Consider the following 114,804-nt stretch of genomic DNA (forward strand, 5'->3'; position numbering starts at 1 on the left):
AACGAGGGACATTAAGGAGTTTGCAGTCAGATGAGCGAAGTGAGCGATCAGGAGTGTAGAGAAACAACAAATCTGACAGATAATGAGGGGCGTGATCGTTAATACATTTAAAAATTAAGAGAATTATTTTCTACTTTATATGAACTGAGACTGTTACCAATATAATTTATAAATTAACAGGATAATGTGCTTACATTTTTTGGACTTGTCTTATTGATGTCTCTAGCAGCAGAGTTTTGGAGATGCTGTAGTCTGGAAATCATTTTGACAGGCAGTTCAATGAGAAGAGAATTATAATGATCAAGGCATGACATTGTAAGAGCATGTATCAATGTTTTAACATCACCGGAGCTAAGAGCAGCCCGCAGATGAGTGATACTGTGCAAATGGAAAGATTTTTACTGTACGAGATATAATCGGATGTGTAATGTCAATAGATAAATTGTGCTTTTAACAGAGATGGCAGACTAAACAATTAGATTAATCTAATCCGTGTTTAACTTATCAGGTTTTAATTTTAACATATCAACAGATGAAGCAGTAAAATAGATTTGAAGGTGAAAAGGGATAATATGACCAAGGCAATGACTTATTGAAACTTTAATTGAAAGCAGATGTTGTGTTCTTCCTTGGAGATTATACAGGTTGTTATATTTTGATTGGCAGATGACTTTTCCCATTCAGTGATATTATCTTCTAGTATAACTACAGAACCTTGTATTTTTGATTGATTTATCTTTGTGTTTTCTGTCTTGTTTTGTTTTGAACTACATACACTCACAAGTTTACCCTATATGAGGATTTCTCATTGTCATTGGGAGTCATTTTATGAATTGAGCAGGAGAAGTTTTTTGCTGACAGATCCTCGACGACTCGACTATACACTTGGTGAGTGTATATACAGTACTCGTATGTTTATTTCAAGCAGCTTTATTCACTAAAGTACAACTGGATTATGACAATTCCATTTAATTCCATTGCACTTTACTGGCACGACTTGTGCAGTATTGCCAAAGCATTGACTATTACATGAGGAATAAGCAAAACAATCATATAATGCAAAATAAATAAATACAGAACACAATTATCTGATTATCTGTGTTTATGGCATACAGTATTATGCTGCATTTTGTTTTGTGGCCACATTACCACCTTTACTAATAATTCAACTGCCTGTCATGAATTATTACTTATATATAAAAAACTCCTGAGATTCAAGATATCTTTTTCCTTCCAAACAGCTAACCTCACTTTTTTCTTTATGTTATTCCCTACACAATTTAGCAGTATTAAATCTATTTCTTAATTACACACATTGGCAAACAGAATGTTCTGTGATCCACTTTCAGCTGTTAACACAGTTCAGTCTTTTGTGATTTTGTGGCATCTTTGTATTTTCTTTTGTATTTGTATAATTTGTTTGTGTTATGCTGCTTTTGTCCCGACACTGAAGGGTTCGAATCATTTGACTTTATGTGCTTGCTTTTAGACCTCAGGGCTCATTTTTTGATACTGAATATTAATGGGTATTGTCCTACTTAAAGGTAGGGTAACTGATTTGATCCTGAAACATTTTTAGTTATATTGGTTAAAAGTCTCCTCACATCCTGATAGCAATCACTGTGTTAAGTTGTTTAAATGTATTTGTAGAAATTTATGTCATTATGTCAAGGCGCAGGACCAAAACATTTTCAACCACTCATAGATCTCGGTCCGAACAGACGTTGCCTTTTTTGTCCCTCATCCGTAAGCGTAATTTGAATGCCCACCGCGCAGCTAGTCCATGCAGACACCATACGTCATCTGCACGTTCATGTGCGCTCACCTCCTGTCTGTAAACAGAGGGAGAATGGCAAACTTTTCTGCTGAATTGACAACCTACACAGAACCACAAAACGAAAGACATGTTTTACAACAACAACAACAGCAAAAACATCGGTAACTTTACTGCTTTACCACGAGATGCAAACAGCTGCAGGAGGCAAAGGGTCTGAAAGGGCCGTTGCACTGTTTATTTTGGTAAGGTAGGTACGCGATATGTTTGTATTGATTGAGATGGATTCAGATATTCTACTTTGATGAAACATTGTGTTGCTTATGAAATTTGTGTTTGTTTACGGATTAGCTTAACGATATACTACTACATCTACACTGTAAAAAATGTATGTATAAATTACAGTATTACTGGGTATTACTGGCAACTAGCTGCCAGTAACTTACTGTAGATTTTACATTTATGTTACTTACTCGCAAAAGTTTGTTCAAAGTTAAATGAACATGAAACATTTTCAGTCTTTTTCTTCTACGTTACTGACAACCAGCTGCATAATTACAGCAATTTTTTTTACAGTGTACAGTACTGAAAACATGCTTTAACTAAACTAATGTGACCGTCTGATCTGTGTGTGTTCATGTGTTTTGAAAGAGGCGTGACTTTGGATGAGATCGTGATTTCATTTTTCAAAATGTGATACCCTACCTTTAAGCTCTTTCTGAGTTGTTTAGTGTTGCACTGTTTACCTTTATGCTTTAATAAATTTGGGAATGCAGAGTTTTGTTTTCACTATTCACATCTCACTGTCATGTAATGCAGTTGGTTCAATTATGTCTTTCAGTTAATTTACAGTTAGACTAAAGTTTCCTGTTAAACTTAATTTAGTCTCAGATGTATTCATGTTGGAGTATTTGGTTTTCTGATCTGAAGGTGTATTTATTTTCCCTAATGAAATAATCTGCAAAGAAGAGACATTTTGTTTCTGATTCAGTCAGGGTTGGAGCAAATTGTGAGAAAAATTCTGTTAATTTGTTCACTATTCAGCATGTGTTGTTGTTTTTGTACATGCTGCTGATTAAATCGAATGTTTTAATTCCAGTTTCATTTTCTAGTAGTTTTAGGAAGAGCTGGATCAAATTTTTGTGGATTTTTTGTTGGCAGATGTCTGGAATCTTATATTAACAATGGAACAGTTGATATTGTCACACATTAAAGAGGCTTGCTCGTGCTTCTGTAATAGTTTGGCTTAATTTTGTTTAAAGATGGGTGAAATGAGGCGTTAATCCCAAGTGTCTGAAATCATCCTTCATTCAATACAATGTTGAATAATTGGATGATTGTGTTCTTGAATTTATCATTTGTGTATTTGATAATTTCATTTAATATTTCATCAATGCCACATGCTTTAGTTTTAATGAATGTAATGTATTTTCAAGCCACCTTATTGGAAATTTAATATGAGGTATTTTAATATTACAAGATCACACGTCAGACATTTTCAACCTGGAGAAGAGGATTGTAGAAATGAAAAGATTTGTTTGTTTTAAATTTGTTTTAAAATTTTCTGCTAAATATAAAAACTCCGGTGACCGGTTTAACCTCTACACTCCTCGAGTCTGTTTTCTGTCTGCACGTCTCTCTCTCTCTCTCTCTCTCTCTTTCTCTCTCTCTCCCTCTCCCCCCGCCTCCTCTGTTAAACCCATCAGATTTACTTCTCACCTTTGAAGGTCTCTCGCAGCTCCAGTTAGTTCGGTTCAGGTTCAATATGCGGGTCATTCCGGCATCCGTCGGTTCTTCAGTCTGTGCCGTTATTCTGTGTTTCTGTCTCGTGTGTTTCTCCCGGTGCAGGAGCTTCACGTGCACGCCGCCCGCGGGCTCAGTTCGGGATCACGCGCTTCGCTCCCGGGTCGTGTTTGAGGGGGAGTTCGAGGAGGAACTCAACCGGACCGAACCGCAGGTGGACGGGTCCAGGTCCAGTCAGGTACGCGTCCGAGTTCGTCAGGTGTGGATGCTGAAGGCTGGTGGGCTGCTCAAAGACTCGGTGGTCTCTCTTATCTGGGTTGATGGTGTCAGTTGTTCACAGTTTAGAACCGGAACTCGTTACGTGTTCTTCATGGATCCCACAAATGACACATCGGTGTTTACGGCGGTTTTCCCGCCGGTGGTAACGAAGCGCGCCGTGAGGAAGCTCGTGAGTGAAGTTCTGTGTCAGGAGTGCGGTAAGACTCTTCACATATCTACTCAACACCTTCACTCAGGTTAACACGATACATAAAAACACATAGTTCTGCTTAAACTACAGTACAATGATGACATTAATACTTAACTCTTTTTGTTTATTTTGTTGTTGACACGCGTGCGTTTAAAGGAACTCTCTGTGGTGCTGAATCTGACAGAGAGTACACAGATGCATATTATCATTGTACTAAAGGGTCTAATACATGCAACATGGTATTTACACAGTATTTATGTTCTTCAAAGAATACCATGGTACATATCAAATATGACAATTGTTTATACACATTATCACGTGTGTTGTTGGTGGTTTTTGCATGTTTTATTTCACAGTCTTTGCAGTCATTCTGCCACACATGTGGATTTAAAGTCATCTATAAGAAAGATTCAGAAGCTTTGACTGTCATGTCTTAAATCTGTGTTTCTGGCAGGATTTTTGCTGAGATTACAAACATTAAAGTCATCAGATTGTCACGGATTACACAAATTCTTCCTAAGTCATAATGATTTCAGATGGGACATATCCCATAATGCCTTTGATCTGATGGACAGTTATCAGTCTGTGTCATGGTCTGTTCTTAGTCTTTATTATTGACTTTAGACTTTATAAAAGCAAATCATAAAATAATGCTTTATTTGAATGTACACTTCCTATAACATCTGTCATTAGTTATTTATAAACATTAACCTATCCTAGTATATAGTTTGCTTAACATTTATGGTTAGTGTTTCACTTGTGTTTTATGAGGCTTCAGTATGAAAGTTATTATGCCTCCATACTTTTGGCTTTGTTTACACATTTAAATCATAATTTTTTCACCAGCATCATATAGCAGAATGTTTGTAAAAGCCAAGTTTTACTCCTCAGATAGGTGAATGTATATTTTGGCTTTGTGACTGAGTTTGTCTTTGTTTGATTTTGGCATCGGTCGCTGCCCCAAAATCAAATCCTGCAATTCCAAATATTTCATCATGGACTTTGTGTGCTTTGTGTAAGGAGCTTTCAGATGTTCATGAGCTCAATGTTGCTTTGTGTTTCTTTCGCCTATAACTATTACAATAGATTCAATAACTAGTTGTGTGTCACTGTTTTAGCTGTGACATTCCTGCATTTGAGAGGCGACTGATGTTATAGCATTAAGAGTTTTGCACTCAAACAGATGTAAGCAGTAAAGCATGCTTGTTGATTTAACATTAAGATGAAGACATGCATACAGTGGTATCTGACCTATTTACATTTTTGTATTTTTACATCCTTGAACTATAGAGATCAGTGAATATGCGTCTATTTTCAGTACCAGGTTGTTGTTATCTAACTCTTTGTGGGACTTGAAGTAAAGGATGATGTTTCCTCCCAACATGCTTGCATTCAGGGCTTGACATTCACTTTTTTCCTCACCAGCCAAAGTGGCTAGTTGTTGTCCCAAGTTACATGCCACTCAGCATTTTCACTGGCCACAATTTTGTTGTAAGTAAAATACATTTTATATGATTAATCTTGACTTTGGCATCCTAAAATGACTTTAATTCGAGCAAATTTACTTGGTTTATCTAAATTAAATGCAGATTGAATTTCAAATGCAGTCTGGCCATCCAAATTAAGACAACATTTATTAGCTGGTATATACCAGGTATATCAGTATAGATCATATCATATATTTAGGTGCATGAAAAACATGCTAGTAAGGCATAATTAACTTTGAATGAATATATTAAAGCAACACCAAAGAGTTTTTTTACCTTAAAATAACGTTTCCAAAAAGTTTTAGTGGTTCAACCACTCAAAACAGGGTGAATGGCACTTTCACATTCGCTTTGCACCCCTTTATCGGCCAAAACCGCACTAAAGAAGTTTCCAACCGTCGGGTAGCGGCCCTGTAGTTCGAGTGAAAACTACAAAAACTTGCTTTACGGCAGACCTACAATATTTACGACAGTGGTAATGAACAATTAGGCTTCTAACCTGTAGGGGGAGCAAAGAGCAATAAGTCTTTAGTGTTGCTTTAAAAGTGGAGCAGGGGTGTAGAAGATTAACTGAAAAGATAAACACAAAACCCCTCGACAACCACTTTATTAACATTGATTTATTTAGCGTTTATTACCAACAGCAGTAAATACTGTCAAGAATTGAACATGAATTTTACTGTCAACTTGTTTATGCAGATTGTATTTAATAAGCTTGATCATTTCAGTTAAAAGTGATGTAAGACTTTTAATGACAAATGTCGAGAGGGAATTATTGTTGCCCAAAGTAGCCTACACTAAAGAGATGCGCGAACCTCTCAGCTGGCGGGTTTTCTTTGATTTCGTGTGCAGTCAGAAGTCGCTTTTAATACCACTTTATCATGTAGAGATGTCTGGTGCTGCTGCGGTGAGCTGTAGTGTGTAATACAGTAAAAGATGCCACAGGTGTCATTTCATCTTAACAGAGCATATGATAGAACAGATGACAATCGCTTGGTTTCTATTGAAACAGAATGTGAATCTTATCGAAATTTGCAATAAAAGAAAAACAAACAAATATGCGTTTTCATCAAGTTGTGAATGACAGTGGTATAAGCAATGGCCTCGCGTAGCCAGACCTTCAATACTGAAGGTCTGGTGTTTTTCGCTGCTTTTTCTGGACAAAGCCCGCCCACAAGCTGTTTGACCGACATGTCAAACAACCAATCACAGTTTGTTTCGTCTTGCGTCACGTTTCGGACTCCTCACAATAACGAGCCGCCTGGCAACAAGTCAGTTATTGAAATAACCAGCCGCAACCGAATAACATTTAAATAAACAACATTACTCACTATAGAACAACGTTGTGCACTTCATCAACAGCCACACCAATGAGACGCTCCCATTAAACATCTGTTTGAAGCATATCTCTCCACTTTTAAACACATACAAGCAATTCAGGAGAATCAAACTTTTTGACTCCACTAACTGCCTCAAGCTAAACTCTTGGACGTCTTTTAGAGAGTCTATGCTGCGAACTTTGCATATTTTTGAGAATTCAATGTTTAGCTGATCATGATAACTGCTCATTATTATCCACGCGAACACGACCCTTCCTCAATGGAACGTCACAGCTTTGTTTTCCAGGGACCGAAACTAATCGCGACACTCGTGTCTCCTGGAAATCCGGTTAATTTCAACCAATCAAAGACGACTTTGACATTCTCACAGGGTTTCCAGAAAAGTGTACGAAAAACATCAGACGTTCAGCCAACAGTCTGTGGGCGTGACATCTGAGGCTGAGACTAGTAAGCAAGTCTCTAGGGATGGGACAATTACGGGTTTCACGATTAACCATGATAAAATGTCGTGACGGTTAGTATTATCATTTAAAATGTAATAATCATTACAACTGTGTTTGATTACCGTGATTTTGAAAACTTGCGGTAAATCCTTTCCAGACAGAATCAGTTTGACGCAGACGAGCACTGCAACATAGTTCTTTTGCACAAGAAGGCATTTAAGGGATAATGTTTTTTACCACAGAAATAATTTCAGGGACATGAAATATTCAATTGTGATTTTCAAAAATATAGTTTTCAGTTTGAGTATCAGTTCTTTTTGAACATTTCCATTTCATTTTAACAAAACCATGATAATATTGATAATATTGATAACCTTGATAACTTTGGTCACTATAATCATGATATGAAATTTTCATACCGTCCCATCCCTACAAGTAACCAACAGTAAATAAAATAAAGCACGCTTAGAAAATGGAGACAGGACTGCATTTAGTTGCAGCGTGTAGTTGCCAAACTGAATGTTGTGCAGAGAAGAAGAAATGCAGACTTTTTGATGCAAGCACTAGCAGCAAGGGCATTGTGATGTCGAGCCCCATATATGGTAAAGACAATGACAGCTGATACAGCAGACGATCAGTCACGTGGGTTTAATGTTCTCTACGTCAGAATTTATTCGGCAAATGCATTTCCATCTCCCATTATTTACATTTTCTTTTTTTCGCATAAGTCAAAAACCACCTCAAGTGAGTTTAAAAACTTTTTTGTGAATTATGGGATTTTTATTTACCATACTTTCCGGACTATAAGCCGCACCGGAGTATAAGCCCCATCATTTAAAAATGCGTCATTAAGACGAAATAAGTCACAGTGGACTATACGTTGCGTGTATTTAGAAAATTATTTCACAAAATCCAAGCCGAAGAACAGACATTTAATCTGGAAAGGCAAGTTATTCAACTAAACAATAGCAGACAGAACAGCAGGCTGAATAGATGTCTGTACGTTAAAGTAATATTATCAGTTATTTAAACCAGTGTTTCCCAACCCTGGTCCTCGGGCACTCCCTCCCAGAAAGTTTTAGATGTCTCCTTATTTAACACACCTGATTTAACTCATCAGCTTGTTAGGGAGAGATGTTTACCATTTTGGAAGGAGGCTGATGAGTTGAATCAGGTGTTTTAAATAAGGAGACATCTAAAACTTTCTGGGAGGGGGTGCCCGAGGACCAGGATTGGGAAACACTGATTTAAACGATAAACCATAGCATACAGAACAGGCTTGTGCACAATTCAGAATTGAATTGAGATAACTCCTGAATTCCAATTCAATTCTTGAATTTGAATTGATGTCAAAAACAGGATCTAGAATTACAATTTGAATTTGAATTAAAGGAAGCAGAATTGCAATTAAATAGAAATTCAAATAAATTCATATACGTATTATACAGTAAGTGAAGTGTTAAAAATGAAGCTTTCAGTATATGTCAGATATGATTGCATTACATATTCTATAAATTATATTCGTTTGAACTATTTGTACAGATTACATTAACAGGAAATGTTTTCCCCCAGCAATTCATGTTAAAAACTCTAGTTACATAACAAATAATTAAGTTAGATTTTTTGTAATTGTAATTTTGTGGAACATGACTTCACTTCCCAGAATGCTTTACTTTAACCAAGTATTTCAAATGATTGCCAAACAATTTTCCAAAGTAACTTTCCTAACACTGAATGTATGTGAGATTCTTTCTGTTGTGTGACTGTGGAATTTATTTGAATTGCCATGAATTTAATTCCACTTCCTGTCATTCCAATTCAAATTCCAATTCATGAATTGAATGAAGGGCAATTCTGAAATTTTGAATTGTGCACAAGCCTCATACAGAACTTACCTGGAAGGTTGGATAGGCTAAATTAACTGAACAAGCCAACTAGCGTGAAGTTCGCATACTCGTCATTCCACATTACTGAACCCATTGAATTACATAAATACAGAAGAAGCATATGGTGGACTCTCGCAGCTGTAGACGGTAATGTTGTCTCTTGCCTCATAAATGTTAAAATTAATTCATACTGACTTACAAGGCACACCTGACTATAAGATGCAGCACCAGCCAAGTTATGAAAAAAGACCAAAAAATACGGTTCCATTTAATGAATTATCTCAGAGGAGTCAAACAACAAGATCCATTCCTCTTTGACTTTTTAGTTACTTATCAAAAACTTTTTATCAAAAGAGAACTTTATTTCCAATAAATCCCTTTCCCAGAGTGTCTTGAAATTTGCCATAAATTTGCCAGAGTGTCTTTTGTGTGAATGCAAACCTATCCCAGAAATCCTGGGATTTCCCTGGGATCGCTTCCTTTGTAGTAACATTGCCATAACATTTCCAGAATGTATCCTTTCTGTGTGAACAAAATGCAGAAACAATGCCGTAAGAGGCGAGTCATAATGATGATGTCTATGTCGTCACAACAGAACAGTTGTGGTTTAGCTCTTTGTCACAGGAGATCAATATTCACTAAATATGTCTGCAAACTGAAATGAAGCAGAGATCAGGGAACTCCTTACTGAAATTGAGATCATCAGAATAGTATAACAGTACATCATGCCCTAGTTTATGATCAAAATTTCACAATTACATTACACATCACAGGTCTTTATATTTATGGGATGTGTTTATGAACCAAAATCAAATGATCCCGAACAAATTATCCTGGAAAAAAAATAACTTCTATTTTCTGTAATCTCTGTGTGAAAAAGGCTTTAGTTTCAAGCCCTGATGTGAGTTTCAGTTCAGATGACCCACAGTGTAAAATGTACATCTGAAAAAAAGTTTAAAAGATTTGAAGTGTTTCCATCTAAAAATACATGATGCAAGACATTATTCAAAGAAGAAAATCTAAAGTGCTTTTTGTTAAATGGCTATTTAATGTATTTAACTTCATATGAAGCACTGAAACTCCAAAGCTCATTTTTCAATTTAAACAACAGGAAACTGATTGATTTTTAAAGGCTTTGATCCCTGTGGGAACTTCACATTTTGCTCCGCCGACAACATTATTCATTTTATTCATTGAAGGGTATTGATTAACAATTACTTAAGGAAGCATATATTATTGAATGGACCAATGCATTGTGTAAATGTATCATAAAACAAGACTAAACAGTCTAGAAGCCTAGAATCTTCTAATGACATCTTTCATATTACAACAGTAGTTAGTTGATTTTAATATATCTTTCACTTTTATTGTGGAGCCAATGTGAACCCAAAGTGTTTTAATGTTACTTTGATCAGCTGTTTTGACTAAAACCAACTTTAGTTGCACATTGACCTTGGTTTGCCTGTATTGTTTGTTCAATAATGTTTTCATTGTTTTACAACAGTTCATAATATCACTCATGCAAAATCCAAAGTTAATACTTCAAAGACATGGCACTATGTAATAAGCCATTAAGCACAAATGACATTATGTGTATGTGTAAAAGCTTCTTTTGTGGAATTCAAAATCTTACTGCATACATTTGAGAGGTTATAAATTACTACAGATGTATATTGAGTGTATACTAATGATAATGTATGTAAATATAACTAATATATAGTAATTATAATGTCATAGGAGAACTGATCCTCCCGGTTGAGTTTGTTTTTTTCTCCACTGGAGTTTCTTGCCGCTGTCACCTTTGGCTTGATCACTGGGAGTCTTCTGATATTGGGTTAAGGGTTATGCCCTGCTCACACTAGACTTTCAACATGCACAATTTTATGCAGACCCTTGCATATGTGGGCAGTAACCAGATATGATAGGACACGCCATGCAAAGTGTTCTTTTATCATTGCATATGATTAATATGATACCAGTCTTAGGCTAAATTAGTTAAATGTCTTAGTCTTTAATAAGCTATCAATTTTGTCATTTTATATGCATTTAATGTGTATATTTTCTTAATAGCCCTACTAGTATAAAAATCCTTTACAGATTACAGTCCTACAGAGATACTTTTTACTGTTAATATCCCTATTTACTGTTAATAAATATGGAAATCTGAGATGCATATTTGCTTAATAGCACAATATTATAACTGATTACATTTTTCCGCCAGCGTTTTTTTTTTTTTTGCCTGCCAGCACCAAATTTTTTTATGATTTTCACAAAAGTTGAATGCCTTCAGAAAATTTTATTTTTTGAATATGTAAACATAAAATATATCAAATAAAAGAACAGACCCTCTGCTTTCAGACAAAAAGTTTTATCCTACCTTCATTTGTTCTCTTTTTCATTTGTTCTCTTTCTTCAAAAATACCAAATTTTGAGCAAAAAGCTAAAATAATTGCGTAAAAACTTCTGATAGCGATTTGATTCAGAGCCATGATCAAAACATACACTGAGTTTAAACTGTTTGACCTAAGGTTATGCTTCCTGGTTGTATAAGTTGGGTAACCGTGGTTTACACCAGCCACGTTTGAGGCGTCAAATTTGTATCTACCGCGTCTAGTTTACCGCTTGAACATTTTGAGTTTACTCGCTTTATTCACACGTGAAATTCTAGTTATCGAGACATTCCCGTGGAAATTAGCGTCATGGGAGGGGCTTCTGCAACTTTGCTCACTTTCTGTAATCACATCACTACTAGAGCAAGGTCCTGATTGGTTAACGCGGGGCGTTTTTCCACCAAAGTTCAAATTCTTTAACTTGCGCATTTCCCGCGGCAACGCTTAATTTGCACCATTCGTGCCACGCTAAACGCCTCATTTGTGCCCAGAGACGTCAAGACGTGTGTCAACGCGTCTTTACATTGACTTAACATTGAAATCACTCGCGCTTGACGCCTCTACCTCGGCTGGTCTGAACGCAGCATAAGTGAATAATAGCGAAAATACGGATTGCTGTGAAAACTCGTCATTGGTAGGGAAGCGTTTTCTTTTAATTGACGAGTTATCTCGTTAACGGGGGAAAGAGTTAAACCTATTGTTGGTATTGCCATCTTACACCTTATAAGTAATCTAATGTGCAAATTTGCATAGTAGCGCTATGACTTTTACATTCAGATTCAATCATAAGAAAATGTGTTACACATGCTTGATTAATACAACTATGAATATAACACTTAAGACTTTTTAAATGCAGGTTATGCTAATGTATTTGGTAAATTCATTTTATGTATTTAATTTGATTGTACATTTTCCTGTATTTCCCTGTATTTACTGTAAAACTGCATTTACTACATTGCAAAATTGTGAAAATGCTATAGAAATAAATTTAAATCATATTTAACTGAATAAAGAGTAACAAAAGGGTGAATATGAGAACTGAAGTTATGTTAGGGCTCATGTCTATCATATAGGGTTACAAAAATAGCCCAGTTTTAATCCCCTGTCCTGTCACAGATTATCCCATAATCCTATCTTTATTCTAAATTCAAATGGCCCACATTCAATATGAGCTCGTACAAAATTGCAATTTTAATTGCTGCTGGAATCAGAATAGAAAAGAAACTAGTAATTGATAAACCTACATGGCCGTATTTGCTTTGACTTCTGCAAATTCAATTGCTATGTAGATTTTTTGCCTTCCAGTTTAGTTACAACAATACAAACGATTAATATGATTATTTTCAAAATACAGTACACTGTATTACACACTATTAAATTCATCAAGGCTTATCAGTTCATTTTATAAGGCACTTTACCCAATGCACATTAATTCAAAGCACCTTTACGGAAAGAAATCATATTCATATAGCGCATATATTTCTCTATGTCCTCTCCACTAATAAGCTTGTGTGTGGTGGGCGTTCTGGTGCAGTAGGTTGCCGTCGCATCATCCAGGTGGATGCTGCACATTGGTGGTGGTTGAGAAGATTCCCCCTTTCATATGTAAATTGTTGCAGAAAAGTGCTATATAAAAAAATGTAACAAGATATGCTTGAATTGACCTGCATGAGTTAAAATTTTAGGTGATGGAGAGAATACACCAAGTAAATGAAGATCTGTAACTTTCTTGACTAGTGAGGAGTTGCTATAAATTCTAAAAATAAAGTTGAAACAATGTAAACTTATTCAACTTTTTTTATATATAATTTAACTCCTTTAAGTTAAAAACACCTTAAAAATGTAAGTGCAACAAAGATTTTTTACACAATGTAAAAAAATTCAGCATTTTTGTCAAATCAACATTGTTCTACTTTAACTTAGAAAAATAAAGTTAAATAATTTCAACTTGTTTTTATAAGTTTTGTCAATTTATCAGAGGTCAAAACTTAAAATAGTAGGTTATGTCAACTTATCAGAGGTCAAAACTTAAAATAGTAGGTTGAATTGACAAACCAATTTTTTTTACTTTATGCTTCATTTTTTTTACAGTGCAGCACATACAGTTATCTGTGTTTTACAAATCATATGTTCATTGAATAAATGACATGATGCAGATTTGCAGTGTCTTAGTAAAGAAGTGCTTAAATTGTAATTATAACAAAGCATGTTATACATATGTTGTTATTGTAGAACTGAAGCAAAGGCGTAGTTTAATTTTATTAATATGAACAAAATATTTCTTAGCAGTAAGGTTGCGCTCTGCAGTATAAATAGAATTTTTGCAGAATTGGGCATGCCTGAATTTAAAATAGTCATCTACCCACATAATTTGATAAAAGAGTAAATTGATAAAAATTGTCTTAGTTTACAGAAAACTTTGTGCTCCACAACTTATATATTAAAAAAAAAATTATGATGCAGTTTTTGACGCGCTGTTGGGTCTGCAGAGTTTAAGTGGTATAATGCAGTGCTTTAAGTGGGCCGGAACGCGCCGGTACTCAGTACCGCCACTTCCAAATATAGCTCTTCAGCGTACCACCACCTCTCCGTGCGCCCAGAATGTGCTTTTGGCGTACCGGAACGCTCATTTGCACATCTGTTTAATTTAATCCTTTGGCTGCGCTGCCGCTTTTCAGAGCACCCTTCACAATGTACGCTTCCTAATTCGTCCCACTGAGAGCAAAGACTACATTACCCATACACCCTTAAGTTTACAAGTTAAAAGCAAATGCTTCGCTTTTGCTGCTGTCAGTCAGGTCTGGAGAGGTGTGTGTTTGTGTGTGAAACGCGCAACCATAGCTGCTCGGTTAAAATGAAAATACAATGATCACTTAATATACCCTCCTTGTTTTAGACTCTGAGTAGTAAAAGAACAAGGTCAGAATCAGAGGACTCGCTGGCTGACATCCCATCAAGCCAGAATGATATCACAGCAGGTCAGACGCAAGCCTTATTCAATACCCTTTTGTAGGTACGTGATAATCTAATAAAAGTCAGTTTGGTTCCCCTCGACGCACCTTCGGATTTCCTCAGGCGATGTGCAGTGTAAAAACATTCTTGAAATTGTAATAGACATTTAGTTTAATTGCTAAACTACTAGTGAACGAAAATTCAATGAATTTGAACGACGCGCACAGTAGTTTTACCACCTTCAAAATGGAAAACAATGGGACAAAATAAAGTGATAACTTTCTAGTTTCAAATGGCCAGTATTTTGAACCCATAGAAGCTAGTTTTAGCATTTAACCATGCTGAAAATTTAACTCACATATCTACCTTTTGCACATTTTATTTATGTTCAATAATAGCTCTTTCTACAGTAGCTCTTTCTAAGGGTATTTTTATTTTTTAATCCTTTTGCACATTTTATTTATGTTCAGTAGCTCTTTCTAGCTCAAGCAAATCCACAAACTTATAAAAGGATTTATTATTTTTTACAATGTTGTCTGTTGACTGCTGAATATAAAACCCCTTCAATATAGGAGTTGAGTCAGCAAAAAAAAAAAAATAGAGTACCGGCACCTCTTTTGGGCCACTTAAAGCACTGGTAGAATGGCCTCATTAAATTAAAAGAATGACCAAGTTCAGACATGACAATCTAGAGGTGCATGCTAATAGTTCCTAGTCTTGCTATCCACCAAATAGGTCCACTTTAGCAAAATCAAACTGATTGGCTTCAGTTAGTTCATAGCAATGACAATGTATTTAAATAGTAGTTTTTGCATCCTGTAAGCCAGTGGTTCTCAAACTGGGGATGAGATGGTGCCGGGGCCCCAGTTTTATGACATTTTATAGAAGAATACATTAATTTATCATAGATTCTGTGTAATTAAACCTCAGAAAACAAACAACCAATATCACTACAATGTATCATTTAATATGATTTGTTTAATTCAAATTCTAAGTTTGAGATTGTTTTATGTCATGAATTTTCTTTGGAGGGATGTGAATATTGGGGCAGCAACATCATTTGCATGCTCACAGCAGCATGTGCATTAGCAGTTGCAGGGTTTTAAACCTGCTTCCATAGGTGTCATTTTACGCTGGGGACATGTCCCCATCCCTTTTTGAAATGACTGATTTAGTCCCCACCACTTTTTGAAAGCATTTGGTAAAAATGTTCTGAAAAATCATTGAAATCATTGACTTGACGTGCTGCTGTTTTTTTATAGTATGTTGCTTTGGCACTGTTCGGTTGAGCTGGTGTTGGGGGGACTGTTACATGTGCAGTTGACATTGTTGAGGGTTTTTTGCTGAGTATTTTCATGTTGTTGACTGGCCTACACTATGCCCATCCTGCTGTAATGTCTTTTTATCTGATCTTTTGTCCCCACCACTTTTCAACACAAACTGACGCCCCTGCCTGCTTTGCAACATCAGCAGCAGCAGCCTAAGCAGATCTAGTTGCGAATAACAAGCTTTCATTGCCTTGCTATCCAGAAGCAGGTTCATACACCACTCAGTACTTATACATTACACATGTTTTTGGCAGCAGTTTACTACCTGATTTATCTGTTGTCAGCATTATTGATGATAAAATGATGGCTGCGTACGAAAACTTAGGCAGCTGACTTGTTGCCTCACTTTCTTATGAGGCAATGACTTCGGAGGCATGAAGGCAGCTCAGAGAAGCACTTTCGGACACACTTCATAGGCAGCGTGTTTGAAATATCAACAGAGAGCGTCTTTGTGATAGCTAATCACATATTTCAAAACTACAATACTTTTCTCTCGCTAGAAATGCAATTAAAAGGTGTAAAAAGTGAAAATATACATTTATTTATACTAAATGTGTGTTCCAGCTGCTTTCCTGGCCGCCATTTTATTTTTTCGAACTCGACCAGGCTCGACCAATCACATTCCCCATGCGCACACAGGCATAGAATTGTGGGACAGGACGATGGAGGTATCTTAAGAGTCAGAAAGTAAACCTAACATTGAATTCGGACATGCCTTGATGCCTTTCTGTCTTGGAATGCTGCCTCAGAAGGCAGCAATTTAGAGTTTCCGGATGCAGCCAATGATTGTGTAGATTGGAAAAAAGGGAAATTTTGGTTAACTCTGAAGGTTGTTGTTACTTTTAAAAACTACCTTTACCAGTAGATGTGTTTTGTATCAGTTCCAAGATATGCTGGAACTTATGGGACTGACAAATGCTTCATCCGCATTTGTGGAGCTGGTGTTTGGCCTGCATTGGAAAATATGTGTCATCTGTCTTAATTATGTGCTAGTGTTTAGCTGGAACTTAACAGAATGCATACTAAGTGAATTGCTTCTGCTCTTTTGGTTTTTAGCTGAGTGAGAGTAAATGTCACACCAACAAATGTCTTTCATAACACTAAAGCTATGGCAGTTGTACTTAAACAAACCCAGGTCCAAAATAAGCACCGCATACAGTGTTGATTTTGTCAACAAAATTACAGACCGATTTTTTGTTCACTAAGGAGTTTTGAAAAAAAAACATGGCAATGATTATTAATCCTGCACTCATATCCACTGCTCTGTATCACTCTTGGACTCATAACCGCTGCTCTGTATTACTCATATTTACTAGGGGTGTAACGGATAACAAAACTTATAGTTCAGATCACATTACTGTTTTTGATGTATGGATCAGATCATTTTTCGAATCGGAAAAATGGGGTGGGAAAAATGTAATAAGAACAAAAAAAGATGTGCATATTAAAAGTCTAAAATTAGCATTGGGTACAGAAATCGAATCAAATGAATAATAACAATGTCTTTATTGTATAAATTATATATATTTTCTTCTTTAAAGACCTTCTCTACTCTTTTCTGTCCGCCTGCCCCAACCTTCATATGACTTAACTGCTGACAAATGTGCTTTTTTCTTTGTGAAATAAACTGACACTATCAACAGTCAGTTTTCTAGGCTGCCGTCTTTTGCACATGCTCAAACTCCTGATGCATGCTTGCTCCCCTCTTTCTCTCTCTGATCTAAAGCAGATGTTTTCAAGGTCTTCTTCTTGGGTCTAACCACCCGACTACCTGCCGGTTAGGTCCCATACCCACCCATCTCCATTTCTCCATCGGTTGTCCCTGCTCTCACCCACATCATCAACTCATCTCTTTCATTTGCACAACGCTTCTATTCTTTGTCACAATGCGCTCAGTAATCTACCGATGGTCTGCGCAGCTCCGCGTGAACTTGAAATCAAACACAGGTTCAGCCATGAGAAGAGGCGGGGTCATTAAACATGGTATAAATGAGAGATAGACAGAGAGAGCGGGACAACTTATAAATAAACACCTACATTACAGATAGAAAGGTATGCTGCTTCCTATTAAAGTTTGATCAATTGTGCATAATGACATGTGCAACAAATGCATATAGAGATAAGTCTATTTATTATCAAAGTATTTGTCAGTAATGCAGATATTATGGGGGAAAGAAAATAATTGCATTAAATGATATAAGGTGTGCACCTAACTTTTCTATTTGCACTCTTAAAATGTTCATGCAGGGCCACAGTATTCCTAGTAAAAAAGCTAGTCTGGAGCCCTCTACCTAAACACTTTTTGTGAACTTGCATAAATAGACAAAAGTTGCACTTAATCTTTTTCTAGACATTTTGTTTTTATAGTTTGTCAGATATCGTTATGTGTCGGCATAGAATATGCGAGCAATGCGTAGATTATCGGAGAACCGTGATACTATCGTTACCGGGAGTCTTGTATCGAATAGTATCGTGAGGTACCCTGCATTTCCCACCCCAATTCCTTACTGCATAGAACAAGAGCAGAATCCTGTGCAGTACACCAAACAGCCTTTTTTGCGAGATAGGTATGACAAGAAACCGGGTCAATAACAGCGCAACAATACTGCAGTTACTGCAACATCTCTGTGTCTGACCTACCCTCATGCAGATTTTTAAACGCCTTGGTCTAGTGCAGGATGAAAATGGCGTGCAGGGCAGAGGCAGCTTAACCTGGGCCATACAAGCACTCGACATGGGTAACAAAAAACAGGCTTTGGAAGGCAGACTTGGTCGGTCCCGCCAAATGGCAACCATGCGCAGGCATGTATGCACTGCAACAGCATGCTCACTTGCGGTACTCCTACATATCCCTTAGCTGCTATGCCATTGAGGGAGGTGAAGGCAACTAAACCCACAACCCCGAATGGCAAAGAACGGTACCTTTTGAGATTAGTAAGTTCCCCGTGCAGTTCAGAAAAGAACAATAGTGGGACGGGGCATGGGTTAATGGCACGGCCGGCACCCAAAACCACTCATTAAGCTGAAAACGTTTAAGCAAAAGCAGTGCAAGATTGTGCCTGTCAGCGAGGGAGATAAGTCTACCACTCCAAGAGTCACAGAACGAAAAAGCCTTCCTGTAAAGGACGTTCATTCTGTGTGGAAATTGCTCTTTTAGACAATGCTCTGACAATTTGCTGAAGGGCGCAGGGGATGTTTGCAAGACGAATCCGCTGCCGCGCCATCACGCCAACAGTAAACTTCTTCATATTTACTGGAAGAGAAACCAAACCAGTGAGCTCCGAATAACCAGAGCGTATGACTGGGCTTTGCTGTCTCCTTTTATGCATGCAAGCGTGGGCGGAGACTGGTATGCAAATACCATTTGTGCAATTTTATTGAAATTTCATTTGCGTTTTACACACTTAACACACTTACACACTGTTGTCATCGATACAATGTCGAGTGGATGACAGAAAGGGAACCCACACTTAACCCTGCAACGTTAGAAAACTACAGGCCCATATCTCTCCTTCCCTTCATTTCAAAGATTGTGGAGCGTGCGTTTTCAAGAGCGGTCACTCCACCGAGACTGCACTGCTTTCAGTCATTGAAGCCCTAAGGCAGGCAACCTCCAAATCATCTGTGCTGATCCTACTGGATCTGTCTGCCGCTTTTGACACTATCAATCATCACATCCTCCTGTCGATCCTCAAGGCTATGGGTGTCTCTGGAATGGTGCTACTATGGTTTAAGTCTTAACTCTCAGGTAGGTCATTTAGAGTATCCTAGATCGGTGACGTCAGGTACCTCTAGGTTCAGTGCTTAGACCACTGCTCTTTACAATATACATGATACCTCTGGGTTCTGTCATTCGGAAACATGGCTTTTTCTACCACTGCTATGCGGATGACACATAACTCCATTTGCAATTCCAGCCTGACAATCCCATGGTTTCTGCCCACATCTCAGCATGACATCTCGCTCTAAATGAGGGATCACCATCTCCAGCTCCAGCAAAGACGGAATTGCTTAATTTAAAAACAATTTTTAAGATTAAGATTTAAAACAACTTTTCCATTCAACTAGGTTCTTTGACCAGAAACCGGGGAGTGGTCATTGATGATCAGCTTAGCTTCATGGAGCATGTTGCCAGCACCACCTGCTGATGTAAATTGATCCTCTACAACAGGGTTCCCCAAATCTTACCCTGGAGGGCCGGAGCACTGCAGAGTTTAGGTCCAACCCTAATCAAACTCACCCACCTGTGATTTACTAGTGCTCATGAAGACCTTGATTAGCTTGCTCAGGTGTGTTTGATCAGGGTTGGAGCTAAACTCTGCAGAGCTCCGGCCCTCCAGGGTAAGATTTGGGGAACCCTGCTCTACAACATTAGGAAAATTAGACCTTTCCTATTTGAGCATGCTACACAAGTCCTAGTACAGGCTCTTGTCCTGTCCAGACTGGACTATTGTAATGCGTTACTGGCCGGACTCCCAACCTGCACAACCAAACCCCTACAGATGATCCAGAGTGCAGCGGCAAGAGTGGACTTCAATGAGCCAAAGAGGGCACACGTAACTCCTCTCTTTGTCAGGTTACACTGGCTTCCTATAGCAGCTCGCATCAAAATCAAAGCTCTGCTCCTGTTCTTTAAAACCACTACTGGGCCAACCCCCATCTTACCTTCACTCGCTTTTGCAGACTTATGTATGCTCTTGATCACTGCACTCTGCCATAGACCGATGGCTTGCAGTGCCATCCTAAACAGGGAAAAAAATCACTATCGCGTACCTTCTCTGGATCCGTTCCACATATGTGGAATGATTTGCGGGTTGCAACAAGATCAGCTGATTCTGTAGCCGTCTTTAAGAATCGACTAAAAACCCATCTCTTCTGGCAACACCTCACTTACTAATACAGAGTTTAATACGTTTTTCTATTTTCTATCTTTATCTTTTCTGTCAAAAAAACCCTTGGTTATGTATACTGTGTTAGACTTGATGAGATTAGTTCTAGTGCACTTATGTATTGATATTCTTGTGTTGCTCGAATTGCTTCTATTGTTTACCTCATTTGTAAGTTGCGTTGGACAAAAGCGTCTGCTAAATGACTAAATGTAAATGCTGTATATCACTGTAACACATGTAACCGCTGCTCTGTATCACTTTGACACTTGTAATTGTTGCTCTGTATCACTCTTAAGGGGGTCGCACACCAGACGCGCAGCTCAGTGCCTTGACGAGTCACGTCAAGGACAACCTGGAGGTATCGTAAACCGGAAGTGCACATTAAATAGCGCGAGTTTAATCAGATAGCGTCTACTTCAAATGCAAAATATACATTAGCAGCCAATGTTAATCATTAATGATTTAGGACAAATATGATGTTTTTTAATGTTAAACTATGTGAGTGGCGCTCTGTGGCGTGACAGGGATTTGAGCAACTTCCAGGGTCAAAGCTGGTCTCTGCAGACAGGCGCCACCTGTCGGCGCCGGTGTGCGTATACTCATAGAAAATTTTGTGTTCGATGTTTTTGAACAGCGTGGCGCTGAGCTGTGCGTCCGGTGTGTGACCCCCTTAACTCTCTTAACCATTGCTCTGTATCACTCTGACACTTGTAACTGTTGCTCTGTATCACTCTTACTCTCTTGTCCAGTGCTCTGTATCATTCTGACACTTGTTACAGCGGCTCTATATTACTTTGACACTCGTAACTGCTACTCTGTATCACTTTTACACTTAATCGCTGCTCTGTATCTCTCTGACATTTGTAACTACTGCTCTGTATCACTCTTGCACTATTAACCGCTGCCCTGTTTCACTCTGACACTTGTAATTGTTGCTTTGTATCACTCTTACTCTCTTAACCACTGCTCTGTATTAGGGATGTGTATCTCTTGACGTGTGATGTTTAAATATGAGATGATCTGAGAGATCTTTTGATGGCGCTGTACATTTTGCATCTGACTGACTGTATTTTCGTCCTGCCGAAGTAAATCCCCAAATCACGGCATCCTTTTAATCCATAATGCCTCAGTGATGTGAGGTGTGTTCGGCTTCACAGAATTGCACGGATCGGCGGTTGCCGCAGATTGTGGACTTTATCTGTTTGTTTTTGAATCATGCATGTTAATGTTACTGATGTCATACGTTGGTATGCGTAGCTCAACACAACGTCAAACATGTGACCCAGTCTTTACTACCACAGGCGCTTGTAATGCTAACCAGACCTCCAAATGCCGCCATAACGACAAAAAAATAACCCCACATGATCATCGTTCTCGTGATCGATGATCGATGCAACGTTCGAGTACTCGAGCAATCAAGTACTTGTGCCCATCCCTACTTTGTATCACTCTGACACTCTTAACCATTGCTCTGTATCACTCTGACATACAACCCCAAAACAGAAAAAGTTGGGACACTGTAGAAATTGTGAGTAAAAAAGGAATGGAATAAATTACAAATCTCATAAACTTATATTTTATTCACAGTAGAATCTAGATAACATATCAAATGTTGAAAGTAAGATATTTTGAAATGTCATGCCAAATATTGGCTCATTTTGGATTTCATGAGAGCTACACATTCCAAAAAAAGTTGGGTCAGGTAGCAATAAGAGGCCAGAACATTTAAATGTACATATAAGGAACAGTTGAAATACCAATTCGCAACTTATTAGGTCAATTGGCAACATGATTGGGTATAAAAAGAGCCTCTCAGAGTGGCAGTGCCTCTCAGAAGTCAAGATGGGCAGAGAATCACCAATTCCCCCAATGCTGCGGCAAAAAATAGTTTTCTGAGTTTCTCAGAGAAAAATTGCAATGAGATTGAAGTTATCATCATCTACAGTGCAAAATACCATTCAAAGATTCAGAGAATCTGGAACAATCTCTGTGCGTAAGGGTCAAGACCAGAAAACCATACCGGATGACTGTGATCTTCGGGCCCTAAGACAGCACTGCATCACATACAGGAATGCTACTGTAATGGAAATCACAACATGGGCTCAGGAATACTTCCCGAAAACATTGTCAGTGAACACAATCCGCCGTGTCATTCGCTGTTGCCAGCTAAAACTCTATAGGTCAAACAAGAAGCCATATCTAAACATGATCCAGAAGCACAGGCGTTTTCCCTGGGCAAGGCTCATTTAAAATGGACTGTGGCAAGACGAATCAAAATTTGAAGTTCTTTTTGAAAAACTAGGACACCATTTCATCCGGACTAAAGAGGACAATGACAACCCAAGTTGTTATTAGCGCTCTTTTCAGAAGCCTGCATCTCTGATGGTTTGGGGTTGTATGAATGCGTGTGTCATGGGCAGCTTACACATCTGGAAAGGCACCATCAATGCTGAAAGGTTTATCCAAGTTCTAGATACATATGATCCCATTCAGACGTCGTCTCTTTCAGGGAAGACCTTGCTTTTTCCAACATAACAATGCCAGACCACATACTGCATCAATTACAACACCAAGACTGCGTAGAAGAAGGATCTGAGTACTGAAATGGCCAGCCTGCAGTCCAGATCTTTCACCCACAGAAAACATTTGGTGCATCATAAAGAGGAAGATGCGACAAAGAAGACCTAAGACAGTTGAGCAACTAGAAGTCTGTATTAGACAAGAATAGGACAACATTCCTATTCCTAAACATTGGTCCTCCTCCAGCTGTTCCTTGTATGTACATTTGAATTTTCTGGTCTCTTGTTGCTGCCTGTCCCAGCTTTTTTTGGGGTGTGTAGCTCTCATGAAATCCAAAATGAGCCAATATTTGGCATGGCATTTCAAAGTGTATCACTTTCAACATTTGATTTGTTGTCTATATTCTACTGTGAATAAAATATAATTTTATGAGATTTGTAAATTATTCCATTCCTTTTTTACTCACAATTTCTACTGTGTCCAAACTTTTTCTGTTTTGGGGTTGTATGTAACTGTTACTCCGTATCACTCTTACTCTCTTGTCCACTGCTCTGTATCATTCTGACACTCATTACAGCAGCTCTATATTACTTTGATACTCGTAACTGCTGCTCTGTATCGCCCTGACACTTGTAACCGCTGCTCTGTATCACTGCACATCCAGATTCTTACACATTCTCACACTAATCATTCCAAATTGAAAATTCATTCTCTGTAGGAGGATGGTGATAAAATTAATACCCAGTAGAAAATACAATGGTGTAGTATGTGATAATAGATCAATTGATCACATTCACACAGACTTTTTTATATCTCAGTGTTTTGTTGAAATCCTCACATAGAGCACGGTTAAAGTGTTGAGTAATGTTTCATTTTAGCACAGCCATAAAAGCTTATTCTACTTTATTGCCTTTATTGTGCTTTTAGATTATATTTCTAATGAAAAGTTATTTGGATTCAGAATATTGGAGTAACTGTTAAATGTAAGAATTTGTTACATATTGACATTTTTATGGTCCAAGATCTGAGTGTGTAGAACATTGTTTACATTTCGAAGTTACTACATATGTTCACTTTATTTATAGAATGGGCCCTTTCTGCACATACTTGTATTGGTGAATCCACAAGTTATGGCTTTGAATAGAGACACACTTCACACACACATACTCACACACACACCTGTCTTGCTCTGGCGTGTGCCCACTAAATGTCTTCTAAACACATTTCCTCAGCTGCTGAGGACAACTGCAGGAACTGCGGATCAGGCTTCCCCCTCAGCTCCCACTCCACAGGATCATAAGAAGTCCATTGTTGCAACTGTGTTCAAATTTCAGGGGTTTATACTCTGAAATTCCTGTTGTTAAATGCCAAGAGATTCAGCAGTCGATTTAGCCCAGAGTCATTCCCTGTGTGCTCTCTTCTATCTGTTCTGATAAAGCGTTTCTGAGAAAAACACAAATAAGTGGAGAGAGATTTGTGGCTTGTATGTTTGTGTCTCTCAAGCTTCTAAGACTTTAAATAGAATTTGGGATCATTTGGAAGTTTTAAGCCACAAAGTTTTAGAAGGAAGGAATTTAATCTGTCTGGCATTTCTTAAAACATAGCAGAGTTTATCCAATATTGGCTGCTGGCCTCACTAGGTCTTCCAATTAATGCCAGGCTGACGTGGGTAAAGCATTCACTCCAGTCTAAAAACATTACTTGTATAAATGTAAAAGAACTAATACTAAACAACCTCAACCAGGCACTTCCTGTAGCTGTGGATCAGACCTGCACATTGTTGAGGAGGAATTTTTGCCCATTCTTCCTCGCAGAACTGCTTTAACTCTGTCATATTCTTTGGACGTCTCATGTGTATGGCCCTCCTTAAGTCAATCCACAGCATCTCTATTGGGTTGTGGTCTGGGCTCGGACTTGGCCACTGCAAAAGGCAGATTTTGTTTTTCTGAAGCCATTCTGTTGTGGACTTGCTCCAGTGTTTTGGGTCGTGCTGTTGCATCACCCACCTTTTACACAGTTTCAGCTGATGAAGACATTCTCACATTATCCTAAAGAATTGTCTGATATACTTGAGAATTTATCTTTCCCTCAATGATTGCAAGCTGGCCAGGCCTTGATGCAGCAAAGCAGGTACAAATCATGATGTTTCCTCCACGATACTTTTACAGTTGGGATGATGTTTTCATGATGATATGCCGTGCCCTTTCTCTATCAGATGTACTATAGTACTGTGTTTTTTTTTCTCAAATAGTTCAGTCCACAAACATTTTGCCAATACCGGTGTGGAGTGTCAATGTTCTCTTTTGCAAACTTCAGGCATGCAGCAATGTTCTTTTTAGTAAGCAGTGGTGTCCTGCCATGGATACCCTGCTTGTTCAGTATTTTATGTATTGTAGACTCATGAACATAGATGTTAGCAAGTTCCAATGATGCCTTCAAATCTTTGGCTGTTTCGAGGTTGTTTCTTTACCTCATTGATGAGTTTTCGTTGTGCTCTTGGTGTCATTTTGACTGGGCGGCAACTTCTTTGTAGAGTAGCAACAGTCCCTGTTAGCTAACTGTGTAGACTGGTGAATTTCTAGTCTTTGAAATAACTTTGTAACTCAACAATTCTTGATGGTAGCTCACATAAGTGTGTTCTTCTTGTGCAGAGCAAACTCCAAAAGTTTGAGGGGTTTTTATCAGTCAAAGTAGCTGTAGTCCACACCTCCAAACAAATTATATTAATGAGACTTCAGGTGTACTAGAATTAGTTTTTTTGAGGTCATTAACTCAAGGGTTCACATACTTTTCCACAAGCACTATAAGGCCACATTTACACATAGCTGGGTATTTAGAGAAACAAATGAAGAGTTTGGTTCCAAAACGCAATAAATCCATTTTGACAAATTTCGGTAAAAAAACCGTGTTTTCTATACCAAGAAAGTGACAAGATGAACATCACTATTTTCTGTTACAATCTTTCCCATAGCATCTTTAGGTTATAAAAACATAAAAAATTCAAATCCATAACTTGATTTTCAAAGATTTATTATAAAAACGAATTATTTTTTCCACAAAATGCAATAAATCCATGACAGTTTTTGTTTCAAAATGCTATAAATCTATTAATTCAATGTACAATGTGCATTCATCTTTGCCATTTTATATTCATTTAGTTGAATAGTTGTACACACTGACTAAAAAAATAAACATTAATGTCATTAATCAAAACACTTACTTTGTTATATTAAGAACACATTGCTGCGGTTATACTTGACGTCGTTGCTTAGCATTTTTCACAGCGATCAGTTGTAAAATGTTTTGGTCCTGCTCGATTTTCGTTGACTTTGAGTAAAATAATGTAAAGTTATTCATAAGATCCTCTGGGGTCAATGTGTTAGCATGAGAAACTTGATGCTGTCGGGAGATAATCAACAGTCTCCTGAGTGCTTCACGTAAATTATTAGTTGTTGATGGCTTACGTTTCTTTCCCGTCACAGAAAACAATCACAGGTTTATCAATGCCATTAAAGTATTATTTTGTTTTGTTTGTTGATCACGAAGTACAAAGTAGATGAGGAAAACTAGGATTCTGTGTACTCAACGCACCGCGCCATTGTTTGTTTACATTGCGTGAACGGTGGGCTGTAATTTCTGGAATGGATTTATTGCGTTCTGTAAAAAAGGAGGACTGACGTTTATCGCATTTTGGGAAAAAAGGGAGAAAAGATGACAGAATAACACGGCGGATATTGGATTTTGCGTAAAATTAAGATTTTACTTTTAACTATTGACCTGATATAATACTGATTTTGGCAGTAACTCATTTTTTTTTCAAAAATGGCGTTTATCGCGTTTTGGAACCAAACTCTTCAAATATTTCCCCGCCTCCGTTTTCCCACATAAATACGCCTTCGAGGGCCATAATAACTATGCCAAAGTTTTTTTGGTTATTCTCAATAAAAACATGAAAGCCCAAAATTGTGTTTTTTAAATTATTTTTAGATTATGTTTGTCAATACCCTTGACTTAGATGAAGATCAGACCACATTTTATGACAAATTTATTCAGAAAACAATTAAATTCCAAAAGGTTCACATACTTTTTCTTGCCACTGTAGATGACGGTGATGTATAAAGGAATTATTTCTTATACGTTGAAATGATAACAAAAGAGTTTTTGGTATGCATGGTATGTGTATACATTACAATTACATATTAGTCATGTAGTCGATTCTTAAAGCTGGCAAGATTTAAATGTAGCACTTTATAAATGAAAACCAGTGGTAAGTAGTAAAAGGAACATCATACAAAATAAATAAAAGCGTTTTTTATAAGATGATCATTTATCAGATTGTTTTCATGAGTTGAGCTGGTTATTACAGTACCTAATACTAAATCAAATCGGATATGGAAATTTTGTTCATGACAATATCATTGTGGATTTTTAAATAAATGCAAGTTTTAAATTGGTAGGGCACATTTATATGATATTATCTAGAGCGCCTTAAGTCCATAGGTCGGGCCTGTGCTTAATTTGATCATATTGGGTGCATGTAAACAGACGGATGTAAGAGAACTCAGTGCTGTTCAGTATGTACTGTATGCAGTTGTGTATCATTCAGTCTTGTGTTCCTGATCTGTCACTGAGCTCTAATGGATTATAACAGCTGCCTCTTCATCTCTTCTGGACACAAACTACCATTGTATGAGTTTGCTTTTCCCTTCCAGTGCAGCCTTGACTGAGCTCTGATAAACTCAACTCATCCCGAACACATCCTGTAAAAATCCCTCTCACATAATTCAGTCTTCTTGTTTTAAAAGTACATTTAACACAACGTGATTCCTCAAGGATCTTAATGTGTACAAAATTCACGCAAGCTCAACATCATTACACTTAAAGTCTTTTAATAGAGAACGAGTCAGTCGAGAACAGTGCTACTCGCCTGAAACATTTCAACAAGGTAATTCGATGGTCTGGTTTTTCATGTTTCATAGTTTGTGTGTTTTGTCTCTAGGTGGCAGTGTTGCACATTTATAAACTCAAGGATTGTGTTAAATGTAAAACAACTGCAGTACTGCTTTCAGATTGTGTAGCCTTCTACTCCCCAATGACCCACATAACTCAGAAACAGCAAAGACAGAAACCAACAACACTTTGTACACTATTACACAACACACACACCACCACCAAATTGTACACAATCACACACATCCTTACAGGTGTCCACAACACCACACGATCTTTGACTGAAACATAAAGTATACAAAATTAATAAATATCTTTAGTTATTACAATAATGACAAACAATGACCCTTGAGCCTTGACCCACACAATAAGGAATCACAACATAACATTTGACAGATTGTGATGTGCCTTTCAGTGAGAGATTATTAGACACTAGTTGCAGATCTGACAGTTGTATAGTGTTTTTGTAACTGCTTATGAAGTTTATGTGTATTTTGAATTGTATGTGATCAGTTTAAGTCTTTCCCTGCCAGCTTTTTTTTTTTAATTGCCATTCAGTGCCAGCACTTTTTATGAAAATTTAATGCCTTCCAGAAAAAAAATTCTATAAATATATAAACACCCTATAAATCCTCTGCTTTTAAATAAACAAACAGACATAATACGTTTCATTTGTTCTCCTTTTATCACATCTCAAATATTGGTAGATTTTTTCAAAAATACCAAATTGTTAGCAATAACCTGGGATAATTGTATTTTTGTAAAGGACTTTTGTTAGTGATCAGATTCAGAACGATGATCAAAACATACACAGTTTTTACTGTTTTTGAATTAGTGGATGCTTAAATGTTTTATAAGTTGGGTAAGTGTATGTTGAGAAAGGAAGGGGGTCAAGCACTTAACCCTGAGGTACCTCATTAGTTAGCTGATGTAATATAGACACTTCTCCACTGCAAGATCTATCTGTAATTATTTAGTAGAGGCTATTTTCACAACAATCACAGCACATACACAAGCAAAGACATTTCTGTATGGCTGATCAGAATTTCACTGGCTACCCCTGATTATAAACTGTGATTGGCACAAAAGTGTAACTTGAAATTGCATGCAGCCATGCATACTTACACACTTACACAAAACCAGTCATAGGGGCCAGTCACACCAAAAGCTCTTTAAACGCTTGCAAGCGCAAGGCGCGACGCACTGCCTTTTTTAAAAAGAGCAGTGCGATGCGGCTTTTCATATTGCTAAGCAACCACCGAGTCAGCTGTCTTGTCAATCAAATATTGAAGCGTAAGCGGTCTTTTGCTGTTAACTGTCATATTAGCAGAACCTTTAAAAAGAGGGCGCTTGCTCTGACCTTGTTTGAGAGTGAGAGGTGCACAAACACGCAGGAGAGAGTGAGCGAGTGGTGTCCGGTTCTTCAAAGCAACTGTAAACTTCCCTCACCACAACGTAAGGCCCGCATCTCCCCTTATTCGATTGGACAATGGAAAGACGCGAATGACGTCCACTCTCAGCGCTCCTTCAAAAACGCGTGCATTGCAGGCGGCAAAAAAACGCAAGCCGCTCGGCGCGCATAAACAGCGCGCAAACGTGCCCTGCCCATAGAATATCATTCAAAAAAGGCGCTTGCAACTGCCATAAACGCTTTTGGTGTGACTGGCCCCTTAACTCATTCACTGCCAGCCTTTTTGAGAAAAGTTGCCCACCTGCATTTTTGTGATTTTAACAAAATTTTCACAAAATTCCTTGCAGGAAAAATCATTTTCTATAAATATATAAACATACAAATTATATTAAATTAAAGAACACACCCTCTGCTTTCGAACAAACAATAAACAAACAAACAAACAAACAACATGGGGGAAAAACGTTTCATTATATATTTACTTTTTCTACTTAATTTAACCACTGAAATATGGATATTTCTCTTAAAAAATACAACATTTTGAGCAAAAAGCTTAAAAAATTGCGTTTTTGTAAAGGAATTTATGTTAGAGATCAGACTCAGAATGACTATCAAACATAAATGCAGTTAAAATAACCATTAAATCTTTTTAACTTCGGTTTTTGATAAATTCGATTTGGCGCCATCTGGTGGATAAAAGCGGTATTACACTTTCACTTTGAAATTCGTCCAAAAAGGCATATTTATTAGTTAAATACAGACATGGGGACTTGTGACTTGGTGACTTGGACTCGAGTCGACTCGAGTCGCTATTTTTGTGACTTGTGACTTGACTTGACAAAAAATAAAATACTTGAGACTTGACTCGGACTTGGAAGTTAAAGACTCGGGACTTGACTTGACCTGAGACACGATGACTTGAATGACTTGAGTGTTAATCACATCATGTTTTCAGTTTGAATATAAAATATATAAATCATTTTAAAAAATACAGTTGACGCAGCTGGAGCGCAGGCTAAGAATGGCGTTGTGATGACTGAATCACGACACTATTATCAGCTCTCGTACTTACGCACGCCACGCCCACTTAGATCAGATATCAACATGTCAGCCGGAGGGGTACCGAGGGTCATCGCTTTCGGCTTCAACAAGATGTCAAAAGATGAACAGTGCATTGCAAGACATGCAACATTAAAATCACGGGCAGCCACGTGACAACCTCCAATTTTGTCCGTCATTTGAAGAGCCATAGTAAGTGCTTGTCATTCTGGTTAGTTGGTAGATAGCTAATGTAATAATCGCTAAAGTAGCCATTAACCCTCATCAATGATGAGTCATTATACCATGTTGGGGACAAATGTGGGCAAAATAATTTAGATTTTTTTTAAAATACTTCCCTTGATCTGAGCGGTATGAGACTTGGCTACTTTTTCTAAGTTTGTAAGCGTCTTTTGCGCGCTCAAGTTCGTTATTTCAAATGTAGGCGCACGAACGGAAGAGACGCGCACGCGGTGCGACGCGCTCGTTTTTCTGGGCGCAGCCTTGAGCATTCAGAGCATTACACAAGTGTGTGTGTGTGTGAGTGAGAGAGAGAGAGTGTGTGTGTGTGTGTGAGAGAGAGAGAGTGTGTGTGTGTAAACTATGTTTGAGAGAGAGAGAGAGAGAGAGAGAGAGAGAGAGAGAGAGAGAGGGAGGTGTTCAGAGAGGAGTCTGTTGTATTTTAATCTGTTATTTGTTTTATGGACTCAATGTTGAAAATTGCAAACATTTCAAACAAGGTTGGCAGAAGTGAAAAATAAATAATTTATGAAGTTACAATTTTGTTTGATTCCATGATGTATTTTACTGAACATGAGTATTTACAATGCAAATCCAAATTATTGTAATTAACTGTTACTTACGTACTGTATATCTTGTCTTTTCACTTTATTAAGATCAGATTCTGCAGGTAAAATTACAATAATAAGGTGACTTGACTTGGACTTGACTTGACCTATTACAGGACTTGACTTGACTTGACTTGATAGCCTGTGACTTGACTTGACTTGACTTGCCCAAGACAAAAAATACTTGGGACTTACTTGAGACTTGAAGGTTCAGACTTGAGACTTACTTGAGACTTGCACATGTGTGACTTGGTCCCATCTCTGGTTAAATATGAACTCATAAATGACGAGATTACTCATCAATGGCGGTGAATGAGTTAATTGGCATGGGTATATTTGAAGAGTTTGGTTCCAAAACGCAATAAATCCATTTTGACTAATTTTGGTAAAAACATTTTTCTATACCAAGAAAGTGACCTGGGCTGCGTTCCCCGAAACCTTAGCTCTACGTCGTTCTTAAGTTGTACCTTAAGCTGTACCTTATCGTTAATACGTGTTTCCCGAAACGTTCTTAGTTACGTATCACTTCTGCAAGTCGTTCGTTCGGAAGGTTATCCCACTTGACTCCGCTAGGGGCCATGACTGTGATAAAAGCTTGTGTATATTGCAGTCTATATAACTAAATATCTGTAAAAAAAAAGTTGAAGTACACTCCGTGTTAAATTAGGCATTTTTTTATTTAAAGAATAAAACATTCACATAAATAAACATAATTACACTGATGGTTGTTTTTAATATGTTTTTCCAAAGGAACATCAGCTTCGAACTATTATTACAGGCTAAAGAAACTATTAAAAAAGGATTTTGGGTGAAGGAGTTGGTGAAACTATGGCAGGCAGCTATACAGCGAATCTTACTATTTTATTTGTGCATTTCATATCCGTTAAATCTTTAGTTTACCGGCTATTTCAGCTGCAAATAAAACAAATCAAGTTAAAAAATTGCATGCCACGGGAGCACATTCATCACAAAATCATAATTGTTGATATTCCTAAATATTATTATTGATGTTAAGCCGACTTTGCATCGAAGTTTTTAATGTTTTCTAACTTTGAGGCAGCTGCATGCCAAATTCTTTATAAACACTCAAAAGAAAATGCTCCACTTGATTATTGCTTGTATAAGGTCAACAAATTTTCCACATTAAAACTAATCAAAGCTAAAACCTACAACAATCGTAATAATATTTATATATCATATAATATATATTTTTATGTTATATTTAAGGTAAACAGACAGGCGCGGCTCCAGAAATGCGTCCATTAAGCGTTATCCGCATTGTGTCCAAGCACATAAACGCGTGAACAAATGAACAACAATTTGTTTTTATATATTTTAAGTGTAATGCCAAGCCAGGTGACTTGGACGACCCACCTTATTCCCCTGTGCAACGCATTTATTGGGAACCCCTTATATTAATTAGCCTATCCTTTAAAGTGAAGGAATAATGGATGCATTGGAGCAGTTTATGCATTATACTTTTGGACATGAAGTTGCGAGTTTTGCATGGGTTTGATATAAAATAAAATATACAAGGTATATATTTAGTTGTTTGCAATTTGAAATATTTTTAGCAGATATTCCTAATAAATGTAACTTGAACTATTTCTGAAATGTTTCTTTAATAAATAACACCGCTCTCTCATAACACAGCAAAGTACCTATTACATAAAGTGAACAATTGATTGTCGAGCAATCGATATCAACCTATTCAGCACCATCGCCATGGACAGCACCTGGTAACGTCGTACGTAAGAAAGTATACCTTAAGAAACCCGCTAAGGTACAGTTCGGGAAACACGCCTAGAAAAGGTAAACCTGTAGTTAAGGTTTACTTTAAGAGTCTTCGTAGCGCGCTAAGAGAGAACGTTATTGGGAAACGCAGCCCAGATGAAAACCACTATTTTTGTTACTTTCACATAACAGCTTTAGGTTATAAAAACACAAAAAATTCAAACCCATAACTTGATTTTCAATGATTTATTAAAAATGAATTTGTTTTCCACAAAATGCAATAAGTTTTTTCCCAAATAATATAAATTTATTGAATCAATATATAAATGTGCATTTATCTTTGTAATGTCATATTCAATTAGTTGACTAGTGGTATACATGGATTAAAAAAATAAACATTAATCGCATTAACCAAAACACTTATTTTGTCATATAAAGAACTCCGTCATTGCTGCGGTTATATTTTTGGACATTGTCGCTTAACTCTTCATTTGTAGCATTAGCCAACAATACATTGTATAGGTCATTATTATAGATTTTCCATTTATTAAAACGTTTCATCCTACCTTCATCATTCCTCTTTTTATCACCTCTCAAATATGGGTAAAATTTGAGCAAAAAGCTGAGATTATAATTTTTTTAAAGGACTTTTGATAGAGATAAGATGCAAAGTGATCCTCAAAACTTAGACGGACATACAGTTGTTTGCCCTAGGGCGATACAGCCTGGGCTATAATTTGCAGACCTGGTGGATAATAGCGGTATTGCGGATTGTGGGGAAAGAGTTAAGCATATACGCCACAAACTGAAGGGCTGATAAAAAAATCGTATGGTGTTCTTGATTCTCAACCTGTGGATGTTTTTCATTGCTAAAAGGGAGTTTGACCTTATTATACCTAATAATGTTCGGGAAGACTTCAGATATAAAAGCGGAGACTAGTAATGCAGTGTTTTATCATTAAACTCTGATAATGGCCTATTAATTTGATAGAATGTTTGGGCATACCAACATGGCGGCGCGGTGGCTTCACAATTGTAACATCATGCGCAATTCAGTCTTTTATATAGATCAGTGGTCGAAAAGGGAAACTCCTAGAAATGCATATGCAAAATAAGGTCAGTGGCAAAAATAACTAAACCACACCATTTCAGCGCTAATTATCCACTGCGTATCTTTAGTAAATCCCGACATCATTATTTAACACCAAAATGATGGTTGGCGATGGCACAAGCTGTTAGTAAATCTGGCCTTAGTTATAAATTTATATTTTAATGGCAAAAAAAAAACATAAAATGATTGATATGCATTAAAACATTGATTTAAAATGTAATTAAAAACATATTTATTATGTAGGCAATCCCTTAATGGCATTATATTATAGGTTAATAAATGTAGTGTTTTAGATGTATCTGTCACTCTGTTCAGTAGTGTAATAAACACTGTTGGGATGGGCTGAACATGTTTTACTATCGCAAGCGAAGAATATCAACAGGAAGTGTTGAACAGCCTTCAGTCTCTTAGAATAAACGCTGATCTCACTGAAACTCCTTTAGGCTTTTCCATCAGGAACTGTCAAGAAGATAAAGAGCACTTAATGTTTGTTTTTCATACTTAGCAGGAACTTTTTTTAGCAATTACAGTTTCTTGACATCTTATCGTTTATGAGATAAACAGTAACATGCTGCTTTTATTCAGTCTATTTATTTATTTAGTTTGTATTAAAGGAGAGCTTCTTCAATAATGTAACTTGCCAAGCTACTGTATATGAGCTAATCAAATTGGTAGTTCAACTATAGTAAAGCTTTGTGTCCGTAACAGTATTTATCAGATTATATAAAACAACACCTGCACTCAAACCGTATTTGGTGAACAGTAGTATTTAACTAAGTATTTATTTTTGATTGAATTCTTTAAAGAATGAGTCATTAAAATATAGTATGTGAATGAGAGAGGGAGAGAGAGACAGCGTGTTTTAAGATTTCCTCTGTTTACTGTATAGCTGTATGCGTAATATGGGTTAAAAAGTTAAATGACAAATCTTTGGTCACGCTACACTGCTACTCAGGAATACAGCTTATTACTGGAATCTATTATTAACTAACTAGTATATTATTATTACTGGAAACTGTTATTACTAATTATTGTTATTATTACGGTAAACTATTTTTCACTCTTTTGAAAACATGAGCTGTCACTGCAAAAAAAGATATATATATATAGTCAATTAGCACTGCAACTTCAGCTACAGTAATTTAGTTTATTCCCATCACTAGTATTAACAAACAAATGTAACCCATCTGTACAGTCTTTGTAACTAACAGCTGCAAGAAGTTTAGACGCGAAGTTCTCCGATGAGCTGAGAAGCATCAGTCTGATAAAGTACTACAGTGCTAAAGGCTTGTAATCATAGGGGAACCATATTTATTGCTATATAGCACCCATATAGAGCCTCTCTTTATGGTTCTACGCAGTGTTATTTTTGGCAGCCCTTTTAGTTTTAGTCTCAGTCTTTGTCTTTTGGACGGAAATGCTTTTTAGTTTTAGTCACATTTTAGTCACTTATAAACTACACTGTAAAAAATAGCTGTAATTATGCAGCTGGTTGCCAGTAACTTACTGTAGAAGATAAAGACTAAAAAAATTTTCATGTTCATTTGACTTTAAACAAACTGTTGCGAGCAAAAAACATAAATGTAAAATCTACAGTAAGTTACTGGCAGCTAGTTGCCAGTAATACCCAGTAATACTGTAATTTATACAGAATTTTTTTACAGTGTAGATAGTTTTAGTCGAAGAAAACACAAAAAGGTTTTAGTCAAGTTTTAGTCGCGGCATGGTGGCAGCCGTGTGGTGAGCGTAGCCAAAACAAGGATAGGAAGCGCCAGCATTGCTGATACTTTTTGCTAAAAACAGACAGATTTCAAGCAAAATAGGCAGAAATGACATGCATTGTGAACGTCAGACTTATAATCATTTTCGTTACGTCTCGTCAATGAAAACTCAAAAGTGTCTCGTCATATTTTCGTCACATTAGAGCCATTTTTAGCTCGTCACCGTCGCGTTATCGTCATAAAAAAGGTCCATCAACGAAATAATTTCATTATCGTAATCGTTGACGAAAACAACACTGGTTCTACGTAGCACAATATGGTTCTACACAGGTACTACATAGGAACTGTTTATCACTAAAAATGGTTCCTGTATGATTACCAGTGGCCAGTGAAGCACTTTTGTTGCTTAGAGTGTTTGAGCAGAGCGTCTCATACAGTCATCTCAAACAGGACTCAGATTTATATCGATTTAAGGGCATACCTTAAGAGAATTATTTCATTCTGTAAAACCTGTAAAACAAAAATGATGACTAAGTTATAATTTAAAGATCTAAGTAATAATAATCAACACATTTAATTAACATGTTACTGCAGCAGTGATCTTTACTTACAAGGCCTTCACCATAACAATACAATAACTCTTAATGTTATCAGAGCTGAACCTATATTTGACTAAAACTAAAACACAGACACTTCTTTGTCCGTGTGTGTTTTGTACACGGTTGTAACTCCACATTATTTCTATAGTAAACACTTCAACCACCATCAGAGCTGTAATGCAAAACAATAAGATTTGACTCTATAAAGTAAATGTTTTGCTTTTATTTGCTTAAAATCATTTACAGTAAAACAACAATTACAAATAACGATTAATACTACTTTATATTATAATAGTCAGTCATGTCAAGTTTCCAAACTTTTCACTGGCCCCAATAAAAAAATGTCAGTGTCACATATTTAAAAATAATATTCAAAAGTCAAATATAATTGTATACATACAACAGGCATGTTCCAACGAAAAAAGGCTCCCAACTTTTCTGCGTTACCTGTAAACTGACAGCAAATTGTGCAAAATATTGCATCGTTTCTTTCGACGTGTTTTACCAAAGTAAATGTCTGCTTCCAAGATGTTAAATAATATACATTGATGAAAATATATTTTAGTGACTGAGGGGGAAGCACTGGCCCGATCAGGCAAGTGACAATACTTTTTACTGCCCCGAACGTCTCTCACGCCTGCCACGGGCCACCGGGTAGTCCTTTATGTTGAGCCCTGTGTTGTTTACTGTTACTATAATATTGACTATATTAGAGGTAATATGTGTTTAGTCTGGTGTTAACACACAGCTGTCTAACAAAATCTTAAGGCTTCCAGCAGGTGGCGCTGTCTTCTCTAACTACTGCAGTCACACTTATACTAAATGTGCTAAGAGATTAAGATCTTTGACCCTATAGACAACTCAACCTCTTCATAAAATAAAATATATTGTTTAAGTCAAATTTAGAGTAAAGTTCTGTGAGGAATATTAGTAACACTGTTTGATGACTTTACTAATATTATTAAACATAAAAACATCAAGAACATCACCTTAATGACATCAAACCCATACAGTTTATCAATGAGAAAGAAAGTTTGCCAAAAGTATCAACTTTTATTTCATATAACAGATTTAACTTGGAATGCCATGGTTGGTTCTTTAAATATTATTGATATCACATTTTATTCGTGCATCAGTTAGACAACAACTTTAAAGAACAAATTCACCAACAACTTCAAGCTAAATTAAACCTCAGTTGTTCTAACTCACATGTTTGGCAGAAAGAACATCAGGACACCATCACATAAACTTTTAAAACTATACAGAGAAATTGAGTGCTATATATTATTGGTTTTATAAGTCTTTTAGGGGTGGTTTCCCGCACAGAGATTATCTTAAACCAGGACTAGGCCTTAGCTTAATTACAAAATATAACTAGTTTTAACAAACATGCATTACTAAAAACATTAGTTGTGTGTATTTTCAGGCAAAACAATGGCCACTGATGTATTTTAAGATATGTCGGTGCAAGTTGTTTTCAGGTTGGACAGCTCTAAATTTTATTTTAGTCTAAAACAAGTCTAATCCCTGTCCGGGAAACCACTCCTTAAAGCACATAGAGCACTAAATTTCATTTGGACAGGAAAGTCCAGACCTGCAGTAAATCTGTGTATGTTATTATCAATGATAACAGTGACGATGTAAATTGTAAACCCAACCACATTTCCAATGAAAGACGCAGGCAATGACTAATAATGAACTTGTTGTTTCTAAAGCCTCTAAAAATAAATGCTACAGGCTGTACACACGCATGAACACAGTAAAGTATGTAAAGTGTTTATTTATTTATATGTTTTATTATAGAGCAGGTTTTAGGTTTGTTTGGTGGTCATCGGTGATGTTTCAGTGAGTGTAATAGGTGGAGTTAAATGACTGTAGATTTCCACAGGGGTGAGTGGGTTTGTTTAAAGGATGTTTCCTGTTGTAAGTCTCCCGTCCGCCTCCTCTGTCACTTACTAATACAAACTCAAGCACGTCATGATGAGAAAGTGCAGGTGCTGAGCTTTCATCTGTTTGTGCTGTAGCTTGTTTATGTTTCAGGAGGATGTGCAGGGTTTCTCTATGCCTGAAGAAATCATCTCACAGGTGGAAAGCTCATTTTAGGACTATTGTGTAAGGTCACAACATAAACGGACAATCCCATTCCACAACGTGCACGTATGGAAAAACCAAACAGCACTTGAGGGTTACATCTCATCATACATTGTTTCTGGTTACCTCATGTTAATCTTGAGTACCTGAGTAGTATTGCATCCTTCAGATATCTCTGAAAAGTCTTTGGTCTTATCAGATTTATAAAAGACAGATCGGATCCTGAAGGCGCACCCCAGAAGGAGTGAGTCACGAGCACGCAACACACACAAAACTTTATCCCACTACCTTTGGATAACTTATGTATGATTCACTGCATATTTATGTCATTTACATTATGTGCACTTACATGCCAATTGGCAACAAAACACAGACATTTGATGCAGTTTTGCTTACCTGCAACTCTTGACCCAGTTGGGACCACCCCATTTCAATGAAATCCAGTATTAAACAAACACGCACTCCGCTGCTAACCCGTATAAACAAACTACATTCATTGTTACTATAATACTGGGTTTTTCGGGAAGCTAAACTTCCCAAATTTCCCTCACAAACAGCAACACACTTCTTTGGTGATGTTGATTTCGTGTCAGTTCTTGGCTGGTGTGTGCTATTCCGGTTAAAGTGCCCATATAAGGACTTCCACTGTACTTCCTGCATTGCAGAATCGGTAGTTGAAAAAAACTTTCCCAAACTATTACGAACCCCAACAAAATGCATTGAGGAACGAAATATTTCGTCATACATCCAAATGATTCTTTAAAACTTTGCCCCATGTTTAGCACAATAATCCAACTCCAACTGTGTATACAAGTTAATATTAATATTAGGTCAATGTAAATGGTCAATATGTTTGCTGTGTGGTTTATGTGTCCGTACCCCAGTTGTCCGATCTGACCAAAACAAGAAAGTTTACTACTCTTACATGCTGTGGGAGATGCATCTGTCCTCACCATCTTCTTTAAATGAACCAGCAATCTTTCTGGCTTGGAAACGAAGCAAGCTATCAAATGACAGTCTGTGCAACCTGTTCCACTGTCCAGGGCTGAACTCTTTCCAAAGTACAGTAATGAACAATAGGCCACCAAAGCCATAAGTCATAACAGACATCCTGAAAAGGACTGTTCTCCTTTTCTGATCAAAGGATAAACATCAGATTGATCTGCTCTTCTGAACGATGGTCCTTGCGGTCCTGCTGAACCCGAACAGAAAAATGTGCTTTGCCTCAAAAGACAAACCCGATGACGATTCTGTGTGCCACATAGAAATCTGCATCTGTCAGATTAGCTGATGTACATAAACCAGTGTCTGGGCTAAAGAAACACTCACAGTTCTTCACATCTAAAGCCTGAGGTGTGAGGAATGAGGTGTTAGGTAAAATAATTGCCATCACTGCATGCTGGATGCCACATGGTAACACCTAAAATATCACTCAACAAATAACCCCAAAATAACAGCAGAACATAATATTTACAATCACAGTAAATTCCCCACTAAAATCAGCAGTATACACGATCAGGTGACATTATGATCACCTACCTAATATTGGGTAGCCGACCCTTTTTCCACCAAAACAGCCCTGACCTGTCGTGGCAAGGACTTCACTTGACCTTTCTATCAGAACCAGCATTCACTTTTTCAGCAATTTCAGCTACAGTAGCTGACTGAAATTTGGCCAAAGTTGCTCAGATCCATACACTGGCCCATTTTTCTTGCTTCTAACACATCAACAAACACTTGCCCTCAAAGTTGATGTGTAAGAATTGTGATGGCTAGACGACTGGGTCAGAGCATCTCCATAACTGCAGCTCTTGTGGGGTTTTCCCGGTCTGCAGTGGTCAGTACCTATCAAAAGTGGTCCAAGGAAGGAAAGACGGAGTCCATGCCTCAACAGTTCAGGGCTGTTTGGTGGCAAAATGGGGACCTACACAATATTAGGCAGGTGGTCATAATGTTATGGCTGATTGGTGTATAGCGATGTAGATGATGTCTGATCTGTGATATGAGAACAGTAAGTAAGTAAGTGATCTCCATAGTCTCTGCTAAGGATCAGCATCCATGTTTCTTCATGAGGAAATTAGACCATTTTTATCAGAGATTAAAGATATCATTGGTGTATGTTCAATATCAATCATTTATTACATTTCAAGTAAGGAATTATTGTCGATGGATTTTTGAATTATTCGAAAATAATGCATACCCAAGGTGGTCACGTCGAACCATTACACTGTGAGTAACCTAATCTATATTCAATAGTCACATGGGGTCATGTATTTAATAGCGCTCAGCTGATATACAGTATATGTAATGATAAAAATGAACACTTGTGCATTTTATAGATGCCTTTATTCAAAAGTGACTAACAGTGCCTTCAATCTTGTACATTACTCAATATATGTGTTACCTTGGATCAAACCCATGCTTACACGATTCTCTACCAACTGGGAAATCCATCTAAAAAAATTTGAGCATAACATTATTCATAAAAAAGACGGCAAATCACAACTGGATGATTTTTTACATTTACATGTAGGCATTTAGCAGACGCGTTTATCCAAAGCGACTTACAATGATTGGGAAACAATAAAGCGACCACAGCCACCATCCCTTTCAGAACTCTTTCTGCATTAACTGAGCCAGTACCCGTGATCTTATTTGTCCGTGTCTTCCAAATTGCCAACTTGGGTAATCCCAACAGGTTTTTTCGTTCCCTGACTTTATACTTTGGACAACTAATAAAAACTCCTCGCCCATGTTTTCTAAACAAAACCTTAAAAAATAAAAAAGACCTCTTAACCTCCCACACTGGATGATGAGAGTGAGAGAGAGAGAGAGAGAGAGAGAGAGAGAGAGAGAGAGAGAGAGAGTTTTTTTAAGATAGAGGAGATAGAAAAGCAGTCAATGTCTATTTGTCAAGTATTTTTGGAATAGGTACATTTTTAATTGTTTTTTGAATGTTGCAATAGATGACCGAACTGCTATAGGAAGATCATTCCACCAGCAGGGAGTAGTGTAGGAAAATGAATGGGAAAGTGATTTAGTGCCCTTTTGTGAAGATATGAAAAGGTGGCACTCATCAACACAAGGTTGTAGATGTTGTGTAAATATGTAGGAAGGTGTGTAAGTATGCCGGTGCAGGGCAAGTGATAGTTTTGTAAGTGAGCACTGCTGACGTATCATACCTTACATAGACTTCAATCGGTAGCCGTGTCTCTTGTGTTAACAGTTGTGACTTTAATGTAAACTATGTAGTATGTAATAAAAGAGTTAAATCTGTGGCTGTGTTTACAGAGTCAATTTATTATACAGCAGTAAGTGTTTCATTTGTATGTGACATACATGTATACACATGTAAAAACAAACGGTGCTAAATAGCACTAAAAGTGGTTCTTGGCTTGTAATCATAGAGGAACCATTTTAGTTCTATATAGCACCTATGAAGCACATGAAGAACCATACAGGGGTCCACTATAGCACCACATGGTTCTACATAGGTGCTACACAGGTACATCGATTACTTAAAATGGTTCCTCTATGATTACGAGCCAAGAACCACTATAGCCCTTTTCACACAGACATTCCGGAAAAAACACAGATAATGCATCCTGGATTTTTCCAGGATCGTTTGATATTTTGTTCATTCACACTGCCAATGATTTGCCGGCATCTGCAAGGTCCCGGAAAGACACGTGACCTGTTTAAAGCCTGCACTATCTTCTACGCAGCGTCTGAAGTCTGCATATTATTTATTTCTCTCTCCAGAAACCACTCGCATGCATTTTTGTTAATGATAAGATTATAAAGGAGCGCGTGACGTGCCATTCTATGCTGGTGAATGATCTCAGCTTCAGAGTGGATATTTGATGAGCTGCCTGATCTCTGCTTTAATCTAGTTTTCAGACATTTCTCATCATGATTGTTAATGTGTATTTAAAACCCCAATTTTGAGAAGCTGAACGATATATCTTGTTGGGATGACGCGCGGGCATTTTTGTTTATTATAAGCTCAAATAAGCACGTGACGCGATATTCTTTTATGCTACTGAACAGAGTTGTATAGTACTTATGTATTTTTACTTTCTACATAAAAGTAAATTTTCAATTATTCGTATTTTATTCGTGTTTTTCTTTGGAAAACAAACATTCAAAAGCATATTATCATAATTTTTACTCCACTACATTTCATAATTTTTTGTGTTTGTATTTAATATTTAATTACATTAAACATCTAGTATTTTTTTTTAATTTTACTTAATTAAACATTTTTTTTCGTACTTTTACTCAAGAAAGTAAAAGTACACAATTTTTATGTAACTAGGCATTAAATCAATTTTAATATGCAATATATAATGAATACACAGTATGATTCTATGCTTTAGAATGTAGTGAACATTTTTTAGTAAAGAAAAGTGATTTTTTTCCCAAGACAAACACTCTGATAAAGCATAGATGCTTGGAAAATGTAACTAAAATACTTAAGTATTATACACCTCTGCTACTGAATGATCTCCGCCTCAGCTCGGTGAGTAACGAGCTAACTTACCTGATATCTGCGTCAGTCTAGTTTGCTGACATTTCTCGTTGTGAATGTTGATCTCCATGTAAATCCCTCATTTTAAAGAGTTGAACCAACTTCATGTTGCCATGACAGGCGCGTCCTCACTACGGCATGCGCGTCATAGTTTATGCGTCTCATTTATCATTTCCTGATAACTGCTTCAATCTAGTTTGCAACATTTCTCGTCGTGAATGTTGATCTGCATTTAAATCTCTCGTTTTAAACAGCTGAACCATAACTTTTGTTGTGAAGACGCACGCGTCTTTTTACATGTATTTTCTGGGACCAAAGGTCTGTGTGAATGGGGTTTATTAGGGCAATTTCGCACCCTAACGTTTATCTCTCCTAACGTTGCAAATGTATAGACGGTGGGCTAAAGATTTCTTACATGCCGAAACACTAAATATCAGTGACAAAAGGTAAACATTGAAGTCATTTCATTTAACAATGCAGATTTATGTTACTTATGATATTCCCTGTAACTGTCATAATATATTTGAGACTAAACGTTTAGTCAGGTATGATGAAAAATTATCTGTTTTTTCTCTAGCTGTCAGAAGTTATCTGGGATTTGTAGTAAAAAGTAGTATTTTGGTAATTCAGCCCTAATGTTGTTGTTAGATTTTATTTTAACTCTTTCACCGCCAGCGTTTTATAAAAAAGTTGCCAGCCAGCGCCAGCGTTTTTCATGATTTTCACCAAAGTTTAAAGGGATAGTTCGGCCAAACCGATATTAAACCCATGATTTACTCACCCCCAAGCTGTCCGAGTTGCATATGTCCATCGTTTTTCAGACAAACACATTTTCGGATATTTTAGAAAATATTTTAGATCTTTCTGTTCATTAAATGTAATGTTACGGGGTCCAGCAATAGTCCACGACCTTCAAGTCCAAAAAAGTGCGTCCATCCTTCACAAATTAAATCCAAACGGCTCCAGGATGATAAACAAAGGTCTTCTGTGGGTAATCCGTGCGGTGTTGTTGTAGAAATATCCATATTTAAAATGTTATTAACGTTATAAACTACCTTCCGGTAGCGCCGCCATCTTAGAGTGATGCGCATTCAGGATGAGAGCTTACGCAGCGTACAGAGTTTCTCTGCTGCTGCTCTGTGCCCCCGCCCTCCGAATTTGTCATACGCCACTAAGAAAAGTGCGTACACTACGCTAATACTCTCTCCTGAGTCTAAGATGGCGGCCTTCCAGAAAATGTTCTTCTTCAGATATATAAACATACAATATACCAAATGAAAGAACAGACCCTCTGCTTTCAAACAAAAAACGTTTCATCCTACCTTGAATAGTTCTTTTGTAATCAGCTTTTGAATATGGGTAGGTTTCTGCAAAAACACCACATTTTGAGCAAAAAGCTGAGATAATTCCATTTTTGTGACGGACTTTTCATAGAGATCCCATTCAGAGCGATCTTTAAAACAGACACAGACATGCAGCAGCTTGCCAGAGGGCAATACTACCGGGTTTAAAAAGTTGTGGAAGGGCGCCACCTAGTGGATAATAGCGGTATTGCGGAAAGACGGAAATACTCGTCATTGGCAGGGAAGCGTTTTCTCTTGATTGACGAGATATCTCGTCAATGGCGGGGAAAGAGTTAATAGAAAATTTCCATCTATGTCTATAAAAAAACCTTATGATTCATGGAACTTAATCAATTTTTTTAAGGTAAGTGGTTGCAATTAATTTATTTAAGCTACATTTAAACAAAAGTTTTATATTTTATTTTACTTTACTAATCTTTTTTGTTTAAATGTAGCTTAAATAAATTGATTGCAACCACTTACCTTAAAAAAATTTATTAAGTTCAATGAATCATTTTTTTCAGTGTAACTCATGTTGTCCTTTTTAAATGTAGTTTTAAGATACAGATATACACAATATACTGAAGTCAACAACAAAAGTTAAACATTTCTTGATGATGTGAACCTGATCAGTTTTCCAGTTCGTGATTGTGTAGCTTTATACTATACTGTATGTGTGTGCATTGTGTTCAGGTTGAGCTTTGTTGAGTGCACCCATCCTTGTGTTGAAACTGTGTTTATTAAACAAAAGAAAACAACTTCACTTTCAGAAATGCTGAATGAAAACACTCCATTATGTGAAGTACACACAGTGCAGTGGACATCTGGATGAGAGAGAGAGAGCTTTTCATCTTCTGTATAGTAAAGCCAAAGGCTTGTGTTTTATACTGGCATTTACAAAAATCATAATATTTACATTATCGGCCTATAATTGTAGTTTTTGTCATTTATTTTTTGTTTTAATGACCTTTTATGGTGTCGAAAAACTTACACCTGCAAAACTCCCCACACGCTGTTCACAAAGTTCAGAAAATATTTACTTTATCGAGAGCGCTTTTATGCAAGATCACAAAACGGAGTGAGTTATCTAAAACTGGCCATGCACACGTTGTGAACTAGTAACAGACAATTAAACTAGAACTAGAACTATCTATTAATCAATCGATAATGAAAGTGTTCCTGTAGCTTAAATGGCCATGGCACAAGACTTTTTCAAATAAATCGTTGGTGTCCCCAGACTACATATGTGAAGTTTTAGCTCAAAACATCATTTAAATAATTTATTATAGCATGTTTAAATTGCCACTTTGTAGGTGTGTGCAAAAATGTGCCATTTTGGGTGTGTCCTTTAAAATGCAAATGAGCTGATGAAATCACAATGATGGTGGCTTGTTGCAATTAAAACTCAATTGTGCTTTTCTCTACACTAAATGGTAGTGCTGTGGTTGGATAGTGCAGATTAAGGGGCGGTATTAATATAATAAGAGCTCCTTATGACATCATAAGGAGAGCCAAATTTCAACGACCTATTTTTTCATGTGCTTGTAGAGAATGGTTTACCAAAACTAAGTTAATGGGTTGATATTTTTCACATTTTCTAGGTTGATAGAAGCACTGGGGACCCAATCATACCACTTAAACATGGAAAAAGTCAGATTTTCATCCCATGGCCCCTTTAATTAGTTACGCTTTGCATTAGCCCCTCAAAACTCATGGGTTTAATCCCAATACTGATCCCCATACAAAACACACGCAAAAAGCATCGGTCAAGTGCAACATATAAATATTAGATAGATGTTTCTGCACTGCTGATTTATTCAAGCATTATAGGGATTATCTTAACATTTATTATAGAATTAGCAACTCTTGATGTTTGAGCTTAAGCTTTAAAATGTATCCAAGACAACAAAACCCAAATAAATAAGGGAAGAGGAAAAGTATAGATAATGTTGTGATGGATTCAAGTCCAAACAGGCTTTAGGTTTACACTTTGCCCCTCCTAGAAACTCACGGGAAAGGGAAAGGATGTAGAAAGACGCTCTTTTGTGATGTCTGTAGTGTTTGCGTTACAGTCATGTCAGTTATTGCTCATTCGTGAATATCTAAAGCACTCTGTTCATGTTCGTAGGCGAACCTCTTTGATGGTCACACAGCTTTAATCATAAAGGGTGTAATAATCCTGATGTCTTTTCACTTGAGTAACGGATACGTTAACAGCACTGACGTGACGACAACTGTTAAAATGATTTAATAGTTTATAGGAGCTGACTGTTAAAGCAGCAGATGCGGCAGATAAGTGTTCGGTGGACGGCAGGTAAAGATCTTGTTTTGTGTGGTGATGGTGGAAACATGGGGTTGTTGGGTCGTACGCTTCACATGTAGGCGTCATGTTTACACAGATTGCACTCATGGAAAGTCTGTGATTTCTCAGAAAAGTCCTCTGGATATTTGGTCCCCTAAGTGCCTTGAACTCACTACTATAAATTGTTTGTTCGAAAAGTCTTGGCGTAGGTGAACCAAGTCACTGATTGCGTATCTCTGTCAATTAATGTTTAAAGGAAATGAAGACATTGAGTAACTCCTGAATGTCACTACACACTATTTAAACATTTATAAAAAAATTCAAATTCAAATATAAATTATAATTTAATACCCTTGTCATTCCTAAAGCCATCATTAAAGTAATCCAAATGATTGATTAACAAATCTTCTGATGTGAAATGATAGGTGTGTGCATATTTTAAACGTATCTAAAATAAAACCAAAACAAACACATAGGGTGGGTTGCACCAGCAAGTATTACGTTAAAGGGATAGTTCACCCAAAAATAAAAATGATGTCATCTTTTTATTTTTTTATTTTTTTTATTACAAACCTGTATTAATTTCTTTGTTCTGATGAACACAAAGGAGGATATTTTGATTCCATGGAAGTTAATGGGGTTCACAAATGGTTTGCTTACAAACATTTCTCAAAATATCTTTCTTTGGGTTTATCAGAACAAAGAAATTTATGCGGGTTCGTAACAACATGAAAGTGAGTAAATGTTGACAGAATTTTAATTTTTGGGTAAACTATCCCTTTAAGCAAAGGTTTAGAGCTAATCTATGGTTTGTTGATCTCTGTTTAATTTTAATTGCACTGCTTAAATTTAAGCACATATTAACAAATCAAAGATTAAAACTTGAACCTGTATTAACCTTCATCTGCTATTTATTTTGTCTACCATGATGAATTTGCGGGTGTAATTAAACAGCAACAATGTTGACGTTGTCATTTATAAATGGAATAAACCATTTATGCAGGCAAAGGAAATGTAATTTTATATTATAAATCACTACCTGTATACATCTGTAACCTAAGGGATGATTCAAAATAAAAAACATTTGATGATCTATTAAAACAATCCATTTTATTTATAAACGGCGCAATGTGGCAGGAAATATTGCGAAGCTCAGATATAATGAAAAAGATGTGTCGACGCATGAAGCCATGTCATGAAGCGCTGCCGTGTCTGTTCATTCACTGCCCTTTAGTTCATGACTGAAGCACATAACAAAGGTGAAGCGTAGTATACAAGCACCGGTAGCTGTCACATGATAATATTTTTTTGAGCGATCCCCCTTAAAAAAATATTTCTTTATATGTACTTTAGGATATGGAGGATATTTGCTCTAAACTCTGCTTAAAGGTGCAGTGTGTTAATTTTAGCGGCATATGTGGTGAAGTTTTGAATTGCAACAAATGGCTCAGCCCACTGCCCAACCCTCGCTTTTAAAATGCATAAAGAAGCTACGATAGTCACCACTGGACAAACATGTCATCGTGGGAGACAACTTAGTAAAAAGGTTTGTGCGTTAAGGGCTTCTGTATAAACATGGTGGCACAAAATTGTGACTTCCATGTAAGAAGACCCTCGGTGTACGTAGATAAAAACGTCTCATTCTAAGGTAATAAAACATAACAGTTCATTATAAAAGGTCTTTATACACCCCTGATAATATAGCTTTGTATATTATTTTGCATTTCTGTCAAGAAATCCTTTTAAAAATTACACACTGCACGTTTCATTTAATCCTTGTTGGTGCAACCCACCCATACTATTATTAGTGTATTAGTGTTAATCCAAGTACAGTTTGGCATCACATTGATAACTTCACATCTCATTGGTTGTGGCGTGTCTCAATGTCACATGACATTTCCTCAAAAGACGCACAAGGCAGTGAATAACTTAACCTCTCTCTTACAAACCATTGCATGAATGTTTATGTATCTGAGTATATACAAATGAATCATTAATGGTGAATGTTTAGTCATCAGTTCTTTCAGCTGGTTAGCTATGTGTATGTTTACAGTGTATATATTAAATAAGTGGCACTGTTGTGCTGTGATGTACTCCATTTCCTTTTTATTCTCTGTGTCTACATTTACATTTCTGCATTTGGCAGACACTTTTATCCAAAGTGACTTACATCGCATTACAACTCATACTTTTTTATCACTATTTGTGTTTCTGGGATCGAACCCATGGCCTTTTGGGCTTTTAATGCAATGCTCTCTGAGCTATGCAGAAGGACATGTCTCCATCTAACAACTCATAACTGCACAGAATGTAATAAGTATTACATTATCGATGTAATTAAATGTCATAATGTAATATTTTTCTCTAAACTTAATAAAATCTTGAGCTCCTAATGTAATAAGAATATTTCATTATGAGAAATTGATTATATTATAAATATATAAAGCATGTCAAAACATGGTCATAAAAGATACATGTTAGGTTTAATTGTTCCTCAGTATGTTGTTTAAATTTAATCTTAGCAAGTGGTTTATTGAAATTAGTTTTTCCCTGCTGAAGCAGATATTGGTCTGCGTCGAGACTTGGTTTATATGACAGAAACGACTGCTCGGCATTGTACATATGGCCACCAAGTAAAAACTTTACTAAAGGGGCTTTAGTGTGAGTTTACAGAAAAAAATCATAGATATAATCTGTATCAGATAGTATGTTGTATTTTCATTATATACAGTTACCCCTGGTTAAGGGATATGGCACCATGTAAACTCAAAGGTCATGTGTCCATTACAAAACAAAACAAATGACAAAAAACCCAAAGCATGAGTTTAGATCCTGACAACTACCCAGTCAGAATCTAAACGTCATGAACAGACGCAGCACTGTCACAACACTGTCAAAACATCGACAGGCTTGAGAGGACCTGTGAAGTCACATTTACCTCAGCAAGAATTAAGAATTTGCTTGTCATCTTTAATTTGTTAGTAAAAAAAATTCTCAATAGAGAATCATATCACTAAAATAATATGATTCACTAAAAATCCTACCTTTTTATTTTTGCTTATTTTTCATGAACACTAATACATTTGAACAATTACATTTGTAAACAGAATATAACTGTGTTTACATAGTTTAAAGATAACTATGTAAACAATATGGTACGAGAGGCTGTGCGGTATCGTGAATAAGTAACGGCTGAAGGGCAACCCCTACTGAAACAAATTGTCCCAACGTTCCTATGTGTAATATGCATGAAAGCGATACCTGTGGTTTCTAATGGCACAGTGATAAATATAACCGTTGGGTAAAGCGGTCATAGCCGTGTTTTGTAATGCATTCCTAAATTTCAGTGTAAGCAGTCATGTAAGAATTCAAGTAGATCTTATCAGTATTCGAGATGTGAGATTTCTGTTACATCATACACAAATGTCAATAATGCAGTATCTGTATACACACACACTTCTCACTTCTTATGTAGTCTTGTGCAATCTTGTGTACCGTATTTGCGTCATGAAGAGGAAAAAACATATATAAGTCGCACTGGACTATAAGTCACATTTATTTAGAAAATTTTTATTCTTTTTGGGGGTATTTTGTTTGTTAAGTCTTTCTCCGTTGTCTTTAAGTTAATGTTTCAGTTAACAGTTTTTTTCAGGGGTAGGCTACAGGAGCAACATATAGTGCCCTCTCGTAGCTGTAGACTTTAATGTTTTCTTTTGGTTCATGTTAGTCAGTATGAATTAATTTTGCCATACAAGTCGCACCTGACTACAAGTCGCAGGACCAGCCAAACTATGAAAAAAAGTGTGACTTATAGTCCGGAAAATACGGTAGTCTCACTCAGTTTTACAACGTGTCATGTAGGCTCATGCCGTCTCACATAGTCTCATGTACCTTTATGCAGTTTTACAGTCTCACGCAGTCTCATGTAGTCTCGCACAGTCTTATACAATCTTATGCAGTTTTACACAGTTTCAAACAGACTCGCCATTTACCTGCAGTTGCATGCAGTCTCATGTAGTCTCACACAGTCTCATGCAGTCTCACAGTCTTATGCAGCCTTATGTAGTCTCATGCAGTCTAATGTGATGTTATGCAGTCTTACGCAGTTTCAAACAGACTCGCCCATTTACCTGCAGTTGCATGCAGTCTCATGTAGTCTCACACAGTCTCATGCAGTCTCACAGTCTTATGCAGCCTTATGTAGTCTTATGCAGTCTAATGTGATGTTATGCAGTCTTACGCAGTTTCAAACAGACTCGCCCATTTACCTGCAGTTGCATGCAGTCTCATGTAGTCTCACACAGTCTCATGCAGTCTCACAGTCTTATGCAGCCTTATGTAGACTTATGCAGTCTAATGTGATGTTATGCAGTCTTTCCCAGTTTCAAACAGACTCGTCATTTACCTGCAGTTGCATGCAGTTTCATGTAGTCTTACGCAGTCTCATGCAGACTCACAGTCTTATGCAGCCTTATGTAGTCTTATGCAGTCTAATGTGATGTTATGCAGTCTTACGCAGTTTCAAACAGACTCGCCCATTTACCTGCAGTTGCATGCAGTCTCATGTAGTCTCACACAGTCTCATGCAGTCTCACAGTCTAATGCAGCCTTATGTAGTCTTATGCAGTCTAATGTGATGTTAGGCAGTCTTACACAGTTTCAAACAGACTCGCCCATTTACCTGCAGTTGCATGCAGTCTCATGTAGTCTCACACAGTCTCATGCAGACTCACAGTCTTATGCAGCCTTATGTAGTCTTATGCAGTCTAATGTGATGTTATGCAGTCTTACGCAGTTTCAAACAGACTCGCCCATTTACCTGCAGTTGCATGCAGTCTCATGTAGTCTCACACAGTCTCATGCAGTCTCACAGTCTAATGCAGCCTTATGTAGTCTTATGCAGTCTAATGTGATGTTAGGCAGTCTTACACAGTTTCAAACAGACTCGCCCATTTACCTGCAGTTGCATGCAGTCTCATGTAGTCTCACACAGTCTCATGAAGGCTCACAGTCTTATGCAGCCGTATATAGTCTCATGCAGTCTAATATAGTCTCACACAGTCTCATGTAATCTTATGCAGTCTCATGGAGTCTTACCCGTTCACCTGTAGTTGCACGCAGTCTCATGCAGTCTTATGCAGCCCTATGTAGCATCATGCAGTCCCATGTAGTTTCAAACAGACTCACCCATTTACCTGCAGTTGGACGCAGTCTCATGTAGTCTCATGCAGTCCAATCTTATGCAGCCTCATGTAGTCTTATGCAGTCTAATGTAGTCTCACACAGACTCATGTAATCTTATGCAGTCTTACGCAGTTTCGCACAGTCTCACCAATTTACCTGCAGTTACAAGCAGTCTTATGCAGCTTCATGTTGTCTCATGCAGTCTCATTTAATCTCACATAATGCTGTTTAGGTGAGATTAGGTGAGACTATTCATATAGTTTGTGCAGTCTGATGTTGTGTCATGCAATCTCATGCTGTGTTTCATCCTTTTTCGTGCAGGAAGAGAACAGGTTTGCAGAGGCATCTCATTCCAAAATGACTTTTACTGTGTGTGACGTATTTGCATTTGTACAGGTGTAAGATTTTTGGGATTTCCTCAACCCACCTCCCCCCTCCCTGAAACCGCCTGTGTGGTGTGTACCTGAAGGGGCAGACGGGCTGGTTTCATTCAACACCCACTGAGTGAAACTGAAAGCATTCAACTTTATACTAATTAACCTGAATATCACTTACAGTAAACTACACAATGAATCAGGTCTCCTGTAAATCTTTTTACTGTGCAGTGTGAAGGAGTTGAATGATCAGAGCAGTTTTTATTCAAAATGTCATGCAGGAATAAAGAGACAGATCCTCAAAGATCCTCATCAAAGTGTGTTCAGGGTACAGAAGAACTTTAAACGTGTCTGATCCTGTTAATCTTATTGTGCGTTTTCGTCACTGATGTGTCGTCACGTCCAGGGAAAAGTAAAATTGTACGAGTTTAATATGTTTATAAATTATTTATTTTTTTCCATTGAGAATTTTATAATAACATCATTAAAAAACATTACCGTAAACATACTAGTGTATGTGAAAATCCCAGAATCTCAACTTTTCTTTTTATTAAAATGATTCTTTTAAAGAAGTCTTTAAAATCATAACATACGAATTAAACACACAGGTGAGGCTTTTAAAACACTTTTAAAACTTTTAAAATAAAATAATGCACAGCACACACACACACACACACACACACACACACGTGACACATTAAGCACTGGTCCCGCCTTAGCCGTAAAACACACATGCTCACCCCACAGCACCTCATTTCACAGTTGGTTAGAGCGAGTGAGCGGAGAACTTTGAATCCAGCGACTGACAGCTGAACAGAGCTGAGAAATCACACACATCTAAACTACAACATGTCTGAGAAGAAACCCAAAAAAGAAGGAAAGAAGGGAGAAAAGAAAAAGCAAAAAGACTCTGACAGCTCTCCACAAGGTAACCGCTTGTCCTCTCAGACTTTTTGGGTGCTTTGAATGGATGGATGGATGGATGGGCAGGTTGTACTTTATGTTAAAAAGTTTATTCAGGAGTTGTGTTTGTAACTCACAGGTGTTGTATGTCGACATTTGTGCGCGTGTGGCTCTGTCAAGAAAAAAAGACCAAAAATGTGTTTAACCAAGATTAACAAGATCTGGGGAACAAGTCTGGTGACTTAACAAAGATGGTTTTCCTGTTCATCACATGGCTTATATACAGATGTTACAGGTCTAAAGTGGATTATATTTGTGTCAGATTAAGGAGTTTAGTTAATGTGTCATTAACCGTGACTTTAGGTAGATTCATTCATTTTTAATGAATGAATTTACAGGGCTGTTTTTACTCTGTGACCTCTGTATTGTTACTAATAATCATTTTGTTTATTTGTGTAGTCTTTAGTGTTCATGTTTTCAATGTATTCTTGAAGTTAACATGCACACATATGTTGAAGTGTTGAAGTATGTTATTCGTGAGCAGACCTCAAGAAGGATTTCAAAGAAACCGCTGGTTAATTTTTAATCTGTTTTCTGACTGATGGGACACATGGCTAACTTGCATGTCATATATTGTCAGAAAAAGAAAAGATTTTTAAGCACTGATTCATTTAGCAACCTTAAACATGTTCACGCAAGCTTTAGATGAAACTTAAGAGTCGCTCGCACACACTGCATGCGTACGAGGCTGGCAGATGTACTGCAGAAGTATTTGTGGGAGTGTTAGTGAAACTGCATTGACATTTGTCAGTTTAGCACAGAAACTACAACTGAAGGTACACACACACACACTCTCGCACGCACGCACGCACACACACACACCACATTATTATGTTATGTTTAGCATTACAGATGGTTGTGTTGTGTTGAAACCGTAGTTATTTGTGTTATTTATGCACACTTCATGGTTAGTAAAGCTTATTCACAGTTAATGGGATTAATGTCTGTGTGAACTTGCTCGGAAATGACTTCACTGAAAATCACACTGGGATCAGTTGCTTTAAATCATTGCTGAAATGAGTCAGAAAAGTAAGAGAAAGTGCTGCTGATAGACTTTCAGTAGCAGGATTTCTATCTGAACCCTCCAATTATTATTTCACATAATATATTTATTAATAGCTTATAAAAATGACTTTAATTGTATAATATTTTAGTAAAGCCCTGCTGCCGGTATCAATATCAGGATGTCCACTAATGGATCTGAGACGTGATTGAGATATCCATCTGTCTGAAGCTCACATTAGATCATTGAATGTTTCCTTCATTGTGAATGTGTACTGGAATGTGGACGCCGATCTGACTCAGTTTTTTAGTGTAGGAGTTTTCCCAAAGGGAGCCGGTTCATGATATAAAGAAACAGCTGAAGGGAAAGACAGCAGCGGTCTACAGGAAACACAGAGATCACAGTTATTCAACACATGACACGACTGGACGATTTTACTCTGAAGTGTTTCCATTCAAATACATATTAAGAGTAAAGCTCACACTGTGAGGTCCGACCGCATCGGCCTGTGATAGACTGACTGAATGAATGAGATTTGGGTTCAAAAACACAGCAGGTGTCCCAAAAGAGACTCATAATAGAATGAAGGGGACAATGTTTGTGCTTCTGGCACCAAACCACTTCATACACTCTCAGAAAAAAGGTACAGGAAGGCACAGAAGTTGTCATGCCGTTTCAAAAAGTACACTTTTGTTCCTAAACGGTGCATATTGGTGCCTCAAAGGTACCCAAAATGGACCTTTTTGTAAGTCAACTTTTGTATCTTTTTGCTGACAGTGTATAGATGGACAGTTTCATTCTTTCTGTCTGTGGAATAAATTTACTTAAAATATTCAACATTAATTCTCAAACAATACTGACACTGAGTTCATAAACATTCAGGATGAGATGAGATACAGTACCACCACCTGCTGGTTTGGATAAACATTCATGATGAAGGAATATTACTCATTTATAATAAAGGCATTTATAATCGGTTAGTCAAAATAGTGATTCGCACTGACTTATGTGTTTACTGTATGTGTACTGTATGTGTAGAGTTTGTGAGATTAGGGCTTAGGTAACGATTATGAAATGTGGCTGACGTTGTTTTGTTGTGATTTTTTAAATTAAATCTTTTGCAAGGTTTACCTTATTTACACATATTAAAAAAGTAATTCTTCATAAGAAATAAATAAACACAAGAATGTGTCTAAAAAATAACAGAAAATAAATATACAATCAAAATATACTGACTATACCAGAACAGGCCTTAAAGGTGCAGCGTGTAATTTTTAGAAGGATCTCTTGACAGAAATGCAAAATAATATGCAAAACTATATTATCAGGGGTGTATAAAGACCTTTTTATAATGAACTGTTATGTTTTTTTTACCTTAGAATGAGACTTTTTTATCTACATACACAGAGGGTCCCTTTACGTGGAAGTGGCCATTTTGTGCCGCCATGTTTCTACAGAAGCCCTTAACGGACAAACTTTTTTTACTAAGTTGTCTCTGTTATCACATGTTTTTCCAGTGGCGGGTACCATAGCTTCTCTATGCGTTTCAAAGCGAGGGGTGAGCAGTGGACTGAGCCGTTGGTTGCAATTTGCAACCTCATCACTGGATGACGCTAAAATTTACACACTGCACCTTTAAATAGTAGCCAATCCTACTAAGGTCACATTAGTACTGGTATTAGTATATTTTTCCACTTTATTGAATGGCTTTACAATGTATCGTGTTACACTGCCATCTGAACGGTCTCATTTAAACAGGCTCAGCAGCCCCCCCCTTGTGTTTTTAGAGAGATGTGCAATCATTGCGGTGATCTGAAATCAGGTGAGGTGAGGTCAAACAATCGCGATGAGCCGATTATTTAATCATTGTGACAGCCCTATGTGAGATATGTTAAATGTTGAATTGCAGAGCTGTGTTTGTTGACATCTATTTGTCAATAATTTCAGATCAGAGTTTATAAATAGTATGAAGAGTTTAGGAGACAGTATAACTGTCCTCTTGTTGTGTATTATTTTGGTACAGCGGCAGTAAAATGTGATCTGTAAGTACTTCACAAATGTGTTTAATCAACAGTTGAAAGTGAAATGCTGACATTTGTTACAATGCAAGAAACCGCAAATATCCGAAAAGCAATCCTTATGCTCTTAATGCAGAACAGTATTTCTTTCCTTTAGTGGTTTTGATGTGATGATGATCATGTGTTTGTCTTTCAGCTGAACCCAAGCTGAAGAACCTGCGGAGCAGCACGATAGAAGATGGAAAGAAGATCATCCTGAGGTGTGAGGTCCTGAGCGGAAACCCAACACCCACCATCAAGTGGTACAAAAACAAAACAGAACTCACAGGCAAAAATAAACCCAAAGGCATGAAGATTAAAAAGAAGAAAGGGTAAGTGCCCTCAACTGAACTACACTTATTACATTTATCTCGCATCTGTTCTTCTTTGAAGATGTCATTTGCCTTCATCTGTCACATACAAATAAGGGACCCAATTGCGCTTTGATATATCCTGGTGTGTGTGGGCAGGTGTATGGAAAAGTTTACTGATGTGAATCCATGATGTGCGTAAATCCACATCATTGAAGTGTAATAATGTCAATCTAAATACACAACACTAATGTAAACCAAAACTTTGACAGGGAGAAAACAATATCCGAACTTTCCATCAGGAAGTCAACAGAGGCGGATGCTGGCTACTATACATGTGAGGCTGTCAACAGCTTAGGAAAAACAAATACAACCGCCAACATAACCATCATCAAAGGTAAGACACTCGGTATCATCAGAATAAATTAGATAGTTAAATAACACGAGTATTTCTGAATTTGAATACTCATTGCATAAGTTGGATACAGTATTTTTTCTAAAGTCGCTTATTCAAGTGAATTGTTTTATAGTGGATGCCACTCACAGATAAATGAATGAGATCAATCACAATGCTCAAAGTTCTGCCTCACGCCTAAAACAGTCAATCATGTTAATGAAGACAGAAACCAGCTGGCGGTGGGGTTAAAAAGATACCTGTCGAATGTACAAACCTTTTTTTGTTACCTCAGCAGTTCACCATCACACGCTGAATCAAACAAAACTATTTTATAGCTCTCTCATTTCTGAAGTGTTATTTCTTATTGGATGGATGTATTGATTGGTAGTGAGTAGTTTCCCTTCAGGTCCTCCCCTCTAGTAATATGAGAGCGGCCGGTGGTCATCATTAGATCTTCCTCACAGCAGATTCATCAAGAGCTTTTCATTTAACGGAAGTCATCTCTCTCTCTTTCATTCATCTCTATGTGAAAAATATTGACAATCAACCTCATTGAAGAAAACCTTAGCTTATAGTTTGACTTCTGTTTTTAGGATTAAATAAACATATTACTTTCTTTTGACAGATTTTAGAATAATACTGCCCTACAAAGGCAATAGACCTTAACTCGCTAGAGTATGAAACTGAGAAAAATGACTTTAAAGTTTAGACTTATAGTGAGTTTCAGTTGTCTGTTAATTTCTTCTTCATTTTTTTTTTCTCGAAAAAACATAAATTGACTCAAGATACTAATGCAAATAATAAAGGAGGTCTTGAATGTCTCAAAAATATCAATAAGTAATTTTTGACCAAAAACGAAGTTACTGCCTTTTGCCTATGTAGGGCAGAATAGTCAGTAGATATATGAAATAGTTTGGGACAGCATATTTGCATATGGTTTGCATGAATTGATATTTAATCTTGGATGGTTTCCCTGATCATAAGAAAGATAAATTCAGTCAGATGTTTGATTTGTTGTAAACCAACACAGTATCACGAAATTACGTACCTATAGACCGTTTCAGCTGTAACAACATAAACATCCGGCTTTCGTGGTCATCACGTAACTTCCGGTAAACTCCGTGAAAAAGAAATAACAACAAAGTCCTTTTAAAGTAGTTTATTTATATAACAAGCAAAATAAACATAGATTACATAGGAAAAACATTTGTTATTTTCAACAAGGTATTTGTTTAAGAGTTCAGTTTCAGCAACTAGTCAGACCATTAAACAAACAGAAACCGGAAGTAAAGCTCGGACCAGACGCTTATCGCATCACCGTACGTGCCCCCGATGAAACCATCTATAGTCACGTAAATTTGTGAGTCTTTTCCGTGACACTAACACCTTTTTCCGCCTTTTTGCGTGAACATGTCACGTATTTCTGTTTGCGTGTCACTGTCATGAATTTGTTACTCAACTGTTTTGTCCTATTTTCTTACCATTGTCGCTTCGGTTTAGGGTTAGATTTACATAAAATTACATCCTTACCCAAACTCTAACCTTAATGCCAGGGCGACAATGGTTTAAATATCGTAAAATAAAAAAATCATGAAAAAAGGTATAAACCAATAGTTAAAGTGACATCCTAACGCAAATGCCAATGCGTCAATGGTTTGAAGATGGGACAAAACAGTTGAGTAACACGCGGGCAGAGATGCGTGACATGTTCACGCAAAAAGTCGGAAAAACGTGTCAGGGTCACGGAAGACGTGATAATAGGCATATAATTTCGTGATACAGGGTTTGTGCGTACTGACTTTGTGTGCAGAAATACATTGGTTATGTTGTGAGTAAATATAATAATGATGAACATTTAATCTTTAATCTCTGCCATCACCTCACAGTGTTTTTTTTTTGCAATAATAGTTCAGGTATCTCCGACTCGTTGAATCCATCTGGCTGCTTTTATGGATGTTTGGTCTCAGTATGAGATCATGTTGTGGATTTGTCTTCTGTCTGGGTCAGTAAGGTCCAGCTGAACTTCAGGATAATACATTAGTGTAGCGGTAAAAGGACAAGGCAAGATGTCATTGGTGTGGTATTTGAAGCAATATTATTCAATGCATTCTCTAGATATGTGTTGTGGTGATCTGAACAGGTCAGATTTCAATTACAGCGTCTAGACGTGAGCAGTGCAGCTCTACAGAGAACTGACGATTAACAATAGACTAAATATAATGTGATAAGAATCCATTGTGCAATGCTGCATGGCTGGATTCAGTGAACGATGAAGGTCCAAGGTCACATGATGATGATGCACATGTTGTATATTTCAATGGTTGTGCTATAGCGTGTCCAGTCTAGTTTGAGTTCTGTCCTCAGTTACGCTATACACTTTTTTGTTTGGGTAACGCTTTGAGATGGAGAACACAGTGCACCTCCAACACATGAATTATTACACAATCCTGAGTGCTCCTCCTGACTGCAGTACGGATCAGGATCAGGGGCGCTTTATAGACAACATCATTATAATGATACATTCAATAATGCATCACCAGCAGAAATCATGGATCTGAGCAGGAAGAACACACTTTTATATTGTATTGTATTAGACTGATGGCATTTCACTAATACATAACCTTATTTATCTATATGACAATGTTATTTGAATCTGAAACTAATCTGAGTGATATTACAAGAGCTTTCAATGCAAGATTGAAACAGAATCAAGAGAAACAGCAGGGCTTGGTTTTATCCAGGAATTGACAGGATAGTTTACATGACGGATGTTTGGCATATTATTTATTTTCAAAAGTCAGGTGCACCCTATAAGTTCAGCTTCAGACGTCATGCCCACGAACCGTTGGCTAAACATCATACGGCACAGTTAACTGGAAACACTAGCCGCTCCGAACACTGAAAAAAATGATTCACTGAATTTAATCAATTTTTTTAAGGTAAGTGGTTGAAATCAATTTATTTAAGCTATATTTAAACAAAAGTTTTATATTTTATTTTACGTTACTAATCTTTTTTGTTTAAATGTAGCTTAAATAAATTGATTGCAACCACTTACCTTAAAAAATTGATTAAATTCAATGAATCATTTTTTTCAGTGAAGTTGTTATCTGATTGGTTAAATTATACGTGTTTGTAGCGTTCTTTAACGGTCTGCCTGGAAACGACACAAATCCATTTTTAAGCATGCAAGGTTCACGGCATGAAGTCTTTAAAAGATGTCCCAAGAGTTTTGCTTGAAGCAGTTATTGGACTCTAAAAGAGATATTTTTTTTACATTATTTATTTATTTATTTTAACAAGAAAATAAAAGGGGGAAAAGTCCAGACAGACAGACCAAGGGACATCAGGCATAATCATCATAGATTAACAGAAATGCTAAACATCATGTAAAACAGAAAAGGAAAAGAAAAGGGAATAAATAAATGAAAATGTATACACTGTAAAAAAATTCTGTAGAAATTACAGTATTAATGGGTATTACTGGCAACTAGCTGCCAGTAACTTACTGTAGATTTTACATTTATGTTATTTACTGGCAACATTTTCATTTTCAGACTTTATCTTCTACAGTAAGTTACTGGCAACCAGCTGCAAAATTGCAGCAATTTTTTTACAGTGTAAATAAATAAAAAGCAAGTCGTATGCATTCCAATTTCTATTAAAAAAATGTATCAATTTTTCCCAATATACATCACATTTCTCTCATGTATATCTCAGAGAGTCAAATATTCCACAACATTAATTTCCTTAACTATTTCTATCCATTCAGCAATTGTCGGGGAATCTTTACTTAGCCATTTCTTGTTATTGCTTTCTTGCTACCTGCTAAAAGTATTTGTAATAAATATCTATCTACTTTTCTCAGCCCTGTTGGTAGATTTCCTAAGTATATAACACTGAAATTAAACTCAAACTCTGAACTGAATATTAACTTAATTACTTTCATCACCTCTATCCAATACACAGAAATTATAGCGCATTTCCAAAAGTAAAAGAGATATTTTAACGTGTTTGTCGTTGTTGTTATAAACTTTAGAGACGTTCGTGAATGATGGTTGCACACTAGTCTGTTATTGTGTAGGCACGTCCTGAAACATGACGCGGCACAATGCTAAACGTGATTGGTTGCTTTACGTGTCAGTCATATAGATTCTTGACCATTCAAAGTGGGCATGGTTGGTTAAGCATGCAAGACCAGGTCAGCTGTACATTTGTAATTGCTTGTTTTAATTATTGGTGGGTTTAACTCCTCCCCACCCTCAAAAACTACGCCCCTGCCATGAACTAACCCTGACATGTGCAATAGTTTATTACACATTTAATTTGAAAGCCCTATTCACCAGAATGTTGGTGAATCGTCAGTATAACAGCATCATACAGTCACAGTGTGTTCATGTGATGGATGAACCTACAGCGCTGGCACCAGTCGGCCGGGCGGCCGCAGGTGAGGACATTAACACACATAAGACATGACCGTCTGCCTGACTTTATATGTCTGTCTGCTGCTGAGAGAGAGAGAGAGAGAGAGAGAGAGAGAGAGAGAGAGAGAGAGAGAGAGAGAGAGAGAGAGAGAGAGAGAGAGAGAGTCATTGCTTTACCTTGCACACCATCAGAGAAAGAGGATTTTTTGCTTTAAAAGCTCTGTTTTGTTTGTGTGTCAGCACAGAATGATATTGAATCAGAGCCAGAGACCTTGTTTTCTTTCTTTAATAAAACTTTTGGCTGGACGTGTTTGGCATGAAAAGCCATCTCATCTGCTAATGCAGCAGCCATCCGTCGCCAGCCAAACGTTTCGCTTGACTTTTAAATCTGATCTGAGATTCATCCAGGTCAGGTTTCTCTCTTTCTCTCACAATATCTGTCTTACAGTCCTGCATTTTTGGCCCTGAATCATTCAACTTCCTATAAAAAGGATTCAGAATTAATCCGCATATATTTTAAAACAATTAGAATTTAAATGATGAAAATGGGGCAAGTTACTGTTTTTGTTATTACAATGATACTGCACTGAATACATTGATCTTTATATATTTTCATTGCAATGTTTATTCAAAATAATAAAACTTCATGTAATATAATTTTTAAAGAAAATAAATTTAAAGTGCACAGATGACCATAACACTGAGAAACAGCTTTTACCTGCAGGAAGAAAGTTTGATCAATTTGATTTGGTTTTGTCCATTAATCCCTGTTGTTAAAGAAAATAATCATAGTTTTTAATTTGATGCTCTGCAGCATTTTTGAACCATCACAGCCTTTTCAATGCATTAAATATTGAAGCATTAAGATATGAGACAGGACAACAGTATGCTTTAGTTCTGATGAGATTCACCGTACAGAACGGCTTAAGTGCTTTCAGTAATTGTTTTTTAATTAAATTCCTAGTTCCTCTTCCTGTGGCTCAACTGGTAGAGAATTGTGTCATCATTGTGAAAGGTCATGGGTTTGATTTCCATATACATATACATGAGTTTGGTTCCAAAATGCAATAAATTTGACTAATTTGGGTAAAAAAAAATTTCTATACCAAGAAAATGACAAGATGAAAACCACTGTTTTTTGTTACAAACTTTCACATAGCATCTTTAGGTTATAAATCATTAAAAATTCAAATCCATAATTTTTTCCATTTTTTCCGCAAAATGCAATAAATCCATGACAAGTTTTTTCCCCCAAATAATATAAATCTATTGAATCAATATATAAATGTGCATTCATCTTTTTCATGTTATATTCATTTAGTTGACTAGTGGTATACACTGATAAAAAATAAACATTAATAGCATTAACCAAAACACTTACTTTGTCATATTAAGAACACTGTCATTGCTGCTGTCATCCTTGGAACGTCGTGGCTGAACTTTTTTGAAAGCGATCAGCTGTAAAATGTTTTCGTTCTGCTCGATTTTCATTGACTTTGAGTAAAATAATGGAAAGTTTTTCATAAGATCCGCTGGGGTGAATGTGTTAGCATGACAGAAGCTTGGTGCTATCGTGTGAGAATAAGCAACAGCCGGCATTTTTCCTTCGCCCGAGTGCCTTCCACGTAAATTATTAGATTTTGATGGCTTACGTTTCTTCCCCGCCACAGAAAACCACCACAGTTTTATCAATGCCATTAAAGTATTATTTTGTTTTTGTTTGTTTGTTGATCACGAAGTACAAAGTAGATGAAGATTCTGTGTGTATTCAAAGCACTGCCCTTATTGTTTACAATGCATGGAATGGTGCGCTTTGATTGGTTAGGCAGATTTATTGCATTCAGCAGAAAAGGAGGACTGGCGTTTGTCGCTGTTTGGAAAAAAGGGAGAAAAGATGATAGAATAACACGGCGGATATTGGATTTTGCGTAAAATGAAGAATTTACTTTTTATTACTGTCCGGATACTAATTTTGGCTGTAACGATTTTTTTTTAAATGGTGTTTATCGCGTTTTGGAACCAAACTCTTCACATACTGATACAATGTATTATTTGAATGTACCATAAGTCACTTGAAAGTAAAAGCAAAATAAGATTAAATGAGATGAAAGCGTCTGCAAAATGCATAAATGTAAATGTAGTTCTGTTTTTTGATTGGTCAGTAGCGTTGTTTATCCATGAAATATTCTTATGAATTGTGAGTCGCTATTTGAAGTATTACAAATTCATAAAGTGTCATCATTTCACTTAATGACATCCCGTAGTCCATCACATGTAAACTGAGGTTAATAGTTTATGGGTGCTGAACATTAAAATACATATACTACATTAGGGTAGTTGGTTAACAGGTGTTTCTGTATTGTATGTTTTAGCATCAGATTGCTGTTTAGATCTATGATGTAGATCAGAAGTTAGCATCTGTCCTGTAGAATGGACATCTCTGTTATTTCCTCAGTTGAGGTGAAGTCTCATCTCTGTTGACCTGACCTTATGCTACTGCTGCTCTTGTTCATACATACACACTAATGACAATGAGACACGGGTCAGTTTAACAGACCTGAGGGGATTTAAAGGTTTCAGTATCTGCCCCATTCACCCCTGCAGCTGTCACGTGTGCTATAGTAAATGTGTGGTGTCTAATCACAGCTCATCTGACAATGGTGACAGAACAACACTTCATATTAGAGAAGAAAGTAATGTGTTTGAAGGAATCTGTAACAGATTTAAAGAGTTTTGTGTAATCATCCCTTTTATGAGTGAAGCTAAAGAAACATCTTAAGACTCTGTCTCAAACATGAAATCATATTTTATTTATAAGAGCAGAAAATCATAAAAGAAGAGAATTGACATAGAATTTATTAAGCTGTTTAAACATATAATATTAGTATTTAAATCATTAAAAAAATTCCTGTAACACCACACGACTCTTTAAAATAAATTAGCAAACCCAAATTGTGAGACACATTGGCATGACATAAAACACGCATTTACAATTTCTATACAGTTTAAACTAATATCTGATGCAACATCAACTTCTCCCATATAAGCATCGACATCCCTGCTCTTTAGATATGAGTATCGGCCATTGAAGGACCCATATCATTTAGCCACTTATAGAAACAACAGTATTATATTCCCAGAGGATGATCCTGTCACTTTTTGATGTGTGTCATCCTCAACGAATCAATGAGAGCTGAATGAGTGAATGAGAGAGAGAGAGAGGGAGAAAGAGAGCGAGAGAGACTGCATACTGCACTCTCATTCGTTGCTGTTCCTCCTAATTGGATCAAGTGCAGACTTGTCTGGCTCTGTGCTTTGTGTTGAGAGTGAGAGAGGAGAGCGATACCAGACAAATGAGAGAGAGAGAGAGAGGAGGGGAGGGGTGTGTGGGCAATCTTCACTCACATCTCTGTTCATCCTGCACGAGAGTCTTTAGCAACCGGCTTTTACTCTGCTCAGAGGAGTCAGGGCTTTGATCCGACCGGCACCTGACGCTATCGGATGATTCAGCCATTTTCAGCTGCGGCTGGCAGATTCATGAAAGCCTGAACTTGCTCCCCTCCTCCAGCCCTGCCCTCAGGTGAGTGCCGCACTCTCTCTCCGGACCTCTCTGCCTCGTTCTGAGGTGGGATCCACCCTCGGGCTACCGCATGCATCTGTCTCTGGAGCGCATGCCTTATTTATAGACGTTCTGCTGGTGTTGTTTCTGCCGCTCCGTTGGAGACCGTGAGAACAAACCTGGATGAAAGAAATTAGAGCCACGGAAGCACTTCCTCTTTAGTTACAAGGTTAGTCCGCTAAGCGTCGTGTCCATCAGAGTCCCTTCCCCCTCGCTGGTCATCTGATAATAGATAGAACACTTCATGAGGCAGCATGCTTGACTCCGCTGCGCTAGAAAGACATCTGGACAGCTGCATTTGAAAGCTGGGACAACAGAGAGATGAAGTCGGAGGCTACGGAGGACATCTCGGCCGGACTCGCATCTCAAGAGGCACTTTCAGAGGTCTTGTCCGAGGCAGCCGCAAAAGAGACGACCCAAGGTGAGCAGGAGGAGGAGAACCCAGGAGGGGACGGGGACAGCGACAGCACCGAGCACGGTTGTCCGGGATGCTTGCCTTTAACTGTGTGCTGCGTCTGCCTAGAGCTTGAGCACGTGCGTAACTGCGTCCGCTCTGAAAAAATTTGCATCCTGCCCATCCTGGCCTGCTTGCTGAGTCTGGCCCTCTGCACGGCCGGACTCAAGTGGGTCTTTGTGGATAAGATCTTTGAATACGAGCCACCTAGCCACCTTGATCTCAAGCGCATCGGACAGGACCCTAATTTATATCTAAATACTTCGTCGTCAGTCTCGCCCCCCAACCTCACCTCCACCCCGACAACTCCAAACGTCCAAGGACAGCCAAACGTGTTCGTGGAGGGCGAATCCACGGGCGGTCCATTCGTGCCCCCCTCGCCTAAGGTGCTTGTTTTTACCTCCACCCCATCAGTGACAATTCGTACGAACCCTGCATCTCCACCCAACCCCAAGAGCACCTTCAGACCGGCTAAGAATGACACCCTAATCCAATATCCGTCCCAAACTCTGGAATCTAACGATATTATTCCCAGAACCTGTAAGTATTATCTGTGTTCTGCGTCCAAGATTTTACTGCATGATATTTAGTGGTTTGAATGTGAATTTGAAATGCACCAGTCTGCTTTAAAGTGTACTAGAAGAGTTTAATCACTGATGTGATTACATGTTTTACTACATTTACTTTCAAAGCAACTCGTTTGATGGTGATGTAAGACCAGGATGTGATTCCTGGCGTTCACAGTGTGTGCTTCAAAGCAAACATGTTATGTCTTGTCATTTGTGGTATAAACATTTGTGGCTAAGTGCTGTAGGAATAACTGACTCGATCTGGGCGTCGATGGTGACGCAGATGCACCTTTGAAGCTGTGTAAAGCCCTTTTAACATTATTAGCAGTTACCTGCCCACACGAGCTGTGATATTAGGCTGCGGTGCAATGCGAGCGTTTGCTAATGCAGCAGAGCCGCAGTGAGAGGAAGACACTTCCTGTTGGCTCGGCTCCATTTCAAGGTCAGAGTCTCCACAAAGACGAACCGATAGCCCTCCAGAGAAAGACGATCACCGGTAATACTATCTTTTCCACACTGTGACTTTGAAAGCTTGAAGATTTATAACAGCTGGAGGACTGCCAGACCTCCACTCTCAGATCTCCCTCCCTTTCTCTATTTGGTCTTGATTTTTTTATGCAGCACTGCTACTTTTAGCAGTGTGAAGTGAGAGGATGCACTGTCATCCTGCAGGACGGTATATCATTCGTATAATGATGCTCATTATAATGCAGGCCGGGCTGATTTACTTCAGATGGGTTGGTTTGTCTGAGACAAAGAGAAGTGGAGATATTCCCACCTCTGTCTGAGGCTTACACCACTACACAATACTAAAGCACTGCGGCAAGAGAATCTGCTGGGTGATCTTAAATAAACCCCTGACACCACAAGCTAGCAGTTAGCTAATGGTATTATCAATGGAGAGCGTCTGCTCAGACCTCTCAATCTCAGGACTCTTCCATGACTCAGAACTTTATAACCTGACTTCCTCTTAGTGTTTAGTCTGTTAGCTTCATTTAGCTCCATGCATACAGTACAGAGTTGTGCTGCTGGGAAACTGAAAGCTCCTCCCTTAGGTCAGTACTGTGATCAATCGTCCAGGCCTGAAATGGAAAAGCGATCGGTTGTGTTGGTAATTTCAGTCTAAATCAATAACAGACAGCAGATCAGCTGAATTACAAGGAAGTCTTAGTTCAGTAGATTTTTTTGCTGCATATACAGTATGTGACTAGATGTGTGAGATAAAACGACAAGATTAATACAACAGTATACATTTAGACAGGATGGACACGTACATTACAGCAGGGGTTTTTAAACTATGGCTCAGGATCCACTTGTGGGTCGCAAGGTGTGTCGCGCAAAGTCGCTTCTGTTGCGGTGAATAATAACACACAAAACAGTTTAGTCCAATTAATAACTAGCAATGACTTTAATATGAAATACCATAAGTTATTTTGATACTGCAATTAAACTTACATTTCATTCAAAACATGTCAAGGAAAATAAATGGCCATGTTCAACATCGTATTATGAAAGATCTGTAGTGTATTTTGAGCTGAAACTTTACAGACACATTCTGGGGATACCAGAGACTATTTTTTATAAAAGACCTAGGTTAGTGGCCCTTTAAATTAATTTTTAGTTTGAGCCATTTTTGCCTTTATTTAACAGGCAGTATGTACTATAGGTTAAGGACAGGAAATTACAAGAGTAAATTTTGGTAAAAGAGAATGGTAAAGGGTCAGCAAAGGACCTCAAACCAGAAATCGAACTCCGGTTAATTGCCACATGTCTGGGCACTGCCCACTACACCATCAGCTCTGACCAAAATTATACATTTTTCCCCATGTTTTGTGTTGGGGGTTTTCGGTAAAGCACCGGTACATTGATGTTTTTTTGGGGGAGGAAAGTCATTTGTGGGACTTGAAATGGGCTGTAAACTATAGCTGCGTCCGAAAACTCTAAATTGCTGCCTTCTAAGGCAGGAAGGCATGTCCGAATCCAATGTTAGGTTTACTTCCTGATTCCTGAGATCTTGTCCCACAATTCTATGCGTGTGTGTGCATGGGTAATGTTATTGGTCGAGCCTGGTCAAGTTCGAAAAAATAAAATGGCGGCCAAGAAATCGACAAATTTAGTATAAATAAATGTATATTTTCACTTTTTACACCTTTTAATTGCATTTCTAGCGAGAAATTAGTATTGTAGTTTTCTAATATGAGATTAGTTATCTGAAAGACGCTCTCGGTTTATATTTCAAACATGCTGCCTATGAAGTGTGTCCGAAAGCATTTCTCTGAGCTGCCTTCATGCCTCCGAAGTCATTGGAGGCAGCGAGGCAACAAGTCAGCTGCCTAAGTTTTCGGACGCAGACTATTTTTGAGTTCTGATTATAAAAGACATTTTTAAGAGTATTTTGGACAGTGTCAAACTGAAGTCTGTGGTACTCAGATTCGGATCTACGAGCTCTTTATATCTATGAACAGTTTCATAGAGTTTAACCCCTCAGGAGCAGTGGTATAGATGGTGAATTATTAGTTCATAAGCACTTTTCTTCAATACTGTTTATGTTTCTGGTTGACTTCTGTTGGCAAACAACATGATGAAAGTGCTACAAAATGGGACGGTGGGACTAAAGCCAAGATTTTGACTTGTTTTTTTTTCTACATAACAATATTTCTTCTTTGTAAGACATAGCTCTGTTTTAAACGATAGTGAGCTGTCATACTGTAGACATCAATAATTCTGTATGTCGGCACTGAAACACTGACTCAATAATAGATTACAATAGAGTTTGATGTTAGCATCTTACTAAGCTAACAGCTTGATAGTAATGTAATATCTCATATTGTTTTAATAATAAAATAAAATTAAACGAAAAATAACTTTCCATTCAATATAAAATAGAGCTGGATCTTATTCGAAAATTAAGGGTAATGCCTTAACTATGACGTTGTTAATAGGAAGTTATTAAAAACTACTAAATAAATAAAAGACAGAAAACTGGCAACTATCAACATGAATTTTTGGCAACAATTCAAGTTAAACAAATCTACAATTGGCAGTTAACATTCTGTGAAACCTGAAAAACTGTTTCTGATGCTATTTCTGTCTTTTGTAATCATTTGTTCAATAAAGACATGGCAACATCTTTTGGATGTAGACGAACCAGTCCCTAACCCAATAATTCAGTCAAATTCCCTATGTTTTTTTATTTTAGCTCATAGAGGTTAACTATATCAAGTATTAGTTCAACTATATCAAGAATCTATTGTTTTTTTTAACAAACACTTCGTTGTCCACTTCTAAGCTACACACCACAAGGACACACCAGTACACTAGCATCTGTCAATAGAAACAGTAAATACATATAGCACATAGGTTTCTAAGCCATAAAGCAGTCTGGTCATCATAAATGCACACTACTGTGAACTCATTAAATAATGTATAAATGACTTCCCATAGACTGCTAAGCTGATGGCTTTATCGATCAACTCATGAACCTTTTAAAACATCTTCCTCATGATGTCACACAACACGTTTCATTGCTCTTATACAATACGTCTGAAACTCATACAACATCAGTCAGGATCTCGAGATGTTGTGCAGATACTTTGTACTTTATGAGAATAACTGCAGTCTAAAAATGGCTGGCAAATTTTTGACCAATAATGGGTAAATATTGGGCAGAAAACACCACTGGGTTAAAATTGACCCAATTGTGGGTTATTATAATCCATGGTTGCATATCAACAACCCAACATTGGGTTATTTTTAACCCAGCATGTGTTCTGTCCAATATTTACCCATTATGGGTCAAACGTACCCCAGCCATTTATAGAGAGTGTCTTTGTGAAGAATTATAAAAATGATGATTGTTGTTCAATCCTCATGTTGTTTTAACTTGTTCCTGTTTAATGATGAAGTAATCTATGAAGCGTTGGCTGTGTGGTTGAGTGTAATGAGGTTCAGAGAGAGTTCATGCCCTGCTTTCACTAGATGAGTTTCAACCACATCACTGACGCCTTTTACCCATAATAATGAATGTCTTCCCTCATGGCTTGTTTTTCTTAGGAAGATGACAGAGACTTGGCCCTCTGTTTTGCCCTTTTGTCTCTGTTGCAAGTTTCTAGTTGTTCATATGATGCAATGTTTATGACAAATTGCTTTTTTGATGTAGAGCAATATTGGGAACGAAATGTCTAAAGATGAATCTTCATTGTGAATGTATTTCCACCTGTGTGTTCACAGTGAGCACGCTGCTAATGTGTTATAAACATAAATCATCTTTTATTAGCTCTCTCCCGTGTCGTCTCCCCATGAGAGTCATCTGGACTTGCTTTGAAATTCTTAATGAAGCTCATAAAGCATCAACAACACAAAGTGGATTCTCTGTTCTTCAGCAAACCGGCGGGCAGAGAATCTAATCTTACACGATAGTCAAGTTAACTTCAGGTTAAGTTGCAGTCGCATTGATCAAAGCCGCTGACAGATAAATGTCTGGGCGGGTTGAACCTATTCCATTACAGGAGAAAATCAAAAGAGCTCACGAGTGATGTGCTGGGCCGTAGCTTTGATGAATTCATTATTGTAATGGACGCAGGCCAGCTGAGCACACGTCTGTCATTTCATTAAGCTAAGCTTTAGTTCTGATTTTGAGGAAGGGAACGGCGTCTGTTTAACCCAGAATCATTTAACGGGTGTCACCATCGACCCAATGACTTGGCACATAAGAATATAAGCTGAGCTGTTTGACATCTGTACTAAAAATCACCACACACATCTGTGTCCACAGATACAGTCTCAGAAATTTAAAACGTCCTGCATCATCATTATCATAAGTTTATCCTGACTGTATTGAATTGTGTTGTCATCTGATGTCTATTGAGTGTATTCACTGCACTTAACCGACATCCTTGCCGGGTTGCATATGTGTGGGGCGGGTCTATCAACAGAAGGTCCAGATTCTATTGGGGTAGGGGCGTGTTTGTTTAGGTGATTTCAAATCAACATTGGCTTTCAAACATCGTGGACTCTGCCTTTAAGATGCTTTTTCTTGGTGAGCAGAATGACTCAAGAAAATAAGTATAGTTTTTAGACCATAAATATCAAATTTAATTGATTTTGTGCATAAAACAAGCAAAAAAATCTTCCAATGGGGTAAGCAAAAAATCTTGAACATTTTTCTTAAACACTAAATTCCAGAAAAATAAACTTACCCCATTTGCAGATTTTTGCTTGTTTTGCTTGTTTTATGCACAACAACACTTGGGTTTGATATTTTTGGTCTAAAAACTAGACTTATATTCTTGGGTCGTGTTGCTCATCAAGAGAAAGCATCTTAATTTAAGAATTTTTAGATATTTTACTGAAAACACGACAAAAATACTAAAATTTTTTTCTTGAAAATCATTTTTTGCAGTGTGGGTTGTTTCTTAAGTTTATTTAAATTACTTTGGGTTTTTCCATCAGGAAATGTTGTTCCTGTTCCGATATCAATAGCCCTGTTCAGTTCACTTACTTGATCTAGTCATGCACACTTCTTAGTACATTACATTTCCTCTCTCTTACGGTGCATTCACACGGGGCGTAAGCGTTAACACTTCCCATTCACTTTTAATGGGTGACGTCTTGCGTTGCTGAGCTGAATTGTGGATCCGTCGGCGCCGCGTCAGTGCCGTTGCTCGCGGCAGAAGTTGAACATTCTCAACTTTTCAAGCGGCAACATGTGACTTGTCAGCCAATCAGATCGCCTTATGCAAATAACCTAGGCAGAGCCAGCCAATTAGGTTTATGGAAGACCGTAGCATGTGTAGCGGCCACTGTGATTGGCTGTTGGCCACGCTTCAGACAAGCCGTCCGATAAGCGTTAACGCTTACGCCCAATGTGAATGTACAGTTTAAGTCCCTGCGAACCTGAAGTCTTGATTAATTTTACTTCCATGTTATGACGTATTTCTGCGTGAAACAGAATATCACGTGAGGAAAGTAGTGGGCTTGGCTTGTGTTATCCACTATGCTTTGATTGGATATAGAAAAGTACAGTAGGAGTTTCATTCTGAATTGGAACTGACAGTTGGAGGGGGCGGGGTTAACAGATGCTCCGCCCAAACTGTCTAACTGACATCATCAGAGAATGATCGCCACAAAAGAGTGGAAGTCATTTTCAGATTTTGATTGAAAAAAGAATTTAAAATATTTTTTTAAAAAAATAAATATTGTTAAAAAAATGTATGACACATACAGATAAATTATTTAATTAATTACAAACACTGCAATATTACATAAAAAATTAAGAATGATCAGTTTTGATTTCATTGTGACTTTAAGGGGCAGTTTCCCAGACAGGGTTTAGATTAATCCAGGACTAGGCCTTAATTATTTTAGGACATTTTTTAAAACATACTTTGAAAAAAACATTACTGATGTGCACAAAACAACGGCACTGATATATGTTAAGATATGTGAGTGCAAAATGTTTTTAAATTAAAACAGCCCATACATGCATTTTAGTCTGGGACTAGGAGAAGCCCTGTCCAGGAAACCCCCCTCCAATAATATTCTGTCTTTATTAGTCTTTTTAGATTGGTTGCAAGACAGTTTGCAGTGTAATATTATTACTTTGAGTTTAAGCGCTTTTTTAAAGGTTTAAATGGGATTGTGGGTAAAGTGATCATATGATCTAGAGAACAGATTTCTTAAGAGCCTCTGCCGTGGCACGAGATGTTTTATATTACAGTACAGATGAAAGTTAAGCAGACATGAAATCCTTCATCATCAGCGTCTACATATCTAATGATGTCTGTCTGCAATACTGCAGTCGTTTGCTGTGATTTAATGAATCATCATGTTATAATTGTTATAATGATATATAATAGCATTGGTTTGAACTAATGGGAAGTAATCCTGTTACATTACAACAATATAATGAACACATCAAACACTCATGTGTGTATATCTGGGATCGTTGATTGTGTTTGGTCAATATTGTCGTTCTGTATGATTGGGTATTGTTCCAGGCAGCTCATTTCTGACATATATATCAGCTATTTCTTTACATATAATGAAATAATTTGAATGGATATTTCCTTTACAAGTATGTATTTGTTTGTGAGGTTGTGTTTGACCGTGCAGATTGTGTTTCAGGAGAGATGCAGTACACCTGTGTGTCTCTCAAGTCCATCTCTAATGATCCTCTTCAGTGTCTCATTAACAGTACACACATCATCTAAATCATGTGTTTGTGTTGATGTGATCTCAGGTGATTTTCCATGACACATGTGTCTGTCCTAATGCAGGTCCTCGTATTAACCGCTAGCAGACATCTGAGGTTAGATGTTCTTGCAAAAACTGCTTATCATTAGTTTACAAAAATGCAGGAACTAGTACAAGTGAACTTAATAAAAGTTGTTTATTCATATGTTCTTCCAAACGGCTCTTGTGTGCCCAATAAAACAATGAGACTAGAGCTTTAACGATCTGCACTTTTACCTAAAACTGTGCATCACTGCTGCAATAGTAAATCATTGTGTACTTCCACCAGCACAACTGATTTTATAGTTAAAATGATCCAATTAAAATGTTTTTTTTTTCAGAAACTGATGTGTACGTTGAAAGTTTAGTTTAGGTGTTCATGACAGTTCTACACTTCTGTACTTGATATAAAAAGAGAAATGTAACCTTATAGCCCTATAGTTTAATTATAAAACTATATTTTACAGATTACCTGTGTGGTATGCACTACTATGTAACGTGATATTAAGAACATGACTATAGGGTAAGGTGAGGTGTGGATATTACAGATAATTGAGATAATTGTCCATATTGTTTGATTTCCTAGCATCTGTCTCTGTGGTTTTAGTTGTTGTGTTTATATTCTCATGGTTGACTAAGTGAATGTAATAGGTTGTCTTGACTAGATGTGTGTAATTGCATTAGTGTCAGAAAGGTAAAAAAAGCTCATGTTGTCCTTATGAGATGTAACAGAGAGAAGGTTCATATTTATAGTGAATAATTTTAGTGAAATATGGCTTCACGTGTGTAATGTTTTGTCAGTTCAGTCTTGTGTTGTTGTTGTTGAGTTAACACAACAGTAGAAGATTTAAGGAAACTTTAACATAAACAGCAGCACCAACATTTCAATCTTTGCCCCGTGACTTTAAATTTAGTTTAGGTAGGGTGAGGTATGTCAGGTGTTTTACTTTGTGTCCTCAGGGTCTGATTTCTTAGCCAGTCTTGCATAAGGTCATGTGTTTCTGTAGCTCAACTCTAGAGCATTGCATTAGAAGCATACAAGGTCATGGGTTTGATCCCAGGGAGCACATATACTGATAAAGTTTACACTTTGTGTAACTGACAAATGTTTACATTTATTTTTGCTCTTCTCAATTCACTCACCTTTTTAGCATTATGGTGAAGTTATATTTTTTATAGGATATACTGAAGATAGATTTATAACTGTCTATAGAAGAGGTGAGAGCTATTGTTTTGTACATGTGAGGATCAAACAGGTGTTCCTCAGTCTGTCTCACAGTCCCTCATGACTAAAGCTGTGTGAGTTCATATCTGATCGTAATATAAACACTTGACAACTCATCTGTCTGCTGCAGAACCAGTGACTGAAAAACGTCATACTTGAACTTAAGCAAACCTTAACTCTTTCTCCGCCGTTTTTTCGAAAAGTTGCCAGTCGTCTGGTTTTTGTACTTAAATCGCTATTGTGAGTAGGACTATTTCTTCAGCGTCTCGTCCAACGGCTCTTTTGCTTGTTCCAAAACATCATTTTAAAGCTGCCAATGAAGACTTGAGCCGTTGATAGCATTCTAATGCAGTTGATAATGAAGTTATTAGAAAGTGAGCGAGAGCGACAGAGTCACAAAGAGAGAGAGAGAGAACGAAAGAAAGAGAGAGAGAGAGAGAGAGAGATTGTGTGAACGAGGCTACCTCTGTTCATCTCTAAACATTCCTCTTATTGCCTCGGAAAATCGTCTGTCATGTTGTTTTTGTTAGTCTGTTATTACAGTTACGAAGTGATATGGAACTGTAATGCGGCCAACAGAGCTGGCTGAAACTACATTCGGCGTGCGTTTTCCAGAAAATAATTGCACACCTCAGAGCGTTCATCAGCCAATCAGATTCAAGCATTCAACAGACCCGTAGTACAAGTTGCGGTGGATAATAGTGGTATTGTGGATTGCTGGAAATACTCATCATTGGGAAGCGTTTTCTCTTAACATTAATTTCTTCGTAACATTACTAGTCCTATTTTCTCAATAGCCAAACCTTACTAATACTATACATCGTATATAGGGTTAGTGATCTAAACAATCTTTAAAGTCCCCCTGAACAGGAAGTGGCAATAGACTCTACTTCCGTATTGTGATGTATTTCTAAGCGAAATGGAATATCACACAATTAAAATAATGGGCGTTTGTTGCACTGTGCTTTGACTGGATATATTGGGGCTGGGTTAACAGATGCTCCGCCCAAGCTGTCTAGCTGACATCATCAGAGAATGATTGCCATAAGAGGGCAGATTTTGATTAAAGTTTATGAGGGCATATGTTTTTTTATTGTTTATAATAACACTGCAATATTCCATTAAAAAAAATAAGAATAGTCAGTTTTTGATTTTATAGGGACTTTAAACTTCTGTATGTAACTGACTTTAGCATCATCTGTGCTATAGACATGAATTATAACATGTTGAGCAGACGTCTGCTCTTCTGTGTGATTCGATTTATGATTTTATATACAATGGGAGAAACAAAAATATTATTAAGACTTATGGGCTGGCCGTTCTAACTATCTGTTCTACCCACCGTTAATTCAAGTGTAACTGGTCCTACTTAAACCCAACCCATTACTGACAAATCGCTTGTTGTTTAAAATATCAGTGATTTACTATTCCACAATAACAGACCTAAAGCAATGATTTTCATTTACAGTACATTTCAATCAGATTATGGCTTACTAAATTTATGAAGGTTTTTATTTTATTTGTACTGCGCATCAGTTAACATCAGTTGAACTTTACAACATTAAACCCATTTAGAAATAAACACAATGACCCAAACATGTACCTTACTGATATATATAGTAATAAATGAGAATACTAATGTGTTCAAATCATGAAGTTGGTTAAAAAATCACTGATAACTGTTACACAAAATAAATTTTGTGCTAAAATTAATATTGTGAGTGTTATCTAATGCAGAATGTGCACAAGTGTTTTTATCTTCAGGTGAATTAGCTTTAGTTTCTTGTTGAAACACTGACAGTCATTCGACTCTTATTCAGTACGTCTGTTAGAGCAGGAAGTCATGACCATATTTGGGCTTAAGGACAGGAATTTCCTGGCGTAATCGGTTGTGATCTTTACACGCACGTTATTGCACAAGAGCTTTACGCTGGTTGTTTGAAGAGAGCTGGTTAGCACGTGATGGAGATATATAAACTGGTCTTGTGGCTTGCAGCCGTTGACTGAGCGCGTGTGAAATAAATCTGGTTTAAGTGACTGAGATTTCTTTTGAAATCTACTACTGTATCTGAGAGGTTTTGAGATTGTATAATGTCTACTGCTGTGGCTGCGTTAATGGTTTACATATTGATTTAGTCTCTTAATCACTGTTTCATAAGGACATTTATTCACGTGTTTATTTTATGTTTAATTTTGCTCCATATGGTCCTGTCTCTCTAACCCTTACTATTCATTTCCTCGGTGAGATTTTCATTCATGCATCAGTGTGTACGTGTGGTCACATGTTGGTGTATGTTTGATCTATGATGTATCATCATATTGCGTAAGCACAGTGGCACGTAATGTAGCTTATAGTGTAGAAGACTCAGCTGATGGATTATGCTGTCATTTAAAGGTACTTTAAGGTAAAAGAAGCTGCTGTCAGATCTGCAGTATGATTCAGCAGTCTTTCTTCAGAGCATCATCAGGAACACTGTGTATGACATTAAAAAGATCACGCTGCCCTCACAGTAGATTTAAATATGGATCTGCGTCCCTGTGGATCTGCATTGCTGGTCAGATGCAGCGCAGGAAAACGCTGATGCATTACAGGAGGTGGCACGACTGCACTGCAGCACGGCTTTGGTTTCTTCTCACCAGCAAAAAAAAATGAAATGGAAGTGAATCGATCGAGCAGTGTCCTGAAGGTGCTCACGCAGAGAAAACGCTGCCGACTGCGTCTGCATTGCAGTAGAGACACACACACACACAGATTTTTATGTAGATTATATGCTTTTTCACATCCACTTCTTATTCTGCAAATGGATTTTTTGGTTTTCGTTCAGCTTAACATTACAAAAGAGCTGAATACAAGTTCTTCTGCACATCACTCATGTTTATTTGTGCATTGAGACTCTTCACATCATGTCATTTGAATGAATCGTCCTCTCTCTCACCTTGAAAAGATGATCTCCCGCTGTTTCGCTGACTATTCATCTTCAGCGAGACGTCCGTCGATCCCAGAGCAGGATGCCAAAATGCCGACATCACATGAATAGTGTCTGTTTGACATGTTTGAGCTGAACTAAATCTCTTGTCAGCGCTTGTTTTGTGCAGTGGTGATTTTTTAGCCATTTTCTCAGTGATGCCTCCTCACTAATGCTGTACGTTTAATGGGAGTGAAAAACAAGAATTAGATTAACGGGACTGAAGCAATCTGTTACGCTGTCAATTATTCATGTGGCGATGCTTGTCACATACATCAGTGGTTTGAATGCTAAAGATTGAATTACATTCAGCTCAAAGGTACGACGTCTCCTGCTTCAGCGGTCACCTGATGGGGTCTGTGACCTATGAAATCACTAAACTACACTAACTAGATTATCTGTCAGAATGAAAGTAAAGTCTCACTTCGGTCTGCTTATCTTTGTACAGAAAGCCATAAAATATTGTAGGGTGGCCCACGTCATTTATTTATAAAGGAAAGGTCGAGTTGGAGGTATGTGTGGCCGCATATGCTGAGCATAAGTCGGCCATCAACATTTTGACCTTCAGTTCCTGGAATCGGTCGTTAGTCTATGAATTAGTAAGGGATATGCAGGGGTCTGTAGGGATTACAAACGTCATGTACGTGCAGTTTTTCCGTCTGGATCAAAACTTCTGAAGCACTTTGACTTTTTGACATTGATGATGTGTCAGAGACGCAGTGACGTGCGCAGTGAGGTCGATGGCGTCTCCGTTGAAAATGTTGATGAGCGGAGAGAAATTCACATCCAGACAAGAGCGCTCAGACAAACACTTTTCACCCACGCCGGTTATCGAAGGACAGAAGTCATGCGTTCTCATATATCCAGATATTATTTAAACATCACATCAGGTACAGAGCGATATTACTTGATGCTGATGTGATTTATTTATATTTGTCTTTTATGTTTATATCTTGACTGTTTTGAGACTTTTTGTTAGTTTATGAGCTGTGTTGAGAATAGTTTATTACTTGTTATATTCAAGACTTTGCATGATTATTTAGTTTATTCCTGTTTTGTTCAAGCTTTATAGTTTGAATTACTTTAATAGTTATGCGTAGTGTGTAGTGACTGCTATTGTTTCCCAGTATTTCTTTATATAGCACTGAACTATTTGAAATACTCAAAGGTGTTATATATGAACAGCTTATTTAAATCACATGAATAATTCTGTCTGTTAAATGTTTATCTTCCGTCAGAGCTTATTTGGATGTGAAATATACATTAACATACAGTTCAGATGGCATGTTTGTGTTTATGTCCGGCACACTTTGAATGTTTTTGTAAAGTAAAGATGACTGTGTGCTCATGCGTTTGTGTGCATCTGCAGCGGCCACCAGCACCACAACATCGGCAAAGACCTCGAGTCACGTGACCCGCTGCAGCGAGAGCGAGAGGAACTACTGCGTGAACGGAGGAGAATGCTTTACGCTGGAGGTCACACCCGGAAACATCAGACGCCTCTGCAGGTAGAGCTGCGTCAGAGATTATCGTTGCTGCTGCTGATGATGATGATGTTGCTGTGCACAGTGCTTTATACAGAAAGATGTCTGTGAGGAAATTCACTAAACACTAAAGCACCGCTGTAGCATGAAGTATTTCAGTTAACCACCTGCAATCTAGTGTAACCAGCAGGTATAACACTGCACCAGTACTGTTTCTTCTCAACACATCTCCTTTACTCTCAACACATCTCCATTATATGTAAATTATGTAAACGTATCTTATTATAGAGTTACATGCATTAGTTACTATAGATTATGGCATGCTGCACGATAAGGAACTGTGCCATGCAAATTCTGTTCAGCAGGATTTTATTTTTATTTACCGGTATTTGTTTAAGGGGCGTGTTTGTGATGTTATATGATTTGCATAATTCCATAAATCAGGTGCTTAAACAATGCCTGCAGCACATGAGCAATGCTAATATGTGCAGTTTAGTGAATTTCCTCCTAATTTGTTACTAAAACTATTTTGTGTGTGTGTGTGTGTGTGTGTGTGTTGCATGCGTGGGTGGGTGTGTGTCACATTGACACACTCTGGGCTTTAGGCCACATAATGTATTAATGCTCATGCTGTTCAATTCAGTGAGTAAGCAGAAAACTTACATCTGATCTCAGAACAGTAAGAACTGCACTGCAGTCAGGATGTTCTCCTGTCTGTCTCTCTCTCAGCAGAGCTCCTGATGGACTGTAAATCTTAGATCTGTTCATCATTGATCATAAATATGGGGATTGACGTTTTACATTTAAGCATTTAGCAGTTGCTTATATATAAAGTAATTCACAAGGGTGATGAAAACAACAAAAACTAAACTGGATGACTTTTTTAAGCTGGTGTAAGAGGGGGTTTGGCTACCAGCTGACCCACCAGTTAAAATAAACTTTATCAGGCTGGAAGCTTGGCTAAGCTGGTTGGCTTAAAGGGGACACTCCATTTTTTGTTGAAAATTTTCATTTTCCAGCTCCCCTAGAGGTAAACATTTGATTTTTACCGTTTTAGAATCCATTTAGCTGATCTCCGGGTCTGGCGCTAGCACTTTTAGCATAGCTTAGCATCCATTGAATCTGATTAGACCATTAGCATCACGCTAAAAAATAACAAAAGTTTCAATATTTTTCTTATTTAAAACTTGACTCTTCTGTAGTTACATTGTGTACTAAGACCGACGGAAAATTAAAAGTTGTGATTTTCTAGGCAGATATGGTTAGGCGTAATGATCAGGGATTTTGCTGTGGTGGCATGGCTGCGGGAGGCGCAATGATGTTGCATAGTGCCCAAAAATAGTCCACTTGGAAACTTTCAATATCAGAGGGCTATTTTGGGGCACTGCGTGGTGTCATTGCGCCTTCTGCAGACATGGTGCGGCAGCAAAGTCCTTGATTATTAAACCAGATTACAAAACGGTAAAAATCAAATCTTTATCTCTAGGGGAGCTAAAAAGTTAGCATGTTTAAAAAAAAGTGGAGTGTCCCTTTAAGATGGAAGTAGCTGGTCAATCTGGTGGGTCAGCTGGTTTTAGCTGGTCTTCCAGCATGATGAGCTAAAAAGTAGCCAGACCCCCTCTAAAACCAGTCTGCTACACCAGCTTAAACCAGCCAACCAGTTTTTTTTCGTCTTAGAGAGCTAATAATATGAGAAGTGCTTAAAGAGACAGAGAGCAGTTATGTTAATTTGAAAACCACGCCCACCGGGGGGGGACAATCCAACCGTCTTCATTGACTTTGTATTGCGAGAGGCTGCCTCCTTGTCATTTCTGGCTTATAACAAAAAACTGAATAATGCCTAAAAGCTGCTGTGTGACAATGTGTACAGCTAACAAGCTGTCGAGCCGTAAAACTCAAGAAAAAAGTGGATCGCCGACTACGTTTCCCTCTAGTGTGCGCAGTTCTACTAATAGGAGTACTATGAAAAGTTGCCTGTTTCCACTTTTGTGTCTTTAAACGCTTGTTTTTTGGGGTCTACAGCTTATAAAAACTTATTTCTGGGTTCTTTGGTTTTTTGTTATAAACCCGAAATGACAAGGAGGCAGCCTCTCGCAATACAAAATCAATAGAGACGGATGGATTGTTTCCCCCCCGGTGGGCTTGGTTTTCAGGTTATGCCACGTTGCGCTCTGTCTCTATACACAATGTTTGTAACAATTGTTATACTTATGATAAGAGAGAGAGATGAAAAGAGGGGTGTTTTACTATTTAGAGAGTATTCAGCATGTTTCCAATTGTTTATGAAGAGATAAGTTTTTAATTGAGAGGGATTTAGCTGATCAAACAAAGTTTAGGAGATCTTAAAGTGAGAAAAAAGGTGAAACCTCTACTTCTTAAAATAAATCTGTATGTGTGTGTTTGTGTGTGTGTGTGTATTGTGAGCGCTGACATTTTTTTCAGAAATCAGTCAATATCAGACAATATTGTGTGTTTGATTGTTGTGTCAGTGACCTGCAGTCCAGTACGTCACAAGGCATGTGGCACGTGCATGCCTCACTGTCGCACGTGTGTTTGTATAGTGTGTAACATTGTGTTGTGATGTGTTGTGCTGTTCATCCTGTTTCTAACACAGGTGCCTTCCGGGATACACAGGGGACCGCTGTCAAACCCGAGACCCTGTGCGAGTCATAGACCAGAAACGTATGTGCAGTCAATGAACGACCCTCAATCCCCAAACACACACGCACACACACACAAACATCACTGCTGTCTCCACGCTGGTTCTCCTCCGCCCCGGGCAGGTGCACGGACACCTCCGCCCGCTCAACATTCACCAGCGTAAACATTCAGAGACTCTCGTGTTCGAACGAGCTCTTGGGATCAGACGAAACGTGACGGGCGTTTGTGAGACCTTCAGCGGGCGACACCAGAGACACTCCTGTGTGTGTATATGTGTGCGAGTGTGCGGGGAACTTTTGGGTCTCAAACTCACTTTCTGTCTTCTTCTCTTTTCTCTCTGTGACTTCTGTCTTTCCCTCTCAGGTGCCCCAATGAGTTTACTGGTGATCGCTGCCAAAACTACGTAATGGCCAGTTTCTACAGTACGTCTATCTTCTCTTGCTATCTGTGCTTGAATGAGAGCATGCTCAGTCGCTGCCTTCTGTTGCTTTGGTTTTGTCAGATGGGTAGTCAGATCAGACCATTTATTTCTTTTATTCTTTCTCTATGCATGTTTAGTGTCTATTAATATAGTTTTGTTCTGTTGGATACTAGTTAACTGATTGACACGGGTGAAATTCAACTGTTTGAGCATGGCAGATTTTAAAGGGTTTAATAGGTGAAATAATGTGAGCGTTTTACGTAAGGGTGGTGGTAACTATTAAAATTAAATCAGATTTTTTTGGGCAGGCCTAAAATCATTACTCGATGATGCAACTGATGTTAAAAAGCAGGTTAAATATGCAAATCAAACTGACATCAAAAACATTGATTTGATGTATATTAAATGTCATGCATATTGACCCACATATACATTATACTAATTTCAGTGTGTGATAAACGTCCAATTTTCACACATGGCACTGCTTTTTAAAAATGACCCTCATTAAACTACTGTATGAACTCTTTTCATACATTAAGAGCCAGATGTGTGTGTATTGACCTCTCTAATAATCTCAGAAACTTTGAAAAACCTCCATGTGCGGTACATTGGACTTTGAAACACACAGAAAATGAACCATCATCATCTAGAGTACGGTGAAGGAGATATTGGGAGGCAGAATTGATGTAACTGTAGTATTAAAATAGCAGTGTTGCTATTAATAGTGTTTGTCCTTCACATCAGTAGATGTGCAGACTCACGTCATTGCCAAAGTGCTTTTAATCAATGATAAATGATCAGGGCTATCAATAAATTCAGCCTAAGATCACAAGAGCTAATGTTGTGCTAGTACAAACTCCGTTATTAGCTGTATTCACCAACTTTACAATAGACACACACACGTGTCTTTTAATTGACAGCGATGTCCCACAAATAAAAAAAGAATTAATTTTTAGATTTAAAGTACATTATTATATGTAAGAAAGGGGATATTTTAAAATAATATTTTTGTACACATTACTACGGAGCCCCTAAGGGGACATGGAGCAAAAATTAAATAAAGTTTCGTTTTGCGTGCGCACGTGAAACTTTCGCGTTCTCACGTGAAACTTTAGTGTACGCACGTAAAACTATTGCGTGCGCACGTGAAACTTTCACGTGCGCACGCGAAAGTTTCACGTGAGCACGCGAAACTAAAATGTTTTTCTCCAATGTCACCTTAGGGGCTCGGTACATTTCTAAAAGAAGTATAAATATTGTTTTTAATTTATTTAAAGTTTTGTCTTTATTGTTCTAAGTTAAACAAGAGGTATTTGATGATGTCTCTATAGGGGATCAGGATCTGCAATGTCTTAGTAAAGGATCAGTAGATGTGCGATGTTTGTGTAGGGGATCAGGAAGTATACAATATCACTATAAAGAGATCAGAAGGTGTGTGATGTCTCTGAAAAGTATCAGGACATCTATGATGTTTCTGCTGGGCATCAGGAGGTGTAAAATGTCTCTATAGGGGATCAGGATGTGTACAATGTCATGGGTAATCCTGAGCTGTACAAGATCTTTGTAGAGGATCAGGAGGTGAATCATTTCTCTATAGGGGATCAGGAGGTGAATGATGTCTCTATAGGAAATCAGGAGCGGTACGTTATCTCTATAGAGGATCAGGAGGTGTACAATGTCTCTACAGGGGATCATAATGTGTACAATGTCTCTATTGGGGATCAGGATGTGTACAATGTCTTGGGTAATCCTGAGGTGTACAATATCTTTGTAGAGGGTCAGGAGGTGAATAATTTCTCTATACGGGATCAGGAGGTAAATGATGTCTCTATAGAAGATCAGGAGCGGTACGTTATCTCTATAGAGGAAGTGCACAACGTCTTGGGGTGTACATTGTCTATGCTCCACAATGTCTCTGTAGAGGAGGTGTACAATTTCTCTATAGGCGATCAGAGGTCTGTGATGACTTTATAGGGAATCAGGAGGTGTACAATGTCTCTATAGAGGATCAGAAGTTATACAATGTCTGTATAGATGTTCAGGATTTGTATGATGTCTCTGTTTGGGGATCAGAAGGTTTACAATGTTTCTGTAGGGGTTTAAAATGTATACAAGGTCTCTATAGGGGATCAGGAAGTGTATGGTGTCTCTGTAGGGAATCAGAAGGTTCAACATTTCTTTATAGGTGATCAGGAGGAGTACAATGTCTTTATCGCATCCTCAATGTTGTTACAATCCTCCCTGTCGATTTGTCAATATAGTACTACTTTGTGTTAAACATGTAAATGAAAAGCATATTACTTATCAAATACAAGAAGAGGACCTACTAAAGCAAATGAGTTTTGCTTGTAAATCCTTTTACGGTTCTATACAGAGACTGAAATGTCTACTGTCACCTGAGTGGATGCTGATGATAGTGATGTCACACATTCACTCTGTGTTACACCCCTGATCCATTTTGTCGCAGTTAAACGTCACTAGAAGGAATGAGTGAATTGTTAATAAAACAGCTGTGGTTACATTTATTTATTTTAAACAACTGAAAAGAGATATATATCAGACCAAAACCAACAGCAGCTAGTTTAGTTTCTAATGAGATGCATGTCTGTAACAGCATGTTTCTATTAAACATGTGCCGGTGTTATCACACACGTATAACATCTGAATTAGAATTTGTCTGTAGTGAAACGTTGTGGTCAGTCTGTTGTATTTAACAGTCAAGCACAGTGACATCTGCATGCGCATGCTTTTATTATAATAATAACCCAAAACCGATCAACCACATTTGTTTTTTTGTATTTAAAAAAGATGCATCACTGTATACATGTTATAAACCATCCATATATCTGTATTACATATTAATTTATGATCTGTTTGTCATGGTGAGGTGAAACAGCACAGGCATGATGAATTATTCTCATGATGGTTCAGATGGGTTCAGGTATATGGTGTTGTGTTTGAGGTTGTGTCAAAGCTGTTCACCGCTCAAATCTCCAACCAACTGTTTTTTGTTCCTTTCCTTTCCCTCTCATCATCTTGTCTGCCTGGGCAGAACATCTTGGGATTGAATTTATGGGTATGAATCGTTCTCTCCTCCTAGTTTGCAGATTCGTAGGTCTAGAAGCTTGAGTCTGTTTCTTTTGCTCATGAAGGGATCAAACAGTCATAACAGATGATTGACATCTTTATCATATCACTGCAGTCAACTTCAGAGAGCCACTCACAACCTTCTGCAGGTTTTTTAGGCATTTAAGGCCAGAAAGCAGATATCCGCTCTAATGCTGATGTGATGCGAGGGGGAGGCATCAGCTTTTATTGTACTGTGGAAAAGGATGTTATTAATTATTCACAAAGACCCACACGCACGCACGCACACACACTGCAGTAGTTATGCTGTGTTTGAATCCCTTCAGCTTTGCTTTGCCCTTCATTCATGCAGTCTCCTCTCAGCATGTCAGTCATTTCTCCCTTATTCTTTTGTCAAATTTATGATTTTCCTCTCATTTATATACTTCTTCTCAATGTTTATTAATGTTGACTCGTACTGTAGTAATGGCAGTCGTGTTGTGTGTTTATTGTGTGCATCAAGAAAATCTTTCCTAAACCTTAAAATAGATTTAAAGATGTAAATAAATAATGGTAACAGAGTTTGCTCACAGGTTAAAATGAGGAAAATAAAACATACCCATGAAATCATACCCGGAGGTTCATTACTGTGATGGCATTGCATATTGTATTTCATACAGTATGTATGCCTTCTATAGGAAATCTGTCAAAAAAGAAATACATTATATTGGTTATTCAGTTGATTTGCCTGTGAGTAAAGCACTGATATCATTTCAACATCTGTTCACTGAAACCTTCAGCATCCACAAATATACATTGGATATATGCATACAGTACTGTATGGCACATTAGAGGTTTCACAGTTGTTTTTCAAAATGTAGCTTTTTATGTATATCTGTTGCTTTAGAGTATCAGAATTAAAAAGATTTGCCATTGACTGTAATAATAAAGTGAGATGAGCAAAGAAACACATCAGTTTGACTAAATTAAAATACTGATGGAGCCTAAACCAATATAATACCATTTTAGACAAATTTCGTAAAATACGTAGTTTTCTATACCAAGAAAGTGTTGACAAGATGAATAACACATTTTCTGTTACTAAGTAATTACATGATTAACTATATAGACTATAAATCTTTGACTATATAGACACAACCTATTCTCATCAAATGCATACAAATAACACGACAAGTGTGACTATCATATGTGAATACATACGCTAAATTCCAATTTTGCGTGCATATGATACACCAGTCCTTCCCATTTACTTATATGCCGCATCTTATTTGTGTCGTTTGACTAGGGTGTTTTCACATATACACTTACTTTAGGTCTCATTAATGAACACGTGTCGCTCCGAGTACGGTGCGTTTGACGTCAGTGTGAACACAACAGCCGCACTCGGGTGCGCACTAAACGTTTTGCCGCTCCGAGACCGCTCTAAACAGGTGGTTTCGGAGCGGCTGTTGCATACGAACTCTGGGGCGACCCACCTGTGGTGTGAACACTGCCGGACCTCGGACCGAACCAAGCCCAGGAAGTTCTCCACATGTTTGAGCCACTGGGTAAATTATTCCGTTTTGATGTGAGCCGGGTGTTATATTGTGGGTTAACAACAAACAAGCCAATCTGGTCCGTTGCAGAGAGATTATTTTGTCTCCTTTACGTTTGTTGGCTGATCACGATTTTATAAATGCATAGAAACTCTGTCCTCCACACACAAATAGTGACATTACGGGCTGTTTTGGAGCAAACGGCTCCGTGAGAAAGGCTTTAATAGAACAGCTACGCAATTTCGCGTTAAAGCAAAGAAACTTCGCAAATAACACGGCATCGTTTATCTCCACATCTTGATAGCTGCGCTCTCTCTGTCAGGCTGGTTGTCATGGAAACGTGGGGGTGGTCATGAGACGGTAAGAGCTGTCAGAGACCAATGACAGCGCTGACCGTTGTCACATGGCGTACGGTGCGGCATTTCGAGTAAAGTAAAAAATACTATATATGTGAACACGGACCGCACTAACTGAAAAATGATACAATGTATTTTGGTGCGCTCCGAGGCCGCACCACGGTGCGCACCAACATATGTGAAAACAACCTTATTTTTTGTTTTTTTCATGTGTTTTTTTTAAACCACTGTCGCTTGGGTTTGGGGTTAGATTTGGGTTTAGCTTTAGTTCGTCATTTAATATATAGGTTTCTCCATATTTTGTCTATTTTTAAACCATGGTCGCTTGGAGTTTGGGTTAGAATTGCAGTTTGGATGTCATTTTATGTTACAAAAACTTGCTCTAACCCCAAACCCAAGCAGCAATGGTAAACAAAAAGAAACCAAAAAATAATGACACGAAGGGATGCGCCATGTGGGTGAACGGGGGGGACCGATGTGTCATATGCGCGCGGGGTTGGAGTTTGGTGTATGTATTGCATGATGGTCGCGCTGCGTGTTATTAATACGCATTTCATGAGAATGGGCTGATAGACAAGAGAAATTAAATTCAATGTTTAAACTTAAGTAAATATATTTAATTTTTAAAGCAAACTTACCAAAATTTAGATATTTTGTATTGTCTTATACAGAATTGTTGAAATAATATACAGTGTGTAATGCAGAAGCATCGTAACTGAAAATGCTTAAAAAATTAAAAGGAATCCCTGCATCCCTTACTTTCCTTTTTCGTAAGAAAGATAATTCCATTACAGTCATTAATTACTTAATAATGCATTAAACTAAACATGAAATGTATATTGGCACACAAAAGCAAAATATATACTTAAACCTCAATTAAACCTATAGGGGCGGTTTCCCGGACAGGGATTAGACTAGTCCTAGACTAAAATAAATGTAAGAGGTGTCCAAAATAAAAACATATTCCACTGACATTTCTAAAAATACATCAGTGCCCTTTGTTTTGCCTGAAAATTCACACAAGTAATGTTTTTAGTAAGGCATGTTTGTTAAAACTAGCTATATTTCCTAATTAAACTAAGGCCTAGTCCTGGATTAAGCTAATCCCTGTTTGGGAAACCACCCCATTAAGTATAGTCTCTATAGATGACAACAAAAGCCAGAATCTTATTAAATAAAAAGTGAATATAAAGTTGCATGGGTCATGCTGAAGGTTTCATTAAATGTTGTGATAGTCATAAACTGAAATGCATGCAGTGTTACAGACATGACAGAGAGTCATCTGAGTCCTGCGGGGTTTGTGATGTGATGTAGTGATTCTTAACTGACCTTGAATTAACACTTCCCAGTGTCTACATCCTGAGATCAATACACATCAGATGTGTCTCAAACCCCCCCCCAACCCCCAGATCAACTGAAATACATGCATGCCGACATCCGTTCTTACTCAGAAATCTGTTGAAGATGGAGTAAGAATACGCTCTAAAACAATGTTGGGTTGTGTTTGTCTATACAGTATTTGACCCAGACATGGATTAAAGCAACCCAACATATGTTAAGAGTGTATAAATGTGTGATGTGTGACTGATGTGTGTACGTGTAAAAAGCAGTGTGTCCTCTCTTCCAGAAGCTGAGGAGCTCTATCAGAAACGTGTTTTGACAATAACAGGCATCTGCATCGCTCTCCTAGTAGTTGGCATCATGTGTGTGGTGGCTTACTGCAAAACAAAGTAATTCACATTTTGAAACGTCTGTTTCACTTTGATACTAATGTTTTGGGTTGGACTAAAACTGAGTTATTTGTTAAAGTCTGTGCATGCGTCTAAGTGCTGCGTTTGTTCTGTACGTGTAGAAAACAGAGGAAAAAGCTGCACGATCGGCTGCGGCAGAGTTTACGAGAGCGCAACGCTGCGGCTAAAGGTCCTCCCAATCCCCCGCCCGAAAATCTGCAACTGGTCAATGTGAGTATCATCACCTCTAACATGATGTTCATACTGAGTGCGTTTACGTGCACAGTCTTACGCCGATTATGCTTAATAAATTGAAAACATGTCATGTAAACGTGTAAAAAGTACAGGTAGTTTTTTGCTCATTTCCATGATTTTACGTGGCATGTAAAGACCTTAACTGGCTTTCTCGCAGTTTTGGTTCATGTGCGCATGTCTCCGCGTATGAAAGATTAACATCAGACGCGGAAGTAAGCGCAAAGTAATGCATAAAAGTCTCCGCTCGACTAAAGCAGTTGGCAGAGAAACTGCGAAAATTAAAGCTGATGTTATATTTACATGATAAGAGATACAACAATATAGCTTAAAACAGATATGCCGTCGGCTTTTTGATCGACTATTATGTACTATCTGCTGTGACGTCACTGTCTGCGAGAAACCTGACAAATCTCCAAGTCCCACTTAAACACAGTTTTCTGCATAGCCGGTTAATTGATTTGCATGTAAACACATAAAAAAGTTTTCTACAAAAAGCAGATTTTTAATAGTTATCCGCTTATTCTGTACATGTAAACACACTCAGGGACACTGAACACTGAGCAGTATTGATCTCAGAGATAAATCATCTAAATTAGAAACCTCAGATAGATTTGGTGCCATTTTTGGATTTTATATTGAAGTGGTGCCCTTTAAGCTAATGCTTAATCTATTCTTACTCTCATTTATCTTCATATGCATGAAATATTGCGAATTGAATTCACTGTTTAGGTTTAGTGTCCTGTATTTACAACGAATGTAAATCTAATAAAACAAAGCAGTTCATGTTTTAAATGAATTTGAGTCTGATTGTAAAAGCATTGCACATGTTCATGTGTCTAACACTTGTGTGTTATTGCAGCATTATATGACAAACAGTGCCGTTCCTCCTCATCTTCATGCGATGGAGAAAGAAGCAGAAACGTCTCTCTCTACAAATGACTTCATCACTTCAGTACATCCGTCCACTTCTGTCACTAACTTCTCCAGCTCATGGTACATTACTCGATCTTATTATCACATTCACAACAACATGATATAACATGAGCTGCTATGACTTTCAGGGTTGTTATGTGACACTGGACAACACCCTGCTGTCTGTTTCATTTCAGCTTTGTTTTGGAAAAATATTGTGATCATTTTGATGTCAGATTCAATATACAATCATGACTTTTCTTATATTATCTAGAAACACCTGACATTGTGCTAGAAATGTGATATGTTCAGCACACACAGATGTGAACATACTGTATACAAACACTTATGAATTAACCAGATTTGGAATGTTAGTTTTATCACAAGAAGACAGATTATATGTATTTATGTAATTATTTTGCTCTTATGAGGGTCTGTGAGCCCCCCGGTAGCCTCTTATGCTGCGGTCAGACCAGCTGCGGTAGAGGCGTCAAGCGTGAGTGATTTCAATGTTAAGTCAATGTGAAGACACGTTGACGCGTGTCTGGAGGTCTCGCGGCACAAATTCCGCCTCATTCGGGCATCTAGGTCGCGCGAATGGCAAGAATTGAGCGTTGCCGCGGCAAATGTGCAAGTTAAAATTTTTTAACTATGGCAGAAAAACGTGCTGCGTTAACCAATCAGGAGCTTGCTCTAGTAGTGACGTGATTACAAAAAGCTAGCGGAGTCGCAGAAGCCCCTCCCATGACGCGAATTTCCATGTGAAGGGCTCGTTATAGTTGTGTGTAGGTCCTACGGCATAGCCGCGACGGCGTAGGTTCTGCATCGGTTTTCACTCAAAATGTTCAAGCGGCAAACTAGGCACGGTAGACACAATTTTGACGCCACAACATGGCTGGTGTGAACCCACGGTTAATTTAAAGTCTCCCTGTAGTCGATTATTTTATCAGTTAAAACTCATTTTTTATTAATTGTATAGATACATGTATACATTTAAGATTTATTATTATTATTATTATTATTATTATTTTTTTTTGTTTTGTTTAATTGATATATAATATAAACTATATCAAAATCTCTCTCTCTCAACACACAATACACACTCAAATATATTATGCAAAAACACAAACTTTTATTTTCTATGTGATTAATCGCGATTTATCTTTTGACAACTCTAAACAGCATATGTAAAAAAAAATTCCTGTCACAGTAATTTCTTCATTCTTTAAAACAGCTTGAATGTAACTCTACACCCATGCCCCATTTAGTATACGCTGATCTATAAATATGCAAATTAGTCCGCACCTCTACTCAATCGCACAGCTCGGACAAACAAACCAAAGTTATTTTGGCTGTAAATGTCTTTTGGCTTTCACAGCTGGAGTAAAACAGAGAGCGTGGATTCTGACAGTCATACGGTGACGGTGAACACATCGGTGGAGAACTGCCGACATCACGTTACACCTGTACAGAGAGGCCGTCTGAACGCTACTGGAGGTTCACATCAGAACTCCAGAGAACCTCAGATCTCCTGCAGTGAGAGGTACATTTACGGCTCATTACACCACAAACATCCCAACGTCTTATGTCATGAAAGTCTCATTGGTTGAGAGAATGACCCAAGTGTGCAGAGATCTCTATCACTCCCTTACAAACAGCTCTGTGTATTTCAGGTACGTCCCAGCCATAACAACACCCATCCGCCTGTCACCCGTGGGGCCTCTGTCTCCTGTGACGCCCTCCTCGCCGCCTTCCGAGATGTCGGCTCCTCTCTCCAGCCTGGCGACCTCCATCCCTTCCATGGCGACCAGTCCCTCCGGAGAGGACGAGCGCCCCCTGCTTTTCCGGACGCCGCCGATCATGCGTGACAAATCGTCTTCGAACCAGGCCCGGAGGTCGGGCCACAATCTCCGTAACTCTGCCCACTACAATCACGGCCTCGACCTGCTGAGCCCTCCGGCCAGCCCTCTGCACATCGAAGAGGACGGAGAGACCGAAAGCTCGCACAACCCCAGCGAAAGAACTCAACAGATCGTCCGGGCGGCCGAAGAGTCGTCAGAGCCCGGCAGCGGCAGTAACTCGGCGAGCAGCAGCTCGGAAAGCGAGGACGAGGACACGCCGTTTCTCGGCTTGCAAAACCCGCTCAAGTCCGGCACCGCGGTTCTGGACGGGCTGGAGGGTAACAGAACTAACCCTGTACTACACCTGTCACCACAGGACCACCTGCAGAGCAGACTAACTAGTGTCATGGTCAACCAAGATCCTATAGCCGTGTAAAACGAAACAGATCACCACTAAACCTTTATTTTCTATAATTAGGTATTTGAGGAAAACTATTTTATTTTAGCGAAACAGAGACTTTTATAAACTCGATGTATGAAAAATGTGTTCATGTTATTATGTTGTTATTATTAAAAGTGCCATTCATGTGTAGCTGAGGTCACAGTATTTCATTAGCAGAATAAATATAATCAAAATGGTGCCTTTTCATTTAAGTTGGGGAAAAGAAAAGACGATAAAAACTGCATTATGCCACTGGGCCATATATTCACCACCAAATAAATACGTGTGTGTCTGAAAAAGAAACTCCACCAGCACTCCGTGTAGGAATAGTAAACAAACCAAATGGTCACTTTGGTAAAAATGTTTATTTTTATTGAACCTGATCATTATTGTATTCCTACATTGTGGCTGTAAATCTGAATGTAAGTAAGTCGATCTACTGCTGCTCATTAGAGTTTATTAACACTTGCTAGAAAAGTGCTAAGAAATACTAAAACTATTCACAAAATCAGCTATAAGACAAACATAATCACATTATTGTGTTTTATATCATCGTGTATTTTGATTTCGTCATATGACTGAATATATGGCTCATTGTATCCATCACATTCATTGGCTTTGGTGTAAAACTTAAAGCAGCAGTTGTTTGAAAAGTGCAAATTGTTTCATTCAGAAGATGGAAATAGATTATTCTTTTTTTTTACATTCATCTTTTGTTATCCATGTAAACTGTTACATTATATTCAGAGTGTTTCTATTATACGTTACGTTCATGTGTGCGTCCAGTATTTTACATTCAGATGAGGGCTCTGCTGTTTGCTTTCACAGATTACTTACATCATTTCACCACCATCTCTTCAGCTTGATCTCAATACAACACACACATATATATATATAACCTGGAGCAGTGAATTTCTCTTCCATTAAAAGATTTTATTTATTTTCTTTATTTATTTGTTATTTATTTATTTATTATCTGATCTTGGCCTTATGTAATCTTTCATTTATAATTCTATATTTTAATAGCGATGATATTACAATGTTTGTTTTTCCATCACTTAATAATATTTCTGTGCAGCATTCTGTCATTCAAAACAATAAATGTTCACCTTGAAAAAATGCTGATTGTAAATAATATAAAACAAGCTGATGAACAGCCCGAGTCTTCATGTAAATATCTTCAGATGATGAGCACCATCATGCTTACGTTTGTTATGAGCAATTTATTTACTGTTTGCATAAAATTGTTTGCAGAAATATTCAAATGAAGGCATTTTCTCTGAATGCATCGATGTTCGAGCGTTTTTGGATTATTGTTTGACCACCACACACTGCTCATGAATCAGATGAACAGATAACTGTCCGTAACCAAGAAGAAGAAGATGAATGTGTTGATCTCAAAGCATGAGGACAAACACAGGCATGCCACATACAAACAAGCTTGTTCATCATGACCACAGCCTAACTGAGAAATAATAATGCTGCTCTTGTGTGACAAACTCTATAAAATGTCTGGACGATACGTGTGATAGCTTTACATTGTGTTTCATGTCTTTCTTTCACCTTCAGTGTTGCTTCACACTAATTGTAATCTGTTAGGTTTAAAAGACGTTTGATCAAACTGAAAAACTTTGGTCATTTACACTTGAGTTGCACTCGTTGTAATGTATGTCTTGTCTGCCTCTCGTCCTATACTTGTGAAATCTGAAACATAGGCAGTGAGTGGCGTGACCTGTGATCTGTCAAGAAACTACAGTACACTCTTAAAAATAAAGATTCTTCACAGCGATGCCATAAAAGAACCATTTTTGGTTCCTCAAAGAACCTTTCAGTCAAAGTTTCTTAGAAGAAACATTTATTTCTTCTATAAGACCTTTTGTGTAACAGAAATCTTCTTTAGATGGTAAAGGTGGTAAACAAAGCATGATACAATCTGTTAAATTGTTCTCTAATATTTATATAGGTTTGTGGCTTTATTAAATACAAAAATTACGGTTTTAAAGACAAAGAGACAAACCTAGAATTTGCCTTTAGAATTAAAAGGTCTATTATTACCTTATTTGAAAGGGCCATGAATAATAATGTTGAGCTCTGCTCTGATTGGCTGTTTCTCAGAGCAGCTTCTTCAGTAGCTCTGTGTGTGTAAACAGTTCTTATGTTTGAATCTGTATTAGACAAAGATACAGAATTTAAGGAATAATCAATTGTTTGGAGATTGTTAATGGACATTTCTGAGTGGTAAGTTTGTTTGTTTTTCCGGTATGGACCTGCAAAACGTAACTGCAACGTCAATAGTAGAACGCTTAGACGCTAGCATATAGCATTAACTAGCATATAACACTAACTCAGCAGTCACAACTTTGTTTTTAGCATTGTAAAAACAGTGTATTTAATTAAATATGTAATTTAATGTTGGCGTGTTCATCACAACTGTAATGCACAGTTGGTGTTATATTGAAATTTGGTTTTCCTGCGATCTTATGCATGTACAAGGTTTACATAAAAAGGAGAAGAGAATTGAGTTGAGGCTCACGATATGTCATTACCATGTATATAACTCTTATTATTCATCTACGCCTACATAAATACAGTTTTACATTCTACAGCACCTTTAAAGGTTCTTTATGAAACTATTCATCTAAAAATGCATTTTCTGTGGCATCGTGAAGCATCTTCATTTTTAAGAGTGTAGACCCTGAAATTCACTATCAACATTCACAACCTCAGAGAATCAACTTAAATAACATGAAACGGTTCTCATTTCTGTTGATGTTATTAGCCAACATGGGTCAGGCTTGTGCAAAATTTAGAATTGGCCTCCATTCAATTCATGTATTTGAATTGAATTGACTCCGCCCTACAGGAAGTTGAATTTTAATTAGAATGACTGGAAGTGGAATTAAATTCATAGAAATTCCACACACACACAAACACACACAACAGAAAGAATCTCACATACATTCAGTGATAGGAAAGTTACTTTGGAAAATTGTTTGGCAACCATTTTAAATACTTGGTTAAAGTAAAGCATTCTGGGAAATGAAGTCATGTTCCACCGTGTTCCATAAAATGACAATTACAAAAAATCTAATTTAATTATTTGTTATGTGACTAGAGTTTTTAACATGAATTGCTGGGGAAAACATTTCCTGTTAATGTAATCTGTACAAATAGTTCAAACTAATATAATTTATAGAATATGTAATGCAATCATATCTGACATATACTGAAAGCTTCATTTTTAACACTTACTGTATGATATGTATTTTAATTTCTTTGAATTTCTATTGAATTGCAATTCTGCTTCCTTTAATTCAAATTTGAATTGTAATTCTAGATCATGTGATGACATCAATTCAAATTCAAGAAATGAATTGGAATTCAGGAGTCATTCTCAATTAAATTCTGAATTGTGCATAAGCCTGACATGGGTCACAGGACACTGCTAAATTACATTTCCTAATGAACGCAAAAATGTCATTTAGTCAATGGGTTACAATGGAGCTTTATTGCTAAATTCCACATAAGGCGTGTTATACTGAATATTCCAAGTCCTCCGAAAGCAGATGAACAGGATTTGGTAAAAAACAAACTGAAATCCAATATTTTATGAAAGTCATGACCTGTGCCATCATACCAGAACTGGATCATTGACAAGGTTTAAGATGGTTTATTAACGCGTAACAGCAAGGTAATATCATCGAAAACCACGATGTGATAGTAGTATACATAATTTCGAATATATACTGTCATTGTGATATATACTCTTTTAATATATAGAGAGAAAAGAAACAGATCAATACTTTCATCAAATAATAGATTTGACTTTATGCCTTCAGGACATTTGAAATATATTGTGTAGTATAGGTGGCGCATAGAGTTATGGAGCCTTTATTACCTAACATTAATAATATTAACACTCTTAAATGATTGATTTTGATTGGCCAGTCGTGACATTCCATGGTATATTATTCCAAGTTATACTATGGGGCTGTTAAATGCTTTATTCTGATTGGTTGAGAATTTTTTTCATGAGTATGTGTTATTTTTCGATAAACGCACACCTGACCTGTCAAATGTCTTAAAATAACCACCAGAGCAATGTCTGTAGTAACAGTGGTAAAAGAGAAATAATAGACTCTGATCCTTTGAATTATTTAAAAAATAAAACACACCCGCAGTGTAAAAACGCATTACCACCGTGGGTGTACATTATTTCTGAATATTCAACGGTCTGTCGTCAATCATTTCTTACTTCCCTCCCTCTTAAAACCACCTGAAACCAGTGGCGGATGCAGAACGTGACATATGGGTGGGCATGGATAAAGTCTGGGTTGGCCTGAATCTATGGGTGTCACTTTTGAATAAGAAACTATAACAAGTCTATAAAATTCGTCAAAACTTCAGGAATCACAAGCGTAATGGTGAGAACACTAATTTAAACAGCATACACACACACCCGAACTGCACGTCACATTTTTGACATTATTGATACTTTAAATTGTAATGCAACATGACATTAATTAAGCCTTTTTGGTAAAAAAAATTGGGCTGTCATAGCCTACAAAAAAAGAACCTGCACACAGTGACTTACTTACTTATGCCTGCTACCCCTCCTGGGGCATAGGCCGGCATCCCTGTCTTGGGCTTTTCTCTCCAGCTGACTCCAGGTATATTCAAATTCTTTGGTATCAGCTGCCAAATCTCGGCGCCTTCCAATTTACCTTGGTTTTCACTGCACAGCGTCATACATCTTGGTGAAGACCCATCTCTCCCCAAGGCGGAATTGCCTGTTGCTCTTTTTTGCGTTTCTGTAGCAAAAGTTTTTCTTCCAGGATGGGGTTGCTAGCCCCATGCCTAACCCTCCTCCTTTCTCAGACCGGGCTTGGGACCGTCCGTGGCGTCCATTTCTTGTCACACAGTGACAAGAAATATAAATGAACACAAAAAACCTAATACTTTTTAAATAAAGAAAGATCTGTGGTGTATTTTGAGCTGAAACTTTACAGACACATTCTGGGGAAACAAGAGACTTGCTGAAAGGGAATTTTTATAATGCTGAAAACAATATTTAATATTCCTTACCGTACTTATGAGGTAAATAGCCATGTAAAAAGCGGAAAAATGTACAGGCAGCAGGTTGTTATTGCAAAAAACAAGCCTGATCACACTGTCATGGCTTATTTCTGCAATACCAACCTGCTGCTTATACATTATCCCTTACTTGTGAGGCTTTTCCATACTTTTGAAGTTTAAGAAGATACAGACACAATATACAAAAACACGTTATACTAAAACCGAACGGATTTGATCATTTTCTAGTTATCTATCGTCCCCCAGGTCAACTTGGATGGACACTTCTTGGAGGAGTTGTATGTACTTCTGTCTTTATTCCCAGAGGATGGTACTCCTTTAGTAGTATTTGGTGACTCCAACATCCACCTTGAGAAACCACAGGCAGCTGACTTCAACACTCTGACTGTGTCATTTGACCTTAAGCGAGTCCTAACTTCACCAACCTACAGGTCTGGTAATCTTTTAGATCTTATCTACACACGCTGCTGTTCCACTTACCACACCCAGGTCACCCCACTACCCACCCCACTTCCTCCTCACTCCAGAGCTTTCCCTAACTCCCCCAGTCACTACACACAATCTCCCGTTGGTCACGTTCCGGCGCAACCTGCGCACGCTCTCTCGCTTATCCTCTGTGGTCTCTTCCATGCTCCCCATCCCAACCAACTCTCTCTGTTACTAACAATGCCACCGACACACTATGTTCCACTCTTACGTCCTGCTTAGAGAGTTTATGCCTTCTGACATCTGGACCGGCCCGGCCACACCATCTGCCCCTTGGCTATCCGAGGTTCTCTGTGAGCATCGCTCCAGACTTTGGGCTGCAGAGAGGAAGTGGCGCAAATCGAAAGATCCTCTGACCTCTATCAGTCTCTTCTGTCCTCCTTCTCCACGGATGTCTCCTCTGCTAAGACCCAATACTCTCTTCAAGACTTTCTCTACTCTTCTTTGTCCCTCTGCCCCCCTGCCGATGATTTTGCTTCTTTCTTTGTAAAGAAAACAAATACTATCAGCAGTCAGTTCTCCCAGCCGCCGCTTCTTGCGCAAGCTCAAACCTCTGAGGCATGCTCACTTCCCTCCTTTTCTCTCCTATCTGAAGCGGATGTTTTCAAGGTCTTTGCTTCTAACTGTCCGACTACCTGCCCGCTAGATCCCATACCCATCCATCTCCTTCAGGCCATCTCTCCGTCGGTTATCCCTGCTCTCACCCACATTATCAATTCATCTCTTTCCATTGGTACCTTCTCCTTAGCATTTAAGAGGCTGGGATAACCCCGCTGCTGAAGAAACCCACACTCAATCCTGCTATGCTAGAGAACTGCAGACCCGTTTCTCTTCTTCCCTTCATTGCCAAGACTTTTGAACGTGTGGTGTTCGATCAGCTCTCCTCTTTATTCACACAAAATAACAGGCAGGCAAGAGCAGCCTCCAAATCTTCTGTGCTGATCTTACTGGATCTATCTGTCGCTTTTGACACGGTCAGTCACCACATCCTCCTGTTGACCCTCATGGCTATGGGTGTCTCTGACACAGGGCTTCTATGGTTTGAGTCATACCTCTCAGGTAGGTCATTCAGGGTATTCTGGATAGGCGACATCTCCGAACCCCATCGTCACGATACAGGGGTGCCTCAAGGCTCCGTGCTTGAACCACTGCTCTTTTCGATATACATGACATCCCTGGGTTCTGTCATTCGAAAACATGGCTTTTCCTACTACTGCTATTTGAATGACAAACACATACATTTGTTCTATGAATCACAAACATTTTTGAGAAATGATCGTAAAATCTAATTAGTGCCATTTCTGTGCAGCACCTGATCTAATGTTCACCAAATATATTTAGTCCAATCTTCACAATACTGAGAAAGATCAAACACATTTTAATTGATCATGTTCTTCACTAGAAAAGTGCTGGCAAAGATGAATATCTCGGCTGTATAGAGACCATTGGCATTAGATGTCATGGGTATGCATTATTTTTTTTTAAAACCCACACCTGACCTGTCAAATGTCTTAAAATAAACACCAGAGCAATATCTGTGGTAACTGTGGTATAAGGGGAATAATTGATTCCGGGGTAACACTTTACAGATCGGTAATAAGTGGGTAATGTTATGGTAATATTATTTTTTAAACACATATTACAAGTAATTACTATGCATTTTCCAGACAATAACAAGGTAAATTGCGTTGATTTAAAGGTATAATAAAATAGTGTGGGGTTATAATTAAATACACTTAATACTAACCCTTGGCATGCATATATATATATATAGAATATAAAACTTGCTTTCTGCAGGCAAACCATTAAAATAAGCAGACAAGGCATCCAGGTGATTTATGTTGTAAATACTTTTTTGAGCTCACATCTGACTGTTATTGCAGAACTCTCACTTTCTGTCACCTGTTAGGCTCCACCCATAAAAAAATGTCATACCGTAAGTGTCTATACTAACTCAAAAGTAAAAGTAGGATTGTTCCAATACCATCATATCACAAAATGTATTATATGTCATCCCCATCTCTTTAAAGGTAATGATAAGTCTGCTTATAGTTTATAAACCATTGAGCCATGGTTAAACACATGAACTTTTCATGTTGTGGCAAATATCAACTGCTTAAATTGTGAATTTCAATCCATAGATCTCATGCTTCAACATTAATAAATTCCATTTCATGAGACTTAATAAAAATAATGATTGATTTCATTTCAAAAAGGAACACTCCCCCATCTGTCATGGTGGGACAAACAGGTAATCTCAGCCCAAACCCACACTATTGTTCACTCGTGTCCTCTCTGACAGAGGAATGTTGTGATAGCACCACAGAGTGTCAGTGTTTACATTCTTTCACGATGTCAACCTACCAATGCCTTAAAAACTATGAAAAGCAAAGACGTTTAAGATCTTAAGATTGCACACTTTAAAGTAAAAAAGGTAAAAAAAATCAGTTTTGACACACACACACACACACACACACACACCTCAGTAAAGGATGTTAATGGCATTTTTGGAATTTGTGGCATTTCAGGAAACAATTCAGTTCTTGTAGTTTTCCAGAAAAAGAAAGAACCCAAAATGCCATCCTGAGACAGGAACATTCTTGTACATGTAAACACAGATCGAGATAAATAGTATACATAGACATTCAGTTTTGTGGACATTCTGGAAATGAGAGGCCAGCGGGAAATTCAGGCCTGCTGAGATATGGACATTAGATATGACACCAAACATATTACATGATTATCCCGACTATATCGCACAAATTTCATTTTTTAAAGAAATTTGACAAAATGATAATGAGAGCCTTTGATATTGAACCATTATACAAGAGGTGGACAGAGGTGCAGTGAACGGAAGAATGAAGGTGTATAGCGTGTGACGGTGGATGAAGGGATGAAGGTCTGTTAGTTCTGAGCAATGGCTAACTCAGTACATTTACATTTAGTTAATTAGCTACACAACTGACAATACAGTACAGTATTTATACAGTATTTACTCTTGGTTAATCATCACTGTGTAAATAATCAAGATATGAATAATAACATTGACTGCAGGATGGTCATTTCAAAGAATTTTTAGGCTAGAAACTTTCATCTCATCGAAACTGACATTTAATCATTTAATGCCATCAAGAATGTGCTACCTAAAATGTTTGAGATGCCTTTCCTACAACCCAAGTGCTCTGTCTGGATTCCATTCATATAAATGCTAAGAAACTTCCTGTGTTTCTCTAATTTTCTAATGTGAGATCCAACTGACATCTCATAGTGAAACAGCATCAGATGCTACAGATACTATCTGATGCTAGAAGTTTAAACAATAATAAATTGAATAAAAGAGTGGCTTCTGTGACAAAAAAACAAAATTGTACCATTTTGTAACATCAAATAAAGTAAGTAAATAAATCAAATAGAGTGATATAATTACCACACTGTAAAAAATACTTTGCTGCCTTAAAATGTTTTGTTGAATCAACTAGAATTTACAAGTCATTTAAATTTACTATTATTTATAGTGACTAGAGATGAGTTGTTATAACTACAGGTGGGTTGTTATAACTTATCAAATTAAGTTCAGTGTTCTCAACTATATTATCTCAACTAATACTCTTTAGTAATATGCTGAAACTTTGATTTAGTTGTCGGTTGAGTCTTAATTTCCACATATGGTCGGGTTGCAATTCTGGCTTTTCCCATGATCTGGAGAATAATATGTCATATAGAACCGTTTGCCACTGTACGTTAGTATTAACAACGGCAGTGGGGCCTCTGGCCTTAGTCAAACGAGTCTCTGTTTTAAAGATCATATGGGGGGCCCCATACATAGACTCGCCCTGGGCCCACAAATTTTTTAAAATCATCAACTATATGTAATACACTTAACCAGCAATAGTTGGCCTGTCCGGAACCAAGCTGACTAAAACCACATCACTGTATGACACTTGCTTTTCATGTGAATGGCCCCTACGCTAATAAGATTTTGTTTCTCTCTCCCTGTTTCGTCCTCGATCCCGAGGACAATGAGACAAACAGATCCAGTTCCGGTAAATGTGAAAGTCGGCAAACCTCTGATCTACTGGCTGTTCTTCAACGTGATGTCCAGCCGATGCCTGACCAATGACCACCGGCAGAACCCGCTTAATATCCGCTTAATCTCCTTATCCATTTCAATGTATATATATATACTTTTTTTTAATTCCCCGGCTAAAAAGTCTGGGGTTTTTTTCTCCTAGGGGGTTTTTCAACCCGGGGAGGCAGCCTTCTTGGGCTTAACTTCTATACGTCACATTAGTAATATGTTCACTTATAATGTTGATTTAAAGCCACAGCAAATTTAGCTGCTTGTGCTATCGTGTATTATGTTGTGCTATCTGTCGATTTTCTGTGCTTTTCACTGCATCTATTATGTAAAGCTGCTTGATACAATTACCAAATTGTGAAAAGCGCTATATAAATAAAATTTAATTGAATTGAATCTCTGACATGACTTGTAAATCTGAGTTGATTTAACAAAAAATTTTAAGGCAGCAAAGTATTTTTTACAGTGCATGTGTCGTAACCCTTACTCTTAATATGACCTCTACATCTGCTCTGATTAATAAATGACCCATAATACTTAGGAAAATCCACTCGCTAAACTTCATGGATTAACAAAACTTTGCTTCATGATTTAATAAAATTTACATTTATTTGTATAGCACTTTTCACACTACTTATTGTTTAAAAGCGGCGTTACAGAAAATGCATATTTAAGAACAGCAAATGGAGATTAATTAGCATAACTGCTGTTCATAATGTTTCAAGCAGAAGATAATCATTTGCATTTGTTCTGAATCTGATATAACTATAATATAAGATGCATATGACTACATAGATGTATCTTTAACCTATGCTAGTCAACATTTGACGTGGATCAAAAAAGTTCAGCTAAATTGTCCTAAAACAAAAACATGTACACTGAAAAAAAATTCATTCAATGTACTCAATTTTTTTAAGGTAAGTGGTTGCAATCAATTTATTTAAGCAACATTTAAACACAAAAGAAGAAAAACAAAACAAAAACATTTTGTTTAAATGTCGCTTAAATAAATTGATTGCGACCTCTTACCTTAAAAAAATGAGTAAATTCAATGAATCATTTTTTTCAGTGTATTGGGCATTGGCAACTTTTATGAAAGGTTTTGGTCCACTTCAAGATTTAAACTAGGAAAGTGTGTCTAAGCTCTGAACAGACAACCACCAACAATGTTTTGGCATCAGAGGACCACAAGCATATTTAGGCAGGTGGTCGTGATGTTGATCTATTTCTGCTACTCACACTCAATTGTAAAAAATCTATCTAAAGAGAAAGTCAGTCAACATATCCAGTTTGTAAATTGTAAAATTTGCAAAGGACTACACTATTTAAAGAGCAATTAATTGCTCTAAAAGCATAATGTTATATTAAGCAGAAACAAAGGTAAATAAGTTTAACACACATTACACGTAATTCTTTTTTTGATTTGCTATGGTCTCCTCTGGCCACCCCTATTAAAATATTATGGGGGTGCCACTGAGCGTATCCAAAACTACACTGAGCTGCGTTACTGTGCCTTAATGAGAGTGTTCACACTGCCAACACACATTTATGTCCAAACACCTTGTTAAAGTGGATTTGGCGAGATAGGTCCCCTTTATATATTATATATATATCCTCAAACACAAGTGTTGTGTGGTGTAAATGAATCTGTATGGTGTGTAATAACAGTAGTTAAGTGTGCTGGTTTCTTAGTAGCGTGTACTCAGAGCATCTGTGCTGGAGTGGCAGCAGTCAAACAATGAATGTATCTGCAGGTGTCCAGCGAGTTTAATGAGGAATCAAGTTCGTCTGACCTACACTTATCTAAATGATAGTAATTACTCTCACTCTCTCTTTTACTGTTGATCACAGACATCAGAAGATCAGTGCACATCCTAAAGAAACAGTCCATCTGACTACAGCCTTTCTAGCTATTTGTAATGTTTTGATTTACAGTAAAACTGAAGAGACCCATTTACAAGCCATACGGCAAAAAATATATAATATATATTTCTGGCAAAAGTTTGTATAAAAATGTAATTGTATAAAAAATAAAAGTATATATAAAATATACAATTATAAGCATATTTTGCAATTGAAAATATATTTAATTTCAATCTTTTCAGACCAGTTATGTTTACAGATTTGTAACATACACATTTTTTCCCAATGCAACATGAATATAAAGGCTTTAAAATATATTAATTTTTAAAATATATTTTATTAAATGGCCAATAAATATATATTGGTGAAATATATTTTTGTAAACATATTTCAAAATTTATTTACATACATATATTTTTTGGACATTTTTTGTATATTTTGAAATATATTTTAAATAAAATTATGTTTGAAAATATGTAATTTTGCCGTATGGAGAGCTTTGTCATGCTTTTTCAAATGAAAGAAATGGGTTTGTTTTGTCAAACATACTGTATATTTATGTTTTACGATAATCATTACACTAGTGGGGTTTTATTAATCACAAATTGAATAGTGTGAGATCAATACATATGACACAGAAAAAACACTAAAACTATGAACACATTGTACCTGTGTTGTTGATCAAATATTGTTTATAATTTGTTCAAGCATTTAAACTGGAATTTATTTGTTGTGACCATTTTAACTTTCCTTTAGCTTTGTAATATGTATTTGTTTTAAAACATGCCAGAGCATTAAATAAACATCACGTACAGTTGTGTTCAAAATGATTCAACCCCAACTGAAATTGATTGTTTTGGCTGGTTTGACATTGATTTTGATCATTCAGTCATCCTGCTTACAATTACATCAAAGAGGCATGTGTAGGTCAGACAAATATAACATAACATTTATAATGAAATAACCACAAATGTCTTTTCTGTGCTCACATCATTTTCAGTTTTATTCAACCCCCAAGTGACGTTCAATCTTAGTACTTAGTACAACATCCTTTTACAGTTAAAACAGCTTTTAAACGTGAAGCATAGCTTGACACAAGTGTCTTGCAGCGATCTACGGGTATCTTCGTCCATTCATCATGGGCAAAAGCCTCCAGTTCAGTCACATTCTTAGGCTTGCGCACTGCAACTGCTTTCTTTAAGTCCCACCAGAGGTTCTCAATCGGATTTAAGTCTGGTGACTGCGATGGCCACTTCAAAATGTTCCAGCCTTTTTTCTGCAACCATGCTCTAGTGGATTTGGAGGTATGCTTGGGATCATTGTCCTGTTGAAAGGTCCAACGTCTCCCAGGCCTCAGGTTTGTGACGGACTGCAACACATTGTCATCCAATATCTCCTGGTACTGAAGAGAATTCATGGTACCTTGCACACGCTGAAGTTTCCCTGTACCTGCAGAAGCAAAACAGCCCCAAAGCATGATTGACCCCCCACCATGCTTCACAGTAGGCAAGGTGTTCTTTTCTTCATAGGCCTTGTTTTTCCTCCTCCAAACATAGCGTTGATCCATGGGCCTAAACAGTTCTAATTTTCCACAGAACACTATCCCAAAACTTCTGTGGTTTGTCCACATGACTTTTGGCATACTGCAGTCGACTCTTCTTATTCTTTGGAGTGCGCCTGTGAGTTATGGCATGGAGGCCTTCAGTACGCAAGGTGCGCCGTACTGTCTGAGCAGAAACTTCAGTACCCACATCTGACAAATCTTTTCTCAGTTCCTCAGCAGTCACACGGGGACTTTTTTCCACTCTACGCTTTAGATAGCGCACAGCAGTCGCAGTTAGCATCTTTTCTGCCATGACCAGGAAGCGTTTCAACACTGCCCTTTGCCTTGAATTTGCGAATGATGCTTCCTATGGTGTCTCTTGGTATGTTTAACATCTTTGCAATCTTCTTATAGCCATTGCCCTTCCTGTGAAGATTAATCACCTCTTCTCTTGTCTTCCTGGACCATTCTTTTGACTTCACCATGTTTGTAACCACACCAGTAAATGTTTAGAAGGAGTTGAGTATCACAGTCATTTTAAAGCTGCCTAATTGGTGCTTATTAGGCTTTATTGCTGTTCCCTGACATCCATAGGTGTTTTCTATACCTGATTGAAAACACTTCAATGAACCTCTGTTCTTCAGAGTGGTAGTTCTTTAAGGGGTTGAATAATTGTGTCAATGAAGAATTCACAAAAGAAACATTTACTACTATATTACAAAACCAATTGATGTAATTTTAGTTGCATATGGTTCTTTAAGAAGTCATTGTAGGATTTCATTCTGAATACAATTACAAATGTACACTAAATTCCCTAAAACCCTTAACAGCATTGGGGGTTGAATAATTTTGAACACAACTGTAGTTGAGATATGAGGTCATGAAACTGAGATGAACAAGACCTGTTTAAAGCTGTGATAAAACTTGATTTCTTATTTACTGGTGCTTTTCACTATACAAAATCTGTGACAGTACTGTATGTACTGAATTAGGTTGAGTAACATACTTGTTAACTTAGTATTTAATATTTTAGTATTTTTTTATTTATATTTGTATATATTTTAGCATCTTGCAAAATCCACTATTACAAGGTGTTTGGACATAAATGTGTTTTGGCAGTGTGTGAACAGTCTCATTAGACACAGTGTAGTTCGCTCAGTGTAGTTTTTGATACGCTTAGTGGAACCAAAAAATTATTTAGTGTAATTTGTTTCTGGTTAATATAACAGTATGCTTTTAATTAGCAATTAATTGCTCTTTAAATAGTGTAGTCCTTTGCAAATTGACGTAGGTGGATATGTCGACTGCCTTCCTCTTTACTTCCTACATTTGAGTGTAAATATATTTATGAGTTCACATTACCATGTAATCAATAGGAAATCAGATAAAGCATATTTGCCGTGCTGTCCGTTGGGAGGGCTCTGAGCTCGGAATTTTAGCCCAAACCCAGAGTACTCCACCCTCTTAAACTGGGATAGATGAACTAGCTAAGAGGGAGGTGATGGGGTGGAGGAGGGATGCTGCAAAAACTGTCATGTGACAGAGGTGAGCGACGGCTATTTATAGACACCTCTTTGCACTGATTGGTTGTATTACATGACCAACTTACTTACATTGAACCTGTAAGTCCTAGACAGCTTCCATGGCGCCAAATTGAAAAACAATAATAGCCAAGAGCAGTGGTGTAGTGGTGTCTGGAGAAGTGGGTATACTCTTAATTTATGCCCCCAGTAGAAGTGGGTATACTCTTAATTTATGCCCCCAGTAGAAGTGGGTATACCCCATGTCATCAAATAAAGAGGTGGGTATACTCCGTATACCTGCGTATACCCTGCACTACACCACTGGCCGAGAGGGACAAAAAGCACTAGCCTACCGCAACGCATTTTCGTTCAGAACACGTGAAACAGCTGAAACGGACAAGGAGATCAGTGATTACATAACGCTACCGTAGTTGCAACACGCATTTGGAAAAGCGAGGCGCTAGAGAGCACTATTCGTTTGAATGCAAAATACAATTTCACCACTAGATAGGGGAAAATCCTACTTACTGTCCCTTTAACTAGTAAATTCAGTTTTTGGTTCAAAGACCAATCTGAAAAACATGAAACGCACTGTTAATTTCACTTTTACGTTTGTTTTATTGTATTTATTTGTGCTATTGCTCATAAATCCTTAGCATTGAGCCAGCTGCTTTGTAAGTGTAGTCTCGCTTGTTGCTCCCTTAAAACTTAAACATGATCGGCTGCGCGTTTGTGCGCGTAGTTGCTGCAACATGGGTCAAGAGGGGGAGTGGTTGAGAGCATATTCTACTGTACACATCATGAAAGTTTATTAAATTTATTTTTAATATAGTCTTTCGTCAATGTCCACACTAATTTATAAACTGAAGTTATTATTCTAAAAAACTGTGGCCCCCGAGCCCCCCTTGGTGGCGCCACTGGATACACTTTAGCTATGAGTTAAACTAAGGTAATCTACTTGTTGTTTATTTAGCTTGTTATCAAAAATGAACTAGTCTAAAAGAACTCTGTTGTTATTGATTCTTTGTCGAGTTTACCAGAAGTTATGATAAGCTGTTTGCTTATGTTGTTACTGCTTTAACCGTCTATAGATACCAGCAAACAGGGAGATAAGCAGCAGCTCATTTGCATTTAAAGACACACACACACACAAAACAGCACTTTTTCCTCCACACCCAAAATGGGGCTATATAACGGTATAATAAATTATCTGTAGGGTATCTGGACCTGAAACTTCACAGGCACATTCTGGAGACACCTGAGACTAATATTACATCTTGACAATGTGCCATATTAGTTGACCTTTAATGATTAATGTTTTTATGGGATGATAACATGACAGCATTTTAATATAAAATGATTCATGTTTAACTGAAGGAAGTCATGTAGCTGTTATATTGTATGAGAGATATTTCAATGTTTGGCTGAATTATTCCTTTGAGGAAGTGTTAATTTGCCAGGGGATTTTCAATGTGTTTGTTTAGATGAGTCAGATGCTTGACCACACCCACTATAATAATATCTAATGAAAACAAATTATTTTTAACTGAATACTGCATTTACTGACTGATTGACAACCAGTATTTCAAGAGCTGAGCATTATTTGTTTATATTTAATCATGTACAGACAGAGAGAAAGCATCGTGAAACAATCATACATTACTGTAGATATACACGAGCATTTATAAAACTAGTGCTTATCAATTAGGGTCCTGCGTGGAGCAGATCCAATGCTTTATACATTCTTTATGTCTCTCTTATTTAACACACCCAACTCTGATCATCAGCTCAGTTTATCCTTATATGCATACATCGCGTCTCATTTAACCTGCTTATTCATTTTTAAAGTTAGACCTCCAACTTTTTAGTATTCCTCAAACTATGTTTTATCAACAATTTAACAAGAGAAAAAATAAATACATCTATTTATTATCTGTCATATCTTTCATAATTAATTTTGTATTTGTATTAAACTTGTATGAAGTAAATTGGAGTTGCTAAATTGTCCTTGTTCTGTAAGTGCCCTTCAATGGACTGACCATCTATAGACGGTGTACCCTGGCTGTGGCCCAAGATCTTGGGATAAGCTCCAACCCTCCCCTGTCCTTGTATAGGATAAGTGAGTTTGGAAAATACATGCATGAAATCATTTAATAGAAATATTACAGAGCTGTCTATATGGCATTTAAGGATTAAGTGAGTTCTCCATGAACTGAGATCAGTGGGATAAAAGTTGATCTTTTGGATCTATTGTTCATCCATAATGAATCACTGTCTCCATCTAGTGGTGAAGTTACAGAATTACTCTTAAAGAATTGATCAGTGAGAACACTAAAATGCTTTTTGTCTTGTTGTTGTTTAAGGATTTTAATGTGCTGGACCGAGTCAATATTGTTGCCTACTGGCAGATTTAAGATTAATCTATTTTAGTTTTAACAGTTCAAACAGAAATGTTAATACTATCTGTTCTATTTAAACATAACGTATTCAAAAACAAACATGAGACAATGGAGCTCAATATCAAACATATAAAAACCAGATAACACAATTAATGGGGGAAAACCTTAACCCTTTAACTGGCGCCGCCAATTTTGATTTAATTGTAAGCAGGATGACTGAATGATCAAAATCAATGTCAAAACGGCCAACTGTATGTAATGTTCTTAGTAAGGCATGTTAGTTATATTTTCTAATTAAACTAAGGCTTAGTCCTGGTTTAAGATAATCCCCGTCTGGGAAACCACCCCAATTTCTGTCAGTATTTATAGTTCAGATTTTCTTCTGATTTGCAGCCCATTAAAATCTTGACTGGATTATAATTCACATATTATGCGAAATCCAAACATAAATGTGTGTTGCCAGTGTATGAACACAACAACCCTACAATAAATAAAAAAATTTACCCTTCCTTTTTAATCCCCATTAAACCAGTCTCATCATTAGACATGCTAGTTCTAATTCTCTTGTTCATATGACATCACACTGATAAAGCCCCGCCCACAGCCACTGACTGACTGGTTTATTTTATCCGAAAATGAGTTTGTTAGCACGTTGTAGCATTAATGCAGCATTTTGGACATGCTATAAGAAATGATCTGTGAGGTATTTTGAGCTGAAACTTCAGACACATTTTAGGCACACGAGAATTATATAACATCGTATAAAAATATTCATAATATTGTCCCTTTAAAGTATATCCTGTTGTTTGTGTCATCTGATGAAGACCTCTCTCCAGAACTGTGTTTGGGTAAAGTTTGTGTTTCTGTCAATCAGTCGTCTCAGAGCGATGGCTTCTCGTTCAGATTGTTTATAAGCGTCTCTCCAGATCCTCCTCAGATGTGAACTGTTCGAGGGACTCACAATAAAGTTGAAGAGTTTTGGAGATGGACACTTTAAATGAGTCGCCTCAGCTCGCCAGACTTTAGCTGGCAGTTTCTGTAATAAACCCAACAAAAAGAGCACAGAAAGTGTTAACAGATACTTAAAATATTACACCTAATTTTTGCAAAGGTTTAATTAACTTTGGATTATTGGATTTGAATTGTCTACATTAATAGTTCTGTTCTTGTTAACAGACTGCTTGTACGGTCAACAGAAGTGATATCTACGCATGAATGTACAAGAAAAAGTGTCAATTCATTTAGTAAAGTACAGATACAGTTAGGTTTTTTTGTAAGTCCAGGAATTAAACATAAAAGAATATCTGCACATCTGTAGAATTTTGTTATGAACAGAAAGTCAGAAGAACTGCATTTATTTTAAACACAGTGGTGTGTTTCATATATTGTTATAAACATGTTATAAGTTAATATTAGTCACAATACAGTTATTAACCTTTATAAATGCATTATTGATGGCTTTAAGTTAGTGAAAGCATAGGATACAGTTGTCCTAATACAAATGTTAAGAAATCGTGAAGATGTTATTCATTATCTATTTTCAAAAGTTTATTTGCAAATGTAAAAATAATGCCTATAATAAAGTAATGAAAGAAAATCCTATACAAACAGTTGCGATTTGCATACTAGCAAAACAGTTATTGGCTAATGTTTGCATTACAGGTCATGAATGAGAATTTTGACTTCTTTTTGAATTTTGAAATCTATATCTCCTCAGACAGCATATTGCGGTTTGATGTTTTTAAAATACTTAAAAATTATGTTGCTGTGTTTTACTAGCATGTAAATCGCATCTGTTTGTAAAGAGTATTTCCATTACTTTATTATAGGCATTCAATAGATAAACTATTGAAAATGGATAATAAATAACATTTGTGTTCACTTTACTTAAAGCTATCAATAATGCATTTATAAAGGTTAATAACTGCATTATGACTCATAATAAGTAACCTATAACATGGTTATAACAATATAAATATTATCAGTTATTTGAAATACTGTAGAAGTGAATCTGCATGATTAAGTAAGTAGTAACTATAATATAATGACATTATAGCAATGCAGGCTGTATCTTTATAAATACCCTCATGGAAGTATACGACAGAGTAGTTTTAAATCAGTGTATAGTGGATTATGAGCATGTGCATTGAAATGCAAATGCAATGCATCACTTATAAGTAATAATAAACATATTATAAATGTAACTATACTGTTCTTATAATGGGGTATAGGTCTTGGTGTGTCTTTATAAATCTATTTATAGAACAGTAATAACTGCCTATTAATAATTATAAAGGGGGCTTTAATTCATTATAAGCATGGGCTTCATAGAAAGTGTTACCAAAAAAACTTAGAATATGCAGCTCAAACTAAATTACTTCATTAAAATTAGATCTGAAAATGTAAATGCAAAAATAAAACCTCAAAAAAAGAAAACTTGAACTCCACAGTCATAAAGCAGATGGCTATAGATGTGGTTCATTGAGAGGTTTACTGACTGTGACCCTTCTGTGCAGATATAACGCACACCACTGACGTCACAGTCATGTCTATATAATGAATAAAATGGAAATAATTCACTATCGTGGCAATGCACATTTTTTTACCTTATTTTATGCAATGCTCCATATTGGCCTTGTTTACTTCCGCTTTGTGACAATAGGTGGAGTTATATAACCACGTGTGGAAGGAAAGAAGATATAAAGGAGTGTGTCTTTGACAGGTTTAATCCTGTCTGATGCCCCAACATTTGGAATTTTTTATAAGTACAGCAGTAGTCACTCCAGACTAGAGGTCCGTTCAGCAATACACATTCATTTTAAATTACCAGAGGCCGCAAAATTATACCCGACCTGTGTCCGTGGCACAGGTGAAACTGAACTTTAACAGCACAGATATATACAGTACAATATATTAATTTAACATAATTAGCAGTGGCGGCTCATGACTCCTCATCAGAGGGGCGCTAATTCAAAATAAGTGTTCGGACTGTCATGTGTGTTGCTTGTGTTTTCCAAATATGTGTTTCTTGCGTCATGTGAACCATGTGCATCACGTGTTTTGTCAAAATAAGTGTCTGCTGCACACGTGTCAAAACCGTTTGATAATATAAGAGACGCTCACGTTCACAAAATACACGGAAGACACTCCCTTAACACTAAACTCTGATTACGCATGAGATTATGCGAGTATCTGGCAAACGCAATCATCTCTTTTATCATAAACCCTTTAGATGCATCTGCAGCAGGAACTTATTTAGACAAGACACGTGATGCACACAGGATCTCGACACACAGAACACATATTTTGAAATTACGAACCACACATATGACGAGCTACATACATGTTGTGACGAACTTCGCATCAAGCACCCTTGAAAAAAGAAGTCACCGGCCACCACTGATAATCACAATAAATTTTATTATCTTAACACTGTTGTTTCTCTGCTATTACAACATCATGTGTTGCGTTTTACTTCATAACTGCAGTATTTATAGACCATTTCATCTGACGCACGTGCAGTGACGCGATACGCGTCTGGTCCAACTTGAACAAATACCTTGTCGAAAATAAGGTAATCTAGGTAATCTATGTGTTGTTTTATTTAGCTTGTTATATAAATAAATTGTGTTTAAACTATTTTTTTTACTCCCTGACAAAGGCTTGTTTGCCGAAATGCGTCGGATTTACCATGTCCATCATTTTTAATAGGTTTATTACGACCAAGCCATATTAATAAAGGCTTTTTTACTTTTTTAGAGAGTGCTTTGGACTTTTTCTTTGTTTTGTTATGTTTAAAGTGCTTTGTTGTTATTTATTCTTAGCCGAGTTTCCCGGAAGTTACGTGTGGACCACGGACGCTGCTTGTTTATGTTGTTACTGCTGAAACTGTCTATAAAGCAGCATTTTTCCACTGAAGCTCTCTGTTTCCAGACCTTAGTTGCATTGTGCTTTAATCTACTCAAAGATTTGAGGAAGTGTGAGATGATAAATAGATTATTTTCTTACCTGTTTCTGTCTGTTGATGTTCTCCCAGACTCTGTTACACACCAGACACTCAAACACATCAATGAAGTTCTCTTGAGTGATGTCATGAACGCCCCACTGACGTTCCCTCAGATGTTTTATCAGATTCACATTCGAGATCTCCCGCTTGAGTTTCCACTCCAGGTATTGTGAATATTCCCAATCATTCCTGTCCAGTCTCTTTAAATACTGAGCCAGTTTCTCTGGCGGCTCCTCTGGGTTCACCACAATCGCGCTTCTCCTGTCCGGCAGCCACGCGTGAACGTTCGGAGCTCCGTAGTACACCGGCACGACCCCGATCTTCAGAGGTCTCCACAGTTTCTCAGTGATGTAGTCCTCACAGACGGCATTCTCAAAGGCCAGGATGAATTTATACTGAGAGAGCATCTGATAGAAATCCTGATGGTCCATCGCAGTGGAGTCTCTCAGATGGGCCGGTAGGTCTTTATTATGAAGACATTCTCCATAGGAGTCCACCCGAATGTGCTTCATCAGTTCCTGAACGTAAACGTCTCGATCGGACGGCGGGTCGCAGTCGGACTGAACGTACACCACGGGTGCGAGGGTTTCTCTCAGGTGGTTTTTGTAGGACAGAGGAATCAGATGCGTTTGTGAAGTGAGAACGCTGAGGTTCTCCAGATGTTGTGTGGTGAGAGGAAGATGAGAATGACGGCTGAACGTCGCCGTGTGGTTGAACAGGGTGATGAGCGGCTCGTGAAAGAGTTTGTAGTTGTTTTTGGGTGATTCCTCATGAAACAGAGCCCAATGATGGTGATCGCTTCTCGGAAGAGGAAGACTTTCAAAGCTGAAATCTGTACCTGACTCAATAAAGGGGCAAATATAAATAAGATGAATGTAATATAACACGCTTTAACATTACATGAGAAACTGCACTGTTAAAGTCATGTGAATGTGTATCAGAAACACAAAAATCACACTCACCATAAAAGAGATAAGCTTGTGTCAGTGGATGAGAATGATAAGATTTGTTTATGGTCAAGAAACATCTGTTATGGCCACAATCTGCCAGTCGTCCCTGTTCTCCGGTCAGTGGAGACCACCACACAATGATCGGATCCTGAACATCTGATTCATGCTGGGTAATAAATGTTCCTCTCTTGGTGAGACGGGTCTCTACAGTCTGCCCAAACTCCTCTATAAACTAAAGTACATATAAACACAACAGCAGGCAGATTAATGACAGATATATCATACTGAAGAAGATCTATAGATACATCAATTCACACATAAACTGAACAAAATATTTAGTGTTATTAATTCAAAATCATGCCAGGATGATTCATTTCTTAGAGAAAAGTTATACTTGAAATAACAAACATTAATTAATTTCCAATAGTAGAAAAAAACACTATTAGTTTGAGTCAGGAC

The 114,804-nt window shown here is 37.5% G+C and overlaps 2 protein-coding genes across 12 annotated transcripts in view; one reads left to right on the top strand and one right to left on the bottom strand.

The window, feature by feature from the left end:
- Nucleotides 1-3,489: 3,489 nt before the first annotated feature.
- nrg1 (neuregulin 1) lies at nt 3,490-94,192 on the top strand. 11 transcript variants are annotated; one of them, XM_055206812.2, is made up of 11 exons: nt 3,490-3,993; nt 56,639-56,813; nt 57,065-57,189; nt 79,049-79,187; nt 82,188-82,246; nt 85,298-85,321; nt 88,851-88,953; nt 89,076-89,184; nt 90,068-90,201; nt 91,499-91,663; nt 91,794-94,192. In XM_055206812.2, the coding sequence occupies exons 1-11, from the start codon at nt 3,540-3,542 to the stop codon at nt 92,395-92,397; spliced, it is 2,091 nt and encodes a 696-aa protein (XP_055062787.2). In that variant the 5' UTR covers nt 3,490-3,539; the 3' UTR covers nt 92,398-94,192. The 11 variants fall into 11 exon arrangements, with proteins under 11 accessions (XP_055062787.2, XP_055062789.2, XP_055062791.2 ...); XM_073873899.1 differs by having other exon boundaries at nt 3,737-3,755; XM_055206821.2 differs by lacking the exon at nt 3,490-3,993 and adding an exon at nt 53,197-53,386.
- Nucleotides 94,193-109,739: 15,547 nt separating this feature from the next.
- fut10 (fucosyltransferase 10) overlaps nt 109,740-114,804 on the bottom strand; it is a 5,523-nt gene continuing 458 nt past the window's right edge. The window contains exons 2-4 of the mRNA XM_055206811.2: nt 114,358-114,577; nt 113,398-114,233; nt 109,740-110,425 (exon numbers count right to left, since the gene is read on the bottom strand). Of these exons, the coding sequence (XP_055062786.2) occupies nt 110,201-110,425; nt 113,398-114,233; nt 114,358-114,577 (1,281 nt within the window). The 3' untranslated portion in view covers nt 109,740-110,200. The remainder of the gene's footprint in view (nt 110,426-113,397; nt 114,234-114,357; nt 114,578-114,804) is intronic.

Source organism: Misgurnus anguillicaudatus, chromosome 12, assembly GCF_027580225.2.
Source record: "Misgurnus anguillicaudatus chromosome 12, ASM2758022v2, whole genome shotgun sequence".
Lineage (NCBI taxonomy): Eukaryota > Metazoa > Chordata > Actinopteri > Cypriniformes > Cobitidae > Misgurnus > Misgurnus anguillicaudatus.

Excerpts from the sequence above, each read along its gene's own strand:
- nrg1 (XM_055206812.2), top strand. The coding sequence starts at position 3,540 with ATGCGGGTCATTCCGGCATCCGTCGGTTCTTCAGTCTGTGCCGTTATT. Across the intron at positions 57,190-79,048 it reads CAACATAACCATCATCAAAG|CGGCCACCAGCACCACAACA; the intron begins GTAAGACACTCG and ends GTGCATCTGCAG. Across the intron at positions 89,185-90,067 it reads AAAATCTGCAACTGGTCAAT|CATTATATGACAAACAGTGC; the intron begins GTGAGTATCATC and ends GTGTTATTGCAG.